Raw genomic sequence first — 144,179 nt, 5'->3', positions numbered from 1 at the left:
ACATCACCTTCATAAGAAGGTTAGCAATTATAGTACCTACTTGTAACAGCATAAGAAGGAAAGAGTCATAGATTCTGTATTAGCTTCATCTTGAGTAGCCAAGGGAAGCTGATGACTACTATAGAATATTACTACAATAAATTTTAAAAACTCTCTAAGTATTCTTATAAAATTACCAATGTTATTAATACCAGCGGTATCTCTCAAAGTTTTCAGTATATATATATATTTATGTATGTGCATGTTAGTGCACTTATAAATATCCAAATATAGTTACCCACAAACTTTAAAATATTTTACAAATTAGCATTCTATTATACACACTGTTTTTCAACTTCCTTTTTTATTTACAGTCATACTGTGACTCTTCCTAAATATTAGCCTATATTAATTTGTTTTGGCATTGAAATATAGTTAATTATATAGCTCTTAAAAAATGGATAGTTATTAAAATACCAAAACAATAAAGAAAAATAACAAAAAGAGTCATCTCCTTATTATATGAACTATGTAGTAATTTAAATAACTCAAATACACAATGCTTTTAAGGACATAATATATTAGTCACTCTTGTAAATTTTTGGTAGAGGTTTATACTTGTATAGCCATCAGACAGGACTACTTGATAATACCTACCAGAATTTAAAATAGACATATTCTTGACCTATCACCTCCAATTTAGAAGTTTTCCATTCAGCCACAGTAATATAAGTGCACTGAGATTGATTATAATATGTCCACTTCATGTGGACTACAATTTTTCTGAATTGTACTCAATTCAGAAAAAAGTGCCTTTTATAAATGAATGTTCAGGCAATATTATACTTAAAATTATTTTAAAAAAAGGATATAGTTTTACTGCTAAAATAGTTTCTATTAGCAAGTAGAGAGTATAGTTTTATTATTTTTTTATGATAGAAGGAGAGCAGGAAGAGAAAAGTGAAGCAAAACATAAATGCCAGTAGGATAGAGAAGCCATTTAGAGCAAATTAGTCTGTGAAATTCCTGTATATTCTGATGACACAAATGATCATATAACTCCATGTCTTTTTTTTTTTTTTTTTTTTTTTTTTGGGTCTCACTCTTGTAGCTTCTACTTGCAGATAAAACAAAAACATACTATCATCAGAAGGCTAAGAGTGTTGAGAATAAAATAACTTACATATTTCTAAGGAAGTAGAATGGTGATTACATAGGCCAGAAGGTCAGGGAAATGGGGAGATAGAGGTCAAAGGGTATACAGTTTCCATTAAGAGGAAGATGTGTTTTGTTTTTTTTCTTTTGAATTCTATTTCATGGAATGATGAAAGTAGTTAATAGAGTATTGTGTATTTCAAATTTGTTAGGAGAGTAAATTTCAACTTTTCTCACTACAACATGTTTCATATTTGAGGTAATGGATATGTGAACTAGCTGATTTAATTATTGCTCATTGTATTCAAATTATATTATTTTTTACACTACATATTTATGCAATTATAAATTGTCAATTTATAATAAAAAAATATTTTTAAAAAAGATGTAATCAAAATTCTAAAAGAGGCTATAAGAAACTTGACAAGCTCATACTCATATTGTAAGAAAGGGCAGAGGGCCAAGAATACCCAAGAAGACAAACAAAACAAAACAAAAAATAAGGCACAAAATAAAAATATGTGCCTTAAAAATATTCAGATTTGGGAGAAAGAGGCAGAAGCAGATGGCCTAGCAGAACCTTCTAGCAATCATCTTGAGGGAATGTGTTCTCTTTCTGGGTCCAAAACGGGGAATAATTTTAAGGGCAAGAACTTCCCAGCACCATGCACCCCTCCCATTTCTCTCTATCCAGGAAATTTAACGGTCTCTGTTTTAATTTTCGTGGGTACGGCAAGAATCAAAAGTCAATCACTCCAGCGGAAGTTCTAATGAACTCCTTTCATTGGCCAGAGGTTTTGGAGAAGGTGGGGGTTCCTCCCAGGTTAAAAGTCCCCTTCGTCCACAACCATTTAGACTCCGTGTGTGGATCCCCTTCCACACACACTCTGTCTCATGTGGAAGTTATTTCTCTTCTTCTCCTTTTTTTTCTCTTTCTCTACTTAAATAAAATCACTTCTCTTCAACACTGTTTGGGGTCTGGTATTTATTTTGTGAGTGCACCTGGTCCCCTCTCTCATTCTTGAGAGAGCAGGAGACCAAGAACCTTGGAGAAATGTCCTCTCAGGGGAGCTAAGCATTTCCCTGAACCACTGAACCCCGTCCTAAGCAGCACGGGCCAGCCAGAATTAAAAACGCAGTTTTTTTGTTTTTCTCCAAGCTCTCTCTCTGCTTTCCCTCTCTATCTTTCCCTCTCCTTCTCGGCTGTTTCTCTGGGCAAAGACCTGTGGGAGACAGAACAGGCAAACGCTGTAGAACAGGGCACATGTCAGCGCGTGGGTGTTGGGCTCGCATGCAGGGCAGAGCACACAAGCACTTCCCTCGGCCTTTCGCTCCTTGCTGGCCGGGAATGGGGACCTTGGAGACTGGGGCCCAGCCCAGCGGGTGGGCCTGGGTGCACCGCAGCTGCTAGCACAGTGTGCGGAAAGAAGGGCCACAGGGGCTTGGTGTTTCCCAGCCAGGCATCAAGGCTCTAAATGCTGTAATTTCCCCAGACACATCTGCTGCCAGTGCTAAGCAGAGCAGCAGCACTTAAGAAAGCAAAGTGGCAGAGGCGGGGCCTGCATGAAACCATGGAACCCGGCTGTTAAAATCTGCAATCAGGGATGGAACAAGGGAACTTCCCCTGGGCATTCGCCTGCCGGCCACTGGTCCCCATGTGGGCAGCAGCTGGGGGAGTGGCCCAGGGTGCACACGTGGTCCTGGCATCACAGCAGAACGAAACGCTGCAAAGAGGCAGGGCAGGCCTTCCCCTCTGGCACATAGGAGGGCAGCGCAGAGGCTTGGCTTTTAAACTGATGTCAGCAAGCAGATTTTATCTCCCTGTTGAGAGAGGGGAAGCAGCTGCTGGCCATCAGCTACGCCCAGCCTGCCTTCTTTGAATTATATGCTCTAATGGCCCCTCGCTGGAATTTTACCCTTCCAGGGCAGTTTTATAAATTGGCCTGTATAAACTGGACTTTTGCTGGAGAACACTGGAACCCATCTCCTGAGCCTCACTGGCCTCATCGGGTCTCATTGGTACAATTACTACCCAACCCAATAGCCCCTTTCATTCCAAATATGCCTCTATGGTAGTCACTGGAGGTCACGCAGACAGTGAGTGTGAATGGTCCCATGACACTGGTAGGTTGTGATGGGAATCTAGTATATGGGAAGCCCCCCAAAAAGATGGACCACGCAACTTGGGCACACAAAATTTTGGGGTACTGATTGAAAGACATTTCATTCAGTACCCGTTTTACCTGGGGGATGCCTTAGGTCAAATCTGCTATAATATTTTAACCGGCAGTGCAGACATCCCTTGTGTTTGATTTCAGATGGATGTTTCTATTCCCAAGCTCAAGTCCCCATTAAAATATATCCTAGAAAAATTGGGACCAATTTGACACAGATTTAAAGAAGCAGCAGCTTATTTTTCTCTGCCAAACAGTGTGGCCAAATTACCCTCTGCTGAGTAGAAAACCTAACCCACAAATGGAAGGGGAAAAAAAACCAAGTTTCCTGTGAGCAATTGCGGTGTACTTTAAGGAAGTACACCCCCCGTCACCAGACTCCATTGAGGATCAGTTAATACTAAAGGACAAGTTTATTACTCAGTCAGCAGCAGATATCAGGCAGAAGCTCCAGAAACTGGCTTTGGGGCCAGAAGAGAGTCTAGAATCATTACTGAACCAAGCAACCTTGGTGTTTTATAATAGAGACCAGGAGGAACAGGCTGAATGGAACAGGAGAGATCAGAGAAAGGCTGCTGCCTTAGTCATGGCTTTCAGGCAAGCAGACCCCAGGGGTTCAAATGAGGGAAAGGTTCGGGTTATCCACCAGTCTGGCAAAGCTTGTTACCAGTGCAGTCTGAAGGGACGTTTTATAAGAAATTTTCTGCAGAGGAATGGACCACCATCTCGTCCTTGCCCGCTGTACCACGGGAATCACTGGAAAGCACACTGTCCCAGGGGATGAAGGTTTTCAGGGCCTGAGGGGTATGACCAGATGACCAAATGGCAGGACTGAAGGTGCCTGGAGCAAGTGCCAACACAAGCCCTCACCCCCACAGAGCCCCGGGTAAAGCTGACCATAGAGGTCCAGGAAGTTAATTTTCTCCTGGACACTGCATGGCCTCCTCTGTATTTCTTTCCTGCCCTGGAGACTTGGTGCTCGTTAAATCTCTCCCCTCAGACTCTCCCTCTGAAGGCCATGGGAATGACCATTTTCAGTTATTCTATCTACCCTAATGGCAGTTAAGGTGATGGGAAGTGACTCATGGATTCATCACACCCAGCTGAAGCCTTGGACACCTCCTGAAGAATATCATAGACCCTCCACTCCACAGCCTGAAGTTCCAGGAGATGACCCTTCATTCACCTGAGAGCCATTAGAAAATCTACATCTGCTTTTCCAACAAGATCCCCAGGGAAGTAACCATGCATAAATCTAACTTATATCCTGGCATTAACAGGACTACAACCCTCAACTTTGCTATGTCTCGAACTCCGATTATCCTTTTCATAGTGGGAAAGGAATCTGCCTCTTTTAGGAAAATGCTACTACTTTCTAAACCCGTTAAGTGTTGCTTTAAACATGGTTAAAGAACTCAGGAATCAATCAAGGCCAGGGCTAAAGACCTTCAAGAACCTGGCTCTATTCTCTCCTAGGGTCATTTGGAAGCATTCTATGTTTGTTGGCCTCTGGGCTTTTCATCTTTAACCACCTTGCCACATTTGTTACTTATAGAACCATAAGGTCACAAATAATCCTGCTGCTGGAACCCCGGATGTCCTTGGCTCGTGAGCTCTATCGTGGACCTCTAGATCAACCTACACCCCTGAAAGTCTCCCCTCTGGAGAAAACCTCAACTGCAGGGCCCCTTCTATGCCCTATTTCAGCAGGAAGTAGCTATAGAGCGATTGACACCCATGTTCCATTAGAAGTTGAACTTTCTTGTTCAGAGGGGGGAATGAGGGAATGTGTTCTCTTTCTGGGTCCACAAGGGGGCATAGTTTTAAGGGCAAGAACTTCCCAGCACCATGCCCCCCTCCCATCTCGCTCCATTCGGGAGATTTAACGGTATCTGTTTTAATTTTTGTGGGTGCGGGAAGAATCAAAAGTCAATCACTCCAGCAGTTCTAAAGAACTCCATTCATTGGCCAGATGGCTTGGAGAAGGTGGGGGTTCCTCCTAAAAGTCCCCTTCATCTACACCCCTTTGGACTCCATGTTTGGTCTCCTTACACACACACACACACACACACACACACACTCTCTTTCTCTCTCTCACACACACATTCTTTCTCTCTCTCTCTCTCTCTCTCTCATGTGGAAGTTCTCTTTCTTCTCCTTTTTTTCTCTTTCTCTACCTAAATAAAATCACTTCTCTGCAACACTGTTTGGGGTCCAGTATTTACTTTGCAAGCACACCTGGTCCCCTCTCTCATTCTTGAGAGCAGGAGACCAAGAACCTTGAAGAAACGTCCTCTCAGGGGAGCTAAGGGCTCCCATGAACCCCAACAATCTTCCTGTAGGAACATCAAATTGAACCAACAACTATCTACACAAGAAAGCACCTTCATAAGGACAAGAAATTCAGGTGATTCTAGTACCTACTTTTAATATAATAACAAGTAGAGAGTCATTAAAGAGAATAGGAAAGACAGTCTTACATTGCCTGCTCTACCGCTTCTCCAGCTAGTATAGTACGGACACAAAATCTGTATGTTTAGGGAAGGAGAGCAAAGGGAGTGTGGAACTTTGCACTGGAACTCAGAGCCTCCCTGTCACAGCGGAACACTACAAAGGTAAAATACTGCTGGTGCTCATGGAAGGGGCATGTAGACCAGCGCTGGACTAGAGGAGAATCCTCTGCTCCAGGGGAAGGAAACAAAATCCTGGCCAGCTTCACTATTGGCTGACTTAAATGATGAGGGCCTGAATTAATTCAAGTGGCAGTTGGGCCACAGGCCCGCAATTCTTGGGCAAGCCATGAGGCAGCCCTGGTCTCAGAGGCAGTGGACTTCAGATGAAACCCAGTGTGACACCAACTGCAGTGGCCATGGGAATGTCTGCACCACCTCTCCCCTAACTCCTGGCAGAGTACTCAGAGAACGATTTTCCACTTAGGGGAAGGGCAGAGAAGAGTACAGAAAACTTTGTTTTGCAACTTGGGTACCAGCTCAGACACAGCAAAATAAAGCACCAGGAAGATTCATAAAGCCCATGATTCCAGGATTTTTCTCCTGGACTGTGTTCCTGGACTCACTCTTAGCCAGAAGGCAATTCCTTATATAAGTATATATATCACAAATATAAGGGTTATTGGCATTTAAAAGGATGGAGAGTGGGGGGCGGGGGTGGGAGAGAAAGAAAAAAGAGAGAGAAAGAAACATTGGGGTAGGAAACATATTCAAATAAATAATAACATAGAACTTTCCAAAAATAGAGCAATATGTGAATAGACAGGTACAAGGTTAGAGAACATCAAGATGATTCAACCCAAATAAGACTACCTCATGATATATAAATGCTCGAAGGTCAAAGATAGAAAAGATTCTCAATAGCAGCAAGAGAAAAGAGGCAAACAACATAAAAATAAGCTCTAATACATCTGGCAGCAGACGTAGCAGAAATTTTACTGGCAAGGAGGGAGTGGGATGACATATTCAAGAGGGATCACACACACACACACACACACACACACACACACACACACACCCCTTTTCAACCTAAAATATTATGTCCAGCAAAATTATCCTTCAAACATAAATGAGAAATAATATTCTAATTGTTATTATAAGTATATACCAGATATACAAAAGATCAGAGAATTTATCATCACCAGAACTGTCTTACAAAGAAATGCTGAAAGGACTTCTTCAGTATGAAAGATGGAGATGTTAAAAAGAACAATAAGAAATTATATAAATGAATAAAACTCACTGGTAAAAGTAAGTATACAGACAAATACAGAATACCCTAGCATCATAATTCTAGCAGGTAAACCACTCATATCTTTCGTATAAAGACTAAAAGATAAGCCTATGCAAAAGGATAACTACAACAATTTGTAAAAGATAAATAGCACCAGAAAAAGTAAAAAAGTAGAGAGATTGAGTTCCAGTGGAGATGTTTTTAAAAAGTTTCTTCTTGCTTGCTTTTTCTTTTCTTTACGCTTACATTTAAGTTTTTAGTTTAAAAGAGTTATAAGATGTTATTGTAAGCATAATTGAAAACACAAAGCAAAAGCCCATAATAAGTACCAAAAAAACAAAGCCACAACTTAAAACATATAACCAGGTAAAATCACTTTTACATAAAGAAGACAAGAAAAAAGAGAAACAGGAAGAGAGGACCAATAAAACAACAAGAAAACAAATAACAAAATGACAACAGTAAGTCCTTACCTATCAAAAGTAACATGGCACATAAATGAAAAATATACTCCAATCCAAATATATAGAATGTGTGAATGAATTTTTAAAAAGACTCAACTATATTCTCCATATAAGAAAATTATTTTACCTATAGAGATACACATAAACAGAAAACAAAGGGATATAAAAGGATATTACATGAAAATGCAAACAAGAAAAGGAAGAGTAGATATATTTTTTCAGAAAAAAAATAGATTTTAGGACAATAACTGTAAAAAGAGGCAAAGAACATCCTTATATAATTATAAAGGGCTGAATTTGGCAAGAGGATATAAAAATTTTAAATACATATACACCCAGTGCTAAGTCATATAAATATATAAAACAAATACTGGAGATAAAGAGAGATATAGACCCCAATACAATAGAGCTTGGGACTTCAAAATCCACTTGCATTTGACATATTACCTAGATAGCTAATCAACAAATAGACATCCGACTTAATCTGTACTATAAACCAAATGAACCTAATAGACATTTACAGAACATTTTATCCAAAAGCTGCAGAATACGTATTTTTCTCCTCACACATTCTTAAGGATAAGCCATATGTTAGGCCACAAAACAAGTCTAAAAACTTTCAAAAATATTGAAATCATATCGGGTAAGTTTTTGGACCACAATGTAACAAAACTAATAATAACAAGAGGAATGCTGGAAACTATGAAAGCACATGGAAAATAAACAATATGCTCCTGAAGGACTGTGGGTTAATAATTAGGAAGAAATTTATTTTAAATGTTAAAACAAATGAAAATGGAAACACAATGTACAAAACTTTATGAAACACAGCAAAACTGGTATTAAAGGGAAGTTTAGAGCAATAAATTTCTATATCAAAAAAGAAAAAAAGCTTCAAATAACCTAATGATGTATCAAAATGACTAGAAAAGAACTGTACCCCAAATTAGAAGAAAAGAACGCTTATCAGAGCAGAAATATACACCATTGAAATTAAAGAGATAAAAGTTTTTCTGAAAAGATCCATGAAATTTACCTTTAGCCAGACAAAGAAGAAAAGTGCAAGACCTAAACAAATAAAATCAGAGTCAAAAAAGGAGACCTCATAGCTGCTACAATAGAAATGCAAAGGATTATCAGAGACTATTATGAGCAATTATAAGCCAATATTATTCAACCATACAAAGAATGAAATCCTGTAATTTGCAACAACATAAATGGAACTGGAGGACATCATATTAAGTGAAATAACCAGGCACACAGAGAGTAATATTACATGTTCTCACTCATATGTGGAAAGTAAAAAGAACATGACTTCATAGAGATAGAGAGTAGAATTATGGTTGACAGAAGATGGGAAGAGTAGTGGGAAGGGAGGGATAAAGAGAAGATCTTTAATGGTTACAAAAATAGAGATATAAGGAATAAGATATTGTGTTTAGTAACACAATTGGGCAACTATAGTTAACAATATTTATTGCATATTTCATAATAATTAGGGAAGTAGAATTGGATAATAAGTACTTGAGGTGATGGATATCCCAATTACCCTGATTTGATCATACACATTGTATATTTGTATCAAAATATCACGTGTACTTTATACATACATATAACTTTTATGTATCCATAAAAATAAAAATAAAAGTGGCAAAAAATGAGATTTATAATATGAACACATCAACTAACATGGTGTTGCAATAGCACAGGGATAGGACAACATAAAACCACTAAAAAAGGCAAGGTGATCTCAAAATGGAGATATACATATGCACATTTGTTTTACTGTAGAGATGGCATTATAAATGACTGAGAAAAGCATGGCCTTTATACTAAATATTCTCAGGAAAATTGTCTACATGCAATGGAATAAAGAAACATCCCAACTGAACACTAACTGTGAGCATTCACAAAAATTTATGCTTTGTGGATAAAAAAAATACAAGGTCAAAATTATATATTTTAAGATGCAATAAAGATTAACATTAGGAGTTTAAGGATATAGTAAATATGGCACCAAATTTACTAATGATGTTAAAAATATACCTCTGACTATATTTAAACTAAGATGTTTGTATATCAAAATACAAAAAATGAAAAAGACTCATCAAACACTAGGAAAGCATATTTGCAATGGTAAGGGAAGAATATCTAGACTATATCTGTCAATCAGAAAGCAAAATATAAAATAATAGTGATTATAAGTGGAAGGAGTCAAAAAGCAGCAATGCACAGAAAATCAATGAGTGACCTAAAACCATATGAAACATGTAACTGAATGTGGTAAGGCCTAAAATTAGCAATATATACTTTCTTGACAGCTAGGAAAATCAGGAGGACTATGGCCTAATCACAATTTTCCCTCCTTACTCTGCCATCTTGTTCTCCTAGCCAAACAACCTTCATTTTCAGTGGAACCAAGTCAAGTACTGCTTATCACTGAGTAGTGAGTTTCAGTTTCTCAGCACCCACTGGAAATAGGCAAACACGCCAATCACATCCCACACTGGGTCCAAGGGGCACTTCGTCTTCTTGATACCACAAAGTCAGCTTCCCACAGTTCTGGTTTTTCACTCTTCTCAAGTACAACACCCATGTGACCCTGAGTGGCATGTGATGCCTTCTTCCATGGGCTGTGAATGTATATATCTAATGAACTAATCTCAGTCTTGTTTGTCCAGTGTTTGGCATCCCCATAACTCTCCCCACTTACGAGGGTGTGTAAGACATGATGGAAACAATGACATACAAAACTATAACAAACAGTATTTAAACTAAATTTTGGTCAACCTTGGAAGAGTCAAATGAGGTGGTTGACAAATTGAGAAATGGGAATCTCTTACTACAGGTAAAAAGGTGTTCAAAGAACTTTCAAGATGAAATTACCTCTGTGTCTCTGTGTGTGTGTGTGTATGTGTGTGTGCATGCACATGCGAGAGAGAGAGAGAGACTCCTGTAATATAGAACAGGTGACAATCACAGAATGCTTACCCATGTTCAACAGTAGATATTTTATAATAAAACTGCAAAAAATCAAACTACCCATCAATACCAAACTGATGCATCAGTATAATGATAATACCTGGAATGACCAATTTATCAACATTGGTAAAATATTCATGCAATATTATAAATCAATGGAAACACATCAAATAGAGCTCATTTACCCCATGAAGAAGAAAGTGTCATGTGGAGCATAAAAAAGCAAGAAATAGAATATATTCTCTGAGATTTCCTATCTATATAGTATAGAGACAGAAAAAGACAAAGTATCTTTATAGTAGAGTAATTTATATTCCTTTGAGTATATACCCAGTAATGGGATAGCTGGGTCAAATTGTATTTCTGGTTCTAGATCTTTGGGGAATCGCCACACTGTCTTCCATGCATACATGCATACCTATGTTTACTGCAGCACTATTCACAGTTGCAAAGATGCAGAACCAACCCAAATGCTCATCAAGATTGACTGGATAAAGAAAATTTGGCACATGTACACCATGAAATACTGTGTAGCCATAAAAAAGGATGAGTTCATGTCCTTTGCATGGACACAAATGAAGCTGGAAACCATCATTCTCAGCAAACTAACACAGGAACAGAGAACCAAACACTGCATGTTCTCACTCATGAGTGGGAGTGAACAATGAGAACACATGGACACAGGAAGGGGAATATCATCCACCAGGGCCTGTCAGGGGGTGAGGGACTAGGGCAGGGATAGCATTAGGAGAAATACTTAATGTAGATGACGGGTTGATGAGTGCAGCAAACCACCATGACACGTGTATTCCTATGTAACAAACCTGCATGTTCTGCATATGCACCCCAGAACTTAAAGTGTAATACAAAGTGTGTGTCTAGGGGGCACATTCTGCACATGTATCCCAGAACTTAAAAAAAAAATACAAAGTGTGTGTCTAGGGGGCAGAGGGCATGGGGTAGAGAGATGGACTGAAATAGAGAATGAGGTGGTTGAGAAGAGCACAGGTGCACATGGGGAGACTAAGTACTGGCAATGTGTTACAGTTTATGGAACAGTAAGATAATCATTTTCTTGCTTTAAGTTTTACATACATATTAGCAACTCCAGTTTTGCATGTGATGTATAACTGAAAAAAGCTCTTATATATGTGAGGATGTTTACCTGGATTGTCTTTCGAGATGCAAATACTGAAGTTTTATTAACATGAGTTAAATATTCATGAGTATGTTCACATAAAACCCAGACCCTGTGAATCAAAAAGTCCCAAGTAAGCACTGAAGAAAGCTGAAAGTTGCTTACCAATGGACAAAGACATAAACTCAAACTAAATAGCTTGCAAAGCACAACTTTAAGAAAAACTTTCATAAGCAATGTGGTCTCCTTATATATTTACTTTTTCTGATGATTTGGAATCCCTTGATTAAACAAAAGTGAAACTAGAATTCAATAATAGCTAACATTTTGAAATCTGTATATTATCAGTCAAAAATATAAGTTCCTAGGTATTTTATTCTCTTTGTAGCAATTGTGAATGGCAGTTCGTTCTTGATTTGGCTCTCTTTAAGCCTGTTATTGGTGTATAGGAATGCTTGTGATTTTTGCACATTGATTTTGTATCCTGAGACTTTGCTGAAGTTGCTTATCAGTTTCAGGAGATTTTGGGCTGAGACAATGGGGTCTTCTAGATATACAATCATGTCATCTGCAAATAGAGACAATTTGACTTCCTCCTTTCCTATTTGAATATCCCTTATTTCTTTTTCTTGCCTGATTGCTCTGGCTAGAACTTCCAGTACTATATTGAATAGGAGTGGTGAGAGAGGGCATCTTTATCTAGTGCCAGATTTCAAAGGGAATGCTTCCAGTTTTTGCACATTCAGTATGATATTGGCTGTTGGTTTGTCGTAAATAGCTTTTATTATTTTGAGATACGTTCCATCAATACCTAGTTTATTGAGGGTTTTTAGCATAAAGGGCTGTTGAATTTTGTCAAAGGCCTTCTTTGTATCAATTGAGATAAAAATGTGGTTTTTGTCTTTGGTTCTGTAAAGAATGTAAAGGACCTCTTCAAGGAGAACTACAAACCACTGCTCAACAAAATAAGAGAGGACACAAATAGATGGAGAAACATTCCATGTTCATGGTTAGGAAGAATCAATATTGTGAAAATGGCCATACTGCCCAAAGTAATTTACAGATTCAACGCTATCCCCATTAAGCTACCAATGATCTTCTTCACAGAACTGGAAAAAACCACCTTAAACTTCATATGGAACCAAAAGAGAGCCCGCATAGCCAAGTCAATTCTAAGTAAAAAGAACAAAGCAGGAGGCATCACACTACCGGACATCAAACTATACTACAAGGCTACAGTAATCAAAACAGCATGGTACTGGTACCAAAACAGAGATATAGACCAATGGAACAGAACAGAGGCCTCGGAGGCAACACAACATGTCTACAACCATCCAATCTTTGACAAACCTGACAAAAACAAGCAATGAGGAAAGGATTCCCTGTTTAATAAATGGTGTTGGGAAAACTGGCTAGCCATGTGCAGAAAGCAGAAATTGGACCCCTTCCTGACACCTTGTACTAAAATTAACTCCAGATGGATTAAAGGCTTAAACATAAGACCTAACATCATACAAACCCTAGAAGAATATCTAGGCAAAACCATTCAGGACATAGGCATAGGCAAGGACTTCATGACCAAAACACCAAAAGCATCGGCAACAAAAGCCAAAATAGACAAATGGGACCTAATCAAACTCCACAGCTTCTGCACAGCAAAAGAAACAGTCATTAGAGTGAATCGGTAACCAACAGAATGGGAAAATATTTTTGCAGTTTACCCATCTGACAAAGGGCTGATATCCAGAATCTATAAAGAACTAAAACAGATTTACAAGAAAAAAACAAACAAGCCCATTCAAAAGTGGGTGAAGGATATGAACAGACACTTTACAAAAGAAGACATATATGAGGCCAACAAACATAAGAAAAAATGCTCTACATCACTAGTCATTAGAGAAATGCAAATCAAAACTACATTGAGAGACCATCTCATGCCAGTTAGAATGGCGAGCATTAAAAAATCTGGAGACAACAGATGCCGGAGAGGATGTGGAGAAATAGGAACACTTTTACACTGTTGGTGGGAGTGTAATTAGTTCAACCATTGTGGAAGACAGTGTGGCAATTCCTCAAGGACCTAGAAATAGAAATTCCATTTGTCCCAGCAATCCCATTACTGGGTATATATCCAAAGGATTATAAATCGTTCTACTATAAGGACACACACACACACGAATGTTCATTGCAGCACTGTTTACAATAGCAAAGACCCAGAACCAACCCAAATGCCCATCAATGATAGACTGGACAGGGAAAATGTGGCACATATACACCATGGAATATTATGCAGCCATCAAAAACGATAAATTCGCGTCCTTTGTAGGGACATGGATGAACCTGGAAACCATCATTCTCAGCACACTGACACAAGAACATAATATCAAACACCACATGTTCTCACTCATAGGTAGGTGTTAAACAATGAGAACACATGGACACAGGGAGGGGAGCATCACACACTGAGGTCTGTTGGGGGGAAATAGGGGAGGGACAGTGATGGGTGGGGAGTTGGGGAGAGATAGCATGGGGAGAAATGCCAAATATAGGTGATGGGGAGGAAGGCAGCAAATCACACTGCCATGTGTGTACCTATGCGACAATCTTGCATGTTCTTCACATGTACCCCAAAACCTAAAATGCAATTAAGAATATATATATATATATAAAAGTTATCTATGTAGTCAATTAAACAAATGTATAAGGAGGCCAAATTTGCCTATTGTTAAAGTGAAAAATATTTTAGAATGTATTACATCATACAATTATCATATTTATAAATAGAAAATATTTTATCAGTAAAATAATATTGGAAAATATCAGTACAATAATACAGAAAATATTTTATCAGTATTTATGTTTAATGTGTGCTATCTCATGTAGGTCACATATACAAAACTATGGCATAGGGAATGTGCAGCCATTTTAATTGGCCTCTACAGCTATAACCAAATTTACTCAAGAATCCCAACTAATTGATGGGAAACTGAGACCAGAAACCAGGTTAGTCTGTTTCCCTCACCAATGATCCAAACAACTTCAGAGTGCATCAGTGTAAATGTTAATGGAGTATATTACATTAATAGATCTATATGGTAAGCTATTTTCCCTGTTAGAGTAAATTGATCCATTATTTGAGAAAATATTAAAGAATTTAATCATCTGTAAGTTAAACCATTTAAATTAAACATTTGTTTAATGAATTGTGGACTTTTGAGTGAACTGCAAAGCTAAGGAAACTTAGCAAAAATAAAATAGTCAGTGCTTAGAAAAACACAAATTAAAAAATTTTAGAACATGAGGACTGATACACACATTTGTTTACAAAATTTTCCAGACACTGGTTTACAAACCACATGTTATGTTTTAAGTTCTCTTTTTCTCTTCATAACAGCAATTCTACCTACTAATCTGTCAGAGTATAAAACTGTGTTTTTGAGGTGCTTTTATTTTTTTAACCAATAGATAATTGTATTTATTTTATTATTATTTTTTATTTTACTTTAGGTGCATACTATATCTGGCATTTCTCCCCATGTTATCCCACTTGCAGAAAATTTGAGCTGAAAGAACTTAACTGCTCCTTCCCAATTTCTCCTGTTATTAGCATCTTTCATTAGTATGGTATATTTATTACAATTAATGAGCAGACATGAATAAATGATTAAAGTTCACATTTGACATTAGCTTTCATTCTATGTGTTGTACAGTCCATGCTTATTGACAAATGTATAAGGGCACCTCTTCATCATTATAGTATCCTTTTTGATCTTCTGTTTTGTGAGACAGTCTCACTTTGTCGCCCATGCTGGAGTGCAGTGGCTCAATCTCAGCTCACTGCAGCCTCCGCCTCCCAGGTTCCAGTGATTCTCCTGCCTCAGCCTCCCGGGTTGCTGGGATTACAGGCACATGCCACCACATCTGGCTAATTTTTGTACCTTTAGTAGAGATGAGATTTCACCATGTTGGCCAGGCTGATCTTGAACTCCTGATCTCAGGTGATCTGCCTGCCTTGGCCTCCAACGTGCTAGGATTACAGGCATGAAACTGCGGCCAGCTCATTATAATATCTTATAAAATAATTTCACTGCCCTGTCTATTCCCTCTGCCCCACTATTCATCCCATCATTTGTCCCTTCAAAGACAATTACTGACTTTTTTTCTGTCTGTATAGTTTACCTTATCTAGAGACTCATATGGTCATATGGTTAGAATCAGACACTTACTATTTTCAGTTTGGCTTCTTTCATTTAGTAAGGTGCATTTATGGTTGTTTCTTTTTTCTTTTTCTTTTTTTGGTTTGATAGCTCATTTCTTCCTTTCCTCAAATTAGAGTTTAAATGGCACATAATTGTCATATTTGTGAGGTACAATGTGAAGTTTCAGTATATATATACATCGTGTGATGATCAATTCCAGGTAATTAGGAAATTTATCACCTCATACATATCACTTGTTCATGGTAAGACAATTCAAAATCCTCTCTTCTAGCTAATTTGAAATATATAAAGCATTATTTTGTTTGTTTACTTGTTTTTGTTTTGTCTTTTGAGACAGAGTCTTGCTCTGTCTCCAGACTGGAGTACAGCAGAGAAATCATGGCTTATGGTAACCACCACCTTCTGGGTTCAAGTGATTATCCTGCTTCAGCCTCTCAAGTAGCTGGGATTACAGGTGCCTGCCATCACGCTCAGCTAATTTTTGTATTTTTAGTAAAGAGAAACTCCATCTGTTGGTCAGGCTGGTCTCAAACTCCTGACCTCGTGATCTGCCCGCCTTGGCCTCCCAAAGTGCTGGGATTATAGGCATGAGCCACAGCACCTGGTCTGCATTATTGTTAACTATAGTCATCTTACTATGCAATAGAACTAATTCCTCCCACTTAACTGTAACTTTGTACCCTTTGATCAGCCTCTTCCCATTGCTCCTTCCTCCTGCTTTCTCCCACCTCTGGCTTGTATTATTCTAGTCTCTACATCTATGAGATCAACCTTTTTTAGATTCTCCATAAGAAATCTTTTATTTTTATTACCGAATAACATTTCATTGGATGGATGTGTCACAGAATGCTGATTCCTTCATTTACTGAAAAGAATTTTGGTTGCTTCCAAGTTTTAGCGTTTATGAATAAATCTGATAAATATATTTGTGTACAGGTTTTGTGTAGATGTTAAGTTTTCAGTTCATTTGCTTAAATACCAAGAACTATGATTACTAAACTGTCTAGTTAGTGCATGATGGCTACAGTAAGAAAGGTCCAAATTGTCTTCTAACATGTCGGTACTGTTTTGCACTTCCACCAGTAACTAGTAAGAGTTTCTGGTTCTCCATATCATTGTCAGCATTTGGTATCATCAGTGTTTTGGATCTTAGTTATTCTGATAGGTATGTAGAAATAGCTCAATGTTTTAATTTGCAATTTCTCAAGACATCAAACTGATTTTTAAACATTTGATGCTGGTTTATGGTTCTAGCTGTTGCTTGCAGGAAATAAAATGAGTATAAGTGAGTTGATGATAGCCAGAAGTAGAAGTCTGTTTATAATAGATTTAGGCAGACTTTTTGGAGCTGCTTTTAGGTTCCTTAACATTTTCAGACTACCTATTCTACTTCTCATTGTACTGGATGGATATAAAGTAAGATTAACCTTTGAAATCATGCAGAGTAATTAAAATTGACTTTAGGATCTTGCAAAATTGTCTGCAATCTTTTCTTAAAAGAAATATTGCAAATATGAAATATGTTAACCTAAATGTTAAATTTGTGTTAAATTGTAGCACTATTTTAAATTTTATTAATTAGCAATTTAAAATAACCAGTTTTCTGCCCTGGATGAGGATGAGTCTTCTTTAAAGAAAATATATGTTACGTTGGGTGAGTTTTTTTATAACCTTAAAATTAAAATATTGTGCCCTAGATAACTTTTTATAAGAAAAGTTAAAGTTTTGCTAAAATAGATGTTTTTTTCTTTATGGTAAAACTAAAAATATATTTTGGATAAGGTAAGTAAGGAAAATAGCAGTATATTATTTTTTTAAGTGGATTAGAGGGTGATAGTATATTTTGAAAAGTTCCTGGGGAAATATCAAACTGCGAAGAATGAAATTTTTCTGCACACATGGGAATATCAGTTGTACTGGAAAGTTATTGGAATGTAAATATATCCACTGAAGAAAAATTCTGACACGTTGAAATTTTCTTTTTAAAAAAATGGTTTTTTACATCAAATTGAATGTAAGTATAATATATGGAAACATATGCAGCCTTTGAAAACCAATATCATTACCATTAAGTCAGACTGTAATGTTATTGTCATTTTTGGTTGTTAAACTAAAGTCTGATGTATAGCAGATTCTAATAAAATCAAGTCCTGAATTGACCTTAACATATTCTGTGGGTCTTTTGTAAGCAATCCAAACATAAGGATAGAACACCAACATTAAGGAATGCTTGTAAATAAAGAAATTAAAATGTGAGAATGTTTCATTATAATAAATTGTTTCTATATCTATTATAGGAAATAGTCCCTTAAAGTTATTTACCTATTTTGCACATTTATCTTACACCATATGTAATTAGATTCAAATATTATTATATGCATAACATATCATGTATAAATATACTTTTTTAGACACATGCTATTATTAGATTTCCTTACTATAATATTGCCTTTACTTCAACTATATGTGAAAAATATAAATACATTAGAGTTCACATTCACAGAGAGAAACATATAATTGTACAATATGTACAGAAGATTAACAGAAAGAGCAAGATATTCTAAATTTAGAGATGTGTTGTAATTCATTTGTGTGGAAAATAATTTTTGTTGCTTACTGGGCAATCTGATCTCTCTATCTCATTTGCACTAACTGCATTCATTAAGTGAGAATACAGCCTTTTCTAGCCACATTTGCAACTGAATGTGGCCATGTTACTACATTTTGGGCAGTGAAATATGTATATCATATAAATATGTATACTAAAGTTACTCATTATATAAATTTATATATATTAAAGTTAAGTATATATAATGAACTTAATGTACTTACATAACAATGCTATAAAGTATATGTTTACTTATATACTTTATAATACATAAGCAAACTGTATGAGAGAAATAAATTATTTTCTTACTTGAGTCCCTTTTTATTTTTCTGTAATGTGCAGCTGGATAACCTCATATATATATTTTATATATATATAATATGCATAATATATAAATGCATTTGAATATATACAAATATATTTGAACACACACACACACACACACACACACACAGACAACACAATTTTCTTCTTTCATTTTAACTTCAACTGACACATTTAACCATAAAGACAAGAGCTGGGTTTTAAGAAAAGTAGCAAGAAAAAGAAAGAGCTTGGGAACCAAAATATCATGGAGTTACAATGTCAAATCTGGACTGACAATACCTAAACTATATAAGAGAAATAAATTATTTTCTTATTTAAGTCACAGTTTCTTTGTTTTTCTGTGATGTGTAGGTAATCTCATAAATATAACATATTATATATACAAAATACATTATATAAAAATACATTTGAATATATCAAAGGTTCAATTTCTATGCCTGTTGAGGGTAGAAGTACCTCCTCTACCTAACTTATATTATTTTGATATTAATATAAATGAATACTACATAAAATAGAAAATCTATATGCTGATGATGCTGAATCCACTTCCTAAGATATATACATCTTTTGAATTACGTTTGTATTTTTTCTAGTATTATCATGCTTACAGTGCCCTTTTCATTGAATAATCTAGAAGTAATTTGTCACAAGGAATTAGAGAAAAAATAATTGATGAAGGCTAATGCGTTGTTTATTCACTGAGAAGATTCACATACACGAAAAGTTATAAACATATGCACAGAATTTTATATGCAAGTGTAGTAGCATTTTCAAAAGAGAAAGTAATCAACAAACTATACTTTGAAAGTAGAGACAAAATTTTAATGAATTTAATCTGACTTCTTTTAAAATATGTGCTATGTTTGGAGCAGTAGGATTTCGGAGACAAGATTTTCTAAGTTTAATCTGATTTCTTTGTAAATACGTGATATGTTTGAAATAATAGGACTTTGGAAAAGATTACGGGGGACTTTTTTAGAGGATTCCATTTGACCTCTGACCTTGAAAAGGTCTTCAGCCTGGAGGCATTAGGTTTGAGACTAAAAGACCATTTATAATAAAAGATACACTCCCTAGAAGCTACACAAATTTTCAGTGACAGGTAAATTAAAGAGGATTTTCAATGTATTTCTCAGGCTCTGACACACGAAAACATTTGAAATGTTATTGGTGTCAAACATCAAACACATCTCTTAGCTATTTCCATGAAGACTGGTAGGTACATGCACACTCAATATCTCTAAGTATATGGGTATTTTAAGGAATTTGACATTGTAACTTTAATATTTTTTTTTCAACAAATATCCAATCCAAATGTGTTTTCCATAGAGGCTACAGAGGATGAAGCTCAAAAGCCGGTATCAGACCTTGACAAAAGAAACTAAAGATTCAGCCTGAATAGTCAATGAAGACTGAAGTCATCTGCCTCCGTATATTCACATACCTCCAGGTGAACCAGTGGCACAGAAGTAATTGGTGCCAGTGAATATTCAAGAATCATGCTAACCTGCTGAGAAGAGCCTGGAGACACCTTTATACTTCTCTACCTCCAACTGATAAACCTACAGAAATGTGGCTTACAAAGGGCAAAGAGACTTAAACTGTTTTATGAGCAGTGGGTTGAATTTTAATAGCATCATTAGGCCATGGTGTGTGACTTATTGTCACTCTAAAATGTGCATTATTAAAAAAAAGCAAAAGCTAATAAAAGTGTTAGGTTATAACTTCATCCATAGAAGGTCAGATGTAAGAGTATAGCAAATTGACAGACTAATTGCACTCATTAAGCATACAGGTTATCTTAAATTTGTATTATTAATATGACCTTCAGAGGAAACATGTCTGGAGCATCTGAATAGCAACAGACTCTTTTTATGTATTATTGTTTCAATCTTTTACATTATCATGTGAAGAAACCAGAAAGAAAATATTTCAGCATTCTATGGGATAAAAATGAATGCAAGTGGTCTGTTTAAACATATGCCAAATAATGTTTACATAACCAAGGATTTATGTGAAGCACTTAAAACTCTTAAGTGTAGAACTGAAGAATCCAAGAATAAACAGAAAATCATGGTTACTATCAATAAAATTAACATCAAAATTTTATTATACTTTACTGTGAGAAAAGAATTGTAAGAACATGAATAGAAAATTTGCTGCATATGTTTAATAGAGGTGAAACACTGGGCATTGATGGATATACAATGCTTATAAGATGTAGTTTGTAACTGCAGCAAAAGAGATTTTTTTTTTTTGAATGTATAACAGGAGCTGCAAGGGGATGTAAAAAATGTCTGCTTCAATGATGGACACTAGATCTAAATTAAATCTTTCTCTGTGCACAAGAAGTTGCTTCTTTTCACACTGATGCTGGGATGACAGGGCCCAGTGCTGGCAGTAGAATATTCTTGTGGAGTCCATCTTCTATTTCACAACCCAGATGAGCTGTTTGTTGTTGTTGTTAATACCTGTCACCAAGTTATTAGAGGAATGCTAGGCAGTAAATTAGGAGGTCCTGCTTTTCAGCGCTAGGGCTTCTGTTAAAAATTTTTGACAATGTACATTTAATCAACTAAAGTCCTTGGTCTTGTTTCTACATTTGAAAAATAAAGGTGCAAAGAATCATATCTATTGACTGCATTTACTGTCCAGTGGCATTCCACTCTAGCCCATTATTTATTATAACATTAAGTCAACATTATTATGACTTAAAGTCAACATAATAATAATTATTATGAGATAAATCATCTTAGTCTTATTTTAAATGAGAAAAGCCTTAGGGTCAAAGAAGTTAAAATAATGTGCCTGAATGTTTTAAGTCTTACTACAGTCTAACTTCAAATACCAATATTGTTCTTCCAGAAGGGATAGGCTAGATGAATTATAGAATATTTTCTAGTACAAAATGCACAAATGTCAGTATTTCTAGATATGCTCACTTTTACTGATGACTAAATATAAATTAAATGTAGTAGGGAGTTTCAGGTTATTTTAAATTACACGTTGTAATATGTCACATTCAAAAGAGATCCCCTTCTGGAAGTAAGAATATTTAAATTGGATCAGTGCTTCAAATGAACGTAACTAAAAGAAGTATAATAAATATCTTATCTTTGAAATCTATTGAAAGGCATTGAAAAGATTAAAATACAGTGAGAATTTATAGGGATAAGATCAAGGTTTAAAAAAAAAAATTAGAGACATGAGCTCATTATCGCAGATAGTTTTCCCCTAGGGATAACTGACAATTCCTGGAAAAGCTGCTGAGAAGATGAGAAAATGGAATGATCTTTAAACACGGTCATGAAGAAAATACTGAAAATTTGAATTCAGTGCTCAGCAAAATTGACAGTCCTGATAAACTATCAATATCTGGATTGAACAGACAAAAGGAGTAAGGGTGAATTGAAAATAGCCTGGCCATTTACAGTCATTTCAGTACTTAGAATTAGATGAAGGTAATCATAATTGATAAATCCCTTACCTACTCGTCAGAAACAAATCAAATATTCTCTTTAGGAAGGTAACATCTTTCTAGGTCTTGGGTTTGTCTACACTTTTTTCACGTAATTTGGCTAACAATCAGGTACAAGAGGGGACATCATAACATGATGAGAAAATAAGAAAAGCAACAGATAATAGAAACAGAGCCTCTTGGATTCCAGATAATGAAGTTAGAATAAATAGACATTAAAATAACTATGCTTAATATGTTTTAATATGTTTTAATAGACATTAAAATAACTATGCTTAATATGTTTAAAGATATATGCTTAATATGACAACCTACAAATGTTGTCAGCTTTGGAAGAACAATGCTTAAGAAAAAATTAAATGCAAATTCTGAAACTGAATAAAATAATTCAACCAATGAATTTAACTGTTGAGAGAATTAGTAAACTGTAAGATAAATCAGAAAAACTATCCAGACCAAAGCCTAGAGAAACTACAGGATGGAATAAAAGCAGAGGTGCTGTATTAGTAAAGGTACTCCAGAGAAACAGAACCAATAGAATCATATTCTATTCATCTGTTTCTCTGGAGAACAGAGAATATGTGTGTGTGTCTGTGTGTGTGTGTGTGTTACATATTTATAATATATTCATATATATATATATATTGAGAGAGAGAGAGAGAGAAAGAGAGATAAAGAGTTTAAGAAATTGGCTCATAAGATTATGAGACTTTTTTGGCTTGAATTCTGTGGGGCAGGCTGCCAGTCTATAAATTCAGATAAGAATTTGTATTGCTGTCTTGAGTTCGAGACTCACAGGTCAGCAGGCTGGAGAATCAGGCAGGGTCTCTATGTTGCAATCTTGAGGCAGAATTTTGTCTTTCATTTTTAGGAAACCTATCTTTGCTCTTGAGGCTTTAAACTGATTGGATGAGGCCTGCCTACATTATTGAGGATAGCCAAGTTTAATGAAAGTTTACAGATTGTAAATGCGAATCACATTTAAAATATACATCTACAGTTTTGAACAAACAGCATAGCCTAGCCCAATTGACATATAAAATTAATTAATTACCATGGGTTGTATGAATTAAAATAGGTAATTTTTATGCATATAATCATATGTATATTTAAAGTCACACCAAGAGAATATAGAAAAAAAAAGAGAACCAATATTTAACAAAATAAATGCTGAGACTATTCAAATAAAATACATCAAGGCACAGATTCAAGAAAACTTAAAAATCCCCAAAACTCTGAATTTAAAAAAAAATACAAGGCACAATTTTTTAATGCAAATACAAAATTAGAATACAAAAATACTAGAAGCCCAATGAAGCAAGGAAAAAAAGCAGTAACACAGAAGAAGAATTAAAAGAGTATTTCTAAAAAAATAATTACAAGACTCACAACTCACTTCTCAACAGAAACTGTGGATGTCTGTAAGAATCAAAATGATATCTTCAAGTAATGAAAGAAAATATTTGATATACTAGATTCTGTCCTAAGTAAAATTGCCCTTCAAGAAAGTAAGAAAAAAATTTTTTTTATAAAATTTACAAAACGTATAAGAATTCACAAAGAAAGTGGGGTATTTTAACAGCCTCTAAGTAACTGAAAATGTAAGCAGACTTAAAAAATAATAGTCTTTGAAGATTTTAATATGACATTTAAGCCATCTGATAAACACAAAAATGTGTATATATATTTATATATGTGTATATATTATATACTTACATAATATACATGTATAACATATGTATCTATATTTATATACACACACATACTTGCAGTACCCTAATAACTTCAGAAAATACATTATTAGGGATACCAGGACCATTTATGTAAAGTACAAAATACTATTCCATAAAACTAGTCTCAAGAAATATTGAACAATTTATATCATTCAGGTTAGGTTCCTTACCAATGTGAAATAAGTCAGGAAACAATTATCTTTTAAAGTCACTTGACTGCACCATATGTTGGGAGACAAAAAAATAAGCTTCCAAATAATTCAGTAAATGTAAGGAAAATCACAGTAGAAATTAGAAAATATATTGAAAGAAATACAAGGACACATCAAAATTTTAGTAATCTACCCACATTTGTGCTTACAGAGAAGTTTATAGCTTCAAATATCTACATTAGGAAAAAAACAAAGTTTAAAAAAGTAAGATAATTATTGTATTAGTGTGTTCTTGCTTTTCTAAAAAGAAACAGCTGAGTCCGAGTAAATTATAAAGAGGTTTAATTGACTCACAGTTCTGTGGTCTGTACACAAAGCGTAGTTCGGGCATCTGCTGCTGGTGAGGACCTCAGGAGGCTTGCAAACATGGTGGAAAGTGAAGGGGAGCCAGCATGTCACCTGGTGAGTGCAAGAGCAAGACAGAAAATAAGGAGGTTCCAGAATATTTTAAATAACCAGATCTTGAGTGAACTTACTGAGCAAAAATTCACTTATAATCAAGGGTATGGTGCTAAACCACTCATGAGGAATCTGCCCCATAATACAACTACCACCAGGCCTCACCTCCAACACTGGGAATTATATTTCAACATGAGATTTGGACGGGACAAATATCCAAATCATATCAATTATATATATTAAAGTATTTTTTAAAATTTAAAGATAAAGAAGAGAAAGGAAGGTAAAACATTATTAGGAGGTAAGATAAAAATAACAGAAAAACCAAATAATAATTCTATAAAAGCCAAATGAAACTCATAGCCCAAGCTGAGACTGAAGTAGGAAAAAAGGAAATACACAAATAAATGTATGAGAATTAAAAAGAATACTATTATAAAGCATGTATTGGCAAATCATTATAAATTATACAAAGTCAACGTTTTGTTTAAAATATGAAGTAAAAGCTATCTTAAAATGAAACTCACACAAAATGACAAGTGATAGAATATGAAATCTATAACTATTAAATATATTATATAATTTAAATATTTCTTTTGGATAAAATGTCTACACCTATATTGCTTTACCAATGAATTCTAGAAATCATTTAAAGAAAAACATGCCTATGAAAAAATGATCCCCTCAGAGATCAGAATAAAACAATGATTTCTATTCTACCTGCTTAAAAAAAAATACAGTTTTACTGAGGTATAAGTGACATACAAAACAATATACACATTTAATATATATAATTTGATGAATTTGGACATGATATCGTCACAACCAGTGTAATAAATCTAGTCATCATCCCCCAAATTTTCTTCTGTCCCTTTGTGTCTCTGTGTGTATGCGTGTGTCAGGAAGATTTAACCTAAACTCTATCTTCTTAATATTCAAGTGCAAAACACTGTTTTCTAAACTATAGGCACCAAGTTGTAGAGCAGATCTTTTAAATGTATTCATCTTGCATAATGGTAAGCTTATACTCATTGAACAACTTTATATGTCCGCCGTGGCAATCACCATTCTATTTTCTGCTTCTATAAGCTTAACTATTTTTATAATTTATATAAATGAAATCATGCCGTGTTTGTCCGTCTGTGACTGACACTTCAGTTAACAAAATGTTTTTAATGTTTATCCATATTATTGCAAACAGTAGAATTTTCTTCTTTAAGGCTTAATGACATCCATTGTGTGTCTGTGTGTGTGTGTGTGAGAGAGAGAGAGAGAGAGAGAGAGAGACAGAGAGAGAGACAGAGAATATGACATTTTTTTTCTCCACTCGTCTGTTGATGGACATTTAGGAGGTTTCTGTATCTTGGCTACTATGAATAATGGGCAATGAACATGGGAGTGCAGTTATCTCTTCAAAGACAGCGCAAGAAATGAGAGAAAATAGTTTCAGATCATGTATCTGATAAGAGGTTACTTTTTAAAAACATAAAAGAAACTCACACAAGCCAATGGCAGAAAACAAAAGTGGTGTTCAAAAAAATAAGCAAAAGACCAAAGAAGACATACAAATGGTCAACGAGTTTAAGAAAAGGTGGGCCATGCTTGGTGGCTCCTGACTGTAATCCCAGCACTTTGGGAGGCTGAGGTGGACGGATCACGAGGTCAGGAGATCCAGACTATCCTGGCCAACATAGGAAAATCTCATCTGTACTAAAAATACAAAAATTAGTCAGGCGTGGTGGCGGGTTCCTGTAGTCTCAGCTACTCAGGAGGGTGAAGCAGGAGAACTTCAAGAACCCGGGAGGCAAAGACTGCAGTGAGCTAAGATTGTACCACTGTACTCCAGTCTGGGCGACAGAGTGAGACTTCATCTCAAAAAAAAAAAAAAAAAAAAAAAAAAAATAGAAAAGAAAAAGAAAAAGAAAAGAAAAGAAAAGAAAGGGTGGTCAACATCAGAAATCATTAGGAAAATGTAAATCCAAGCCACAATGAGGTATCACCTAATTGTGTAGGGAAAAAACAAAAAAAAAGCAGAAGGCACCTCTTTGAATGTCTATTATTGAAAAACCCTGGGGGTTTTTCATTTGGTGAAGATAAGATTTGGTGAGGATGTGTAGAAATTGGATTTCTTATACACTTCACGCCTGCAGTCCCAGGACTTTGGGAAGCTGAGACGTGTGGATAACGAGGTCAGGAGTTCTAAAACAGCCTGGCCAAGAGGGCGAAACCATGTCTCTACTAAAAAATACAAAAATTAGCCTGGCATGGTGGCACATTCCCGTAATCCTAGCTACTCGGGAGGCTGAGGTAAAGAATTGCTTGAATCTGGGAGACGGAGGTTGCAGTGAGCTGAGATCTTACCACTGCACTACAGCCTGGGCGACGTCTCAAAAAAAAAAAAAAAAAAAAAAAAAAAATTGTGTGTCCATTACAAAGAACAGTATAGAGGTTCCTCAGAAAAATTACAAGGACTCCTATCAGATGATCCAGAAATCACCAGGTACATATCCAAAAGATTTGAAATCTACTCACTTTTATTCAAGTTATAATGTATTTCCTAACAAATAATTTAAAAGAGAAAAAAAATAAAAGCAAAAGTTAAATGTTAAAAAGGAAAAGACTATTGATTAGCAGATAATTGATCATATACATAGAAAATGCACTTCTATAGATATGAAAGATTAGAATAACTATAAACACTTCTGGTAATGTCAATTAAAAACTTATTTTTAATATCAGAAAATAACTGTAATACACAACCCTTTTCAACAATAACAAAAATACTAGCAAAATACATAATAAAATGGTATAAGAAAACTATATAGCACTATCTTAAGTACTCTGTGAAAAATTAAACACTGAAATAATGGAGCTATATGCCATTTTCTTGATTTGAAAATTTAATTTTAAGGCTGGGTTCAGGAGTAATCCTAGAACTTTGGGAGGCTGAGGCAGGTGGATCACTTGAGGTCAGGAGTTGAGACCAGCCTGGCCAACATGGTGAAACCCTATCTCTACGAAAAATACAAAATTAGCCATGTGTCCTGGTGCATGCCTATAATCCAAGCTACTCAGGAGACTGAGGTAGGAGAATGCAGTGAGCCAAGATGAATGAATGAATGAATGAATGAAACAAAGAAAATTTAATTTTAAAGAATCCAGTTTTATTAAGTAAATATATATTTTTTATGAAATTTTAACAATAATCCAGACTTTGGGAAAACAGGCTGAATCTTAAATTTGTGTTGTAAAGGGTTGAGAATAACCAAAAAGGGCATGAAACAACTACTAAATTGTGTTTCTTCATGAAAATAAATATTGACTCTTACTCCACGTATAAAAATTCAAGGTGAAATGAAGATCTAAAAGTAAAACGCTTAACAGAAGAGCTTATAGATAATAATGTAAGATAATATTTTATAAAATTCAAGTAGGCAAGTATTTTTTAATATAAACACATTGGTAAAATAATGTCGCACAAATTAAACTTACAAAGTTGACTTTGAAGTGTAATTATTAGCAAAGCATATTTCAAACCTCAAAAGGGGAGGAAATATTTGCAATACATAAACTATTTATCTTGTCTGTAGAGTATATAAAGAACTTCCATAAATAAATAAGAAAACAAAACAGTTGCTACAAAAAAAGAATTGGATAATATTTTTGAATATACAATTCCTATAGAGTATTCAAATAACCCATAAATATATTTTAATATATATTACAATTTCACTATTAGGAAATTTCCAATTCAAACCAAACGCCAATAGCATTGTATTAGAAACAAAATGGCTTAAAAATGTCAATATTAACGTATGGATAGGATGGTGAGCAGTGGAAACCCTCACACACAGATAACTTTGCCTATTAAATTTTAATATATACATAATCTGTTACCTAGCAGGTTCACCTCTGCCAAGGGAATGTATGAGAAAGTTCACATCGGTGCTGTTTTTAATGTGTACAACCTCACATGAATAAAAACTCATTCGTGATAGTATGTAAATCTAAGGATGAGGATATAACAAAGTAACACCCAAGCCACACGGGTCAGAAGAAATTTTCAGAACAAAATTGATAAAGTTCAAATAGCCATCAAAAACAGAATGGATAAACAGCATTAAATTCACACTATGGAATCTTGTAATTCACTTAAAGATAATATACTAGAGCTACATACAATATTATGGATAATGTTCACACTTAATATTGGGTAAAGAAGTCAGATATAAAAAATTTGGAGACAACCAATGCTGGAGAGGATGTGGAGAAATAGGAACACTTTTACACAGTTGGTTGGAGTGTAAATTAGTTCAACCATTGTGGAAGACAGTGTGGCAATTCCTCAAGGACCTAAAAATAGAAATTCCATTTGACCCAGCAATCCCATTACTGGGTATATACCCAAAGGATTATAAATCATTCTGTTATAAAGACACGTGCACAGGTATGTTCATTGTGGCACTGTTTACAATAACAAAGATCTGGAAGTAACCCAAATGCCCATTGATGATAGACTGGACAGGGATAACGTGGCACACGGACACCATGGAATACTATACAGCCATAAAAAACAATGAGTACATGTCCTTTGTAGGGACATGAATAAATCTGGAAACCGTAATTCTCAGCAAACTGACACAGGCACAGAAAATCAAACACAGTATGTTCTCACTCATAGGCAAGTGTTGAACAATGAGAACACATGGACAAATGGAAGGGAGCATCACACACTGGAGTCTATTGGAAGGGAATAGGGAAGGGACAGCAGGGAGTAGGGAGGTTGGGGAGGGATAACATGGGGAGAAATGCCAGATATAGGTGACACAGGATGGAGGCAGCAAACCACATTGCCATGTATGTACCTATGCAACAATCCTGCATGTTCTACACCTTTATCCCAGAACCTAAAGTGCAATAAAATACACACACACACACACACACACACACACACAAAGCTATATTATATGTTTCTACTTAAAAGTGCAAAATTAGGCAGTTGTGAATTATAGTTTTAGGAGTTAGAATAGCAGCTACTTTTGAGTAGTAGGGAATGGATAGTGATTGGAAGATGAAAGAAAAAGTCTTCTATGTTTCTAAAAATGTGCTCTTTCTTTCCTGAGTGAGGGTTAAACATAGGGTCTTTATCTGATACTCCACTGAAGTCAAATTTATATATCATTCATTTTTAAATATAGGTCATACTTCACAACTTAATGATTTAAAAATAAATTCATCAATGTAAAGCTATTCAAAGTTTAGTGAAACAAAGGCAGTTGTTACCTAATAAACATAGGATACATAGATCACCAAATATTATTTAATAGCACATTCTACATGAATTTCTTGACTCCTCTAGACAAGACTCCTCTGACTTGTCTAATTTTGGCAAATGATACTTGCCCAAGGAATGCTGCAGGCAATAATTCATTCAAACTTTAATTAAGTAGAGTTTTTATTTACTTCACAAATCTGCATTATAGTGGCTGTGATTACCTGAAATTCAGGTCAAAAAATGTATCTACCTTTTAAGTATGTATTTCTTTCTATAATTACTTTACTTGAAGCAGGTTTAATGCTTTATTTATTTTATCATGTCTCAAAGACAGTTTAAGTTTCTGTGATTTCATGTCACAAAATTATTTTCACTTGAAAAATATACCTTCATAAAAATTCTGTTTCCTAACCTCTTATTCTCTAAAGTTTAGTTATAAGTATGGCATTCTCTGCTCTAATTTCTTATCTTTTCAGATTTCTTACTTTGTTACACTCACTGTTACTATCATTCAGGTGTCTTTATATATATATATATAATTATTTTTCTATCTTTACTATGCTATCTTGAAAATTTATCTCTTCTACAGCTCTTTACACACAACTGTTACTATTTACCCATTGCCTTTCCCATTCATTCATTCTGTAAATTACCTTTTCCTACCATTCTTTCACTGACCTCTTAAATGTACCAGAATCTGATCCCTGCCTACACAGAAATAATCGATGCACTAAAAACAATGGAAAATTTTTAGTTATTAAAATACTTTACATTTCTAAAAGCTTGTCTCCCTGATTATTTCCTGCCTTTCTGAACCACTGCCTTCTTTCAGCTTGTTGATAGAAAATTCTCACTTTTTTATTCGTGTTTTTCTGACTACTCTTTCCTGGAGACTTTGTACATTATTAATCATTTTGTCTTCCCTCAGATGTCAGTGTATCTAACGAATCTGTTTTTGTCCTTCTGTGATTTTCCAAGTCTCCATAAGAATTAAAAAAAAAAAACTTCATGAATTCAAGTTAACTCTATGCTAAGGTCATCCATGTTAGTTTAGAGTCCTCTGAAAAAATGATTTGGATGCTAGTATTTCATATGTAAGAGGATATCAGGATTTAGTGGTAGAAGAGCATGAAAGTGAGATAAGAAAGTGAAGAAAAGAAGAAAAAAGTAGACTATTAGACAAGCAACCACTGTGAACATCTGGAGATAAATTCTACTTGCTAATGATTACAGTCAGGGTAGACTATATGATTTTGTTTGCCCAACCATAGCTATAAGATAGTGGGGGTGTTTATCCATTGTCTTGTAGAGAATTGTTTCTGAAGTTGCTATTTCCTCTGTATCTTTAGCCTATTTACAGATAGAGAAAATTACAGTGCAAAAAACAAAAACAAACAAAACAAAACAAAACACTTTCAGGCAAAGACACCTAAGATTTGATAGCTAGAAGCTGGGCAAGCATAGATGGAAATGGGACGGGTAGAGGGAATATGGATGAGTCAGACTCAGAATCTGCTACAGTCCATCAGGAACTACCCAGATCCAGTCACATATACCATATAAAATTCACACTGTACTATTAACAATTTTCTAAAGCAGTAAGTAGTCACAACTCAAAAAATAATAAGAACAAAATAATAATTATTAGGGCAAGCCACAATCCCTGTTGATTGATGAAGCTAATCCTAAATCTGAAACACACCGTAATCTACTCTTTCTGGGTATCTACCACCCATTCTAACATTCCTTACTTTTGGTAGCACTTACAGTGGTCTAGGTCACTTGCTCAGTGGATAACCTAAAAGTTTCTCCCCACGGTTGTAAACACCTGAGTACACTGCTTTGTCAGGCCATCATTGCTAAAATTACACGTTCAAAGATACTTATAGAATCCATTGTATTTGAGAAATACTGCTCACTGCTCACAGTATGTGGCAGAAAAACTGGCTCCATTAAAAAAATAAAAGTCATTTTGCTTGAGTGAAAAGTAATTTCTTCATTATTGCATCATATTGAGGATTTTTGCATCAATGTTCATTAGGGATATTGGCCTGAAGTTTTCTCTTTTGTTGGGTCTCTGCCAAGTTTTGGTATAAGAATGATGCTGGCCTCATAAAATGAGTTAGGGAGGAGTCCCTTCTTTTCAATTGTTTGAAATAGTTTCAGAAGGAATGGTACCAGTTCCTCTTTGTACCTCTGGTAAAATTCGGCTGTGAATCCATCTGGTCCTGGGCTTTTTGTGGTTGGTAGGCTATTGATTACTGCTTCAATTTCAGAACTTGTAATTGGTCTATTCAGGTTTAGTCTTGGGAAAGTGTATGTGTCCAGGAATTTATCCCTTTCTTCTAGATTTTCTAGTTTATTTGCATAAGGGTGTTTATAATATTCTCTGATGGTAGTTTATATTTCTGTGGGGTCAGTGGTGGTATCCCCTGTATCATTTTATATTGTGTCTATTTGATTCTTTTTTTTATTAGTCTAGTTAGCAGTCTATTTTGTTAATTTATTTTAAAAAAAAAACAGCTCCTGGATTTATTGATTTTTTTGAAGGGTTTTCTTGTGTCTCTCTCTCCAGTTCTGCTCTGATCTTGGTTATTTCTTATCTCCTAGCCTTTGGATTTGTTTACTCTTGCTTCTCTAGTTCTTTTAATTGTAATGCTAAGGTGTCAACTTGAGATCTTTCCACTTTCTGATGAGGGCATTTAGTGCTATAAATTTCCCTATGAACATAGTGCCAGGTGTGTCCTAGAGATTCTGGTTCATTGTCTCTTTGTTTTCAAAGAACTTGATTTCTGACTTAATTTCATTATTTATCCAGGAGTTATTCAGATTCGGTTTGTTCAATTTCCATGTAATTGTGTGGTTATGAGTTTCTTAATCCTGAGTTCTACTTAGTTTGCACTGTAGTCTGAGAGACTGTTATGATTTCAGTTCTTCTGCATTTGCTAAGGAGTGTTATACTTCTAATTATGTGGTCGATTTTAGAAGAAGAATGTATATTCCGTTCATTTGGGATGGAAAGTTCTGTATATGCCTATTAGATCCACTTGATCCAGAGCTAAATTCAAGACCTGAATATTTTTGTTAATTTTCTGTCTCATTAATCTAACATTGACAGCGAGGTGTTAAAGTCCCTCGCTATTATTGTGTGGCAGTTTCTTTGTAGGTCTCTAAGAATTTGTTTTATGAATCTGGGTGCTGCTGGAGTGGGGACATATATGTTTAGGATGGTTAGCTCTTCTTGTAGCATTGATCCCTTTACCATTATGTAATGTCCCTCTTTGTCTTTTTTGACCTTTGTTGGTTTAAAGTCTGTGTTATCAGAGACTAAGATTGCAACACCTGCTTTTTTTTTCTTTCCATTTGCTTGGTGAATTTTGCTCATCCCTTTATTTTAAGCCTATGTGTGTCTTTGTATGAGAGATGGGTCTCCTGAATAGAACACACCAATGGGTCTTGATCTTTATCCAATTTCCCAGTCTGTGTCTTTTAATTGGGACATTTAGTCCATTTACATTTAAGGTTAGTATTGTTATGTGTGAATTTGATCCTGTCATCATGATGCTAGCTGGTTATTTTGCACAGTTGTTAATAAGGTTCCTTCACAGTGTCATTGATCTTTATATTTTGGTGTGTTTTTACAATGACTGGTACTGGTTTTTCCTTTCTACATTTAGTGCTTCCTTCAGGATCTCTTGCTAGGCAGGGCTGGTGGTGATAAAATCCCTTAGCATTTGCTGGTTTGAAAAGGAAATTCTAGGTTGAAAATTCTTTTCTTTAAGAATGCTGCATATTGGCCCCCACTCTCTTCTGGCTTGTAGGATTTGATGAGAGATCCGCTATTAGTCTGATGGGCTTCCCGTTGTAGGTGACCTGATCTTCCCTCTGGCTGTTCTTAACATTTTTTCCTTCATTTCCACCTTGGAGAATCTGAAGATTATGTCTCTTGGGGTTGATCTTCTCACGAATTATCTTAGTGATGTTCTCTGTGTTTCCCGAATTTGAATTTTGGCCTGTCTTGCTAGGTTGGGGAAGTTCTGGATAATATCCTGAAGTGTGTTTTCCAACTTGGCTCCATTCTCCCTATCTCTTCAGGTACACCAGTCAGTCATAGGTTAGGTCTTTTCACATAGTCCCATATTTTTTGGAGGCTTTGTTCCTTTTCTTTCTTCTCTAATCTTGTCTGCAGGCCTTATTTCAGCAAGGTGTTCTTCAACCTCTGATATCCTTTATTCTTCTTGATTGATTCAGCTGTTGATATTTGCACAAAGTTCTCATGCAGTGTTCTTCAGCTCCATCAGGTCATTTATGTTCCTCTCTAAACTTAAAATAACCAGTTATTAAGTTTTTAATAACTATTTTAATAACTCTTCAATCCTTAATAACTAGTAATTAAGTTTTTAATAACTATTTTAATAACTCTTCAATCCTTAATAACTAGTTATTAAGTTTTTAGTGTCTTTGCATTGTGTTAGAACATGCTCCTTTAGCTCGGAGGAGTTTATTACCCACCTTCTGAAGCCTGTTTCTATTTGTCCATCTCATTCTGTCTAGTTTTGCACCCCTGGTGGAGAGATGTTGCAATCATTTAGAGAAGACGCATTCTGGCTTTTGGAATTTTCAGCAATTTTGCATTTTCTCATGTTCATGGATTTATCTACCTTTGACCTTTGAGACTGATGACCTTTGGATGTGGTTTTTATGGTGGGGTCTTTTTTGTTGACGTTGATGCTATTGCTGTTTGTTAGTTTTTCTTCTAACCATCAGGCTCCTCTTCTGAAGGATTGCTGCAGCTACTGAAGTGTCCATACCAGATCCTGTTCACCTGTGTATCAATAGTGGAGGCTGCAGAGTAGCAAAGATGGCTGCCTGCTCCTTCTTCTGGAAGCTTTCTCCCAGAGTGGCACCAGCCTGATGTCAGCTGGAGCTCTCCTATAGGAAGTGTCTGTCTACCCCTGTTAGGAGGTCTCTCTCTGTCAGGAGGCACAGGGGTCAGAAACCCGCTGGAGGAGGCACTCTGTCCCTCAGCTGAGCTGGTGAACTGTGCTGATAGAATCCCCTTCTTCAGAATCAGCTGCTCTCTTCAGAGCCAGCAGGCATAAGAAAGGAAAGAAATTAAGTCCAGCTGAAACTGTTAGTGCAGCCGCCCCTCCCTCCAGGTGCTCTATCCCAGGGATATGACATTTTGTCTGTAAGCCCCTCACTGTAGCTGCTGGATTTCCTGAAGCAATGCCCTGCCCAGTGAGGAGGAATCTAGAGAAGCAGTCTGGTCACAGCTGCTTTGCTGCACTGTGGCAAGTTACACCCAGTCAAAACATCCCACGCTCTTAGCACTGTCAGGGGAAAACCTCCTACTATAGCCACACCAATGGCAGTCACCCTCGTCCCACCAAACTCAATCATGCCAGGCCTCTGTGCTTGCAGTGAGAATTTCAAGCCAGTGGTTCTTACCTTGCTGGGGTCCACAGGAGTGAGACCTGCTGAGTGAGACCACTTGGCTCCCTGGATCCAGCTGCCTTTCCAGGAGAGTAGATGGTTCTCCTGTCTCACTAGACTTCCATGGAACACTGGAGTATGAGAAAACTCCTGCAGCTCAGTGCCTGCCTGAACAGCTGCTCAGTTTTATGCTTGAAACCCAGGGCCTTGCTGGTGTAGGCTCACAAGGGAATCTCATGATCCATGGATTGCAAAAATCCATGAGAAAAGCATAGTACTCCCCGGGCAGGTGGCACAGTCTCTTACTGCTTCTCTTGGCTGGGGGAGGGAGTTCCCCTGGCTCCCTGCACTTCCCTGGTGAAGCAATGCCCCACCCCCTCATGTTTCTGCTTGCTCTTCGTCGGTCACACCCACTTCCTAACCAGTCCCAATGAGATGAATTGGGTACCTCATTTGAAAATAGAGAAATCACCTGCCTTCTGTGTTGGTCCCGCTGGGAGCTACAGACTAGAACTGTTTCTATTTGGCCATCTTGGCCTCTCCCCCAACTCTATGTCTTTTCATTGGAGATTTTCGTCAATTTACATTCAACGTTATTATTGATAAGTAAGGACTTATTTCTGCTATTTTGTTTTTTGGTTGTTTTGTGATCTTTTTCTTCTTTGCTTCTTTCCTGTCTTTCATTTAGTGAATGTGATTTTCTCAGGTAGTATGATTTAATTTCTTGCTTTTAAATTTTTTGTATGTATTTGTATATTTTGATTTGAGATTACCATGAGGCTTGAAAAAATACCTTATAATCCATTATTTTAAACTGGTGACATTTTAACACTGATTGTGTAACAAACTAACACAAAAGCAAGGGGAACACTAGTGAAAACTCTGTAATATGTGTCCAATTTTCAACTTTTTGGTTTTATTTATATCTTATTGTACTATGCATGTACTGAAATTTTATTGTAGTTATTTTTATTTTGAGTCAGAGATCTTGCTCTGTCGCTCAGGCTGGAATGCAGTAATCATTATAGAAATGCAAATCAAAACCACAATAAGATGTATCTTACACAGTCAGAATGACTATTACTACAAAGTCAAAAAGCTGAGACCATGCCACTGCACAAAAGAAATAGAATATCTGAATAGGCTAATAATGAATAAGGATATTTAGTCAATAATTTTAAATCTCCCAAAATGAAGAAAGCTGAGGATCCTATACATTTCGTGGAGAATTCTATGAAAAAGTTAAACAAGATTTAGTACCAATCCTTTACAAAATCTTCCAAAAAATTGTAAAGAAGACAACACTACAAACTCATTGTTTTTCTATTTTTCTTTTTCTTTCTTTTTTTTTTTTTTTTTTTACATTTCACCATGTTGGTCAGACTGGTCTTGAACTTCTGACCTCAAATCTCCCACCTCAGCCTCCCAGAAAGCTGAGACTACAGGCATGAGCCACTGTGCCTGACCTCTAAACTAATTTTATAAGGCCATCATTATCCAGGTACCAAACTCAGCCAAAAAAACTTCAAGAAAAAAAATTGCAGGCCAATGTGTCTGATGAACGTATACAACAGTCTTCAATGAAATACTAGCAAACTGAACTCAAAAGCACATTAAAATGATCATACACCTTTCTAAAGTGGCATTCATCCCTGGGATGCAAAGATGATTCACCATATGCAAATCTATTAATGTGATACACAGTAGTGACAGAATGAAGTATAAAAACCAAGTAGTCCTCTTAAAAGACACAGAAAAGCATTAGTCAGAGTTCATTACGCATTCATAAAAAATTATCAACAAATTACATATAGAATGTATGTACCTCAAGTTAATAAAAGCCATATATGGCAATTCCACAGCTAACACCATACTTTCATGACCTCAATCTAAATATGAATGGACAGAATATTACTCAGCCTTCTAAAAAGAAGGTAATCTTGCCATTTGTGACAATATGGATGGACCTGAAGGGCATTAAGTGAAATAAGCCAGACCCAGAGAAACAAGTACTACATGATGATGCTTTTATGTAGAATCTAAAAGTCCAACTTACAGAAACAGATTAGAATGGTGGTTGCCAGAGACTGCAGGGAAGAAAAAAATAGGGAGATGATGTTTAAGGAGCAAAAAACTCATGCCTATAATCCCAGCACTTTGGGAGGTTGAGGTGCACTGAGCCTGGAAGTTTGATACCAGCCTGAGTAACATGCCAAAACTCCATCTCTATAGGAAAAAGAAAAAAAAAGACGGCAGGGTGTAGTAGTGGCATGCACCTGTAGTCCCAGCAATTAGGGAGCTGAGGTGGGAGGATCATTAGAGCCAGAGAGGTTCAGGCTGCAGTCAGCCAAGATTGTGTCATTGCACTCCAGCCTGGGCAACAGAGTGAGAACCTGTCTCAAAACAACAACAAAAAGGTAAAAAAAATTAGTTATACAGGATAAATATATTCTGGAGATCTATCTGCTATAAATCACAGTACTTATGGCCAACAATATGCTAAGAAGAAATATCTCCTGTGAAATGTTCTTACCACAAAAACAAACAAAAAACAATAATAACAATAAAGAGGTGAGGAGGAAGCTTTGAGAGGTGATGGATGTTTATGGCCCTCAGGACGTTGATGATTTCAAGTGTGCATGTTTATCCTCAAATTCATAAATCTCTATGTTAAATATGTATACCTTTTTATATGTCAACCATACCTCAATGAAATGGTCTTAGAAAACAAAACGTTAATTACCTCAAGAAATACCCAACATTTTGCCTGTTTGACTCACTTATACTACAGTGCAGTGTCCACATCTAATTGAGTGCATATTTTATTGAATTCTGGCTAAAATGCTCCTGCCCATTAGTCCTAAAACTTCTATACAAAAACATAAATATTAGTGAGAAGACTTAAAAGGAATTAGTGTGAGTGCTGTAATCACTATCATTAGCAGCAGAAAAGGCCAAGAGAATCTCAACCCCTTTCTCAATATATTGTTTCGGGATCAATATATTATGATTTTGCTATACAACACACCAAAACTTAAATATTTATTCACATAAAATAGCACATATAAAATGGAATTACATTGTTTTTCTCTAAGTTGACCCTTTAGACAAATGTTCAGGGAACCAAGCTGCTTTTCTATAAGATATATCTCTTCTGCATAAATCAAGCATAGAATTAGACTAGGGAATGTGCAGGTATAGGCCTGTTAGCTTATGTGTATGTATCACTCTAGGGAGAGAGAGAGAAATATATACATGATACACACATATGTACATTTCTTTACATGTATACATATATGTATTTTCTAATGAGTTGCAATTTTTTTAAAGAGCTGTGTGTTGAAAAATATAACATGTAAGATTTTCAGAGAATTCTCAGGCTATGTTAAAAATAGACACGTGAGAAGGTAAGAATAGAAGCCCTTATTCATACAAAATATATTTCTTAAAAAAACTTTTAGCAGTTAAGAAAACCCTTTAGGGAAAATGTTCAGGTGTACATGTGCAGGTTTGTTGTATAGGTAAAGGTGTAATGGGAGATTGTTGTACAGATTATTTCACCACCCAGTTATTAAGCCTAGTATCTATTTGTTATCTTTCTCTGATGCTCTCTCTCCTCCCATCCTCTATCCGCTCTTAGGTAGGCCCCAATGTGTTTTGTTCCCATCTATGTGTCCATGGGTTCTCATTATTTAGCTCCCATCTATAAGTTAAAACGTGGTGTTTGGTGTTTCTTTCCTACATTATTATGCTAATGATAATGTCCTCCAGCTCTAACCACATTCCTGCAAAGGTCATGATCTCATTGTTTTTATGGCTGTATAATATTCCATGGTGTATATGCTGTATATGCACATTTTTTTTAAAATCCAGTCTACCAATAATGGGCATTTAGGTTGACTCCATGTCTTTGCTACTGTGACTGAAATATACCTTCATGTGTCTTTATAATAGAATGATTTCTACCCTTTGGGCTATCTACGCAGTAATTGTAGTTCTGTGTTTAGGTATTTGAGGAATCACCACAGTGTTTACACAATGGTTGAACAAATTTACACTCCTAACAATGTATAAGTGTTACGTTTTCTCCACAACCTTATCAGCATCTATTACTTTTCGCTTTTTAATAATAGCCATTCTTATTAGTATGAGATAATATCTCATTGTGGTTTTGATTTGCGTTTCTCTAATGATCAGTGATGTTTAGCTTTCTTCATATGCTTGTTGGCTGCATGTATGTCTTAAGTGGTGTCTTTTCCTTTCCTTTGCTCATGTAAAGACTATTTCTGGTAAAGAAAAATTACTATTCTATTGACAGTAGAAGAAAACAAATATAAATTACATTGTATATGAGATGATAATATTAAAAGCAAGGAAAATACAAAAACAGGGTACTTAGAAATTCTAAGTCATATATTCCATCATTTGGTTGCCTCTCAGGTCAAGCTTATTTTTAAGCTTGAGTTTTTAAAGACCATTTAAGACACATTGGTCACAAATGGCTCTAAATGGCATGCAGGAACAAGCCACTGTAACAGTCTACTTCTGTATCCTGATGGGATATTTTTTTCCCTTATGCTACTTATGGGACTTATATCTTAGGTATATACTAAGAACAGAACTGATGCTATTTGCAGGTTCAATCAAAATTACATCATAAATATGATGAAACAGAAGATCTCCTATTTAATGATGATTTTCATTGCAGATTAGAATGCGTTGCAGTTTTGGAAATTTGACTTGTCATTAAGGCCATAAAATTAACGGCATTCTGATACGTTTGCCAGGTAAAACAAACTGCTATTGAGGATCACAGTTTAGTGAAAAATATAAAAATAAATTTCCCAAATTTGTGGGTGCTGAGTGCCAGAGAATGGACTGCATTAGCAATCAGAGTTTTTGCATGCATTCTCTAAGACTTATTATAGATGCCATGATAAGAGTAATGAATGACTGGCACAACACAGAGACATGTCTACATGTCTATATGGTGAACATCTGCATTGATTCCAAGGATGTCGTTTTTAAATGTATTTAGGTGTCAATAGGATAACGAAACTGCAGCAGTTTCACGTGAACCTTTAATTCACAACAGACTTTACTTAAAAAAATAAGGAAACTAGTAATGGAATTTCTAATGGATTTCAGAATATCCATTTAAACTATATTTTAACAATTTAGGAAAATTAGTATGGACTACATTGGAAATCACACTTCATTTGATAGGAAATGAACTTGAGTCAAACTATAATTGGAGTTTGCTTCATTAATGACTATTTTAATTACAATCATTGTAATAATTATTTTAATGACTAAGTCTATAAATGGAATTCCCTTTTCAAAGATATTTCTAAATTTACAAGATTTTTGATTTTTAAAAAGACAAGCCCTTTGAATTCCACTAGTGCTGTTAAGACTTTCTCATAATTTAAATAAACCTAACTAACAGTAGTTGTTCCTTGTTTCAGTTAATAGACTAATTTTAAATAGTTAAGTTATGCTTAAATATTATGCTTATAACAAAATGTTATGCTGTAAATTTGTAGACTATAAATATATATAACTACTCAATACATATTGACATTATTAATACTCTTTCAGGAAGGTTTAATAATTTATTAAACATAACATTTTGAGTGACTTGGCAGGGACTCTTTTGAATTCTATATAGAATTCTGTACATAAATTTTAGCTTCTTATATTGGGCATCTCTCAGACTATGATAGCTGCTTTCCATATGTCGATCTATTTCATCTGTATTAGCCTAAGTATAAAAGTTAAATCATAGTGCTCCATTACCAAGCCAAATAGCATGAGTAACAATCCTCCCCCTGCTCCGTTGACCCTAAATACAAAAGTCTTGCTGGTGTGTCAACATAATTTATCTTGATACAACCGAAAAGCCATGATAGCTGGTAACTAACCTCAACTATTAATAAGAAAAATAAGTTGTTATGTTTCTATTAACTGTTCTGGAATACAAATAATTATATCTCGTTTATTGGCTTTCAGAATTCACCAAGATATAGTTGAATTGAATGGTATTTTACAGTCTATCACCATTATGAAATTAATTGAAATGATTCAACCTTTATTAAGAAGATACTGTTGTAATTTCCAATGATAATTATTATTATAGTTAAAACAACAGGTGTTTTAAATCCAGCCTTCTATCTAGTTATCTTTTACCTAATTTTACATAAAGAATATAAATTTCCATGAATTGAAGTTAAAAAAGGCTAGTATAAAAATTATCTTAACCAACATTTAATCAATTTATCATATTTATTAAAATATTCTATTTTATCCTAAAGATAGCCATATAAATATGGTTTAAAATTAATTCACTAATATTTAATATGGATGCTCATTTCTGCTCCCTGTGTTGACTGCTTTGGCTAACACAATTAACTAGCACTTGTCCCTAATCCTTTTAAATGCTGGTTGCCTATGTCATTGTAAATATATTATTAAGTTATTATAGAAACTAGTGGAAAGGTGGCATTAAAAGAGAATATTTTTTACTGAAAAGTAAGTTAAATCATTTGGTAATATCTAGTCATAGAACAGTCACTATTAAACCTGCCACTGAATTAGGAGTTTTATGTGGGCGATAAAATTTAATCAGGTGAAAAAAAAAGCCTAAATTGAGATGCATTCCACATTGTTTACTATACATACTGCATTTATGTTTCTAGTACATTTTGAAAAGTTCAGAAGTAAAAATTATAATTTGTTTGCATAAGAACATATAATGCAGAACTGCAATAAAAATTATATATAAAGTATTTTAAGTACGTATTATGTATATATTTTATATATGTACCATTTCAATACATTTATTATTTCACCAGTTAATTACAGAAACTGAACTAATGACATTAAATGAATTTTAAAATAGTATGTTTTATTTCCCATTACCATATATTCTACCAGAAAAATCTATTTCTTTCATTTTTATATTCTCCAGGTATAGATTTGTTGATATGTAATTCAAATTCTATGTAATTCACCTTTAAAGTGTGAAATGCAAGGATTTTAGTATTTCAGAATTCTACGTATATTGTCACAAACAATTTTAGAAGATTTCCATCACTTCATACCTATTAGCAATAATTTCCCATTACCTGCTCCTCCCAGTCCTGGAAAATCACTAATCAACTTTTTGTCTCTATGGATTTGACTGTTCTGGACATTTCATAGAAATGGAATGTCAACTTTTATGGTCTTCTCTGGCTGCATTTTTTCACTTAGCATATGTTTTCAAGGTTCATCCATTAGTGTCTTCTTTATTATAATTGCTGTCATATTTCATTGTATGAATGAACCGCATATAATTTTCCCATTAATCAACTGATGAACACCTGTGTTTATTCTATATGTTGGATACTACAATACTGCTATAAACTGTTCTAACTCACTTCCTCTGAATGTCAATATTCGACTTCTTTAGCATCACGGTTTGCAAAGTCTATTTTTTCTCCACTAAATTTTTTGGTACCATGTTGATAACCATTTGATCATAAATATGAGGATTTACTTCTTAACCCTTATTGCTATTTCATTGATCTATATGCCTATCTTTTTGCCAGTATGTTTATGTTTTCATTATGGAAGCTTTGTAACATATTTTGAAATCAGGTGATATGAGTCCTCCAAATTTATTTTGCTCTTTCAAATTACTTTAGTTCACCTGAATCCTTTTACCATATGAATTTTAGAAGCACCTTGTCAATTTCTGCAAAGAAATCAGTTGCAATTTAAGAGAGGACTGTATTGAATCTATGAAGTATTGCATCATAACAATATTGTATGTTAACCGCAATATTTTCTATTTAAATACTTTTTATTTCTTTAAATAATGCTTTGTAGAATACAGAGTATAAGTTTCACTCTAGTTGCAAGTATCACTAAGTATTTTACTCATTTTTATGTTATTTAAAATGGCATTGTATTATTAATTGATTATTCATTGCAAGCATTATTCATTCACAGAGAAATATCTTTAAATTTCAGATACTGATATTGTATCCTGCAACTTTTCTGACCCTGTTAACTAGTTACAGTGATCTTTACTGGATCTCTCAGAATTTCTATATAAAAGATTATGTGTTCTGCAATTACAGATAGTTTTACTTCTTTCCTTCTAATCTTGATGACTTTTATTTAATTTTACTTTCTGATTTTTCTTGCTAGAATCTCCAGTACAATGTTGAAAAGAGATGACACAGCAAACATTCTTATATTTTCTATAATCTTAGGAGAAAAACATTCCATATTTCATCAATAAGTATTATGTGAGCAGTGGCTTTTCTTCAGATGCTCTTTATAAAGTTGAGACAGTCTCCCATTATTCTAAATTTTTAAAATATTTTCATCATGTTAGGATGTTTCCTTTTTGTCAGATTATTTCTGCATCTATTTGAATGATCATTTGTTTATTTTCCTTTATTTTAATAACATGGTTTATTCTATTTATTGTTTTAAAGATGTTAAACCAACCTTCCATTCCTGTGATAAAGTCTACTTGGTCATGGTATATAAACTTTTTTAACATGATTTCCCAGGAAAGATTGCTAGTATTTTACCTAAAATATTATATTTATAATAAATGTTTGCTATTTTTTTTGGTCTAGTTTTGGTATTATTTTAATACTGGCTTTACAGAATAAGTAGTAGTATACTCTTATCTTTTGTGGATAAGCCCATGAAGAACTGACATCAATTATTCCTTAAATATGTTCAGAACTCACCATTAAATAATCCGGACCTGAGATTTCCTTGTGGGTATTTTTTATCTACTAATTTGTTTCATGTTATAGGTGTATTTAGATTTTCTGTTTCTTCTTGAGCCAGTTCCTACAGTTTGTAGGATTTTTCCATTACATCTAAATTATCTATTTTTTGTTTATAATTGTACATAGTGTTCACCTAATCTGTTTTTTCTATAAAATTATAGTAAATTCTTCTTTACTACTGATTTTAGTAATTTTCTTTTTTTTTGAGACGGAGTTTCGCTCATTACCCAGGCTGGAGTGCAATGGCGCGATCTCGGCTCACCGCAGCCTCCGCCTCCTGGGTTCAGGCAATTCTCCTGCCTCAGCCTCCTGAGTAGCTGGGATTACAGGCACGTGCCACCGTGCCCAGCTAATTTTTTGTATTTTTAGTAGAGATGGGGTTTCACCATGTTGACCAGGATGGTCTCGATCTTTTGACCTCGTGATTCACCCGCCTCGGCCTCCCAAAGTGCTGGGATTACAGGCGTGAGCCACCGCGCCCGGCCCTAGATTTTCTTTTTTTTCTACTTGATCAGTCTAGCTAAAAAACCGTCAAATTTTGTTAAACTTTTCAATAAGCCAACTTGTAGCTTTGTTGATTTTCACTATTTCATTGATTTCTGCTGCAAAGACAAAATTAATCAAGTAAAGAAGATGCTTTTATTCAGGCTAATGCAGTAGAGTGAGCACCCCACATCCAAACATCAAGATCTCAGCAGGATGGTTTTGTTTTATGCCTTCAAAGGGAGAAATAAAGAAGTTATTACTGGGAGATATACATTTGGTATTATTATTATGGTGGGAAGTCACAATCAGCTAACCAGGAAATCTTTATCTCTGTGTTTAGCTAGTTTCACAGGGACACAGTTTAACTAATTATTCATGAGGCATAAAACAGTTTATGGTTCTATGTCTGGCATTGTAAGTAGCTTCAGGTAAAGGAAAACTATCTGTGTGTGACAATGTCACAATTAAATCAATGAGTCATTTTTGTGTCTGACTGGAATCCTGAGAAGAAATGAGGAGCAAGTCTTACCTAAATAATATGGGACAGGTTAGTTGTTTGTTGTAAACCACTTCCCAGACCACACAAGTATGAAGAAAATTTTTAATCATTGCTATTTTCCATGATTACAGGGTTCACGTAAAGTTCAACGTCATAACCATCCTAGTGTTTATCATTTCTTTCTTTCTACTTGCTTTGGGTCTAGTTTGCTCTTATTTTCCAATGCCTTAAGATGAAAGGTTACGTTATTGATTTGAATTCCTCATTCTTTTTTTAATGTAGGCATTTAAAGTTACAAATTTTCCTGTAAGCACGACTTCAGCTGCATGCTATAGTTTTGGTTGTCATCTCAAGGTAAAAATATTGCCATTCCTTTGATGGTGATTATTCATCACTAAAAACTTCGGAAACAGTCATAAACCTCCTTGAGTAGAGTGAATTTGGGTCTATTAAAAAGTATCTGGAGAGACTCTTATTTGTGCAGTCCTTACAAGATTAATTGTACTGTTTTGAGGCATGTTGATAAACCAGTTGATTTAGAGTACTGAAGACTGTACCTCTTAAAAGAGAAATGCTTGGAATAAAAATAAAATAATTATTAATATAAAAGTTGTTAATTTATATTAATTATTAACATAAAAGTTGTGTTTAAAAAGCCAGGAGTTTAATCCTGAGTCTACGTAGTCTAGTGGATTCCAAGGGATTAATAGATAAAAATATTTTGGTTATGTAGCATTGCTCATTGAGATTTTTGAAAAAAATATTTCAGTGTTCTTGGGGATGTCATCAATAGTTTCAATTATCATTTGTGTAAAAGTATGCATGACCAAAGCATTTCATATAGTGGCCGAAACATTGGCTCAATCATGGAGAAATACAGGATACACTTCATCTACTGCGATGATGAGTCCTTCAAGGACTATGTAAAATTATTGGGCTTTTGCTGACAATACATTTTAAGATCCTGGGGTGGAAAACCAGCTATGAGTCACCTTTCAGTCCCAGTAAGTGTCTGGACATTAAGATTTTAGTCTTGCAACTGAATTGAAAGCATTAGTTTAGAGGGCTGTAGATAACATTGAAGGAAACTGTAAGCATTTAAAATTCTCATAGACAATTTCTAGCTATCTCATGTTAATAAGTTGAGCAGACACTTATTGAACCTATACCCATAATTTTATTGTCATAATCATAAGAATGTTCAATGACAATTTTCTAATTCTGTGAGGTTTAGCAGTAAAATATATATATAAATGCTTCATTTCTGTTTATAAAAAGCTCAGTCTACTAAATTGTTGTAAGTTATAGATAGCTTAAGAGAAAATAAGTGGTTCTGTATATCCAGAAAATATATTAAAATAGCAGCTATATTCCAAATAAAACCCATAATCATCCTTCATCAGCTGTATTCAGTCTTATGTATTTAATTTTTGTTTTGCTTGATGTTGGTTTAGCAACCTCACAAACACATCTGCTTTTCCACCAGAGTTCTGAAAATTCTGAGTTAGTCTACTGGTATAGTCTCAAAATTACTTACGAAATGCCATCAGAAGTTTATGTCTAAGAATACCTGAGTGGCATAGTTATATTCTCTGTTTCTGAGACACTTTTCCTTAAAGTCAAAGCACTTTACTGTCACTGACTTTCAAGTGCTTTCAGAGAATCATCAGAGCAAAATAACTATATTTAGATGATAAAAGACTCAAAATCACTGTTGTTTAACTTGGCAATGATAAATTTCAAAAGCAAAATATGTAATAAGAGTTCATTACAGGAATAGTGTAACTGACAAGAACATTTTGTTGTTTCTGTGGCATACCAAACAAGCTAAAGTTACCAGATATACAAAAAAGAGCCGTTACCAATCTTACTGAAACCTATCACTGAAAAATTAGAAGGGATTCTTCCTTAACTCATTCTGTGAAGCAAGTATCACCCTGATATCAAAAGTAGGCAAGGACATAACAAAAACAGAAAAGTACAGCCCATATCTCTGTTGAACACAGATGCTAAAATCCTTAACAACATACTAGCAAACCAGTGAACACAGAACATCTGAGACAAGTCTCAGTCAATTTAGAAAGTTTATTTTCCTGAGGCTGAGGATGCAAACCCCTCACACAACCTCAGGAGGTCCTGATAATATGTGTCCAAGGTGATTTGGGCACACTTGGTTTTACACATTTTAGGGAGACACGAGACATCAATCAATATATGTAAGATGTATAAGGTCACAGGATGACCTGGAATGGTTGCATTCTTTTTAGTTTCTGATTAGTTCTTTTTAGTTTCTGATTATCCTTTCTAAAGGATGCAATCAGATATGCATTTATGTCAGTGAGCAGATGGATGACTTTGAATGGAATGGGAGGCAGGTTTGCCTTAAGCAGTTCTCAGCTTGACTCTTCTATTTAGCTTGGTGATTTTCAGGCCCCAAGATTTATTTTGCTTTCATAAACCAAATCCAACAGTACATCAAAAGATAATATATCATTAGCAATTGAGTTTTAACCCAGGGAGCAAGGATGGTTCAACAGACACAAATAAATAAATAACAATAAATGTGACTCACCCTATAAACAGAATTAACAACAACAAAAAAACACAATTACCTCAATAGATGCAGGAAAAACTTTCAGTAAAATTCAACATGGCTTCATGATAAAAATCCTTAACAAACTAGGCATGATAAAAACCCTTAACAAACTAGATTTATACCTCAAAATATAAACCATATTAAAACAGACCCACAGCCAACATCATACTCAGTGGGGAAAAGCTGAAAGCATTTCTCCTAAAAACTGGAACAAAACAAGAATGCTCACTCTCACCACTCTTGTTCAACAGTCCTTAAATTGTTGTTCCATCAGGCAAGAGCAAGAAATAAAAGGCATTTGAATTGGAAAACAGGTAGTCAAATTATCTGTTTGCTGATGATATGGTCTTATACATAAAAATTCCTAAAGACTTCAAAATACTATTACACTTAATAAGTGACTTTATTCAAGTTTCAGGATACAATGTCAATGTACAAAACTCAGTAGCATTTCTATATACCAATAATGTTCAAGCTAAGCAGCAAATCAAAAACACAGTCTCATTCCCAATAGCCACACACACACCCCTAGCAATACATTTCACCAAGGAAGTGAAAGATCTCTACAAGGAAAACTAGACACTGTTGAAAGAAATCATAAATGACACAAAGCAGAAAAAAAATAAACATGTTTATGGATTGTAAGGATAAATTTCATCAAAATTACCATTCTGCCCAAAGCAATCTACAAATCAGAACAATTCATATCAATTTAGCAATGTTATTTTTTATAGAATTAGAAAAATCAATCCTAAAATTTATATGAAATCAAGAAAGCACTTGTATGGCCAAAGCAATCCAAAGCAAAAAGCAAAGCTGGAGGCATCACGCTACCTGACTTTAATTCATACCGCAAGACTGTAGTTGTAGGGGTGTCTGGCAACACATTCAAGCTTATGTACATGGCATTTGAAGTCTGCGTATGGAAAAATACTGAGACATTGTGTATGTTAATTGCGCATGGGAATGAAACTCCTTGACCCTGAAAACAGGACAGGGAGTGGAGTGTGTGGTGTGATAAGGAATACTGAAAACAGCCTCCTGAGAATGCAGTTTGAATGTGTATGAGGTCACAGGTGCCTCAGCAACACACCTCAAATGACCATCTAGTGGATGTCTGTTACTAATACAAGCCCTTCTAATAAACACTTGGTGGACAGATGCTTGGGCGAACACTCTCAGAAGAGCTACCCCCAGCCCTGCTCAGCTGGAGCTGTCAGAGTACTTCATTCTTGGCATTCACTGCAAGCTATAAGCTCTGCAACTGGTATCCCTGATGTGATCACCTTAAATTTATACATGAAGGTGAAGAGCTCATAGTGACAGTCCTGACTCCCATCAGAAGGATGGGACGCATGTGTAAAATATTAGGGGCTAGGTTATCACGGGTCATGAAATGACCAAAGAGCAGAAAGTATTTTTTAAAACAGTACAACAGCTACTTAAGGCTATCCAGAGCACTATGGAGTCTGGAACTCTACACAAGCCTATGCTTATGCTCTTAATTTGGCAGGAATGCCCTTGGTTTCCTGATTAAGAAACCTTAGACTTAGAATTATAGGAGCAGGTAGGTCGCTGCCTGAAAAGCATGAGCAAGATCATTTGACTAATGTTACTATTTTGATCACCTGGGCCCTGGTACGCTCTGCATTGTAACCTCTTTATCCGCCAGATTGCGGTGAGTCAGACCACCCATCTTCTCCACCTGAAAGGAATTCAGGAGACTTAAAGGAGAAGGAAAAACAGAAACCAAAACAACAGGGAGAGACTTCTCTCCCCACTTCATTCCCTTCTATGGGGAATAAGATATTTTTTCTAGTGAGGGTAAGGACGAACTGAAGCCTTTTTTTCCTCCTATAGAAAAGCTATTCCCCTATTTTCTTCCACCCTTAAAGGGACCTGCATCTGTTGCCCTATCCAGTCAACAGCACCTCCCAGCACTTTGAGGAGACTGGAGGCTGCCCAAGGGACTGTCCTTGGATAAGCCCCCTGGTCAGTGAACATCTATATGACTGGGTGGTCATGTGTCCTTGACAAACTTCCCTGCTGGAGAGGTGCCTCCAGGAGGGAAGGAAAGTGGCTGATTATGACTGTCTTCCTAATACGCAAGTTCTCACTTCCTACTTCCAGTGTCAGCCTTCTTGGCCTTGTCTTTTTTCCGTTTCCCTGTAGTATAAAGGAAAGTTGCATGCCGTCCCCTTGGTTTTATCCCAGAAAGCTCTGGCTTTCTTGCTGCCCACAGACACCTGGGGCAGGAGAGTTGCTAAGATGCCATGGAATGCCCATTTAGTCACTAGCAGTCTAGGCAAGTTGCCCCTTTCTGGGTTCGTGGTGATGGAGGGGAGCCCAAGAGGCACAGATGGAGTCCCTAGGTGACTGCAGGCAGCTCCAGCCCAGTCCTAATTAGCCTCCTTACCATAGTTGCGTGCCTTAGTAACCGTGCCCAGGAAGAGGCCTGTTTGCTGTGCTAATGCTTTTGCCACCCCTGTCCTTCCCTGCCATCCCAGCATGTCTCAGTTGACAGGCAATTCCTTGTCTTCCCTGGCCCCATAGGGAAAGGGCCAAGAAACAGTCCAGTGCTCCCCGACCTTACTAGCCTAAGGTAGGCGGAGGAGTTTGGAGAAGCCTACAGTACAGAGCTCTGGGGGAGAAGCCCGCTAATGAGGGGTGCTCTCCTGTAGCCATATGTCCAATGCTGCCTAGGCTGAGGTGGACACGCTCTGCCAGCTACTGTCATTTTCAGAAGATAGACGCAGCAGTAAGGAATGTTTGTTTTGTTTTTTTATAAAATGTTTAAAAACGCCGTGGCTAGGAAACTTCAAAGCACACCCTGTGCTGCATGTCTGCTCCTCCCCTGAGCCCCTCTGCGTGGGGGTAGAAAATAATAAAAAGCCCAGTATATTTTCAGTAACTTACCTAACAGGGTTGGCTCCAAGCGTAGGTGGCTGGAGGAAGGCGAGTGGTCTTCTCCCAGCCTGTTACCCTCTTACCTCCTGCCTCCGCATTTACACACACTTTACCACCTGGTCATTCTCTGGCCTCTTGCTGCCACGTGGAGTCTTCCTTCCTTCCTCTCAGGGTAAGGGCAGCAACAGGTGGTAGGCTGTTAAAAAGAGAGGCTGCCTAAGGAGCCCGGAGCAGATGGGAAGAAACTGGCCACAGCCCTGCTTTCCCAAGCTCACTTCTAAGACACTCCAGCTAAAGGCTAATGCAAGAAAATGGCAGGCACTTAAAGATATTTTTAAAAGTTCTTTTTTTTTTTTTTTACACACTTAAGCTAACTTAATGCAGGTTATTATCCTGGTGACTTGCAGTCAGATTCTAATAACTTTCAAGGACCAAAGTATGGTTAAATTCACTTAAAATATCCATCCCTTCCATACCTTAGTTTAGCAGGTAGGCTTTATCTTTTGCCATTTCTGTGTTTTATGTGCTATTTACCTGTCACATAATCCCTCTAAACAAATACAAAAAAACCCACAGATTTAATAGCTTCTCTTCTCATAAAGGGACCCCAGTGTTGCATCCAATTATCAAGAAAGAACCCTGCTACTCTTCTCCTACCTTTAAGCAAGGAACAATTTCATACTCTCTTAGCTTGTGATCTTGATTGGCAAGTAGCAATGGCTGGCTTTATTGGTAATATCAGCTTCCATTTACCGGCCTCTAAACTCCTGAACATTTTACAAACTGTGCCTGGTAAATTTCTATCTATCGTTGTCTCTGAACCCTTGCTTCACGCCACTACTGCCTTTACAGATGGTTTAGAAAAAATCTGAAAAGCAGGTATAGTGTGGCAAAACACCATGCGAAATTGGCAACACTAAATCCAGGAACATTTTAAAACTACGCAATAGGCGTAGTTAGGTGCCGTAATATTGGCCTTACAAACTTTTCCTCACCAAGACATAAATATAGTTAGCAATTCTCCTGATGCGGTGTATGGTATTGCTCATGTAGATCTTACACTTGTGAATGGCATTACTAATGAATCTCTACTAGCTTTGTTTCTCGCAGCACAAGAGCTCCTCTATGCCTGTCATCACCATCTTTATATCACACATATTCGCTCTCATTCTGGGTTACCTGAATATTACCACAAATGCAGTTTGCAGACTTTCCTCCTTTTTTGCAAACTCGAGATAATTATGCTTTTTTCATCAGAATGCTCACAGTCTTAAACAAGTTTCATTTAACACTTGCTCAAGCTGGCATGATTATTAAAACTTGTTCCGATTGCCAACTCCTTTTTCCTTATGGCTTGGAAAGCCAACCCATGAGGTTTGCCACCTAATGCTATCTGGAAAATTGATGTTACTCAGTATCCACCTTTTGGATGTTTTAAATATTTCCATGTAACCATGGACACTTATATGGGCCTGATACTTGCTACTCCCTGAATAGGAGAATAAACTAAAGATACAATTGCTCATTTGTTTGAATCTGTTATAACTTTAGGCCTTCTGCAAACTATAAAAATTGATAATGGACCTTACTGTCTTAGTGTTCAATTTACATATGCATTGCAACTTTGGCACATACGACATACAACTGGCATCCCCAATAACACAAACAGTCAGGCCATTATTGAATAAACTCATCAAACTCTTAAAGTGTATCTTAATAAACAAAAACAGGGAATATGGGGCTCTCTTTTTGAGAACAGGACCTGTAATTGGAGAATCAACCAGCAATGGTGGTGATGATTCGGAAGGCACCTGACATTACTTGAGGATAGCTAAAGAGATTGGACCAACAAGCAACCACCAGCTTGCTAGCATGGAAGCCCCTGCAACTGCGGACAACCAGTTTCATCTGGCAGTAATTGGGGAAATGTCTGATAAAGTAAGAGAGACATGGATGTTAGGATGGTTGGCAATTATTGTCCTTTGCCTGCTGGGATCAGCTCAAGAACATATTTGTTGCAGTCATGTTCTAAATCCCTCTGTTTTTAATGTTATTGCGTGGTGGGATGCTACCCTGCCATTGTCATCTAATGATATTTCTTGGACTGGAGGTCAATAGATGCCCCTATTTTACCCCTTAATTAAAAATTTGAGATGGATTAAACTTAATGACTCCTTGACTTTATTGTATAGTAACCCCTCTCTTTGTTTATTGTGTAGTAATCTCTCTCTGTTTTTTCCTGTAGCACATGATGAATGTGTTACTCTCATTCCTCAAGTGTATCTTTACTATCAGCCCAAAAGGGATGCTAAGCTTGCAACTCTGACCTTTATATCTGCTGTTACTACTAATTTTACTGAGGTCTTTCATGAAGCTACAAAGTGCCTGATCTTCCTATATTGCTGCCCCAGTAGGGATTGGTGACATATTTCCAGTGGTTTCCATGCAGACAGCCTGTGCCACACCAAAAGCCTCTGTTTATCTATGACATTTTTCTTGATTGAGGTCCCCATGGTAATCTTATGTCTGCAAATCAGACTATTGGATCTGGGAGTCCCTCCAATATTCTATCACCTGATCAGAGTATGGGCTTTTAGGACTAATATTACAACTAAAAGGGAAACAAGCTTTAAGCTCTCCTTATACCCATATTTGGAGACTAGGTCTTTTTTTTTTTTTTGAATGAGTTCTCTCACATGGTGAGTACATTACTAGTGGTGGCAACTATACTCTCTCTTTGCAGAATAATGTTTCTGATACAGTCCTAATTTGTACTACACATCCCTATATACTTCTGTTTGGTCAAGGTGTTCCTAATATAGAGCAGAATCAAAGCTTTTATACAATTAAAGTCTCTTTCAGTAGTTGGTATGCTACATGCTTATCTCATCAAAACATTACAGAGTTAAATATAACCTATGTTATGATTTTAAAATGGCATGCAGAATTGTGGCTGCCTGTAAATTTAACCCAGAACGGGGGAGGAGATTCCACCTTGCAGTTATTTAGAAAAGCACATCTGCAAGGGACATATCACGACCATTCGTCTTCTCAAATTTCCACTCTTGTGTGCGAATTAAAGAAACAACTTGAAGAACAGTCACAGCAATTACAAACAAGTACCCTTCAGCAATAACAAGAAGGCTTTTAGTGGCTAAACCCAAACACTTGGTTGTCTGAGTTAAACATACACATTTGCGTTATGGCCGCTATACTTACTCTTTTTTGTATCTGTTTGCTAGGCATTTGCAGATGGCTCTGTGCTGCCACCCGATGCATCTATGACCAGGGAAGAACGAGAGATGCTTACTTTGCATTGGATGACCAGCACGCTCTAAGAATTAAAGAGCGGGGAGATGTAGGGGTTACCTGGAAACATTCAAGCTTATGTACATGACATTTGAGGTTGGGGTATGGAAAAATACTGAGGTGTTGCATATGTTATTTGTGCATGGGAATGAAACTCCTTGACCCTGAAAACAGGACAGGGAGTGGAGTGTGTGGTGTGATAAGGAACACTGAAAACAGCCTCCTGAGAATGCAGTTTGAATGTGTACGAGGTCACAGGTGCCTCAGCAACACACCTCAAATGACCATCTAGTGGTTGTCTGTAATTAACACAAGCCCTTCTAATAAATACTTGGTAGACGGATACTGGGGTAGACTCTCAGAAGAGCTACCCCCTATCCCTGCTCAGCTGGAGCTGTCTAAGTGCTTCATTCTTGGTGTTCACTGCAAACAATAAACTCTGCAGTAGTAACCAAACCTGTATTAATGGAATAGAATAGAGAATCTAGAAATAAAGCCACATACCTACAACCCACTGATCTTCAACAAAATTTACAAAAATATACAATGAGGAAAGGAAAGGACACTCTATTCAATAAATGGACCTGGGAGAATTGGATAGCCATATACAGAAGAATGAAGCTGGACCATATCTCTCACAATACACACACAAAAATAACTAAAATGGATTAAAGATTGAAATGTAACACCTGAATACTATAAAAAATTCCTAGAAGAAAACCGAGGAAAAACTCTTCTTGGCATTAATGTAGGCACATAATTTATGACTAACCCCTAAAAGCAAATGCAACAAAAACAAAAATATACAAATAGAACCTAATTAAACTGAAGAGATTCTACACAGAAAAATACATATTCAATAGAGAAAACAGACAATACACAGAATGGGAGAAAATATTGGTAAACTGTACATCTGACAAAGGAATCAAAACATAAAACATAACTCAAATAACTCAACAAGAAAAAAATGCCCCATTAAAAATGGTACATGAATAGATATTTCTCAAAAGACAGATGAGTGGCTAACAAAAAGTGCTAAACATTACTAATCACCAGAGAAATGCAAATTAAAACCATAAGGAGACACAATCTTACACAAGTCAAAATGGCCATTATCAAACATTCAAAAAACAAAAGATACTGGTGAGCCTGCAGTGAGAGGGGAATGCTTACACACTGTTGATGGAAATGTAAATTAGTACAGTCTCTATGAAAAACAGTGTGGATTCTCAAACAACACACAAATTGGAACTACCGTTCAATCCAGTAATTCCACTACTTGCTGTCTACTCAAAAGAAAAGAAATCATTACATCAAAAGACACCTGCACTTGTATGTTTATAGCAGAAAGATTTATAATAGAAAAGTCATGGAATCAAACTAAGTGCCCATCAATGAATGGTCGGATAAATAAAATATGGTACGTACACATCATGGAATATTAGGCATAAAAAAATTAAATCGTGTCTACTGCAGCAAAATGCATGAGGCTGTCAGTTATTATCCTAAGTAAAATAACTAAAAAATAGAATATTAAATACTGTTGTGAGTAGCAGCTAAACAATGAGGACATATGGACTACAGAAGGAAATACCAGGCACTGAACATTTCAAAAGAAGAGATGGTGGGATTGTGGTGAGATCTGAAAAATTACTTACTGAATGCAGTATTCATTACTCAGGTAATGGGCACTCTAGAAGCTCAAGCCTCATCATTATGCAATATATCCATTTAACAAAGCTGCCTCTGTACCCCCTGAGCCTGAAATTTAAAATAATGATATTAAAAGAAAAATAAAAACTAAGGCACTTGAACAAAAATTAGACAAAATAACTATAAACATAATAGATATTTCTATTCTTAAAGTAGATAATTTATGAGTGAACATAATAAATATTTCTAATATCTGTTATGATATTAGATATTTCTATATCTAATAGATATAGATATTTCTCTATGACATAGATATTTCTATTTTTAGAGTAGATATCTAAAAGATATTTCTATTTTTAAAGAGTAGATATAACATTTAGTTTATGAAAATGAGTGAACATGGTGTTTACAGTAAAAAAAAAAAAAATTTAGATATATAACAATCCTGAGAGAGGAGGCAAAGCGCAATAGCTCAAAATAAGTCCCTAGCAATTTTCCCCCCGGTAGGGATTCAAATTGAACAACTAGCCACACAAAAAATTGCACCTTTATAAGAACCAAAAATCAGGTGACTGACAATAGTAACTGGTTTTAACATCATATCACAGAAAGAGGAACTCAAGAAGGTAGGAAGGACGAACTCAAGAGGGTAGGAAAGACAGTCTTGAATTGCCTACACCATCCCTCCCCTATCACCTGGCAGCAGCCACATAGAGCAGAGAGAGAATCTTGTGCTTGTGGGAGAGATAATGTAGTGATTGTGAAACTTTGCACTGAATCAGTGCTACCCTGTGACAGTGGAAATTAACATGGGGTAGAACTCAGCCTACACACATGGAGGGAATATTTAGACCAGTACTAGAGGGAAATTGTCTGTTGCAGCAGTCAGAACCTGAGTTCCAGCTAGACACACAACCATGGGCTAAAGGGTTATGGGGTTCTAGATAAACTTCAAAAGCAATATAGACCACAAGGACTGCAATTCCTGGGCAGTTCTTGGTACTGAGCTGGGCTGGGAGCCACTGGACTGAGGGTCCATGAGACCGTAGTGAGACACCAGCCCAGGCAGCTTAGGGAGTGTTTGTGTCACCCCCCAACTCCAGGCATTGAAGATTCCAGCTGGAGGAGAGATTCCTTCCCTTTAGAGGAGAGAGTAAAGAGGATTTTGTCTTGCAATTTGGATACCAATTTAACCAAGTACAAAAGCCCTTTTGGGCACAGGACAGGGTCCAGGGGCCTCCATTTCAGATCTTAGCTCCAAGAAAACATTTATCAACACATCCTTGGCCAGAAGAAAACCTATTGCCTTGAGGGGCAGGGCCCAGTCCTAGCAGAATTTATTGTCTTCTAACTAAACAACATTTGGTCCCTGAGTAATCAGTAGCAGTACCCAGGCAGTACTTGCCACTGGCCTTAGATGAGACTCAGAGCCATGCTGGCTTCAGGTGTGACACAGCACATTCCCAGCTATGGTGGCTATAAGGAGGGAACCCTTCTGCTTGAGAGAAAGTAGAGGGAAGGGTAAAGAGGATGATGTCTTGCAGCTTGGGTACCAGCTTGGCCCCACCGGAGTAGAGATCCAAGATGGCTCTTGGGGTCTCTGATTCCATGCCTTGCCTCCTGCACATTTCCAGACCTGTCCTGAAACAGAGGAGAGCCTGCTGCCCTGAAGGAAGAGGCTAGGGACTGGCAGTATGCACCACAAGCTGACCGAAGAGCCTTTGGACCTTGAGTGAACATTGATGGTAGTCAGGCAGCACTTACCAGTGGCCTGGGATGGTGGTGGGCATGTGCAGAGACTCTTTTGGTTTAGCAAAGAGGAGGAAGGAATGGGAAGGACTTTGTCATGCAATCTAGGTGCAAGTTCAGCCATAGTAGATTCTTGAGGTTTCTGATTTTGGCTCTGGTTTCTGGACAGCATCTCTAGCCTGTCCAGGGTTGGGGAGAGCTTACCACCCTGCAGGGAAGAGCACATGCCCAGCTGGATTTGCCACCTGCTGATTGCAGAGCCCAAGCCTTGTGTGAACATAGGTAGTGGCCAGGCAGTGATCACTGCAGGCCCTGTGTTAGATGCAGCACTGTGCTAGCTTCAGGTCTAACCTCACAGTCCCAGTGGTAGCGACCACAAGGGTTCTCATGTTAACCCTCCTCTAGTTCCAGAATCTCAGCACAGACAGAGAGATTTCATCTTTCTGGGGGAAAGTAAGAGAAGATAATGCGAATCTCTTTCTGGTAATCCAGGGAATTGTCCCAGATCTTACCCACGACCACAAAGGCAGGACCTCTATGAACCTGCAAGAGCCACAGAGTTACTGGGTTAGGTTTCCACTGAGAAGTCTGCTGCCAGAAGAGGCCAGGAGAGAGTAGCATAATATGTTCAAATTGCTGAATGAAATACAAAACAAAACAAAACATGTATCCTGCAACAGTATATCCAGACGAAATATCATTCCAATGTGAAAGAATAATAAAGATATTTCTGGACAAACAAACAGATATGGCTGCAGTGACTAAAGACTTAGATCACAACACCCAAATCCTTTTGAATACTTGGAAAGCCTTCCCAAGTAGAACAGGTACAAACAAGCCGTGACTGCAAGATTTCAGTAAACAACTAACTCTTCAATGTCAAGACACTGACAAACTTCCACAAGCATCAAGACTATCCAGAAAAACATGACCCGACCAAACAAAATAATAAGACACCAGGAACCAATCCCAGAGAGACAGAGATGCGTGAACTTTCAGGCAGACAACTCAAAATAGCTGTATTGAAGAAGCTCAATAAAATCTAACGTAATATGGAGAAAGAATTTAGAGTCCTATTAGTTAAATTTAAAGAGAGATTGAAACAATTCAAAAGAAACAAGTAGAATTTCTGAAGCTGACAATGCCATTAATACACTGACGAATCATCAAGATCACTAAGCAGCAGAATTAATAAAGCAGAAGAATTAGTGTGCATGAAAACAGCCTATTTGAAAACACAGTCAGAAGAGACAAAAAGAAAAGAATAAAAAAGAATGAAGCATACCTACAAGTTCTGGAAAATAGCCTCAAAATGCAAATCTAAGGACCATTGTCCTTAAAGAGGAGATAAAGAAAGAGATTTGGGTAGAGTTTATTCAAAGGGATAACAGAATTTCACAATCTTAGAGAAAGCAATCAATATTCAAGTACAAGAATTCTGTAGAATATCAAGGCAGATTTAACCCAGAGAAGACTACATCAGTCATTTACTAATCAAACTTTGAAAAGTCAAGGATAAAGAAAGGATGTAAAAAGCAGCAAAAGAAAAGATACAAATAACATACAAAGGACCTCCAATATGTCTGCAGCAGACTTCTCAGTGGAAATCTTATAGGCCAGGAGAGAGTAGCATAATATGTTTAAATTGATGAAGGAAAAAAGCACGTATCCTGTAACAATATATCCAGAAAAAATATTCCAATGTGAATGAACAATAAAGACTGTTCTGAATAAACAAAAGCTGATGGATTTTATCAATACCAGACATATGGTACAAGAAATGCTAAAGGGAGTTCTTCATTCTCAAAGAAAAGGATGTTAGTGAATAATAACAAATCACCTCAATATGCAAAACTCAGTGGTAATAGTACACAGAAAAACACAGAATACCTTAATACTGTCATTGTGGTGTAAAACTGCTTATCTTGAGTAGAAAGATAATGATGAACCTGTCAAAAATAATAACTACAACAACTTTTCAAGACATAGACAATATAATACTGTCACAATAGAAAGAACAAAACATTAAAACACAGAGGAAAGAAGTTTAAGCATAGAGTTTTTCTTAGTTTTCTTTTTGCTTGTTTGTTTATGAAATTAGTCATCATCAGTTTGAAGTAACAGGTTATAAGATATGATTTGCAAGTGCCATGGCTTGCAAAAAGCACACAAAGCAAGAAATTAAAACATACCACCTGAAAAAAAATCACATTCACTGAATGGAAGACAGGAAGAAAGGAAAGAAAAGACCACAAAACATCCAGAAAACAAATAACAAAATAGTAGATGTAAGTCCTTACAAATCAGTAATAACATTTAATGTAAATGGACTAAACTCTCCAATCAAAGACATGGAGTGGCTGAATCGATTTAAAAAAATGAAGGACAACATTCATTGATCTGTTGCCTACAAGAGATACTTCACCCATAAAGTCACACATAGACTGAAAATAAAGGAATGGAAAAAAGATATTCCATAAAAATAGAAATCAAAAAAGAGCAGAAGTAGCTATACTTATATCAGACAAAATAGACTTTAGAACAAAAACCATGAAAAGTGGAAAATAAATTCATTATATAATGAGAAAGGCCATGAATTCAGCAAAATAGTATTATAATTCTAAATATATATACACCAAATATTACAACACACAGATTATTATTAGATAAAATCTAATAATAGCAAACATTTTAGGAGATAGATCCTAATATTTTAATAGCTGAAGACTTTAACATTCCACATTCAGCATTGAATGGATCATCCAGACAGAAAATCAACAGAAATATTTAATTTAATCTGTAATGCATACCAAATGAACTCAATAGATATTTACAGAACATTTCATCAATTGACTGGAATTCTCCTCATATACATTCTTCTCCTCAGCACAGAGATCATTTAAAAGGATAGACCACATGTTAGGCCACAAAACCACTCTTTACAAATTTTAAAAACTTATAATTATATCAGGTATTTTTCGACCAAAAAAAAAAAAAAACAGGCATCGATAACAAAACAAATTTTCTAAAACAAATATACAAGAGAAAAACAAACAACCCCATCAAAAAGTGAGCAAAAGATATGAACAGACACTTTTCAAAAGAAGACATTAATGCACCCAACAAACATGAAAAAATGCTCATCATCACTCGTCATTAGAGAAATGAAAATCAAAACTACAATGAGGTGCCATCTCATGCCAGTTAGAATGGCAATTATTAAAAAATCTGGAGTCAGGAGATGCTGGAGAGGATGTGGAGAAATAGGAATGCTTTTACACTGCTAGTGGAAGTGCAAATAAGTTCAACCACTGTGGAAGACAGTGTGGCGATTCCTCAAGGATCTAGAAACAGAAATATCATTTGACTCAGCAATCCCATTACTGGGTATATACCCAAAGGATTATAAATATATCTATTATAAAGACACATGCACACATATGTTCATTGTGGCATTGTTTACAATAGCAAAGACATGGAACTAAGCTAAAAGCCAATCAAATATAGACTGGATAAAGAAAACGTGGCACATATACACCATGGAATACTATGCAGCCATAAAAAGGATGAGTTCATCCTTCACAGGGACATGGATGAAGCTGAAAATCATCATTCTCAGCAAACTGACACAAGAACAGAAAACCAAACACGGCATATTCTCACTCATAAGTGGGTATTGAACAATGATAACACATAGATACAGGGAAGGGAACATCACACACCAGGGTCTATTGGGGGGTGGGGGGGGTTGGGAGTGACAGCGGGGGGTGGGGAGATTGGGGAGGGATAACATTAGAAGAAATACCTAATGTAGTTTATGGATGGATGGAGGCAGCAAACCACCATGGTATGTGTATACCTATGTAACAGTCCTTCAAGATCTGCACATGTACCCCAGAACTTAAAGTAAAATAAAAATAAAATAAAATAAAAAGAATTGGCAGAAATTGTATACAGTCAGAATAAAGAAGAATTGAACAACAACATCAACAAAAAGAAAGTATACAAACAAAGAAATTAAGAATGAAATTTAAAATGTCTTGAAACAAATGAAAATACAAATACTGCATACCAAAGCCCATCAGATACAGAATAACAGTGAAAACAGAACCCACACAATGGGAGAAAATATTTGCAAATTATCCATCTGAAAAAGAATAATAACTAGAATATATAAAGAACTCAAACAACACTATGGGAAAATTAATCAAATAATCTGATTCAAACATGGACAAAAGATGTGAATAGACATTTCTCAAAAGAAAATATACAAATGGCAAACAGATATATGAAAATATGCTCAACATAGTTGATTATCAGAGAAATTCAAACCAAAATTAGAATGAGATACCTTATCCCGTTAAAATGGATTATATTTTTAAAATGCAATAATAAATGCTGGTGAGAATGTGGAGAAAAGGGAATGCTCATACACTGTTGATGGGAAAGTAAATTAGCCCGACTACTATGGAGAACAGTTTGAGGTTCCTAACAAAGTGAATAATAAATTACCATATGATCCATGCTAAGTACTATCCCCAAATAAAGGAAATCAGTATATTAAAGAGATATCTCCACTCCCATTTGTGGTTGTTTTTGTTGTTGTTTGTTTGTTTGAGGCAGAGTCTTGTTCTGTTGCCCAGACTGGAGTGCAGCAGTGTGATCTTGACTCACTGCAACTCCTGCCTCTTGAGTTCAAGCAATTATTGTGCCTCAGCCTCCCAAGTAGCTGGAACCACAGACGGACACCACAACACCTGTCTTTTTTTGTTGTTGTTGTATTTTTAGTAGAGATGGAGTTTTGCCATGTTGGCCAGGCTGGTCTCGAACTCCTGGCCTTAAGAGATCATCCCACCTTGGCTTCCCAAAGTGCAGCGATTACAGGCATGAGCCATACTCTCCCATGTTTATTGCAGCACTATTTACAATAGCTAAGATTTGGAAGCAACCTAAATGTCCATCAGGAAACACATGAATAAAGAAAATGTGGTACAATATACACAATAAACTACTATTCAGCCATAAAAAAGAATGAGATCCTGTCATAATGACCTCCGGTTCCAACATAGATGGAACCGGAGGTCATTATGTTAACTGAAATAAGCCAGACACATGAAGACAAACTCATATGTTCTCACTTATTCCTCAGAGCCAAATTTTGTTTTTTAAATTGAGCTCATGGAGAACAGGTAGGAGAATGTTCATTACCAGTGGCTGGAAAGGGTAGTATGGGGAGAGGGAGCATGTTAAATGTGTACAAAAATGTAGTTGGATAGAATATACAAAATTTAATATTTGATAACACAACAGGGTGACTCCAGTCAACAATAATTTATTGTACACTTTAAAATAACTAAAAGAGTATAATTGGATTATTTGTAACACAAAGAAAGGATAAATGCTTGAGGTGATACATACCCCATTTACCCAGATGTGATTCTTACACATTGTATGCTTGTATTAAAATATCTCATATACCTTATAAATATATAGCTATTATCTACTCACAATTAAAAAATACATTGTTGCAAAACAAAAATAATCCAACAATGTAAGTATTATGAATATACCATGCATATACTTAAATATACCAAAATTTATTAAGATTATCAAGCAAATGATTCAGTAAGTCTCAGTTTTTCAACATCTATATATTAATCAAACCTAAGTAGTGTGAGGGATTCTCACATCCCCACATTAATCCCCAATCAAAAACCTTTAAAATATACTGAATCTAATTTAAAGCAGAAAATCACAAACAAATTAATATATTAAAAAGCAATTAACAATATGATACAATTCTTTTGTTGTCTAACAAAAGTAGCACCAGGACTCTGATAAATAGAAACATCATAGATGGCAAATGCACAGACACAGCTCTAGAAATTTTTTTTTTAAGATTGGTAAATACTTTTTTTCTTATAATTTATTTCTTATACTTTAAGTTCTGGGGCACATGTGCAGATCATTCAAGTTTGTTACATAGGTATACACGTGCCATGGTGGTGGTTTGCTGCATACATAGCCCTGTTATCTACATTAGGTATTTCTCCTAATGCTATACCTCCCCATTCCCCCTACTCCCTTCTATTCCTCCCCTAGACCCCCAGTCTCTAGAAATTTTGTATGATTTCTGCAATATTTATATTAATAACATTTTACCTATAGAAATTTAACACAGGAAGGAGTTAGCACCTGTTCTCATTTGACAACAAATCCCCTGCAACTCATATCAAATAAACCTAATTATTTATAGCTTTTTATATGGTAAAAAAAAAAAAAAACAAATCTTGTGAAATATTTCCAGGAACCCCTGGGAAATATTAAAGACAGCTTTATGTGCAAAGGATGTCATTTAGTGTTTGATTTGGGAAAGGCAAAATATCAGAAGGTGTCAGGAGATTTCAACATTTGGTTAAATAGAATCACGAGTTAGTGAGAAATGATACTTGGCTACCTATTTAAACAAGGGCCAGATTTTAAAATTAAACATAGGAGTTAATATGCTCTTAAAGAATCTTAGCTCTTTTAAAAGTGAGATTGTTAAATAATCAATACCTGACAAAAGTCAACATCAACTGGAGACATTTTTCTGACAAAATACAGAATCTCTGTCTCTTAGGCAGATTATTTAGAAGTAAAGAAAATAATGTCCTACTGACGGCAGACCAATAATCCATGGATATTTGGGGTTTTAACTAAAAGAAATTGAATTTTAGTTTTTCATCACCTCAAGTTTCAAACAAAAGAAAAAAGGATCTTTTATTGAAAAAAATACATTAATGTTGGCTAGCTGTAAGCATGGGGAATAAAATCGGACTCCTGTGAATTCTCTATGACTCTCTAAATTGATTCAGGTTCTTTCTAAATATTCTGCTTTCTCATTCTGAAACACCCAGTCATTTTACTTTCAGACAAAAGTACTGTTTATCCTTAATGAAGGCATACCCTGCATAACTAACACAAAGAAGTTTTTCTCTGCCACTATTTCTCCTGGAAGTGCCTCATTGACAGATATTATGACTTTTACTCATAGTAACCTCGGCTTCAGAGAAAGAATTCAAATGTGGATAATTTCAACTGTCTATTGTATACTTTGCACCAACTAGCAGAGTTTATGAACATACATATCAAAACTTTTTTATAGATATACTTTTTCAGACTACAACTTCTCAATGTGAAAAAAGATCCCATTTATTAATAGACACAAATATGTATGTGTCCTCTCTGTACCTCATAAAAGAAAGCAGCAAAAAAACACACAAACCTAAAATTATGCTTAGCAATAAATGCTTCAATATTCTCTCTTACTTAGAAATTATCTACATATTCAATGTGTATTCATTTTCTAATATAATTTAGTTTAATATGTTAATTTATATAAAGAACTTTGAAAATATCTTCAAGCTGACATACTGCCAAATATAATAACTGTTGAAATAATGTTTGTCAATTTAGTTAAACATAAATTTACATTTTTCATATCACGCATTTAATAGATGTAACTTCTTATGATAGCAAACCTGTATGAAGTTAAGAACCTTCACAAGCAGAATAACATATGCTTTTATTGTACTTAACACTGATAACTAAGAGAGTGTAGCTGTCTTTATCCAATGAACACTTTCAACCAATATTGGTTTGCCAAAAAATGTTTCTAAATTCTGATAATGTGAATTCTTAAGACATTTGGATTTCAAATTGACTGCTAAGCCTCTCTAGTGAACTTTTAATTTCACTTGTTATTTTTAAACGCAAAATTTCCACTTCACTTTTCTTATTGAATTTCTGTTTGAAAAGATATTGTCATCAACCAGAAATAAATTCAGTCCCTGAACAGACCAATAACAAGTTCTAAAATTGAATTCATTTTAAAAAGCCTACCAACCAGAAAAAGCCCAGGACCAGATGGATTCACAGCCAAATTCTATCAGATGTAAGAAGAGCTGGTACCTCTCCTACTGAAACTATTCCAAAAACTGAGAAAGAAGGACTCCTCCCTCACTTACTCTATGAGATCAGCATCATCCTGATACTAAAACCTGGCAGAGACGCAATAAGAAAAGAAAATAAATCCAGTAGCATATCAAAAAGCTAATCCAACACAAATCAAGTAGATTTTATCTCTGGGATACAAGGTTGGATTAATATAGGGAAATCAATAAATATGATTTACCACATGAACAGAACCAAAAGCAAAACACATGTAAGTAATCATCTCAATAAATGATGATTTTTGATAAAATTCAACACCTTTATGATAAAACCTCCCAGCAAACTAGGTATCAAAGGAACTTACTTCAAAAAAGTAAGAACCATCCAGAAAAAATTCACAGCCAACATCATACTTAAAGGGCAAAAACTGGAAGCATTCCTCTGGAAAACCAGAACAAGACAAGTATGCCTCCTCTCACTACTCTTAATCAACATAGTACTGAAAGTCCTAACTAGAGCAATCAGGCAAGAGACAGAAAACAATTTAATAGGAAGAGAGGAAGTCAAACTATCCCTGTTTGTAGACAATGTGATTCTATACGTAGAAAACCCAACAGTCTCTGCCCCAAAACTCCTTGATCTAATAAACAACTTCAGCAATGTCTCAGGCTACAAAATCAATATACAAAAATCGGTCACATTCTTACATGTTAACATCCAAACTGAGAGCAGAATCAAAAATTCAATTTCATTCACAAATAGCCACAAAAGAACAATACCTAGGAATACAGCTTACCAAGGAGGTGAAAGACCTACACAATAAAAATTACAAAACACTCCTTGAAGAAATCAGAAACAAATGTTTGTGTCAACAACAAATGGAAAGTCATTCCATGCTTATGGATAGGAAGAATCCATATTGTTAAAATGACCATACTGTTCAAAGCGATTTACAGATTCAGTACTATTCCTATCAAACTACTAATGACATTTTTCAGAGATTTAACAAAATAAAACTATTCCAAAACTTATACGGAACCAAAAAAGAGCCAAATAGCTAAGGCAATTCTAAACAAAAAGAACAAAGCTGAAGCATCACATTACCTGACTTCAAACTATACTACAAGGCTACAGTAGCCAAAATAGCATGATAGCATGATAGTGTTACGGAAACACACACATAGACTAATAAAACAGAATAGAGAGCCCAAAAATAATGCTGCACACCTACAACCATCTGATCTTCAACAAAGTTGACAAAAACAAGCAATAGGAAAACAACTCCTTATTCAACAAATGGTGCTGGAATAACTTTATAGCCATATGCAGAATAAATTGCTACACCATCTGATCTAACTAAACTCTAGCTCCTTTGCAGAGACAGTGTTTTAGGAAAGTTTTTGAGTTTATTTCCTAAACCAGGATACCTCAACTTTTTGTAATCACATCCAGATTTACAAGCAGCATGCTGGATGGGAATTAAAGCTTCTGATTTTCTCAGCTTGTGTCTCCTGGCATGAAACCTCTACCCCAAAGCAAGTTGCGTACTGATGTTCTAAGCCTGGCATGCCTGAAGTTGAGCATCTACTTCATTAGTGTTGGCTGGATAGAGGAAGGAAGCCTCCAAACTTTAAACAGCAATTGCCAAGTATTTACTCCCTGCAATTTGGAGCTGGCGTAATGATAAATGCTGGCAGTTGCATTTTTGGTGAAACACCATATCCCTCAATTGGGTCCTGACAGGAGAGGAAGCCCTGTTGATTTGGCCATACACATTCAGTTTGGACAGTGTGCTGACATAGGGAGGGAGGAACAAAAAGGAAGGGAGTGTGTCCTGGCTCAGTTTCCAGAGTCTCGCTGTTCTTTCAGAGATTTAATGTATTGTCTTGAATAATTGTTTTTTTCATGTGTAGTAAAACTTTAGGACAATTTCAGAGATTTATATGGTGGATATTTCATTATTTTTGCCACTTTCTTTTTTCTCCTGGAGAGAAGATCTGTAGAGTAGGTTTATAATGTTCCATACATTGTTATTCTAAAATTGGAAGTCTAAAAGAAAGTTTCTTAAGTTTTCCTCGGTGATAATTAAGGTGGGGTTATTTTTTTCTTTTAGGAATTGTTTAATTTCTTTGCAAATGGAAGTCCATTTTCAGGCCATGCAAGTACACAGCACTCACTTGTATCCAAGTATACAGATCTGAATTAGGCCACTCATGTCAACATGTCTCCTTCATACAATATGTCTTATGATATATTATCCTATTGCTCTTCACTTTCCAAATGGTCTGGCAAATTTAGATTATTTCACTTTAGTTAAACTATGAAGCCAAACACCATGGCACATGTATACCTATGTAACAAACCTGCATGTTCTGCACATATACCCCAGAACTTAAAGTTTAATTTAAAAAAATGTTAGGAGTAATGTGATCATTATATGTTAATTACCAATCCCTATATAGTGAGAAGATGAAGAAAGAAAATCTAACATTAATGATATATATAGTTTTCTTATAATAAAATGGATCCAATCAGTCTAAGATTTTGCCCTTTAAGCTTCTGCGTGTATATCGGTAGGATATGGTCTATATAAAGTATTTAAGACTGTTATCTTTCATTTAGGGTGCTAGAGCCTGAACTCAGTAGCAGTCAGGAAGAGAAGATGAATATGAAGTAGAGAATGGAAAGGAAAACTAGAACTTACAAGATAAATCTATAACCTATGAGGACAGAATGAAACCCGTATTAGTATCTCACTATCCTCAAGCTTTCAACCTCAATGATGGTGGTGCCCTGTAAAAGAAACTTGGACCTTTATCCATTTGTAAAAACCTAATATCCATTTGTAAAAACATCATCTTTAATTAAAGCAACTAGGCACATTTTATTTGCATCTTTAAAATTTTATTTGTTTATTTTCTCTTTTTCTATTTTCACTTTAGTTTCAGGGGATAGAAATGCAGGTGTGTTACATGAGAAAAGTATGTGTAACTGGGGTTTGGTGTACAAATGATTTTATTACCCAGGTAGTGAGCATTGTATCCAATAGATAGTTTTTCAACCTTAACCTCCTCCCACCCTCCACCCTCAAGTAGGCTCCATAGTCTAATATTCCCTTCTTTGTGTCTATGTGAAGTCAATGTTTAGGTCCCACTTATAAGTGAGGACATGCAGTATTCGTTTTCTGTTTTTTCATTAATTCATATAAGATAATGGTCTCCAGCTCTATCTATATTGCTGTAAAGAACATGATTTTATTCTTTTAAATGGCTGCATAGTATTCTATGTTGTTTGTGTCCCATATTTTCTTCATCCAGTCCTCCATTGGTGGGCATCTACATTGATTTCATGCCTTTGCTATTGTGAATAGTGCTCCAATGAACATACATGTGTATGTATCTTTGTAATAGAATGATTTTTATTCTTTTCTGTATATACACAGTTATATCCCTGAAGGTATATTGGGATTTTGAATGTTGGGATGTATTGGGATGTTGAATGGTAGTTCTGTTTTACATTGAGCATTTTCTTCATGTGCTTGTTGGTCATGTGTATGTTTTCTTTTAAGAAGTGTCTGTTCATATCCTTTGCCCATTTTTAATGGGGTTGTTTGTTTTTATTTGTTGAATTCATTATAAATTCTGTTTATTAGAGCTTTGTTAGATGCATAGTTCTCCAAGGCTTACATCTAGAATGGTCTGTCCTAAGTTTTCTTCTAGAGATTTTATTGTTTTAAGTCTTATATTGAAGTCTTTGATTCATCTTAAGTAAATTTTTGTGTATGGTGAAATAAAGGGATCCAGTTTCAATATTCTGCATATGGCTATACATTTAACCCAGCACCATTTATTGAATAGGAAGTCCTTTCCCCATTTCTCATTATTGTCAACTGTTTCAAAGATGAGATGGCTTTGTAAATGTGCGGCTTTATTTCTGTGTTCTCTAACATATTCAATTGGTCCATGTGTCTGTTTTTGTACCAGTACTATACTGTTTTGATTATTGTAGCCTTGTAGTATAGTTTGAAGTCAGGTAGTGTGATACCTTCAGCTTTGTTCTTTTTGAAATTTTGCTGAGAAATTTCAGATTTATATAAGTATTCCTGATGTTTCCTTTTTCTCTTTGCATATATCAGTTATTAAATATTTTATTAAACAATATATGATGTATGAAAGTCATATTGTATTGTTAAAAATGTGTATAAATCATATTAAAATAAGAGCAGAAGTATGTGCTTGTTAGGCCAGAAGACAAAGACATCTGCCAAGATAATGAATCATCAGCTACTATGATGTTTAAGAACTGTGCTTCTGGAAGTTAACACCACCCCTACTACACAAATCATGCGATGAGAAAAGTGAACTAGACATTTCAAGTTGTAGGATTTTTATTTTAGCATATTACTGAAATGTGAAGAACTGAATAACTAAAGAAAAATATGGGCAAAGAAATTGAGTTGTGAAAATAAACCTAATATATAAACATATGCAGTTGTCTTTCACAAAATGAACTAAATAGAACATTGAATTGCTGTCAGCAAATTAGCACATAAAACATTCTGAGAGTCAAAATATCTGGGGAAGAATGGAGACAGTTAACCAGATAATTAGTGAAAAGCAAATTGTTTCTCTTAAAAAACAAGAATTTATAAAGAATCTGTCTACATTGGTTAAAGTCACTGAATAAATGCTCATCTGTAATTTCACATTCCCTGTGTATATAGAACCTAAGAATATGTCATGTCATTGTGATGAAAATAACTGAATTTGACAGAGGACAGGAAATGGGGTTGCTCTACAGTATATTGTCTCTTTAAGAGCAATTATCTATTCATAACATAAATCCTATATAATTCTACCAGTCTTCAGTTTTCATTTATATGCCTCTTTGTTTCTTCTTTGTCTTGTTAACAATTGTTTTATTTGCTTGTACCAAAATCTTCTTCTGTTCAATCTCAGTAGATGCTTTCATTGAAAACTGATGGATATTCTCCAGTATATGCTGAAGAATGTCAGAGAAACACTAGAATTTTACTTTAAAATTTATTTCCATTAGTCATCTGTAAAAACCTCTGGAGAGGGGAAAGTTTTACACTTTTTTTTTTTTTTTTTTTTTTGAGACAGAGTTCCTGCTGTCACCCAGGCTGGAGTGTAGTGGTGCGATCTGAGCTCACTGCAACCTCCACCTCCCAGGTTCAAGCGACTCTCCTCCCTCAGTCTCCTGAGTAGCTAGGACAATAGGCGTGCACCACCATGCCCAGTTAATTTCTTTTTTCTTTTTTTTTTTTTTTGTATTTTTAGTAGAGACCGGTTTCACCATGTTGACCAGGATGATCTCGATCTCTTGACCTAGTGATCCACCCACCTGGGCCTCCCAAAGTGCTGGGATTACAGGTGTGAGTCACCGCACCTGGCTGAGTTTTACATTTTCAATTCATTTCAGATTTAGGCTGGCCTCATCCTCTAGCCCAATAATAAACACACGCATTCACAAGTAGGGCAAGCCAATACATCCATTATTATTCTAGTATTGACACTATGCTTCATTATAGGCCAAATTTAATTTTTAGGAAATTATTTTTAATAGCAATAATTATTCATTTATCAAAAACATACTTATGCTTTATCTGAAATATAATTATTATTTTGATGATGGACACAGTAAAAATAATGTAAAAGTAATATTTCAGATGGACTAAAACACATGGAAACAACATAATGCAGGACCTCTTGAGAGGGAATGTTTTATATACCAGCTAACATAAGTTTGGGGGGGAAATCATAATTTTAATGATTTATCAGGATTACTTAAACCATACTACTGTTGTTGGAATGCAAAGGATACAAGGATGATAAATAATACAAGGATTGACACAAGGATAATATTAAACACAAATAAAAAATAATATCAGAGTATTTCAAGTGATATGGAATTACAAGTATGTAAGCTGTCCCTTCCACTGGCCTTGTAAAAATAATTTTATCTCAAAGCACAGAAAACAATTATTAATTAATTATAATTACTTAAATATTGTTATATCCTATTTAAACTCTAAGCATTTAAAAATATTCACACATACCTAAACACTTAAATGTTATTACCAGATATCATCAATGTTCCACCAATGATTACTCTGATGCCTTTCTTATTTTCATGCACACAGACTTCTGGTGTGCTTTCACTTCCAACAGCCAGAACTTGGATCTCTTTACCAGACCCTTGTCCTATCCTTCCATATCCCTGTTTACTAAGAACCTTATGTGACAGGGAATTCATGTCTCCCAACAGGTATCCCATAAACAATAATTGATAGGCAATTAGACATAAATATTCTGGCTTTCTTATTCCTGATTACCACAACTTATGTGAGATTTATATTATCTCCAAAATTCCAAAGCACCATTTAATCAAAGTTACTACCTGTGGAACTTTGCTTGGTATTGTGCCTTTGCCTGAGCTCCTTAGATTTCTTACTTTCTCACTTTCTCCCTCTCATAACACCCACCTACCTCCTGGAATACTTCCTGTGCACTTCTGTTTAAATTCTTGTTTCAACGTTTGCTTCTAGGAAATCCAAACTGAGACATCTGGTTTCCAAAGTGGTTTTAGCTAGCAGAATCTCAGGATAGAATTCTTGAGCTGAGTCTTCTTTGGCCAGATAACAATAGGAGCCATGGTGTCCATAAAAGTAGAGTATTGAATATTCATGGTATGCTGTAGCATTATTGTAGCTAAGAATGTCTGTAGGTAATTTGGATGAGATTCAGGTTGAAGGAAATCTAATAGTTTCTAAAAAAAAAAAAAAAAAAAATCTAACATTAAATAGATATGGGGAAAATAGTAATGTAAGAGATAATACAACTGGGCATTGTGGCTTATGCCTGTAATCCCAGCACTTTGAGAGGCTGAGGCAAGAGGATCACTTGAGCCCAGGAGTTCAAGACCAGTCTGAGCAACATAGTGAGAACTTGTCTCTGTTAAAATAAAATAAAATTAATATTAGCCAGGTGTCGTGGTGCAGACCCATTATATCAGCTACTTGGGAGGCTGAGGGGGAAGAATCCCTTGAGCCTGAAAAGTCAAGACTGCAGTGAGCTGTGGTCATGCTACTGCACTCCTGTCTGGGCAACAGAGCAAGACCTTGTCTCAAAGCAATTTAAAAAATTCAAATTTATCCTTTCCCTTGAGGTTTAAAAAACAAAAGATTGTGCATTTGCTGGTTTTGCTAAGTTCCACTTGTGCCCTGGAGAAAAACATACCAACTCATAGAATGGTGAGCATTTCAGAAAGTCTTCATGGGATCAGAGAACTTTATTTCCAATACTTGCATACTTTGATCATAAGGCAAGCAGAAATAGAAAGAGGGGCAATCTTTAAGCGTCAGCAAATCACCCATGTCTAAGTAAACCAAGGGAGCTGTTAAGAGATGGTTTTATTAATATGGTCTTCTTGTCAATAGAGTAGATAAAACACTGCTGAAAAAGTGGCAGTCAGGTGGCAGCACATAACCACTAGATGTATGACACACATAATTACCTTAATAGACTCTAGGATCAAATGGTAAGCATGAGACATGACCTAAAGAGAATTATGACAATGGCCAACTGATTACAGTGTTCCTTGTGAAAATATTCACTAATAGTCAAAAATGTCTAATGACATATTTGATATTAAAAAGAAAATAATTCGAAGTCTGATTGATATCAGCTGCTCCACTGAAAAATCACAATATGTTATACATTATCTGAGATATTCCTCAGACCAGAGATAATCAGTTGGAAAGACTAATATTTCTCAAATAATCATACCATGACACAGAAAATATATGCAATAATAATCTCTCCATTCCTTCTCCAAAAAGATGTGTGGTCATTCACCTAAGTTACTGTAGATTGGGGAGAGAGAAATACACAAATTTTATGTGGGATATTTGACATTATGTCAAAGTTACATTGATACTATGGATTGCCATTTGTGCAGAGATATACGGAAGTCACATAGTTAGCAGAAGCCTGGCTGAAGATTGTTCCTCATTGGTTCCAATACATGCAAGGTAGCTATTTAGCAGTGCCTCAGTATAAATTCAAAATGGATATATATATATATATTGCCTAAAAATGTATTAATTTTAATTATTGCCACCTCTGATCAAGATTTTAAATTAAAAGCAGTGACATATATTGAGAAGGAAGACAGAGATCAAAACCACTTTCAGTGGCATAAAGATAAAGGTTTTTTTGTGCTTGTCATGTCTTCATTTATTTCACATTCTAGCCCCTGAAAAAAAAAAAAACAGATTACTGAAGATGATGGTATACCTCTGCAATCTTAATCAATACTATCTCTGCCCTGATATGTCCTATGTTATGGATCTGGTATGGGTATTCTTTTAAAAATGCATTAGGATAAAAAATATTCACTCATTTTTAGACAATACTACACATTTTAGGTCTTCTTCTAAGGCTATATTCTTCTGCCCTTGACTACAATATATTCCAAGGGAACCTTGAAAATGTGTATATACCACACAAATATATTGGTTATATTGTGTCCATTAGACCTGAAGAGCATATAGTGGTGAAATTCTAGGTGTTTTCTAAGATAAAATCCAGAGGGTGGAAAATAAGACTTTATAAAACATTAGTGATTTCCATAATGTAAAAACTTTTAGGATTCCTGGAGTGAGGAGGATGACAGGAGATAGCCTCCTGGCTGAAAGATGAGTCTTTGTATATTGCAGTTCCTATCACTACCACACCGTGCTTGGTAAGCCAGTTTGGATTGTGGCCTGCTTTAGGGAGTACTTCTCTGAATAATTGTCAAATAGTTTGAAGGCTGTAGGTAGTTAGTGGATACAATCACATAATATTTCTGTGCTATGAGACCTCATAGGTTTAGTTGTGGTACTGGAGATATCAGTGGTAAATTGTGTGCCATTTTGAAACTGAAAGCTCAATAGTGAGTTGTAGTTCACACACCTAGGATTCAAGAACAAAACCATGCTGTTTGCAACAAACAACCATATATCATTTGCAAACTTTGAGCAGGCACAGAAGCTGTCTATCAGGTGATAATAATGGTCAACCTGGAATAAAAACTATTAGGTCACAAGGACAAAGCAAGTTATGTTACTAGATAGCCAGTGCTTCAGGTTATAAACATCTATTCAACTAATGATGCTCCCTTAGCTTACATTTATGTGCTGAAGAGATTACTTTAGAATCTGCTGATGGAGGAAAAATAGGTCCTAGTTTGTATGTTATTTACCTCAGTATGTTTTTATGAGCCTAAAATGACTGCTGCTAGAAAACACCACCACCAAGTATGGAGGTCCTTGAAAGACAGGGGTGAGTGAAGTCTTCTAAATAACAGAGTTCAGGAGATGCGCCTGGCCATCCACTGTGAATATTCTTAGTCTGAGCTAAGAATATTTATGAACTCTTAGACAATGGCTAATTGCTTAGCTTGTTGGTTTGGGAGCTTAGAAAGAGCAAAATTAGAAGAAAGAGATAAAGAAGTCTGGGGAATCATCATGTGGGTGGAACAATGGTACCAAGGTGTGGGTAAGGCTGAATCTCAAATTAATGCATAACCTAGATCACACACTTGAAAAGAAGCACTACAAGGAGACAAAAATATTTATCACATAGATATTAGCCAGCCTCTATTCTCAGTGGTGGAGCAGTGGGCTCACAAATTAAGTACATGTCCAGCTATGTGTAGGCCCAGCAACATAGTCTTCCACTTACCAAGGCTGATCTGGTTATTACCATTACTGAAAATCTAAATTGTGAGATGTAGAATCCCAATATATGTCTCAAAGAAATCCACTAGAAGTTGTATCAAGTTGTTACAGTAAGACTTTTCAAACTTTTGAAGGGCAGTAATTTATTCTGAACATGGTCAACTTGTGTTTTGTTTAAGAGTTTGCCTTTTTGACTAGAGTGCATTGGAATAACAGCACTACACAAGGACTAAGAGAATGTCTCCTTTGCAATCACAGGATCCCACATAACATTGACACTGCAAAGGCCAAAAGAGCTGCTCTAATGAGAAGTATGACATTGTGGGACCCACTGCTTATGCCTCATAGTAAATAACTTAGGGGTGTCACTTTGATAGAACGTTGGACGACCTCTTAAAGATATAACTAAAGTGCCAATTTGAAATTATTGATGGTGATACAAGGCAGGTGAGCCCCTAACTGGGGCTTAGTCTGGGAGGGTTCTTTGCTTTGCCCAGGAAATATTTCAAGAATGAGATAGTTGCAGAAGAAAATGGCTTGACTGAAGTGGCAGTGTTACAGCTCCGGCGGTATTACAGCTCAGGTAGTGTTACAGCTCCATGACTGATCCTGCAGAGCAGAGCAGCTACCCCACGGTCAGTGTGATGAGAGTAGCAGCTCAGGGCAGTTCTGTAGTCATATGTAAACCTACTTCTAATTACATGCAGATTAAGGGGCAGTTTATGCAGAAATTTCTAAGGAAAGGGTAGTAACTTCTGTGTCATTAGGTCATTGCTATGGAAAGGAGTGGTAACTCCTGGGTGTTGCCATGTCAATGGTAAATAAACATGGCACATAAGTGGGTATATCTGTAAAGAAAGCTGCTGCTTCTGCCCTGTTCCCATTTTAGCGAGTCCTTGATTTGGTCCAGTGTCTGAATCCTGCCTCCTGAGTTGAGTCTGCCTCTTACCTCAATGGCACACTGTAGGTTTAGGATACTGTTTTTCAATGTGCAGTATATGCCAAACATCCGTGGCCACTATGTAGTTCAATGCCTCTCAAAGAATGAATAAACATTTCTGGGAATCCAGGGGCTGAAGTAAGACTGTCTCTTCTCACCTTCACTCCAAGGAAGATATGTGAAGAATATATATTTCCTGTCCTTACTATTTTAAACTCAGTATCTAGAATTCCTGGGAAACACTAGGAAACACATTAAGAATTCCACTGAAAATAGATGTACCACTACCATCTGGTCATTTTATATACTTATTACAGTAAGCAAGTAGGCAAATAAATGAAACAAATTCTTAGTCTTGAACATCATGAGATGGTAGGATATTAGACATTGAATGTGAGTGGGAAACAGTAAGTCTGGAAACCTCGGGAATCCACTGGTCATCTCTTCATGCTCCTATATATTATTGAACTGTGGTCAGGTAATTACCAGGCAAGTGAATGGTGGCCAGAGATACAGAAATGTGAGTCCTGAAGGGTACTCAGGTGAGCACAATACACTACCAAAGTGCAGACTCAGTGTTAGGGTAAACTACAGTGGGTGGTAGAGACTGTCTTTTCAACCTCAAAAGTGCAGTGATTTGTTCTGATGGGTTTGAAATATCTTTTGGAAATTATAAACTTGGCAACAACTTCAGGAGAAGGAACTATAGTTAAGACTATAGTTAATTGTTCTCTTGTAATGTTCACCCCTTTGAAATCATGACGGGTTATCATTCTGAAGAATCAGTGTAAAGAACCAGTGTGAAGCATGAGTGTATCTAAGGCTGCAACAGATGTTGGTGTTGCTTTGTCTGTTCACTGTCATATTCCTTCATCAATTTTGTGTACACTACTCTTCAATGTCCTTTTGTTACCAACAACCAGAACTGAGGGCCTTTATGGAGGAGCTGCCCTTAGTCCCCTGGAGATCACGTTTTCTGCAAGTGCAGGGGTAGCTGGAAGTGCCTGCAAATTTACATCTCCTCAGGTGCAGTCCTTAGCTAATGTCTGATTGGTTTGGGTCAACCGATTTGGATTTCACTGAAGTATAACCTACATTGCTTTATGAGCTCAGTGGGACTTAATATCACAAAACGTGCTTGCCCTTCTCCCTTTCCCAGGCCCAATCTCCCACTCCATAGTGGTCTTTTCTGTAAAGGTTTCCTTTCTAATAAACCATCCTCACAGAATTCTTTATCTCAGAGTATGCTTCTGACAAGCCCATTCTACAAAAAGCACAATGTGGCCAGATGTGGTGACTCAGATCTGTAATCCCAGCCCTTTGGGAGGCTGAGGCAGGCAGATCACTTGAGGCCAGGAGTTTGAGACCAGCCTGGCCAACATGGTAAAATCTTGTCACTACTACAAATACAAAAATTACCTGGGTGTAATGGTACATGCCTGTAATCCCAGCTACTCGGGAGGCTGAGGCAGGACAGTTGCTTGAACCCAGGAGGTGGAGATTGCAGTGAGCTAATCTTGGGCCCTGCCCTCCAGCCTAGAAGACAGAACAAGACAAAAAAAAAAAAAAAAAAAAAAAAAATAGCTCATGTAAAAATAATGTTCCAAATTTGCATTAGGAAAATTTATTTTAAATTAGAGTAAAATAAGCTTAAAGATAGTAAGATAATATCATGCCATAAATGCAAAAATATATATTTTTATAATTATTCATGGTTTAGCTTTTCCTACTCCTTATATATATGGTTTAGCTTTTCCTACTCCTTATATAAAGATACTTTTTTAAAAAACGTTGACTATATAAGTAAGCAGAAACATACACACAAAATATCTAGTTGCTCTTGATAGCTTATTATGACCTGACTAGAGAGAAAACATTTACTTTGCAAACTGCAAATGAAGTTCATTGAATGTAATTGAAGTAGGTACTCTTTGATATATTTTTGACAAATCTTTGAAATATATTTATGCAGAGGTTGAAAATCTTGCATTTCCTATCAATTCAAAATTTTTCTATAATGTTTAAATACAATTAAAAACAAATATAAGTGTAAGCAGACAAATTCAAACAATGTTTCTAAAGAAATTAAACATTACATCTATTGACATATTATCAGTAGAATTGAAACACTCCAATGGCAACTTCCTCCTTCCTATGTTTTACTTCATGTCATTTTATTCAGGAATAATTCACATACAATAAACTGCACCATTCAAAATTGTACAATTTGGTGAGTTTTGAGAGTTGCACAAACCTGTAAAACCACAAACACAATCAAAACATACAGCATTTTAATCACCCCCAAAGCTTCTTTATATTGCTTTGCAGTCTATATTTCTCTCAGCTGCTGGCCTGTGTGAACATTGATCTGCTTTCTGTCCCTATAACCAATTTGCCTTTTTATATAAATAAACTCGTATGGCATACAATCTTTTGTGACTAGTTTATTTCATTCAACATGATTTTAGGATTCATCTATGTTGTTCGGTATAGCAGTAGTCACCCCTACTTATCACATAGAATCCGTTGAATGCTTCATTCTGCTTCTTTGACAGGTGATACTTTATATAACTGTAGTAGGATATCCAAACCATGATTTGGTTATCTTTAAATAGACTACATACCATATTCAGTTTGCACCATTTCTTTACATGTATTCACATATGTGTGTGTGCATTTCTGTGAAATTCTGTCCCATATAGAGATTTGTATAACCACCAACTAAATAAAATACAGAATTATTATATTACCAAAAAGAAATCCCTCAATCTATCATTTCATATTCTCACCCCTCCCACACACCATCTCTATTGCTTGGCAACTACTATTTTGTTCTCATTGTTCATAATTTTGTCACTTCAAAAGTGTTACATAAGCGGAATCGTAGAGTAGGTAAACTTTTAATATTGATTTGTTTTACACAGAACCTAATGCCTTTGAGATTTACACTAGGTTTGCTTTTATCAATAGTCTGGCTCCTTTTACCCTTGTCTAATGTCCTCCTGCGTGGAAACAGGATATTTTGTTTTCTGTTTACCTGTTAGTGAATGTTTGTGTTATTTGCAAATTTTGCCATATGATTAAAGCTATTATGAATACTTGTGTACAAGTATTTGATTCTAATGTATTTTTAGTTCTCTTTGTTAAATACCTAGCAGTGGGATTTCTGGGTTTAATGATCAGTGCTTACTAACATTTTAAGAAACTGTTAAACTTTTTCAAACTGGTAGTGACATTTTGCTTTCCACAACTATTGCCTTGTTGGACTGCTTATTATTGAGTTTTGCATTGAGTCACAATATTTTCTCCTTTCATATGATTTGCCTTTTCATTTTGTTAATAGAAACACTCAAAGAGCAAAAGTTTTTCATTTTGAATAAAGCTTAAACTCTTCATTTTTCTTAATATTATAATGTGCTCTATTCGTGTACTATATAAGAAACCCAAGTACTGGAAGGGCTTCGAGGAAGTTTTAGTTTGGGCTTTCACATTTAGGGTAATCAAATTGAAAAAAAAAATTGTGTAAGCTAAGTGTTAATGCTTTCTTTTCTCCCATAGTATCCTTTCTAGAAGGGCTTTCCTTCCTTCCCACATTGAATTATGGAGTAATTTTGTCAAAAAGCAATTGATAGAATGATTTATATTCCTTTGAGTATATATCCAGTATTGGGATTGCTGAGTCCAATGGTGTTTCTGTCTTTAGGTCTTTGAGAATTCACCACACTGTCTTCCACAATTGTTAAATCAATTTACACTCCCATCAAGAGTGGATAAGCATTCTCTTTTCTCCACAACCTCACCAGAATCTGTTATTTTTTGATGTTTTAGTGGTAGCCTTTCTGACTGGTATTAGATGGTATCTCATTGTGGTTTTGATTTGCATTTTTCTAATGATCGGTGATGATGAACTTTTATTTGTATGTTTGTTGGCCGTATGTATTTCTTCTTTTGAAAACTGTTCACACTTATTGTTCACTTCTTATGGAGTTATAGCTTATAAAGACGTGCACGCATTTGTTCATTGCAGCACTATTCACAATAGCAAATATATGGCATCCATCTAAATGCCCATGATTGGCCAAATGTGGCACATGTATACCATGAAATACTATGCAACTATAAAAAAGAACAAGATCAGGTTCTTTCCAGGGAAATGGATGGAGTTGGAGGCCATTATTCTTAGCAAACTAACACAGGAAAAGAAAACCAAATACTGCATGTTCTCACTTATGAGTGAGAACACATGGACACATAGAGAGAAAGAAGACACACTGAGGCCTACTGGAGGGCAGAGGAAGAGAGGAGGGAGAGGATCAGAAATAATAAACTCATGGGTACTAGGCTTAATACCTGAATGATGGAATAATTTGTACAACAGACCCTCATGACATAAGTTTATCTATGTAACAAACCAGCACTTGTACCCCTGAATTTAATATTTTTAAAATGAAAGTAAAAATTTAAAAAAAGCCATTGAACTTGTGTGAGGATCTATCTATTTCTGGACTGTCTTATCAGCTTCATTGATCTATATGTCTTTTATTTTACCAACTCTTAATTTCCTTCCTTCCTTTTTTCCTTCCTTCCTTTTTTTCTTTTCTCTTTTTTGAGATGGAGTCTCAGTCACCAGGCTGGAGTGCAATGGCTCAATCTCAGCTTACTGCAACCTCCACCTCCGGGTTCAAGCGATTCTCCTGCCTCAGCCTCCCAAGTAGCTGGGACTACAGGTGTGCAACACCACACCCAGCTAATTTTTGTATTTTTAGTAGGGATGGGGTTTCACCATGTTGACCAAGATGGCCTCGATCTCTTGACCTCATGATCAGCCCACCTTGGACTCCCGAAGTGCTGGGATTACAGGTGTGAGCCACTGTGCCCGTCCTTGTTTTTTTAAAATCAAGATTAGGTACAGTAAGTACTTGGGGGTAGTTCTACTTTCTAAAATTTGCTTTAGCAGTTATATTTTCATATAATATCTGGAACTAGCTTGCCAATTTCTACCAAAATGTCTGCTGGATTTGTAGGGAGTTGACCTACATATATATCGGCAAATTTTTGTAAGTTAAAATCTTATTTTCCAAAGTATTGACATCAATAATTCCTTTTCAATTATTTCAGTCTTCTTTAATGCATGTCAGTATTCTGTAGTTTGTAGTATATGTGTATGTGTGTGTGTCTGAGAAACAGAGAGTATAATTTTTATAAATCCCTTTGTTAGATAAAGAAAATTCAATTCTATTCCTTGTTCTGTGAAAGTTATGAACATGTGTTGAATCTTCTTAAATCTTTTTTCACACCTTTAGAGATGCGAATATGATACAGTTCCCTCTTTTTCTATGAATAGATTAAATTATGTGATGTAATTTTTGCAGGTCAAGTCAACTCTGCATTGCTGGGATAAACCTGACTCTTTCACTGTATATATATTGCTGTATTCTATGACTTAAATTTTGTTAAAAGTTATTCATTTATGGTATTGGGGATATAAGTTTAAAATTTTGCCTTGTTTTATCTTCCTTGCAATATCTGTTTATGACATGAATTTGGAGACAATAATTCCTGGAGATTGTTTCTTTAACCCATAATTTATTTCCAAATATGAGGAATAATTTCCAAATATTTGAATTGTCCCTGGATTACTTTGCTATTAATTTACTATTTATATATTACATGTTATACTGCATGTAATATCAAACATACCACATTTTCTGAGGTGTGTTTCTTTATTGGATCAGCATATTTTTTTTTCTTTTTCTTTTTTTTTTTTAATTGCATTTTAGGTTTTGGGATACATGTGAAAAACATGCAAGATTGTTGCATAGGTGCATATGTGGCAGTGTGGTTTGCTGCCTTCCTCCCCTTCACCTATATGTGGCATTTCTCCCCATGCTATCTCTCCCCAGTTCCCCACCCCGCACTTCCTCCCCACTCCCCCCCAACAGACCCCAGTGTATAGTGCTCCCCTCCCTGTGTCCATGTGTTCCCATTGTTCAATACTCGTCCTTGAGTGAGAACATGCGATGTTTGATTTTGTGTTCTTGTGTCAGTTTGCTGAGAATGATGGTTTCCAGGTTTATCCATGTCCCTACAAAGGACGCGAACTCATCGTTTTTGATGGGCAATCCAAGTGCACCCTAGATGATATTCTGTCTTTATTGTTTACAGTGCCCTGTACATATAATTTAAGCCAAGACAGTTGATGACAGTGTTTGAATTCTCTATATTTTATAATTCTTTGACTAGTGGTTTTGATTGCTAAGAGAGGAGTGTTAAAATTTTCACTCTGATTGAACACTTATTTCTTTCTTTCATTGATTCTGCCAAGTTTTGCCTTCTGTAACAATGAGACTCTTTAATTAGATTCATAAAAACTTATGATACTTAAGTCACACTGAGAAGTGAACCTTTCATCACTGTGAAATTCTCTCTTATTTTTTTCTAATATTCCTTGTCTCCAACTTTATTTCCTCTGATGCTACTATAGCCACGTCAGTCTGTATTAATGGTTTGTATTGTACACATATTTCCACTCATCATTTTCAACCTATTTATGCCTTTATAATTAAGATAAACTTCTTGCAGATAGTATATAATGCAATGCTACGATTTTACCTATTATTATGTCTGACTTTTAATTATGGAGTTTAGTTCATTAACATTGAATGCAATAATTGATATGATTATACTTATCTATTATATGTTTACTACTGTCACCTGTTTTCATATTAACTTCCACTTTTATTATGCAAAAGTATTTCAGTTTTGTTGCTATTAATATATTGATGTTTTAGCTATACATCTTTGTATTTTTTATAATTTCTCTGTAATTACAATATTATACTTAAATTTTCACAGCCTATTAAGTGTTACGCTAAATATAACATAGAAAAGTTGCAACCATATTAGGTCCAGCCCCCACCAGCCTCTGTTTTTGTTTTTTTGTTTTTCTGAGACAGAGTCTTGCTGTGTTGCCCAGGCTAGAGTTCAATGGCGTGATCTCAGCTCACTCACTGCAACCTCTACCTCATGGGTTCAAACAATTCTGGGCCTCAGCCTTCCTAGTAGCTGGGATTACAGGTGCCTGCCATCACACCCAGCTGATTTTTGTATTTTTGGTAGAGATGGAGTTTCACCATGTTGGTCAGGCTGATCTTCAACTCCTGACTTCAGGTGATCCGCCCACCTCAGCCTCCCAAAGTACTTGGGTTATAGGTGTGAGCCACCATGCCCAGCTTCCTCTGTGCTTTAAATGACATATTCTACATATTCCCACAATAATATTGCATGATTTTTGCTTTGGACAATCATATATATTTTAAATATATTAAGAAAAATATATTTTATTTTTACCCACATATTAACAATTTCCAATATTTTCATTCAATTCTAAAGATTGAAATTTTTTTTTCCAATTTCATTTTTCTTCAAGCTGAAAAACTTTTAGTATATTTCTTGTACTTCCTGCATGAGAACAATCTATTATTATCTTACTTTTCTTTTTCGTGAATATACCTTTCAATGACCTTACCTTGAAGCATATTTTTGCTAAATCCAGAAAAAGGGTAGATGGTTTTCTTTCTTTTAGTATCTTAAGATATTGCTCCATAGACTTTTGTTCTCTATTGTTTTTGATCAGGTACTTATTATTTTATCATTTTTCTCTGGCTTCAGTTGAGAGTTTTTCTTTATCCTTAGTTTTCAGAAGCTGGCTTTGATATGTCTAAGGGATGTGCAGTTCAATTTTTTTTTCTGTTGAGCTTTCTGAGCTCTTGAAAGTTTAAAGCTATGTCCTTCAAAATATGCTAGAAGATTTTCCATTATTCTATTACTTACTTGTTTTTCATTCTGGGGCAGTCCATTTTCTCTTCTTTCTCTTTCTGGGATTCAAATGAACAATATGTTAGATGTGATATTGTCCCAAAGATCATGAAGCTATTTTTAATTTTGTCAATTCTTTTATCTCTTTTACTCAAATTGAATAATTTTTTTCTTCGTATTTCTGTGACATTTTTCTTTCAACTTCATTCTGTTATTTTCTTTGTTCTAGATACTGAATTTTTCAGTTCTATGATTGATTATTTTATTATATATTTCTTTGCTGAGATTTAAGTTTTCATTTATTTAAATTGTATATAACTTTACTACATTGAGCATAGTAATAATGGCTTCAATGAATATATTTTTTCTCATCTATGTCACCTCAGCATTGACATTTGTTGATCTCTTGAAACAAGAACGGATCATAGTCCCTGGTACTTTATAGTTTGGGTCTTGCATTATTGTGTCACAGATATTATAAATGCTATATTGCAGAGATTGAGAATTTTGTTAATTGTACCCAATGTTCTTGACACTTATAAATTATTTTTTGCTTAAATTAACTTTACACTTAAATTATAGACTGTCATACCTGCAGTAGAAAGAAGCTTAGAATTGGCTTTAGTTGTTTCAGCTTTACTTGCAAGGTACTTAGTCTTCTTTTCATATGTGAGGTTCAGAGAACAACCAGGTGACTGGGTTACTCTATCCACACAATTAGTAATTCCTTTTTTTCTGAGTCTCTCTTTCCTGGAGTTTTCCTGATACTATTTCATGGTTTTTTTCTTGATAAAAGGCTTCTCTGTTTCCTGGCCAGAAAGTTAGGTTTTGGGGGACTAGTTTTAGCCATGTGGAAAAGCTTTTAGTCTGAAGCCTAAACAAACAAACAAATGTATAAATGAATAAACTGAGACATAAGGAATGTGCAATGTGACCATCTCTTGTTCCTGTTTTAACAATGTTCAAAATCCAACTGCTTCATTTTGGTTTTTTGGAGCTTTAAGTAATTACACCATGTTCAAAGATTCTATCCAACATGTACTGGATGATTGGCTTGCTGGGAGCCCCATCCTCCTTACTGAAAATGAAAACACCATCCTGCTTCTTAGAATTCATAAATTTTCAATTCCATATTCCTCTATATATTTTATTAAGCATATTTTATTTTTACATACTTCGTATTCCATATAAATATTAGAAACCTTTATATTTAGGTATTTTTCTTAAAATTATTTAATCAGTTTATACAATTTTGTTTGCCTATATAATTTCACTTAACAAAAAATATATTATTTGTAATATTGTATAGTACAGTATTTCAGCATGTGAAAAACAACATTATTTTCTCTGGTGAAATTTCTTTGTTCCCAACTATCACAATATTATTTTTCTTTAACTAATTTCTAAACTGCCCCCCAAGAAGACCACATTTATTTATATACCAGCTCTATTTTAATTAACTGTATGAATATAAAGCACTATGATTAGAAGAAATGGATGCCTCTAGTTGCTCTGAAGGCTTTCAGCAATAATGTGTTCAAATAAACTATGCACTGAAGGTATGTTTTTTATTAGTAAATTAGATTTTCATTGAGATAAATTTGTTTTGAATGAGTGTGGATATTGTTATAAAGAGTTCTAATGATGATCAGTATTTAACTTTGACTTCTCAACAAGAAAATCTATGCCTTATCATATAATATTTCGTTCATGAAAAGTTCCAAATGTCATTCATTTCTCGCTTAGCTTTGAGTGTTGCCGGGTATGAGGAAAGTTGCTGACTTAGATAATAAATGTTCACTGTATTTGAGTCAAGTAATTGCTAACTAGGAGAACTATTGGCTATACTCAATATTAAAATTTCTTTAATGACTCATAAACTGTAGTTTACCTGTGCAGAGTTTCAAAGCATATAATTTTTTAACAAGGAAAAAAGCCCAACTTCAACTGAAAGTTGAATTTGGGTTCTAAAGCATATCTGGATTACATTTTTGCAATTAAATTAAATTAATATGTTGCTGTATTGCTATATGTAATTATGTATCTTTTCAGTTTTCATATGATTATTATTTTCTTTCTGCTATTAACAAAGTGCCAGACTTTCACACTTTATAATGGTAGCAGTAATTGAAAATAACAGTGTAAGACCTATATTAGTTTGAGAAAATGTAAACACAACTGAGATATTATTGACTTTTTGACTGTATGAAAGATATTATGAAGATTTATGTTATATTGCTTGCATTATACGTGTAACCTGCTCTATATTATCTCGGTTAAAAATCAAACATATGTGCAATATGACTTGTTGAAAATGCAAATGCAATTGTCCAAGACAATGTCATCTAAAGAACATTTCTATTCATTGTATTTTGAAAATAAAATGAATAAACTTGTCAATTATATAGTGGACCAAACCATAAATGTTATTTAAATATCATTAAGAAACTAAGCGGGTTTCCAGATTAAGATCCAATAGTTATTTTTGTGTTGTGAAAACATGAGGAGTTACTTATTTTGTTTTAACTTTAAGTTTGTCAGCCAGGGTCCACATGCAGAGTAGAAAGCGCTCTAGATTTTAAATGGAGTTAAATTTAACTCATATTTTAACATAGCTCCAGACATAATTTTTAGGTCAAATTTTTAATTTTTATTTTTCTGGAAGAAATAAAACAGGTATTGGCAAAATAATGTGCCAATTGACAACACCAGGAAAGAAAGAAAAATACACCTTGAAATCCGTCAGGAAACTACAGAAACAAAGTATAGAAAATGGGGTTAAAATTTCAGAAAAAAAATTGTTCTCAGGAAAAGTTGCTAATGATCTATGGATGCTGTATTCCTAGGTAAGCATTCAAATTCTGGATTGAACAGGAGAGTAATTTAAAAGCTCAGCATAGTGAACAGCTACTGCAGAACAGATGTCCAACAGAATTCGTGTCATGACACCAGGATTAAGTGACACAAATGGGAACTAGACATCTCAGCTGTATGCCTGGCCTGTCTCTTGGAAAACTGTTTAATTATGAACCTATATGAGGTAAGCAACTTAGAAGTTAAAATAAAAACCTGGATAAAACAGTAGATTTTGTTTCCACTCTCTTAATGCTAGTGGAAGGTGCCTCAGTGAGTATAATAGGCTCTCAGTTGAACTCTACAATTAATTGTAAGCTGAGAATATAATCTAAGGTTGGAGTAGAAATTTTAAGCCTGTAAAACAGAATTTTTAATTTAAGACATCAATAGATTGGTTTAAAATCAGTATAGTCAAAGCAGAAAATGGAATGAGTGAACTGAAAACTGGCTAAAAAGTAACAAAATTGAACTCAAGAAATAGAAAAAAAAGTTGAAATATAAGAGAATAAACAACAAGTGGACACAGGGAAAAAGTCTAAAATAAAAATAATTGGATTGTAAGAATAGGGCAAATATGTTGTAAGAGAAAAAATGCTGAAAAGACAATTAATGTTTCCCATATGGATGACATATACCAGCCTGTGGATTCAAAAAGCTCTTCAAATACCAAATTATATACAATGAAAGCGATCTATTGGCACAAATTCAAACTGGAGAGACCAAAAAAAGAAAAAATCTCAAGAATATCCTGTGAAAATATAAATATTTTCCATGAGGGATTAACAATAAGAATGTTAGTTGACTTAATAACAGAATTGGTAGAAGCCAGAGAAAAGAGTGACGTAATGAAATCTACCTTCAAAATACCGAAATTTAAAAAATGACAATTTAGGATCCTATATCTAGTGAAAATATCTTTACAAAAAGAAGTAAAATGATGCTTTCATAAAAATCAAAACAAAGAAATTTGTTATTAACATATCTGAACCGAAAGAGATAATAAATGAGAATTGTTTACTTCTCAGAAGAAAACGGAATTAGAGGAAGCAATAAATAGCAATCTGAATGGAAAATATATGAGTAAAAGAAAATGAACATTGAACACACAGAACAGTAATACTAACATCTTGAAGTCTTTCTAAATTTGTCTTACTCTGTTCGGGCTAGTATGACAAAATACCATAAATGAAGTGGCTTGTTAATATTGATTTATTTCTCACAGTTCTAAAGGCTGGAAAACCAAGAGGGTGCCATCATGTTCGGGTTCTGTTGGGGGCCCTCCTCTTGCTTGCAGACTCTCAGATTCTCAGTTATATCGTCAAATGGCAAAAACATTAAAGGAAGTCTCTGGAAATCCTTTTATAAGGGGACTAATATTATTCATGAGAGTTCTACTCTCATGACTTAATTACATCCCAAAGACCCTACCTCTTAGTGCCATCACATTGGGAGATAGAAATTCAACATATTGAATTGAAATCAATGAAAATTTATGACCCTTGAGAGAAGAATCATAAACATTCAGTCTATAATAATAAATATAAAATTAAAATCTGTATCATAGGGTAAGTGTAAAACTGATTCATCAAAAATGTTTCATAAGAATTCAAAGAACATAGAATTTTGTGAACTGGAGCATTTTTACTTAAGTGCCTTTTTTCTATTTCTGTTCCCCAGTCTATTATTTTATAAACCAGTTGATATATAAGTAGTTTCTTGGGGGATGACATATTATTTACACATTTTCTATGTAGTAAACAGGTATGTGTATGTGTGTGGGTGTGTATCCAACTACTTTGTTGGAGTGAGTCCTATGGTTTGGAACTGCTGCGGCCAAGTTTATGCAAAAATCCACGTTTTTGAGTAAACTCCCCGTACTACACTAGGTTTCCCAGTATTTGAGAATTATTTATTTCCTAAAGCTGTACAACCATCAGATCAATATTTGTAAGGGCCTATAATGTAATTTATAATGAAATTGCTTTCTCAGCTATTAATGTTAAGTATATCATCTTCATATAGCCTTATAATTCATTTGTGCTATTCCATTTTCCTCTGTTCCTTTTATTTTCACTTTCCTTGTAATGTTAGTTTCTTTGTACTGATTTCTGAAGAGTTCATTTATGATTAAAGATGTACCATTTTTGTCTAGAATAGCAAATATGTTTTTTTAATTCATTTTACTGTGATGTTTTATTTTTTGGTTATACAGAAGTTGTGTATTTAAATATAATTTGTTCTGTTAAATAAATTAAAATTTGTGACACATGTAAGAGTGGAACAAATGAAGTTAAAGTACACACAGTGGAAGTGATAAAAGTACTAGTTATTGAACGAGCTTACTTATTTTTGTCTTCATTGAATAATAATTAAAAAGTATCATTATTTCAAAAACTTTTTGGGATAGTAAAAGTGAATGGGGCATTACATAATGCATGCACTGAATAAATTTTATGTAATATATGACTATTTTGTCTTACAAGTGAATGTAAGTTTTACTATTTAATCATATCCTACACAATCATAATGTCTTTTCAATTTCCTGATACATAGGAGATATATTTTACACCTATAATTTAAGTGATAAAACTTAACTGCAATGAGATTAAATGATTTGCCTAAGGTTAGATAGTTACTCAGATAAGAAATAACTAATAAAACTCAGGTTTTCTAATAGCAAAGATAATTTTAGCAAAGCTTTTCTATTTATGCCCCTTAGTTAAGACAAAATTGGTATATTTGTGTGTTTCACAAATTAGGTATAAATATACACAGAGGTAAAGACAGATACAGATAACATATAATGGTTCATATTAAGTCTCTCTGAGCCAATGTAGCCTTGACAACTGTTAAATAGCTTGACATTTATTTCCATACAGGTTGGAAAAAATATGCTTTTCTAGTCCTCACATTACTCTCATCTTATCAATATCACTTTTTCCTGAGGAGACCATGAAAGTCTTTGCTAAGACTTGGTACCATAAAAGTCATCCAGGTGCCTCTTTCAATGTATAAAAAATAATGTACAACATTTCCTGTCTGTTCTTACTCAGTCTATTGCTAAATATTTTGAATATTGCTGAAATTATAAATGATTATTGAAACAGGCATATAGATAACTTTTTGTAGTATGTTTGAAATTCCTCCAGAATTAGTTTTTCAAATGGAGGTTTTCCTAGATATTATTGAGAAATTAACATATGCTAAGCAACTTACTAGATGTGTTAATATACTTTCATGAGATAAATGATGACTAATACCTTTCCAGTGCCAGGAGGGGCATTTATTAAATAGTCATTAAATTTCTCCTTTCTTAAAGAAATTGATAATACTTTGTATCTCCTGAGTAAGAAAGTCGACTGAGGAAATATGTGCATAGTCGTACATTGTACCTACATCTATAGTAACATTACCTTCACCAGCAATCAGTGCACTGCGCCTTCACGCAATGCACTGATAATTAAAAAAATGTTTTATTAAAGGCAAGGTGCTGTGGCTCACCACTGTAATCCCAGTGCTTTGGAAGGGTGAAGTGGGAGGAGCATTTGAGGCCAAGAGTTCCAAATCAGCCCAGGCAACATAACAAGACTCCCAACTGTCTCTGCCCAAAATCAAAGGATTAGCTGGGCATAGTGGTGCACAAATGTAGTCCCAGCTATTCAGGAGGTTCAGGTGGAAGGATTACTTGAGCCAAGAAGTTTGAGGCTACAGTGAGTAATGATCACACTGCCACACTGCAACCTGGGTGACAGAATGAGATGAGATGATGTCTCCTAAAGAGAAAGAGAGAGAATATGCTTGGAAATTGCTTTGTATATTTAATGTAAGCACATGGATGACATGGGTGCACACCATTTGGATAATACAGATTCACACATTACCTTTAGCATATTATCATCTACTTGTTTTCCCAAATTCTGTGTTCCATTTTCTTCTCATTTCTCTAAATTATATTATTAACTGCTGATCCAAGTTTTACTATATTTTCTTCAAAAGTAATTTGAATCTGTTTTCCAAATAAATCTAAGTATGCTCTTATTAAATTTCCTTTCCCAACAATGTATTCCACATTAATTTCAGCAGCATTTAATTTACTGATGAAAACTATCATTGCCTACCAGTGTCTTAACTTTAAAGAACTGAAGAATTCATTTATTTTTTATTTTTATTTTTAATTTTTTGGGATGGAGTCTTGCTCTGTCACCCAGGCTGAAGCACCATGGTGCAGTCTCAGCTCACTGTAACCTCTGTCTCCCAAGTTCAAGAAATTCTCCTGCTTCAGACCCCTAAGTGGATTACAGGCATGTGCCACAACACTCAGCTAATTTTTGTATTTTTAGTAGAGACAGGGTTTCACCATGTTGACCACGGTTGCCCAGGCTGATCTGAAACTATTGACCTCAGAAGAATTTATTTTTGAGCATATTAATAAGTTATTATGTTTAAGAGTTTTTAATTACTACTCAGCTTTCAAGCAACTAAGCTTCTCCCAGATATAAACCATATATAATAGAGTGTTATCTCATTTATGGCCAGCCACCTAGGAAGCAGTGAATTTTATTGCATGGAAAAAATCAAATAAATTTATATATTGGACAGATAACTTGAAATCTTAAAATTATAGGCTGGAGAGAAGTAATAAAAGATAGGGGGACTAAGTACGGGATTGTTAAATTTATTGATATTCTTTCCAAAATTTCCTTTGTCATTCTTACCTATATTTTTGGAGGAGATGGGGGTTCAAGAAAATTAAAAAAAAAATTGAGAAAATTAAAAACAAAATTTAAAGATATCTGGAGGCCAAATTTCAGTGTGCGTGGAAAGTCTTTTCTAAATCAATTACAGCCATGCTTGAGATAGGTGAACTCATTTGAGCCATTTTAAGTAGGATTCTGTCCACATCATGATCTCAAAATTGCTCTATTAAAAGTGTGTAACAACTCCATGACTACTGCTGACAGAGGTTGTCTTTCATTACTAGTTTTTGAGAATCTTTTGACAGGATGTAATCTGGGTGGCTGTAACATCTCATTGATCCATTTGCAGTCTATCCCTAGTTGTTCCGCAACTGCTAAAAATTGGTTTCCTTCTCATGCATTCTAATAATCAGTCTACAGAATTCTGAGACAGTTTTGGGTCTGATTAAAATCTGAGCTAGGACTTTGAGACTATTATAACTATATGAGAAATCTGTCAATTTAAAATAATTTTAGATAATCAATATATTTACATTTATTCATGTATTTTACATACATAAATAAAACTTGTCAAATCTTTACTGAAAATTAATATTTACCATAAAACTGAGTTTAATACTATTATATGTAACTTTGCTTTTTTGAAATGATGGTTTCATGTTGCAATTGTCTTGAAAAATGAAAATAACAATATTATTATTATTAGGATGTGATGCTTAAATACAATTATTAAATCATTATTAAATATTAGCTACAATAAATGTGACAACATATATTGTCAGGCTAACAGAGATAACTAGAAATATAGTTGGTGAGTCTTTCAATAAGAATGATTATTATCTTTAATCCGAAATGTCATGAAGGGCTTTATGTTAATTGCTTAGAGCCCTATACAATTTATCATCAAATGAACTCAATTCTTTGCTAAATAAATTAAAAATGCATGTTTGAATTTGGATGTTATGTACATCAAATTATAAAACAAATACTATTTCAATATGATGAGTTTTAACCAATATAAATTTTCCTGTGAATAGTTTTTTTTTTCCTTAAAGATTTATTATTTATATCAACAGGGTTATTTTCAGATACAAATAAATGTTGAATAATTCCAACTCTGATTATATGAAGCATTGGATTTTGTTTTGTAAAAAGATTAAAACATTCTTGGAATGTAGATAGGAATGGACATAGAAATATCATTTGTAATCATTTTTCTTATCACCACACTGCCAGAAGGAGACTCACTTAATTTATGCCATTATTCAAGGGTAGAATGGAATGGGCTTACCTACCAGAAGTGAGGCCTTTATTTCTATACTATGGTGTTACAATTTGAGATTGATATATTTCATAGTTCATAAAACCAAAATTAACTTGAAAGCAATAAATACAATTCAGCTGATTGACCATAAGAATTTAAAGCATTAAGTAATAGCACTTGAATAGCTACTTCATCCTAATCCATCCAGTCTGTGACTTGAAATTTTCTGCTCTAGGCTCAGGATTATTTTTTATAGTTTCTGTATTTAATACAAAGCTGGTGAATATCCTACAGGACAATGCAATTATAACTATTGGAGTTTTATTTTTTCTTCTGACAAGAAATCTCTGAGTTAACATATACCCTAATAGTGTCAGAGCTTTAAGCAAGCAGTAAATCTTGAAGCTAACAGTGGGTAATTGTAAAAAGAAACAGTCTACTTGTGGACTTACTTAATAACACTCTAATTTGACATTGAAAGACTATTCTGTAGTCTATTTTAAAGTTTTGAGTTAGATAAATATTATTAATACATTAATAAAGTAAACCAACATTTACGAACACCTTGCTCTGTATCATATCTCAAATATTGTGCCAAGCATAGGCTGTATCTCTACTTTTCAAGCACCCACAGAAGAGCTGGGATGAAAGCTTCATAAACATCCAATTACAGTTTATGTTACTTTCCATTTCAAAATGATCTAGTAATTAGGAGAATATATAATGGAGCTACAAACATTATTCAGCAGTTTAAGAAGAAGTCATAGAGTAGAAGACCCTCAATTAGATTTCTAAAGTGGAAACAGGAGGTGCCAAAGAAGTGCTCAGTATTGGCTGAAAGAAAAAACCTGAGTAGAAGGTAAAGGGTCTGATGGGACATGTCTCATTTGGGATGTTTCATACAGTTTAGAATGCTTGAAGCACTTTTTTGTTATTTGTATGAGACTAAACATGTAGACAAGCATGGAGTCATGGAGCACATATGGATTTTTCTAAGAAGTTAATTGTTAGCCTGTGAGACATGAGAAAAGGAGGAATTCAAGTAGAACAGTAGCAGAATCAGATTTGTCTTTAGTCCAAAGGCATTGACAGAAATGTTGAGCATTGGCAGGACAGTGAACAGACTGGACAGCTGAAGACCGGCAGCCTGTCATTATCATAATTTGCACTAGAGATAGTACAGTCATAACACATTCTCACTTGAATTGGAAAGAACCAGAGACAGGAGACTTATGTTTGAGAAGGAGAGAGAAAAATATAGAATGATTCCCAAGAAATTGGCTTGAGTAACTGGATGAGTGACCGTGCTATTAAATAAGATAGGAAATATGTTAGGTTCAAGTGAAAATATATATTGAGCTTTGGACAAGACGCCTATGTGGTTATCAAAGAGAAAATATCCAGCAGTCATTAAATATATGGGAGTAGAACCTAGGAAACAGGTGTGGAATATACAGATTTGAAGGCCATTAATATATTAGCAGCTTTTAAAGAGACCACCAGATGTACAATGTGAATGAGACATACTTTTGGAACTTGCATGATTTAAACAATAAATCTAATTTAAACAGTCAATCCAAGTGTACATAGGATGAAGAAAAATTATACTCTGAAATTAAAAAACTCAGATAGACAAAGGGAAAAATAAATAAAACCTCTTTCATGGCAAATATTTGATAGGGACTTAATCTACAACAGGTATTGTGAACACTTTATAACATACAATATTGAATTACAAGATTAAAAGCATTTCAGCCAATATATAAAATCATATGGGAAAAAATAACTTCGGGGTTTAATTATAGCTTATTTTGTCAATTATTCACATAACAATACTGATTGGGAAAGGCCAAGAGGGCTTCAGAGGCTTAGAAAAGAAGCAACTTAGACCAGATTATTGATACAAAGACCCAATTTTATTAATTGCATTTAATTCTCTAACAAAGTTTTCATCTGAGAGTTAAAACAAAACTCTTCTTGTTTAAACCATTTTGTGCTTACTGTGTGTGAGGCATTGCTCTTTATGCTTCATACAATATTAACAATCATCCTCACGAAGATACTACAGAGTGGCATCATTAACTCTAATTTATATATCAGAAAATTGAAGTTGTTTTAGTAAAATATATATATATATATATAACTTCCCTGATAAAATAAAAATAAAGTTTTATATTACAATGTTTCCCTGCTTAAGACATAATCATAGTCTGAGCAGTAGCTCAGTTTAGGCTTAAGGTCAAATCTCCACTAAAGCACAAGCATGTTTAAGGCATGTCTTTTTCCTATTTCAGTCCTCAGCTCTTAGTTGACTGATACATAAAATAAAACTAGATGCTAATGACTACTAAGTGTACATATGTCATTATTCTGAGCAGTTTCCAGGGTTTCCAAATGCAGCTGGTAAACAAAAGCATGGGTCAATCAGGGACAGAACATGTAACTCAGTGTTGACCAGAATATGGTGACCAGTGACCGAGAAAAAGAAAGACAAATAAATTATTGAGCAATTACTTTCTTGTAATAATTCTGTGAAGATGTTTCATGAAAATTATCCTTGTTTTCCTTCCTGAATATTACCTTCTGGCCCACCTCACCCCCTATCCTGTGCCCATAAGAATCTTAAGTCTGAGACTCAGCGGACAGACACACACAGAAGAGAGAAGCATCTGAATATCAAGAGGAGAAGCAGCAGCTTTATGTTGGAGACTATGGTCAGAAATCGCTTCAGCTGGGGATGGTCAGAGAGGATTCAGTAGAGGACGAACTCAAGGGGAATACCACCTTCCAATTCCATCCCCTTTCTAGCTCCCCATTCCAATTAGAGTCACTTTCACTGCTCATTAAAATCCTCCACATTTACCACCTTCCAATTTGTTCATGTGACCTGATTCTTCCTGGATGCCAGACAATAACTCAGGTATGAAGAAGGCAGGGTGTAAAAGGCTGTCACCCTGACCCTCCACTGAACTAGTTAACACTTAGCCATCCACAGAGGGCAACTGCTAAAAGAGTACTGATTGTAAGATACGCCCTCTGCATCTCCAGAGTTCACAGATACCACCTCATGGATAGCAGAGCTTAAAGAGCATTGTAATATGCTTGGATGCCACTGTGGGGCTCTCACAGAGCCGGAGCCCACCAGAAAAGAGTGACCAGCAGACTCCATCGTTCATTCTCTCTGGTTCCTGCACCCTCCGCTTGTGTGCTCCCTCCCATAACAAATTAAGTGCAGTGGCCAAGTAAAGAAGCCACCCACTTTGAGAGTCCTGAAAAAGGGTCAAGGGAACTATTTCACCTCATTTTCATTGCAACTTACCACACTGCCAAATAGAATACATTCTAGTAGTAGCAGATGTCCACTGGGATTTAGAGTCTGGTTTCTAACAAGAAGATGCATCATTTGACTTTTCTAATTAAAAAAGTTATCTTAGTAATTATCACTGCACATGCCATCAGCAGGACACCTCTCTTTTTTTTTCTACTTGAAAACTTAAGGCATGTGTCTGCAGTTTACTGAAGTAGGCACGGAATGGTTGTGATTTTGAATATACATACACACACATACATATACACACACATATGTACATATATATTATATATATGCTAACATATTCACAGGAAAGAAAAATAGCTTCTCATATACATATGTGACATATACATTATATGCATATAAATGTAAAAGCACACACACATGCACACACACACACACACTCACACTGAAAAAAAGAGAGAGAGGTCAAGGCATAGATACTTACTTAGCTTGCCTACCATAGAAAAGAAATTTGTATTTACTTCTAACTTAGCAATAGTACAAAAGAACAATTCAGCCATGTGGGAATCCTGCAAACATATTGCTAAGATCAGTCAGCCCTGAGGTGATTTTCCAAGAAAGTGCTGATCATGTAAGTTAATACTGCTTGTGGAAAGCTTTAACTTATGTATTCAATTTATTTTCAAGTTAAAAGCATCTGCCCAAATGGTCTGAATGTCAAAACCCAGTATAGAGTAAATACTATTTTAGTGGTTGTGAGGGTAGCATAGCTTTGACCTCCTTATCTGCACCACAATATTCTAATAGCTGTATCATCAGTTCAGAACTGTAGAAAACCAAACTTCAAACATAGGCAGGGCTGGTTGTAATATAAGCCAAAGGTGTTAGAGGTGACATTTGCTCAGCAATAATCTTCTATAGATTGCCATTCTGATTATCAACATCACAGATACTGACAGCTTAGGGAAAAAAGTCTTGCAGTCAACTTCAATTCATAAACTTAACCTATTTATAAATGAGACTCATTTAATTTCTTTACATATATATTAACAATCATATCACATGAGTTGCTACACTTTAAGAGGCATAAAAAAATTCAACATATAAACAAAAAATTTGAGCTACTGATTAAATATAAACAAAGCTCATTGAGCACAAAAGATAAGTCTCATTAATTAATTAATTTGAAGAATAAAAATAACATTTAGGAGAAAAATATCTCTGGGGCAGAATCCTAAAGAAAAGGACTGATTAGGTGACTTAGTAGATATTTTATCTCTAACTTCTTGGATGATATGACAAATGCATAATTAAAATTATATATAATTACATAATATACAGTATAAGTCAAATTATATATAATTATAATTACATATGTATAATTAAAATTATATGTAACTACCTAATTATGATAACACTCATATTTCTGAGATGTATTTTAATACAACCATATCAAATATTATTTTCTTTCATGGGAAAAATGAACTATATCTTAAACTTTAAAAATTACTTTTCATATATTCTATTTGTTGAGTAGTAGAAAGTGAAAGTTTAAATGTATATTTGAGTAGGTGCATCCAAAAGATTAAGCAAACTATCTTCATTTGCTAAATAAAATGAAATATTTTTCTTAACATATACTAATTTGAATCTTATTATTTTCTGAAAATAGATTTCAATATTTTCATGTACATTCACAGAAAATATTAAAAGGCAAATGCTCAGTGTAAATACCTTAAATTGCATTTTATAAACAATACAAATAGTATAGCTTTCTGTCTCTCACTTCCTATATATGCTTCACTAGTTCCACAAACCTGACTGAAATTATTGTTGCATTTTATAGCTTAGGCATATTTCTGGTGTTTCAAAGAAAATAAAAAGAATCTATTAATAACTTATGTCTTTCAAGATCTTTGACAAAATGAATGGATTCATTCCTGTACCTCGTTACCCAGGTCCACCCAGCCAACACAACACACTTTATTCCCATCTTTGTGAAACTTTAAAGTTTAGATTATGACTATGTAATCTTAGAAAATAAAAATGCTAAAAGAACTGCCTCCCAACTAGAAAAATTTTCACTTTTCAAAGATGGGATTACACATGCAAAAAACAGAAGATGTGCATGTTTGTAACTAAATTGTCTTTATATCAAACTAGAAATAGTTCAAATGTCCACGTAGAGACAAATACATAAATAAATGATTCATAAAATGGACTGCTCTTCAGCATTAATACAAACTTAATTATAATTACAATATGGAGTAATTATAGAACAAATGTTGAGCAGAAGAAGCCAGAAATAACAGAATACATGTATGACTCAATTTTCACAAGGTTCAAACAGGCAAAATATACTTATGATGTAATAAAACCAGGGTGCTGGTAGTAACACTATTTTTTTTAACTGCGTGAGTGATTTTACTGTTATCTTGATTCTGTAATAATTTTCTGAGCTGTGAATTTATGATTAATGAGCTCATTAGGATATGAATTATGCTTCAATTAAAAACTCAAAAATGCAATTTAAAAAATCCACAAGGTAAAAGTCAATAATCAAAGTTAAATCACTAATGTTTAACCAGTAACATCCAGGAAGAAAGGTCAATTTCTTATTTTATGTCCTCAAAAAGGAAAACAGCACAATTTGAGTAAAAAATTGCTAATTTAAAAAAATCGAAATGTACTTCCTCATATAATTTACCACTCTGGGTGTGTAATGCTCTAAAAATATTATAGTTAAAATATTTAAATATGTCTTTTAGTACTAGTGTCAAGTATGAGATGATGTAGATGAAAATAATTTAAAAGTTGTTTGGTAATTTCCTATAAGGAAAAATAAATAATTACGATTCAATGCACAACTTGAATTTGCTCAAAATATATCAATGCTCTGTTTTCTAACTATTGCCTCTTAATTTTTTAAACCATGGCACAACTGGGATTAACTCAAATATAATATGGAGATGGGAATACAAGTGTTTAACATAATCTCTGCTTGAGTGGTGGGTTTCAAAGTTTTGCCGTATGTCCAGGAAGACAATTCACTTTTTGTTTCAATGTCACTGCACAAAAGGAGGAAGGAAGGAGGCAAGTAAGTCTAAAGCAGAGCCTGAGTTTATTAAGTCCTATGCCCTCAGTGTTGTATCTACTAATTTGAACAAAGATAGCCTAGTGCTCTTGTCCATCCCGTCCTTTCAATCAGGCAAAGAAGTGCTTAAAGCCCGATAGTAGTTCCCCTTTATCAATGGTAAACTCTCCTTTCCGCTCTCTTTCTGAAATGATAACTTTATGTCTTTTTACTTTTCTCAATATCCCACCACTCTTTCCACTCTACAGGCTCTCATAGTGAAATGATGTCATCTTCCCATGACAACATCTAAAATTCTACCTGCATTTGGGCAACCCTTTCTTTTCCCTATCATTAAACAAAGTAAAAGGACTCACTGCATTCAAATGTCAGCATTTCCATACTTGTTCCAAACATTATTCTATTTACTTCTTTTGTGGTCTTCATTCATTCTGGTTAACTTTTATTTTTACCATATCTTCCTCTGCCTCTTTACAGATTCTTAACTTTCATATTCAAACATGCCTTAGAAATATCTATATAAAAAGGCATAAACACAGAAAATACTTTTTTCTCTAACCCATATTTCTCTTTTATCCTGTACTCACATGCTCTTTCTTTCTTTTTCTATTCTTCTTCACAGAAAACTTTCTTTGAAATGTTTGTCATAGGGAAGTTCAAACTTACCCTCCGAAGGTTCACTTTTGAGTCTACTGAAATAAGCTGGCAATAGACAGATTAACAGGACAAAAGCCATAACAAATGTATTTGATCATAGTTTTATGTGACATGACGTTTTCAAATTGAAAACTCAGAGGTACAGGGAAAGCTGTCTAATTTTATGCTTAGTTTCAAAAGAGCAGGGAGAGCAGTATAGCAATGCAATTGAACAGAAATGGTATGATCTCATAATAATAACCTAAAGGGTTAGACCTAGCAAGGCCTATCCATTCAGATTCTCCTTGGTCTCTATGTGTTGTATTTCTTCCTTCTGGGATGAGTCAGGACCCTCCCTAGATAAAGGGTCTTGTGACCTACAATCAATCAAACAATGTAGGTCAGAGTATTCCTTATTGCCAGTTTTACACAGTAAGGCAGACAAAAGTTAGAGCAATATTTTAGGTTTTTATGCCTGGCTTTGGGAAAAAGGAGTTCTAGTTTCTATGACTTACCTGGGGAAAAGAAATTTTTGTTTCTATGGCTTATCTCAGGGGAGAATGAGGGATGAGAGACAGGAGGACAGAAGAAAGTCAGAGAGAAACTTTGTTTCTGAGGCTGCTTCTGAAGCCTTCACTTTGGAGTACCATTTTCTGAGCCCAGGTAATGTCCTCAACTAAAATCTATACTACAATTCATTTCAATGTGCCTTCATGCTCTAAAATATTCACTCGAAGACATATTGTGAAGTCATTAGTGCCTTTTTTTTTTTTTTTTTTGAGATGGAGTCTCACTTTGTTACCCAGCTGGAGTGCAGTGGCATGATCTTGGCTCACTGCAACCTCCATCCCCTGCATTCAAGCAATTCTCCTGCCTCAGCCTCCTGAGTAGCTGGTATTACAGGCGCCTGCCACAGTGCTTGGCTAATTTTTTGTATTTTTAGTAGAGATGAGGTTCCACCAATTTGGCCAGGTTAATCTCGAACTCCTGACCTCATCCACCCACCTCGACCTCCCAAAGTGCTGGAATTATAGGCATGAGCCACTGTGCCCGACTGTCATTAGTTATTTTCATAATGTCATAACCAATTTTTTTTAAATCCACACCTTCTTCAAGACACATTTTCATTCAGCTCATTGAGCAATTCTTTATTTTTCTTGGCTTTAATGGCATTAGGACAAGCCACACAATTTATGAAACATGTTACAAAATTTAAAATGTGAGTGTCTTATTCTTAAAATTATTAAGTTACAAAACAGAGACTTTTGTGGCTCCATATAGTTTTTAGAATTATCTTTTTATTTCTGTAAAGAATGCCATCAAGATTTTGATAGGAATTGCATTGACTCTGTAGATTGCTTTAGGTCATATGAATATTTAAACTATATTAATTATTCCAATTTATATCTTTCCATTTATTTGTGTCTTCAGTTTCTTTTGTGAATTCTTTATAGTTTTCAGCGTACAAATAGTTTATCTTCTTGACTAAATTTATTCCTTTTTTTATACTATTATAAATGGGACTGTTTCCTTGTTTTAATTTTTTAGATATCCTTTTCTTACTCTGGGGAAACCCTACTGATTATTGTACATTGATTTTGTGTTCTGAGACTTTAAACAATTAGTTTATTAGTTCTCAAATAGTATTTTTTTAAAAGTATGTAGGGTTTTCTATGTATAAGATTATGTCATCTGCAAACAGATCTTGAACAAAAAAAATATGACAACAACAACAACAACAACAAAAAACCTGGAGGCATCACACTACTTGATTTTAAAATCTATTATAAGTCTAGAATAATCAAAACAAATAGTACTGGCATAAAAATTGACATGCAGTCCAGTGGAGTGGAATACAGGGTCCAGTAAAAGCCCATGCATTTACAGCCCATCCATTTTCAACAAAAGGGCTGAGAACGTAAAGTGGAAAAAGGGCAGTCTCAAATAAATGGTCTTGGAAAAACTGGATATTCTCATGCAAAAGAATGAAGTTAGACCCTGACTTCCCTACTTATACAAAAATTGCTCAAAATGGATTAAACACTTAAATACAAGACCCGCAACTGAAAACTACTACAAGAAAAAATAGGGAAAAAACTTTGGGATATTGCTGAGCAAAGATTTTTTTGGACAAGGCACCAAAAAGCACAGTTGACAAAAACAAAAATTGATACATGGATTAAATCAAACTAAAAAGCTTCTCTATAGAAAAAAAAATAACAGCATGAGAACAACCTCTAAGGTGGGAGAAAATATTTTCATACCATACATCTGATAAGGTGTTAATATCCAAAATACAAAATAAACATAAACAACTCAATAGCAAAAAATAAAAAATAAAAAATGGGCAAAGGAATGGCATAAATATTTCTCAAAAACAGATCATACAAATGGCAAATAGGTAAATTAACAAATTACTTTCTTCACAGAACTGGAAAAAAACGCCTTAAACTTCATATGGAACCAAAAGAGAGCCCACATAGCCAAGACAATCCTAAGCAAAAAGAACAAAGCCGGAGGCATCGCACTACCTGACTTCAAACTATACTACAAGGCTACAGTAATCAAAACACCATGGTACTGGTACCAAAAACAGAGATATAGACCAATGGAACAGAACAGAGGCCTCAGAGGCAATGCCACACATCTACAACCGTCTGATCTTTGATAAACCTAACAAAAACAAGCAATGGGGAAAGGATTTCCTGTTTAATAAATGGTTTTGGGAAAACTGGCTAGCCATGTGCAGAAAACAGAAACTGGACCCCTTCCTGACACTTTACACTAAAATTAACTCCAGATGGACTAAAGACTTAAACATAAGACCTAACACCATAAAAACCCTAGAAGAAAATCTAGGCATAACCATTCAGGTTATAGGCATAGGCAAGGACTTCATGACTAAAACACCAAAAGCATTCACAACAAAAGCCAAAATAGATAAATGGGACCTAATTAAGCTCCAGAGCTTCTGCACAGCAAAAGAAACAATCATAAGGGTGAACTGGCAACCAACAGAATGGGAAAAAATTTTTGCAATCTACCCATCTGACAAAAAAAAAAAAAAAAACTACCCATCTAATATCCAGCATCTACAAAGAACTAAAACAGATTTACAAGAAAAAAACACAAACAAATCCATCCAAAAGTGGGCAAAGGATATGAACAGACACTTTTCAAAAGAAGACATACATGAGGCCAACAAACATAAAAAAATGCTCATTATCAAAACTACAAAAATGCAAATTAAAACCACATTGAGATACCATCTCATGCCAGTTAGAATGGTGATCATTAAAAATCTGGAGACAACAGATGCTGGAGAGGATGTGGAGAAATAGGAACACTTTTACACTGTGAGTGGGAGTGTAAATTAGTTCAACCATTGTGGAAGACAGTGTGGCGATTCCTCAAGGACCTAGAAATAGAAATTCCATTTGACACAGCAATCCCATTACTGGGTATATACCCAAAGGATTATAAATCATTCTATTATAAAGACACATGCACATGTATATTCATTGTGGCCCTGTTTACAATAGCAAAGACCTGGAACCAACCCAAATGTCCATTGATGATAGGTTGGACAAGGAAAATGTGGCACATATACACCATGCAATACTATGCAGCCATAAAAAATGATGAGTACCTATCCTTTATAGGGACATGGATGAATCTGGAAACCATCATTCTCAGCAAACTGACACAAGAACAGAAAATCAAACACCACATGTTCTCACTTCTAGGTGGGTATTGAACAATACATGAACAAATGGAGGGGAGCATCACACACTGTGGTCTGTTGGGGGAGGCAGGGGGAGGGACAGTGGCGGGGGGTGAGGTGGTTGGGGAAGGATAACATGGGGGAAAATGCCAGATATAGGTGATGGGGGCATTGAGGTAGCCAACCACATTGCCATGTATTTACCTATGCAACAATCCTGCATGATCTGCACATGTACTCCAGAACCTAAAGTACAATAAAAAAATTTTTTAAATAATAATCAACATCACTAGCCATCAGGGAAATGCAAATCACAGCCACAATGCAGTATCACCTCACATCTGTTATGATGGTTATTATCAAGCTGGTAATTAGCAAATATTTCATGTCTATGTGACCACAGAGACCCCCAAATTTTTTCTCTAGGTTGTGGAACTTTATGTTCATGCACATGCACACACACACACACACCATACTCTAACTGATACAATACATTCCTATTTTTTGTTTGAATATCTCAAAAGAACAATAACTACATCAAAAAGTGTTTCCACCTCTGTTTTTATTCAGAGATGTTGTCAATGCAGTTTGCTTAAGGATATAAGACGAACATTGATAATTTAGAGCTACTGTCCAGTTTTCTCTTAATATTGTGAAATATGCACTTCCTACATCAAATCTGTCAAGCATCAAGTCTGTAGATCTGGTGTATAGAATATATATTGGATTATTTTTCTCTTTTTTATTTTAACATACATCCTATTCCAATCTGCTATCATCCCTAGCACAAACTGCAATATCTTCTTAACTAATCTTAACTAACCTTTTATAGTCTTCTGCACAACTGCCACTCTCCATAGATAGTCTCTATAAGAAAAGCATTATTTTGAAAATGCAAATTAAGTCATGTTTCTTCTTGACAAAGTCTTTACAGATGGTTTCCAATTGACTTTGGGAAAAAAAAATGCAGACCTCTGCTCAAATCTCATTTTGCTAAATAGTTATTCTAATCTAAATTAGTACAAAATCCATTTACTCACTGTTGTAATAGGACTATTTTTATTTTAGAGTACTATATGTTTTAAATTGTGCCTGGATTTTTTTAAATCATTTTTAGGTGGAAATGCTCCTTATCTTACAATGAGGTTGTGTCCTGTTAACATGTGATAAATTAATAAACCATATAGAAAAACTTACTTTTAACAGCTCTTGATTCAAGTGGAAAAAACCACAATTTTTCTTATAGTGATGAACACACCCTGGTGTACTTAAATGAGTCACATCATTGTATCATATCTTCTCTTGAACTCAACAGGATACTTGCTTCTAATCAATCAAATATGGTGATGGTGATGATGGGATGTCACTAACTTTATTAGATTACATTATATAACAACAGTGATAGGATATTACATATTCTGAATGGAGAGAGAGGCCATACATCTGGCCTTGAAGAAGTGAACAATAGCCAAGTGGTGAACTGCTTGTGGAGTGGATCAACAGGTTGGTAACTACACTAGACCTGTGGGACCTGAGGGCAGCCTGCATTTAACAGTCAATAATTTGGTGGACCTTCAGCCATATAGTCAAAAGGCAATAAACTCTGCCAATAATCTGAAAGTACTTCAAAGCAGATTTTTCCCCAGAGCCTCCAGCTGAGAACACAGTCCAGTTGCAATTAAACGGTTGAATTGCTACTTTGAAATACTTGAAGCAGAGGACCCTTCTAACTGTGCACAGACTCCTGACTCAAGTAGATTATAAAACAACTAATGTGTGTTGTTCTAAGCCATTCAACATGGTAATCTGTTACACAGCACTTGAAAGCTTAGATTTTATGTATATCAAAAAATAAATTCCTTTCTTCCTGTATTATTTAGCAGAAATTGCTAGAACATACAGGCTGTGATGGCTCATTTTATCTGTCGACTTGATTGGACCATGGAGTTTCCAGATATTTGCTCAAACATTACACTCAATGTTTCTGTGATGGTGCTTTTGGATGGGATTAACACTTAAACTGGAAGACTAAGTAAGGTAGATTGGACTCTCTAATGTGAGCAGGCATCAACCAGTTAATCGAAGGCCTGAATGGAACACAAATACAAACTCTTCCCTGAGCTAAAGGAAATTCCTCCTGGCTGACTACCTTTAAACTGGAACATTCACTTTTTCTTTTCTTCAGGTTTGAACTGAAACATTGTTTCTTCCTGGTTTCCATGCCTGCTGGCCTTTGGACTGGAACTACACCATGGCTCTCCTAGGTCTCATTTGCCAATTTACCTTACAAATCTTGAGACTTCTCAAACTCCGTAATCATGTAAACCAATTTCTTATAATAAATCTTCTTTAGTGTATATGAATATATATATACTATTATTTTGTAATTTATATTCTAATGTATATATAATCTATATACATATATCCTATATTTTTACCTATCTAATATCTGTTTATCTATCTGTATTTTATTCATTCTGTTTCTTGGAAAACCTTGACCAATACATATTTGAGGACTGAGAGTGGTTCTAGAAGAATAGAATTTTAAAGATAAGTTTTCTGAATTGGGTCTGGGTTTCTGTAATTATGTATGTAATATGATAATATTTAAATATACCAATAACTCTATTTCCAGTAGTAAGAAAGCTAGTAGTTAACACTATGATGTGGCAATAGAGACGAACAAAATATCACCATTGCACACTCCTAACCAACCATTTATAAATAAGGATCTGAATAATTGCATATATGATACTTTTAAACATTATTGTCAAGCTAACAAAATGACATTGGCTGGTTGCTCCTAGAGTTTCTGTACAAAGTATGGAAAGAAAACGATGAACACAGTGAATTGAATTCTTGTGTCAAACACTACATGAATTACCTTAGAGCTTCCATGTGGACCCTGATGGAGACCCTTATCTCCTGCAGGTGCAGGGCTGATATTATTAAAAATCAGTTCTGAACGTCATCTTGCAACTGACTGAATCCCAATGAAAGTTTAACTCCCCACCTCTCAGAATGTTTATTCTTTATATAAACACACCAGATTGGGAAGAATGAAAAACTGAAAGTTGAAATGGAGACATGAAAAGACACTGATCAAGCTGGAGCTATTGAGTCTCTAGAATCTAATGAGTCTTCCTTGGCAGCAGAAGCAGCCTCTCTGCTCCCATTTGACAAGATTAACCCTGCATTTGCTGAGAGAACTGTAATGCCTTTCCCTGAGGAGTTGCCATCAATTTTCCTGGTACTTAGGCGTTTGGATTTGGACTGGAAAGACAATATCAGTTCTCCTGGGTCTCCAGATTCCCAACTCACCCTGCCATCTTGCTGTCTTGGCACTTAGCCTTTATAATTAAGTTAGCAAATTCTTTATAATTAACCAACAAATAAACAAATAAATAAATTAAATACCCTATTAGTTCTCTTTCTTCAGAGACCTCTAATACAGTACCAAGATTATCAGTACCAAGATTATCAGTAAACTCTTACATTTATGACTTCATTCCTGATCATATATATAAATAATAAAAATGACTGAGGCTTGATGGTTCTGACTTTGTACATCACGCCGCAATTTCAGCTGGGTTTCAGTATCACAACTAATAATAGCTTTTTTTTTTTTTTTTTGTAGCAACTGAACTAGGACAAAGAAAAGTCAACCTCATATTTTAGACAATCTTCTACTCAAATGTTAATGAAGTAAGTATATGTATGCCTTTCATTTGGACTTATGGTAGGATGACCTCTACCTCACAGTAACAAACTGGTATATTTATCCACCTGATGACTTAAAGTAGAAACATCTTTGCATAGTATTTAAAATATAACTCCGTGTATGTGGCCATTATATAATATTTTTAGTTACAGTTATAAAACTACAGTATTTACAGTATTCTATTTTGCTGATTTTGTCCTGAAGTCTAGAATAGTTTATGACTTTACTGTTTATGCAACATTCTATTTAAAGGACTACTTCACTGTGAGGTTTTTTTTTTTATCATCTGCTTCTGGGTTTTTTATCACCACTTCCATAAAATGACTGATTAAAATTAGTCATTGCTATAAGTAGCATTAGTATCTGGAATCCTCCAGTATACTTCAAAATGAAAGTTCAGAAAGCAATTAGCAAACTCAGATTGTTTAATGTGATTATTTATAATACATAGAGGAAAAATAATGGCCAAATCATTGTGTAGTAATTAATTATGCATACATATTTATATCTAAAGTATCTTTTGCTCCAAAGTTTGGAAATAATAATCAACAACAATCAGCATGATATAATTCTGCACTTGAGTGGGTTAAATTAATTTAGAAATAAGCTTCATTTCCTTTAATGTATTTCAATTGATTTATCTTCAAGCAGATTCTTATCCACATTCATGCATTTTCCACTGCTGTACTCTCAACAAACAAATAACCAACAGGGAATGACAGTGTTTTCAAGGGGGCATTTATTATTTTGCTTGACAATTATTATAATCCTACTTGCTATATTGTTTCTCACTGCTTCATTTCTTGTCAACTCATATAATTCATTTTATTCCACATTTATTTCAAGTAAATGCCTTTATTCTGCAAATTTCATAACAATTTTTGATAATGGCCACCTTTTAACACTCTAATTTATATATTTTTACAAAATAACACTTGGAAAATTAGATTAGGGATGATTAATGTTAAGTGATACATTTAGTATTAAACGTATACTGAAAAAATAATTTTTTGCTATGAAAATTATTAAATGTTTTATTTAATTATAATTAATTATGAGTAGTAACAATCAGTTATATTGTTTTCATTTTATAATATAATAAATAAAGTATCATTTTCCATCAAAAATGGGACTCTACATGTATTCAAAAAATGCATTATGTTTATTGGCAAACAAAATACGTGTCCTTGAAATCAAACATCCTTCACTGCAGTTCAACTCACTTGATACATTGCTAACATATCAGATAATTAAATGGACACATAAGTACTAGCTATTTAAAGCAAGTTTGGGTAATAGATTTATTGAGTGTGTATAAAACGCCAGATTCATGGAGTAAAAAACACATAGTTCAAGGAGAGTAAGGAGAATATTTGATACATAAGTTGTTATCTGCCAAGTAATCTGCATTTTGTAGTCAGTTGTCAAATTTGATTAATTGTGAGTTCAGAGGACTGTAAGTACACAGCAGACTTCCTTAGATTCAGAAATTTTCTATGCCCTTCACCAATAGTTGGAATGGTTCTGCTTACATATTTGACTTCTGCATTTCATATATATTAGAAGCCTCATACACAGAGCACAGTGAATTTAGTTATTTTTCTCATGGAAAAGAAAGAACAGTATTAGAAGCAGTTAGATGCAAATATCCATTAACATCTCCAGTGATCTCAAAATCATTTTTCAAGAGGGGTAATTTCAAACTGATTTTAATAACTTGAAAGAATATTCACCATAAAACATGTTTTCTAGATAAAATTCGCAATAAAGCAACCTACAACAAATGGAATGCAAGTAGTAAAAGAATTGGCAAACATGCATTGGAGGAAAACCTCTGAGTCACCAAAGTATAAAGCACAAAGCATGCCCTTGGTAAGAGTACTATTTCCCAGTTTCTTTCCTACTTTTTTTCATTTCTTTGATGTAGGTTTTTACTCTGTCACCCAAGCTGGTGGGCAATGATATGACCATAGCTTACTGCAGCCTAAAACTCCTGGGCTCAAGGGATCCCTGTCCCAGCTTCCTGAGTAACTGGGACTACGGGCTTACATCACCAAGTCTGGCTAATTATTATTCTTTTTTTTTTTGGTAGAGACAGAGTATCCCCGTGTTTCCCAGGCTAGCGTAGAACCCTTAGCCTCAAGTGATTCTCCCACCTTCACAGCTAAATGTCTGGGTTTACGGGGGCGAGCCACTGCATCCAGTCTCATCAATTTCATTATTGGTCCATGTGTATTCCTGAGTGTTCTTCTAGTCATAATTCACTAGCATCTGATTTAACACTCTCCTATGATATTTGAAACTTGTCATTTTTTCACATATTAAAAATACTTTAAAAATCATACAGCTAAAACATTGTTAGGCATTCTGTGGAAATATATGTTCATTTTCATATTTTTGTGAAAATGAAGGTACATTTTGTTGCTGTGCATAGATAGAAATAATGCCACAGATACATAACTGGGCTTTGTGTTCCAGCTCTTCCATGTACTCTGTGTGATTTGGGACAAGTTGCTTAGGTATTTGAATTTGTTTAAAAAGAACTATAATATGGAGAAATATCTAAATCACAGGTTGGTTTAGATACTATTGAAATCACAGGTTGGTACACAGTAAAATCTCAATGACAGAAAAGTACACAGCAGAATTTAACTCTTAATGTTACTACAACAGTGAAAAACAGAATATAGTCCCAGCCCTTGTGGCTCTCACATTTTAGTGAGAGACAAACATTTTTTTCTATTGTATTTTAGGTTCTAGGGTACATGAGCAGATCTTGCAGGATTGTTGCATAGGTAAACACATGGCAATGTGGTTTCCTGCCTCCATCCCCCATCACGCACATCTGGCATTTCTCCCCATGTTATCCCTCCCCAACCTCCCTACCGCCCCTCCCCTAGTTCCCCCCAACAGACCCCAGTGTGTGATGCTTTCCACCCTGTGTCCGTGTGTTCTTATTGTTCAACACCCACCTATGAGTGAGAACATACGGTGTTCGATTTTTCTGTTCTTGTGCCAGTTTCCTGAGACTTATGGTTTCCAGATTCATCCATGTCCCTACAAAGGATAGGAACTCATCGTTTTTTATGACTGCATAGTACTCCATATTGTGTATGTGCCACATTTTCCTTGTCCAGTCTATCATCGATGTGCATTTGGGTTGGTTCCAGGTCTTTGCTATTGTAAACAGGGCCGCTATGAACATACGTGGGCATGTGTCTTTATAATAGAATGATTTATAATCCTTTGGCTGTATACCCAGTAATGGGATTGCTGGGTCAAATGGAATTTCTATTTCTAGGTCCTTGAGGAATCACCACACTGTTTTCCACAATGGTTTAACTAGTTTACACTTCCACCAACAGTGTAAAAGTGTTCCTATTTCTCCACATCCCCTCCAGCATCTGCTGTCTCCAGATTTTTAATGATCGCCATTCTAACTGGTGTGAGATGGTATCTCAATGTGGTTTTGATTTGCATTTCTCTAATGACCAGTGATGATGAGCATTTTCTCATGTTTGTTGGCCTCATGTATGTCTTCTATTGAAAAGTGTCTGTTCATATCCTTCGCCCACTTTTGGATGGGCTTGTTTGTTTGTTTTCTTGCAAATCTGTTTTAGTTCTTTGTACATTCTGGATGTTAACCCTTTGTCAGATGAGTAGATTGTGAAAACTTTTTCCCACTCTGTTGGTTGCTGGTTGACTCTAATGATTGTTTCTTTTGCTACACAGAAGCTCTGGAGTTTAGTTAGTCCCATTTGTCTATTTTGGATTTTGTTGCAAATGCTTTTTGTGTTTTAGTCATTGCCTATGCCTATGTCCTGAATGGTTTTGCCTAGGTTTTCTTCTAAGGTTTTTATGGTGTTAGGGCTTATGTTTAAGTCCTTAATCAATCTGGAGTTAATTTTAATGTAAGGTGTCAGGAAGGAGTCCAGTTTCTGCTTTCTGCACACTGCTAGCCAGTTTTCCCAAAATAAATAAATTTTAGGTTCTAGGGTACATTTATTACCCTAGAACCTATTTAATAAATAAATTATTTATTAAACAGGGAATCCTTTCCTCATTGCTTATTTTTGTTAGGTTTGTCAAAGATCAGATGGTTGTAGATGTGTGGAGTTGCCTCCAGGGCCTCTGTTCTGTTCCATTGGTCTATAGCTCTGTTTTGGTACTAGTACTGTGCTGTCTTGATTACTGTAGCCTTGTAGTATAGTTTGAAATCAGGTAGCATGATGCCTCTGGCTTTGTTCTTTTTTGCTTAGGATTGTCTTGGCTATGTGGGCTCTCTTTTGATTCCATATGAAGTGTAAGGTGGTTTTTTCCAGTTCTGCAAAGAAGGTCATTGGTAGCTTGATGGGGCTAGCGTTGAATCTATAAATTACTTTGGGCAGTCTGGCCATTTTCACAATATTAATTCTTCCCAACCATGAGCATGGAATGTTTCTCCATCTGTTTGTGTCCTCTCTTATTTCCTTAAGCAGTGGTTTGTAGTTCTCCTTGAAGAGGTCCTTTACATCCTTTGTTAGTTGTATTCCTAGGTATTTTATTCTCTTCGTAGCAATTGTGAATGGGAGTTTGCCCATGATTTGACACTCTGTTAGTCTGTTATTGGTGTATAGGAATGCTTGTGATTTTTGCACATTGATTTTGTATCCTAAGACTTTGCTGAAGTTGCTTATCAGTTTCAGGAGATTTTGGGCTGAGACGATGGGGTCTTCTAAATATACAATCATGTCATCTGCAAATAGAGACAATTTAACTTCCTCCTTTCCTAATTGAATACACTTTATTTTTTTTTTCTTGCCTAATTGCTCTGGCTGGAACTTCCAATACTATATTGAATAGGAGTGGTGAGAGAGGGCATCCTTGTCTAGTGCCAGATTTCAAAGGGAATGCTTCCAGTTTTTGCCCATTCAGTATGATATTGGCTACAGGTTTGTTGTAAATAGCTTTTATTGTTTTGAGGTATGTTCTTTCAATACCTAATTTATGGAGAGTTTTTATTCAATACCTAATTTATTGAGAGTTTTAGCATAAAGGGCTGTTGAATTTTGTCAAAGGCCTTCTCTGCATCTATTGAGATAATCTTGTGGTTTTTATCTTTGGTTCTGTTTATTTGGTAGATTACATTTATAGACTTGCGTATGTTGAACCAGACTTGTATCTCTGGAATGAAGCCTACTTGATCATGATAGATAAGCTTTTTGATGTGCCGTTGCAATTGGTTTGCCAGTATTTTATTGAATATTTCTGCACCTATGTTCATCATGGATATTGGCCTGAAGTTTTCTTTTTTTGTTGAGTCTCTGCTGGATTTTGATATCAGGATGATGTTGGTCTCATTAAATGGTTTGAGAAGGAGTCCCTCTTTTTGTATTGTTTGGAATAGTTTCAAGAAGGAATGGTACCAGCTCCTCTTTGTACATCTGGTAGAATTCAACTGTGAACCCGTCTGGACCTGGACTTTTTTTGGTTGTTAGGCTATTAATTGCTGCCTCAACTTCAGCCCTTGTTATTGGTCTATTAAAGGTTTCAACTTCTTCCTGGTTTAGGCTTGGGAGGGTACACGTGTCCAGGAATTTATCCATTTCTTCCAGATTTACCGGTTTATCTGCATAGAGTTGTTTGTAGTAGTCTCTCATTGTAGTTTGTATTTCTGTGGAATCAGTGACTAGGATTGCAACTCCTGCTTTTTTTTTGCTCTCCATTAGCTTGATAAATCTTCTTCCATCCCTTTATTTTTAGCCTATGTGTGTCCTTGCACATGAGATGGGTTTCCTGAATACAGTACACTGATGAGTCTTGATTTTTTATTCAGTTTACCAGTCTGTGTCTTTTGATTCGGGCATTCAGCCCATTTACATTTAAGGATAATATTGTTAGGTGTGAATTTGATCCTGCCATTTTGATGCTAGCTGGATATTTTGCCCATTAGTTGACACATTTTTTCCATTGTGCCAATGGTCTTTACATTTGGTATGTTTTGGGGTGGCTGGTACTGGTTGTTCCTTTCCTTGTTTAGTGCTTCTTTCAGGAGCTCTTGTAAGGCAGGCCTGGTGGTGGCAAAATCTCTCAGCAATTGCTTGTCCATAAAGGATTTTCTTTCTCCTTCACTTATGAAGCTTAGTTTGGCTGGATATGAAATTCTAGATTGAAAGTTCTTTTCTTTAAGGATGTCAAATATTGACCTCCACTCTCTTCTGACTTGTAGGATTTCTGTGGAGAGATCCACTGTTAGTCTGATGGGCTTCCCTTTGTGGGTAACCTGACCTTTCTCTCTGACTGCTCTTAGCATTTTTTTCCTTCATTTTAACCTGGTGAATCTGACAATTATGTGCCTTGAGGTTGCTCTTCTTGAGGAATATTTTTGTGTTGTTCTCTGTATTTCCTGGATTTGAATGGTGGCCTGGCTTGCTAAGTTGGGGAAGTTCCCCTGGATAATATCCTGAAGAGTGTGTTCCAGCTTGGATTCATTCTTTCCGTCACATTCAAGTACACCCATCAAACATAGATTAGGTCTTTTCACATAGTCCCATATTTCTTGGAGGCTTTGTTCATTTCTTTTCACTTTTTTTTTTTTCTATTCTTGCCTTCTCGTTTTATTTCACTGAGTTGATCTTCAATCTCTGATATCTTTTCTTCTGCTTGGTCGATTCAGCTATTGAAACTTGTGTATGCTTCATGAAGTTCTCATGCTGTGTTTTTCAGCTCCACGAAGTCTTTTATATTGTTCTCTATGCTGTTTATTCTAGTTAGCATTTCATCTAACCTTTTTTCTAGGTTCTTTGTTTCTTTGCAGTGGGTTAACACATGTTCTTTTAGCTCTGAGAAGTTTGTTATTACCCACCTTCTGAAGCCTGTTTCTGTCAATTCATCAGATTCATTCTCCATCCATCTTTGATCCCTAGCTGGTGAGGAGTTGTGATCCTTTGGAGGAGGAGAGGCATTCTGGTTTTTGGTGTTTTCATGCTTTTAGCGCTGGTTTCTTCCCATCTTAGTGACTTTATCTACCTGTGATCTTTGTAGTTGGTGGCTTTTGGATGGGGTCTCTGAGTGAACATCCTTTCTGTTGATGATGAAGTTATTTCTTTCTGTTTCTTAGTTTTCCTTCTAACAGTCAGGCCCCTCTGCTGCAGGATTGCTGGAGGTCCACTCCAGATCCTGCTTGCCTGGGGATTGTGGGGGCTGCAGAACAGTAAGGGTTGCTGCAGGTTTCTTCTTCTGTTATCTTTGTCACAGAAGGGTACCTGCCAGATGTCGGCCTAAGCTTTCCATTATGAGGTGTCTCTTTGAGTATATGGGGATTGGCGAGCTGCTTGAGGAGACAGTCTGTCCCTTATAGTAACTCAAGTGCTCTGCTGGGAGCTCCATTGTTTCATGCAGAGCTGCTGGGCAGGTATTTTTATGTCTGAGAACTCATAACTGTCTCTTTTCCCAGGTGCTCTGTCTAGGAAGGTTGTCTTTATTTATAAGTTCCTGTCATGCTGCTGCCTTTTTTCATAGATGCCCTGCCCTGCATGGAGTAGTCTAGTCACAGTCTGCCAGCAGAGGCATTACTGATCTGCTGCAGGCTCTGCCTAGATGCTGTGTGAATTGCCTTGGTAGTGGTGGACTGCCTCAGTACTGGTGGTCGCCTTTTCCTCCACTGAGCTGGACTGTCCTGGGTCCTGCTGCACTTGCTGCGAAACTCTCAACCCAGAGCGTTTCAGATCACTTGTTTTGTGGGAGTGGTACCCACCGAGCCAAATCCGATCTTCTGGCTCCTGTCTCTGCCCCCTCCCTTTGAGTTGAATGTGTGGCTCTGTCTCCCAGGCTTTCCAGGCCCCAGTTGAAACAGCTGCCCAGATTTGTGTGAGTTTCTGTGCACCAACGCAGCATTTGCGGTTTCTGTGCTGAAAACTCAAGGCACTTTTCGTGAAGCCCAGGGATCTCCTGGTCTGTGGGCAGTGAAAATTTGTTTGGAAATGCAGTGGGCACTCACCCTCTTCGTTGTTCTTGCTGGGAACTGCACTCCAGAGCTATTTCTATTCTGCCATCTTGGATCCTCCCCGAGACAAACATTTAAATAGCCAGTTGCATGTAATTGTTTGCAAGTGCTGAAAGGGTTATTCAAAGGGTGTCAGACGAGTACTCAGACCTTGAGAGACACCATTAGTAGCAGTGCTTTTTCTTCATATCCTTTACTACCATCATCAATGTGTTTTAAGCCATCTTACCTTATTCTTACAGTTACATCTCCAATTGTCATGACGTTTTTTCCCTCAGGACATACTGGGTATATCTGTAAAAATAATATTCTCATGGTGAAGCTGTTTGCTAAAAATAAACCTAAAATTCAAAATCTTTGGATTAATATTCAAAGGCAATTCGTTTTAATTTAACTACTATTTAAATTAACTACTCCAATGCTATATATTGGAGCAGTATATTAGTCTTAATGCAGAATTCTACTATTTAGAAATCTGGGTCATTTAATATTATTTGATGAGTATCTTGTTTTCTTATTGCTATAACTGTGCTAGTTTTTGTGACAAACAAAAATAACATACTGCATTTCTAAGATTCAATTTAATATCTTCTTAGATCAATTCAGATAGAAGTTAATCTTCCATTCTCTAATATTATATAAGATTCAAACATCTTCCTTGGTACTTATCATAATTTATATTATAGTTGTTCTTATTTTTATGTCTATTCTTATATTTCAAATTACAGAATCACTGCATAAGCACTTTAAAAGAAAAGTTCCTTATTATAAAACACAGAAAGACATGTGGTTCTTACATAGCATTTTTTTCTTTTTTTTTTTTTTTTTTGGTTTTTGTTTTTGTTTTTTTCCTGAGGTACCTGGCTAATTATGAGTCCTAAAGTAAGGACTTTGAGGTTGGAGCTGGCATCATGGCTAATACAATATTTTATTGGATTGGACTGAATATTTATGTTACCCCAAAATTTGTTTGTTAAAATTCTTAAAAACCAGTATGATGGTATTTGGAAGTGGGGCCTTTGGGAGATAATTAGGTTATAAGAGTGGGACCCACATGATGGGATTAGTGCCTTTGTATGAGAAGATACTAGAACACTTCCTCTTATTCTCTCTCTCTTTCAGATTCACCCTCATACAGCAGGAAGGTGTAAGTCTGAAGACAACGAAGAGACTCCTATTCAAGAACTGAATCAGCTGAAACCATAATCTTGGACTTCCTAGCCTTCAAAACTATGAGGAGTAAATAACCTGTTTTAAGTGGCATAGATTTTGATATTTTTGTTATAGCAGCCCAAGCTGACTAAAATATATAATAAATTTTCAATGCAAGCATTAAGCTGAGAATTATTTTTTTAAAACATTACCTGAAGTTCATCAGTGGAATCATGGTCAGCTGAGCCTAAGAAATTACCCAAAAAGTAGTAGGACCTAAATTCAAAAGGCTGAAATGTATATTATACTTTTGGCTGTAACTCTGATTTTAAAGATAGAAGCAGCTTAACAGAACATGGGTGTACTGTTAAAAAATTAAAAATAAAATAAGAGTATCAAATGAACCAGGCTTGACTGTTTATTCTAACTTTGCTACTCATGAGGTGTATTACCTGGACTATGTGTCTTAATGTCTATGGACTTCAATGCATTTTAAAATGTATTATTTACATAGATGGTTCACAAAAATTACATTACACAAAGATTTGCTTAGAAAGTAATATATGGAAAATATTTCAATATTCATTAAACTTAAGTTTAAAAAGTTTCTTTAACATAGTGGATAATCCTGCCAAACTGCAAATGTTATCTTCAGGTCTATACATAAAATCTCAGCACTTGGGAAATATAGGCCCAGGAAACTTGGTTTAAGTTAAATGAGAGGAATGGGCATTTTGTAAATATTTTATGAGACTTTAGATATGTTGATGGTGTTGGCATTGTTTCATGTCTTAAATGAATAACTGAAGTAAATTTTGCCTACTAGAAATCAACAAAGAAAATCACATAGGCATACTGAGCAAAGTTTTTCTTCCAAACCAAGAGAACTTTTTATCACATGAATGTTCTCTCATTATGTATGAATCACACTGACTCCTTCATTCATCTTCTCCAGTTCATAAAATTATTCCAGCATTATCACCTGGCCTCATCTCTCCCTATGAATTTCTGAAAGAGATCACCTTCAGTGAAGTCGTTATGAAAGAGCAGGGAACCATCCAGAAATACTATCCATGTTTAAGCATTGATAGTCTAAAAAGAATCTCTGTATGTCTCCTATGTTCCTAAATGTTCCCACAGGTATTATTGTAGGAAAGGTGACGTAAATCTCAAAGAAATAAGATTTTATCTGAAGAAAAATAAATAATGTAAACATTTGATTATTTAAAGACAACATAAGCTTGATGTTGGTAGGAAGCTAAAAGGATCACATTGTACCTGTTCATTGTTGAAGACTTCTTCCAGTGAATATTTTTTCCAAATTTATTTGATTTATTCATAATCCATATTTCCTTTATAAACATTTTTTGTAACCATCAAGCTATCTTCAGCTTGCTCTGAGTTAATGTAACCCTTCCTCGAGTTTAAGTATGTTGCTAATGAATGCATTAAAACCTAATTGTGTAGAATACAATGAATTATAATAGCTTCCATTAAAAATAAAATGTAAATAATCCATCCCGTACACATTGCAGTTTGACTTCTTCCTGAAGTAGTTAGTCATTGATAAAATCACATGTGTGTTAGGAAAGCTTACCATTTAGACCTATGCTAAAATTAAAAGAACACAGCTATTTAACAAGGAAAGAATTAAAGTTTTAACAGCAGTGTTTTGTCTAAGGGGAATTCTAGTATTGTGAAGGATAACCATAGAGAAAGCTTTAAAGGTAAATCAAGTTGACTGAAGTTTGTAAATTAATGTAGCAATTGCTATGACAAAGCTGCAGGCATAGAGCTAGCTAATAAAATGTGCCAATCATGTAGCCTTTAAATAAAAGTTCAAGGAGCAAAGGAGCAGCTATTGTAGACTGTAATGGTCCTGCAATATTTAATCTTTTTTTCATTCATGACCTTGTATAATAAATCCCAGGATGTTTTCTGGGAAAGGAGATCTTATTACAATTACACAGCTGTCATATTTTTAGTACTTTGCTTTCTATTTTACCTGTATATTTAATGTTTTTGAATTTTTAAATTAAGTGAATATGATAATAAAACCATTTTAGAGAGAGAGAGAAGTACACACATTAAGGCAGAAGATATAAAGAAAGTGCTACATTTTCCACAAACTATAGCAGGTGTGATTTCCTCTGTATATAGATAAGAAGCAGATATCCACATAAGAATATGAATAAACATAAATAAAATAAGAATCAAATTCATATACTTACCAACTGAACAAAATAAATACAAGTTTTTGCTTTGTTTTCACTTCAATAAAATTTCTAGAAGTGAAAACTATGTCCTGATTTGTTTTCAATCTAAATTAAGCTTTCATATTTTCTACAATAAATATAACATTTACAACACAAAGGATAAGATAAATGTTGCTGCCACCTGCAAATCATTGTGTTTTAAATAGAGTCCCACCAGGATAAAAATAAAATCATTAGAATAGTTTTAAATATAGCATTTACTTATACATAGATAAACAGAGACATATTTGCACAAATATGTATTTTCATATGTAAGAAACACATGCCTCAGGAACAATCTTGGAAAGTTTTTATTAGTAAAGTAATAACCATGTTAGTAGTATTTTTTGTTTTTATGCTGGAAGATAATATGATATCTTTAGAAATAATTTAATTTTTCAGGTCTGAATCTCAGAATTTCACAATTTGAATAGACTTAAATAGGCATTTAAGGCTGGGTGCAGTGATTCATGCCTGTAATTCCAGCACTATGAGAGGCTGAGGTGGGTGAATCACCAGAGGTCAGGATTTCAAGACCAGCAGGATAACATGGTGAAACACTTCTCTACAAAAATACAAAAATTAGCCAGGTATGATGGTGAGTGTCTGTAATCCCAGCTACTTGGGAGGCTGAGGCGGGAGAATTGCCTGAACCCAGGAGGCAGAGGTTGCAATGAGCCAAGATTCTGCAATTGCACTCTAGCCTGCATGACAGAGCAAGATACTGTCTCAAAAAAAAAAGGTATTTAAAATATGTATACTGCCAACCAAGAAAAGACAAAAGAACAAAGGCAAAAAGCATCTAAGATAAGGTGTTTATTGGGGCCTTAGAAATTACAATCTGAAACATACAGATTTGACTAAAAGCCAAATTGTGTTCTGAAAAAGGAAGGAGAGTAGGAATATTTAGAAGAACCCTGACGGTGTATGACACAGGTTGTTTTGAAAGAATTATCATTGGTGGAGGTGGTTGGTTTAGTATGAGTCCATACTTCATTGATTGTTGCTGTTCAGGAATTGCAGTGCTGGTGAAATTCAGCTGTTGTCCAGAATGTGGTTGTGGTGATTTGGTGCAGCTGAAATGCTCAAGGCAAGCTACAGCTCTGCAAGGTCACAAAGGTAGTCCTTCTTAGAATGGCTTCCAGGCTACACATCAGAGCTCTGAACCACTGACATCATTTTGTATATTATATTTTGCAATACATTGTGGAATGGCTAAATTGAGCTAATCATTATATGCATTCCCTCACATCCTTAAAATGTTTTAATTGTTAGAACACTTGATATCTACTCTTTTGGTAGTTTTCAAGTATACAGTATTAACTATAGTCACCACATTGTACAATAAACCACTTGAACTTATTCTTTGAAACTGAAATTTTGTATCATTTGACCAACATCTTCCCACATCCCCAGCCCGTTTGGGCATTCCACAATGTACACATATTTCAAAACAACAGCGTTGCATAGGAGAGATATATGTATACTTTTTGTTTGTCAATTAAAACAAATCTGCACCTGTGAGAGCCTTCAGTGGGTTGAGCTGTGTGGTCTGAGATGAGGCCTCCTTCTCTTACATTGTATTATTTCTTATATTCATAGAAAGAAGCAACATACTGTATGTTTCAATTTTTAAAGACATTCAATCTAATTGGCTGTGTAGTGTTTAATCTGAGTTGATTCTATCATGTTAACTTCAGAGATCAACTTGCATTTTCTGCTTCACTGTATCTCAGAGCCACATCTTCCATCTTTATACAGCTTTTAATGTGGAACAGCTTTCACTTGAAGTATGTCTTCTTTTCCACATTTGTTATGTTAATTAGATTAACATCTGGTCATAGCTGTTTTTGAATGTTCATTCTCTTTATTATTTAATATGTATAATTATTTAATATGTATCTTGGGATATACAGCTAGAAAACCAAACTACTATTTGTCCTTTTCTAAATTGCAACCAGTATGCCATTTTAGTAGCTGTGATTGAAAAGTGTAATGGACATAAACCCCTCTGGTTTGTTTGCTTACAAGGTACAAATATATGTATGTGTGTTTGACTGTGTTTGTGAATATGAAGATGAAATGGGGTAGTTCCATGGAACCCTTTGTGAGACTTGTGAAAGGGCTGACTCATTTACACAGCCCACAGCCCTCAACCCCTCATGGGAGAGGGAGCATGCAAGTGAGTGAGTGCAGAAACCAGGATGAATGCTTCTGGGTGCCCGCAGTAGTAGAACTCCAAGAAGCTCTGTGACAGCATCTGGGGAGGTGGTACCCATCACTCCAGACACCAGGGAAGGCATGTGTTACAGTGCTCTCTTAGCTTTGCCATCCACAGATGGCTCAAGTGTTTGACACCTCAGTGGAAAGTCGGGGTGACAGCCTCTGCACCCACCATCTTGGTACCTGAGTTCTTGTCTGGCATCCAGGAAGAATCAGCTCACACAAATGAGTTGAAGGGTGGTGAATATGTAGGATTTTACTGAGCAGTGGAAATGGCTCTCAGTGAGATGGGGAGCTGGAAAGGGGATGGAGTGTGAAGGTGATCTTTCCCTGGAGTTCGGCAGTCTGCAGCCAAAGTCTTCTCTAAAGTCTCCCTGTCAAGCCATTCCTCTGAAGTCAACCTGGTTCTCTCCAATGTCTATCTGCTTCTACTCTTCTCTTCTCTCCTTCTCTTTGGCTCTGCTTTTCCACTCTGCTTCTCTGCTGCTCTAGCACCCCTCTGCCTGTGGGACCTAGGGGTTTTATGGGTACAGAATGGGGGGTGGGGTGGGCCAAAAAGCAACATTCGAGTGGAAAAACAGGAATGCATGTTCTCACTTTGGGCCCTGGTTCCACGCTTGAGGGTGTGGCCTTTACTGGGGACCACCCTCTTCTACCCAGTATTTCCGTGCCTCCTGTGCATATCAAATATACATAAATAAATAAATATCTGAATGCTTCTTCAAAAAAGTTTAAAATATTTATATGATAAGTGGCAGAGAAGGTTTTTATCACCTAATGTCAAGTGGCCTGAAAATTATTCATAAGTGCAACCTGTTTCTTCTAAGTATCTCTAATTCATAATTATACATGTAATGGTATACATCTGAAGACCATCGACATATGATATCATTCAACTTTAACAGAGAACATACACATTTTCCTTTTTACTTTCCTATCTTTTATTTGCCTGATAAGGTTCATTGTGCAGTCTTGACCTCACTGTGAATTCCCACCAGCCAGAAGATTGAATATAAATTCTGATGCACAAACATTGCCTCCTTTTTATCTTCCACTGAAAACAGTATAGTGCTGAAGTTATTTTCTTGTCCTGTAACATCAGACTGCCTGAGTTCAAATACTAGTTATTAATATCTTTTATTCTTAACCTCATGTGACTCAGTGTCTTCAATGGTATAAAGCAATATTATTGACACATAGGGTCATTAAGAGGGCATGATATGCTTAACATATGAAAAGGATATTCACTATAATATCTGGCATGTGGTAATCTCTGAGTAAATGTTGGGTTCTATCCTTCTTTAAGTCATCTTCTATTGATATTTTACTTTATGATTTCTCCAAGCATTTCCTAAAATATCATCACTTGTGATATAGGTGAACAGGAATCACTTTTCTTATTTAAAATATGATGAAATATTACTCTGTGAAGATGAAGGGATGTGTACTTTATCACTTCTTTAGAAAGGAAGATCCTACATCACTAGAGATGAAGGTAGAAAGAGATTGAAGAAGGATACATCAAGGAAAGGCATTTATATTTCATATTTAAAAAAAAAAATCAGAATTACCATGTCCAATTCCAAGAAAAAAACAATAGAATAAAGAAAATCCTCTAAAGACCCACATCTAGCAAGTTTGACAAAAGCCTATGTATTCAATATGTAAAGTTTAGAGCAATAAGATAGCATAATCGTGGAGGGAAAAGAAAATACTCTGAAACCAAAATGCCGGAAATACAACTCATTATACTGACTTCTCTTTAGTCATGTCACCTAAATTGTTCCTGTACTTTACTTCCTTTATTTATACAGTGAAGAAAATAATAAGGTTTATATGAGAAGTAAGTTAGCATTTATAAAGTGCCTGGAACAGTGACTGGCATAAGGTATGTGCTATGCATGTTTTTGTTAAATAAATAAGGTGAAAGGGAAAATGATTTTAAAGTGCTAGAACTAGTTTTCAATTTATTTTGTCACATAAATCAGGAAATTTGGACTTCCAGGCAGTTGGGAGGTTTTGGAAAAGAATTCTAAATAATTCATGTAAATTAACATAATGTAAGTAGTGGAATGCATGAAACAATACAGAGTCTCAGGCTCTACTCTACAGATATTCTAATTCAAATGAGAAGTGGTTTCGGTTCACACCTATAATCTCAGCACATTGGAAGGCTAAGGCAGGAGGATCATTTGAGCCCAGGAGTTCAAGACCAGCCTGGGCAACATAGTGAGAGCCCATCTTTATAAAACAAGGATAATTTTTTTTTTTTTTCGAGTTGGAGTTTCGCTCTTGTCACCCAGTCTGGAGTGCAGTGGGGCAATCTCGGCTCACCATGACCTCCACCTCCTGGGTTCAAGCAATTCTCCTGCCTCAGCCTCCTGCTAGCTGGGATTACAGACTTGTACTATCATGCCTGGCTACAATTTTTTTTTTTTTTAAGAGAGAAATTGTATGATTCAGGAATCTGAATATCAGCAAATACTAAATACTAAGTAGTTCTGGTCCAGAGGTAGGCCAATGATAATTTTAGAAACCTGCTCTGAGATACATGAACCAAGTTACACAGCTTAAGTCATTGTTTTTATTTCTCTTTTTTCCCCTATTTCACAACTGGAGTTTATTTTTCCAACAGTAAAGAAGAAAATTGAAACGTTTTGCTACAGAAAGCATCTCTCTCCTTTTTTTTCCTCTTAATATAATCAAGTAGTTTTCAGCTTTGTGTATTTTTTCCAGCTGTGTTTAGCAGAAGATAAATCTGACCATGAATAAAAAAGTACTTAGAAGGGTGGAATCCATCTTCCACTCAAACTGAGAAATATAAATGTGGCCTCCTCCAAGGTGCAGTTGAAGTGGAAAATGACTTTATGGCATCACAACTGATAAAGAACAAGGGGATGTGCAGCTGAACATGCTGCTGCAGGGAGTGGACAACCCTAATCATGAAGGCACAGATGCCTCCAAACCAGGCTGAGCCACCAATGGCAAGCACTGCACTGAAAAAGAATTGTTGACTCCCAACAGAGATTCTTCTGTCTCTTGAACCTCCAAACAAGCACATTTTTGGAAATATCATAAGAAATATATTTGCTTTCTGAATAGCACTTTCAGAGTTTTTGAAAAATAGGAAAACTTGTGACATAAAGTTATTGTAAGAGTTTTTGTTAACCACAGATATTATAAAATGCATGCAATACTGTATCTTGAACTGTATATAGTTACTGAAAACGTATGTCTCTAAAATATTTTCACCTCTTCCAGTTGCTGAACCTGGAATTAAGTGTTTTTCTGGATTCAGTTCTCAGATTTGCTGAGTGAACTCTACTAAGTAAAATGTACTCATTTGTCTGCCCCAGGAAACTATATTTCTCACAATAGCTAGAATTTCTAGGGACTTGCACTGTGATCTAACGAGTTCATAGGCAATACAATTTATCACATGCAAGATATTCAATCCTGTGTGTTTGTGTATAAACCATGGTTCTTCCTGAACAAATTCTTCCCCATTCCAAAGCTTGAAATGGAGAAGGACTTAATCTACTTTTTGTTATAGTTCTGTCATTCTCATTCTCTCTCTCTCTCTCATTTTTCTTTTTTTTTCAGAACCATTCATTGATTGCAAAACACACTATAACACTATTGCCTCATACCATGTATTAATGCAGAATGGAACTTATATTTACAACGTTATTTCCAGACTCAGTTACTTCCCAGGTTAAATAATCAACCATGGGTGCCTTAGCTTCATGGGACCCTAGCCCTTCCTCAAGTTAATCTGCTATTCCTAGAAAGAATTACAGTGCTAAAACCCAAACTGCTCCCTGTTAATTTCTGCCTGTCAAAATTCTATCCAACCTTTGATGCCATCTCATATTATGGCCCTTTAACACTGGGATCTTGAGCCAATTCTGTTCTTTCCCACTTTAGAACAATGCAGCAACTATTGCTATTTAGCATTATCTACTGAAGATATGTAATAATCTCTTTTCACTCATTTGTATTGAAATATTTCCTATAATTGGAATTATTCCATATTGCTTTCTTTTTGTCCCCAGTTTGTCTTTGAGTACACATAAGCGGTAGGTGCATATTCATTTAAATGAATTTAATTTACATTTGTATATCATGCTATTATTCTAAATGTAGTAACTTCAGCTGTGCCATCTCAAATAAAAACATTCTTATACTCGAAAATGAAATGTACATACGATTTATGCATATACATATCTCATAGAAATATAAGATAAATACATGGAAAGTTATATAAGAAAAAATATGCTTTTTTATTAAGAATAGATATAAAATTACCCTGGATTTTAACTAACAAATTGAACTTCACTTTTGTGACTGAATTAAAAAGATTGCTCAGTCGACAGTAGTCTTAACCCGAGGTTGCACAGTTTCATACCTTCTAATAGTAATGGTGATTGTGTAAGAATCTCCATTTAGTCACATACATGATGTGCCACCTGGGCAAGTTATTTAACCTCTTTGTGCCTAAATGTCTTCCTTGATAAAAGGAGGATAAAATAGCATCTGTATCATATTTTAAAGGTTCAAAATTATAATTATAAATTAAAACACTGCATACTATACTTACAGCACAATAAATTCTAGCTTGTTAAATATTACATAATAATATGTATAATTATTATATATTACTATAACAATGTATAATTATTATAATAATATAATAAAAACACATTATCTTTACACTATTGTAAACCAGTCATTGGCCTAACTAGTATATCATAGTGTAACAAGCTAACATGAATTTCCCAACAGTTCAAAAAAAGACATTAGTTATTCAACAAATGTTTAAAGCCCATGTTTCTCTTACTCATTGATTCAACCCCTTTATCTTGAGCAGCTACCATATTACTGGTTGAATCATAAGTATAAAGTTGACAAGCACATCCCCTGACATATGCAACTTACATTCTAGAGGTGAGGAGAAAGATGAATGGCCATATGGAAAGGTAAATGTTCTAATATTAGATAGGAAAACAGTGTAAACACTGTCACAGGGTAAAACATCACCACCAACATCCTTTAGACTGGGGGTCAAGAAATGTCACTGTGAGCAGAAATTTGAACAATGAGAAGGAAATTCTCATAAAGAAATTTACAATCAGAATTTTCTTGGGAGTAGAGACATCAGCACCTTCAAAGACCACAAAAGAAATAAAATAAAATAAAAAACATGGTGTGCTTGAAGATCAGAGTGAAGCCTGTGGACTGTAGTGAGTGTGTGAGAGGGAGTGGTGGAAGAGTGGGGAAGAGATAAGGCAGGGGTACTGTGCTCCCTACAAGGTCGTGGGAAGAAGTTTAGATTTTCTTTTAAGGCACTGGAATGCCATTGGAGGTTTTCTAAGAAAGAAAATAACATAATCTGATATGTGTGGTAAAATTTCACACTGACTGAAGTGTGGAGAATGGATCATAGAAGTGGAAATGAGAAGGCAAAGACGTGTTAAGAAGTGGTTCCAGTTATCCTGATGTAAGGGTTGGTGGCTTGGTTACAGAGTCAGGGGATATAATTGGGAACATGATTTACTCAGAAATGTTGATCCAGAAGAAAATCCCATCGTTAGTAATTTAATAAGCACATTACACTAATTGGTGAATTACCACATGGTCCTACTGCACAGAATTAGAGGTTAGAAAGATGGACAGGGCTGAAGATAGCATCTGACAACTGGTATATCAGATTACGACTGTGTGACACCATGTCAAATATCAAAGACTTGAATGGGGTAATACACAGTATTTTGTATTTTTTCTTCATCCTTTGGGTTTTCTCATAAAGAATGATTTATTTTTACTGTGTAAACACATGAGTGGCAGATGCAACCACTCTGAGAGTCTGGCAGTCTAGGCAGGAGTGGGAAACTAGAACTTCTGGAAAATAAAGTGAAATGTTTGAGTACTCATAAAAAGTGAGAAGGTTTTAGTAAGAAAATGCCACTTTTTCTTATAGGAACACTGTTTTGGTTACTGATGTTTAAATTAAAAGTCTGTAAATTACTTGAGTTAAATCCATGGGTTACATTGATTTGGATATAATATTGATAACAATAATTTATGTGATTATAAGCAAATACAAAATGTTTATTTACCCACGTTACCTAGGAAAAAACAGAATTGACAGTTCTGTTTGTTTTCACAGACATTACTGAACATTTATAAAATACCAGCACTAGACTATGCCCTCAAGGACTTTACAATCTTCTGAGGAAATCTAGGCATAAAAACTGATTATTTGTATATAACATGGAAAGTGTTCAAGTAGAAGAAGGCACAAAGAGCACCCCACAGCACAGCAGTAATTCTTCCCAACTCCTCATTCAGGGAGAATTTCATAGAAGAGACAGTACCTAAGTTCACTCTGGAAGAAATGAGCATCGGTATGGCTGGCGAAGAACAGAAATAAGGGCTTTCCTAACAGAGGTTAGCCTGAGTAAAGAAGGATGGCCTGAAAAATATGTTGTATAAAAGGAAATGACAAATACTTGCATATTATAAGAGAATGGTGGGGAGTTGTGATTTGATGTTACAGAAATATCTAAGAAAAAACTTGTATTGTCTTATTTCTCTCCATGAGAGGGATTCTCTGGAGAGTTATAAGCACGTGATGCCTTTAACATTTACATATAAAGACAATGAAAATTTAAAAAATAAGATCATTCAGCAGTGCTTTTACAAAATTTAATATTAATGATGGCTATATCTATAAAAAATTCAGAATATCTATATTTAGTAATAGCCACTAAATATGACTAAATACATATGTATATATAAGCTACTGTATACACATGTGCCTATACATATATACATACAAATATATGTACTAACATTTGAGCTTGTAAATGAATGTTAACCTTGCCCTCAATACTTTGTGTATCTTATATCATTTATGTCTCAAGATACACTTAGCTAATGCTCTTTTTATGCTATTTGATAGCTGCCAAACTTGTGTCTTAGATTTATATGAAGTATATATAGCTAATTGTAACTACCCATGCAATTCTATATATCAAACACTTGCACCTCTAATGCCCCCTCTTTCTAAATCTAGCATTTGAGTATTATTAATATAGCAAACATTCTATACGCAATACGTGGAGTATTACTTTGCTAGGGCTGTTGTAACAAAGTTCAATGAAATAGAGGCTTTGTCAAAGAAAAATTGTACTGGGCAAGTTAAACAAGGAAGGAAGACTTCATTCAGGACTACTCTAACAGGGAAGAGAGAAGTAGCTCAACTTTGCTGAAAAAACAAAAGGTGAGAGAGTTTCTAGGCACTAGGATGAGCTAATAAAGAAGTATTGGAGGCCAAAGGGCAGGTTGATCAAGATGATTAGGTCTTCTGTGTTTCCTAATTGCTGCATAAAACAGACTTCTACTCTCCCACAGAGATGACGGAGGGGAGATTAAGGTTCCCCCTTGATGTTTACATTTCAAAGGGGTGGCTCCCTGGTCCTTGAAAAAGAATTCCTCTGCAGTAAAACAGGCAAAGGAATGGAATAAGATTTTTATCTCAAGAGAACAGAGAAAAAAATTTAAATTGCATGTTTTTTAAGTGAATACTCTCAGAAAAAGGAGCTAATGAGTCTATAGTCAGGAAGAACGCTGTCTAAAGTTTCATCAAGCTGAGCAGAAAATGAAGGCTTCCTTGATCACCTTAGACAATAGGAACTTATTGTCTCTCATCTCTAGAGGTTAAAAGTTTAAGATCAAGGTGTCAACAGGGTTGATTCCTTCTGAGGGCTGTGGGGGAGAACTTGTTCCATGTTTCTTTCTCAGTTTCCAGAGCTTTGCCAGCAATCTTTGGTATTCCTAGTCCTCTGCATCATGCCTCTCTTTGCTTTCATCTTCACATGGGCTTTTCCATGTATGCATGTCTGCGTCCAGATATCTACCAGACATATTGGATTAGGGACATACCCTATTCCAGTCTCATTATTGTGGAAGTTCAGTGAGGGTGGTGGGAAAAATTTTAGAGGAAAAATTATAAAGACAGTTATAGGAAATAGTCGGAAACCTATTTGGAAGGCCAGGGGTTTTGCATAGTTTCAGTAAAAGGTTTGGGTGAAGGCAGTGGAATTTCTTAAAAGCTTAGGGTGTAGATACATGAGAACATATAGGAGTTTATCTAAATGGCTTGTTTACTCAGATAGTCTTAAGACCAAACTTTGATTATCCCGCAAGTGCATGATTGCTCTCTACTCGGGAGGTTGTCAATGTCAATTACCCTCTAGTGGTGTTTACTCAAGACCTTTGTCATTTAATCTGCACTAAATAAATGTGAATTTTGCTGCCTGATTGGGGCCACAGCTGCTAACTCTTTACTGGATCTTCTAGGTATCTGTGAGTGGCCTGGACCCTTAGTTAGATTGACAGGCAAGATATATGTGTCAGTGTATGTTATTTATCAATTGTGCAAGCCTGGGTCTGCAGGTTGGACCCCAGTACATCATAACTTTGCTAATTACATATATCTGCCATAACCCTATTATCAAATAAAGTCACATTCTGAGGTACTGGGGGTAAGCACTTCAGTGTATAGTTTTTCTTTTTTTTTTTTTTTTTTTTACCTTTTTCCTTTGTGATAGACTTTATTTTTTAGAAAAGTTTCAAGTTCTGAGGAAAATTGAAAAGATGAGGTAGAAATTAACCAATTACTCCCGCCCCATACATGCATGACCTCCCCAATTATCAACATCCCCACACCAAAGTGGTTTATGTGTTACATTGATTAACCTACATCGACATTATCACCACAAATCCTTAGCTTAAATCAGGGCTCATTCTTGTTGTTGAATATTCTATAGGTTTGAAAAAATATATAATATGTATTCACTATATAATATCAGAGAGAGTATTTTAACTGCTCTATAAATTCTCTGTGCTTCTTTTATTCATCCCTCCCTTCCTCTTAACTGCTGGCCAACACAGATCTTTTTACTGTCTTCCTAGCTTCATCTTTTCCAGAACATTCTATAGTTTAAATCATATAGTAAGTACCCTGCTCAGTTTGACTTCTTTCACTTAGTAATACACATTTAATGTTTTTACATGTCATTTCATGGCATGAAAGCTTATTTCTTGTTAGTGTTGAATAATATTTCATTGTCTGGCTATACCACAGTTTATCTATGTCATTTCATGTCATGAAAGCTTATTTCTTGTTAGTGTTGAATAATATTTCATTGCCTGGCTATACCACAGTTTATCTATCTATTTATCTACTTAAGGACACCTTTGTTATTTACACATTTTGAAAATTATTAAGTAAAACTACTATAAAGATTCTTGTGCTGGGTTTTGTGTGTGTGTGAGCATTCATTTTCAACTCCTTTGGGTAAATGCCAAGAAGTGTGATTACTGGATCCTATATTAAGAGTATTTTTTGGTTTTTAGGAAACCAATAAACTGGCTTCTAAAGTGGCTGGATCATGATGTTTTCTTATCCACAGTGAATGACCATTTTTGTTGCTTCACATCCTCTCCAGTCTGTGGTGTTTCCAGTGCTTGGGATTTTGGCTATTCTAATAGGTGTATGGTAGTATCTTGCTGTTTTAATATACATTTCCCTCTGATGTATGATGCAGAACATTTTTATATGTTTATTTGCTATCTGTATATATTCTTTGATGAGGTTCTGCTAAGGGCTTTGGTCTATGTTACCTTGTTTTTTGGTTGTGTTTTCGTTTTTGAGACATAGTACCGCTCTGTTGTTCAGGCTGGAGTACAGAGGCAGGATCACTGCTGCCTCAACCTCCTGGGTTCAAGAAATCTTCCTGGCTGAGCCTTCAGAGTAGCAAGGATTACAGGGATGCACCACCACACTCAGCAAATTCTTTATTTTTTGTAGCAATGAGGTCTCATTCTGTTGCTCAGGCTGATCTCAAATTCTTGGCTTCAAGTGATCCTCCCTACTCAGCCTTTCAAAGTGCTAGGATTACAGGCATGAGCCATCATGCTTGTCTTTTATCTTTTAAACTTATGAATCTTGGTGGGGCATCGTGCAATCCATTGTTTTTGTTGGTGAGTTAAATGATACAATGCAAATACATGTTGATACTAATGTTTAAGCAGATCCCTACTGCAGGGTAAGACTATGAGTCATTTGGTTTCATTTGTAATGAAATGTGGTATTTATTATAGCAAATGTTTTTAATTGAATGTGTAAATACATTACTTAGCTTATTTTTGAGAGATAAAATATAAATATTCAATATTAGACATTATAGTAAAATTTGTTCTAGTTCTGTCTAAAAATGAAGACTGATTAGTTTTTATCTTCCATATATTTATTTACATAATAAATATATTATTATTAGATGCCTTAAAATCTCAAATAACTTGGTTATTAAATAATTTTTGCTTATGGATTAAATTCTAATTAATGCATATAAGGTATGTTTGCAATTAAAAATGTAAAGTCAAGAAGGAAAAAACAAAATAATATGTGTAATTTTCTTAAATATATAAATGTCTTAGTTTAATCTAAGTAACATTGGTTAGAAAAATGATGCCAATGTTACCTCACTGTAAATAATGTATTTCTGTGTAAACACTTCTGCATTATTCTTATTTTTAGTTAATACAGGTTTTTATGAAATTTAAGATGTAAGTTGTTCTATCATCTTTAACTATTATAAAAAGTTGTTGCTGTTTTATTTTTTGTCTTTGTCTCTAAGGCATACTCAAGTTCAACAGGAGATGAGAAAGAATGAAGAGATGTTAGAGCAACAGAAGGCGTTATAGGAGTATGTGATTGATTATGTCAACAACAAAAGTAAATTTGAAGAGGAAGGTAAGAACACAGTAAAGTAGTTAAAGATCTTTCAGTGCAACCCAGAGGTTGAAAACTGTTTTATGGAGGGTCAAACTGAGTGGGAAGAAAGGAAGTTTTGATAACAAAGAATACAATTTCCTAGAGTTTTTTAGAAAAAATAAGAAAAAGTAAATATCAATTTTGGAAGCAATTTGTGATATAGTAGTATTGAAAGCAGTGATGTGATGACCATTTTTAAATTTTTGATGATTGTTATTATCATATGTTATTATCATTATTTTCACAACTTTTCTATAAGTGATTTAATTCAAAATAAGTGAAATGAGACAGAGTCTTGACTGAAAAACTAGTATCAAAAAGTAAAGGAGTTTAATCCTAGATCTTTGAAAACTATAATTAGAAAATAAATGAACGAGTCTTCTAGAATGAGAAAAGGTAGAGGCTAAAAAAAAGTGAGTGGATTTTATTTACTCTTATATTGAGGTATAAAGTTTTGTGTTTCCAATTTGTACCTGAACAGTTTTGCTAAAATGAAATCGGACTACAGGGGAAATAAAAACCTAAACAGTTGATTCCTGGCTATGGCCTATCATTTAACTTTCTTAGGCTTTGTCTTTGTTAGCAATATGTTTTCTTAATATTTGTAATCAAATACCCTAACAGCATTATCCTAACTGGGACTATTCGATAATGTGTATTGTACTCTATTCTTTATAAAGAGCTATGTGGATTGTTTTATAGTTCATTAGATTCTGTGCTTTTTCTTTTTTTAAAGTGTCTTATCTTTCTGAATTTGGTGAAAGTCTTTTAGAAAAATAAAAATTTCAATCATTATCCTAGGTTTTGTTGATGAAAGGTTTTGCTCACTTTGAGTTTGGGTTCACTTTGATTTCTGGTTTACTATGAAATGGTCTGGATATACATGGAAGCTGCTCAGCTAAGCCAACAGGCGAAGATTAACAAGTATAGGTGAGTACTAATTAAAGAATGATATGAAACATATAAGACTAATGAAAATTGAGTAAAACAGCAGCAAATGAAACTACTTTGAAGTTACTATGAATGGTAGAATTTGTAAACCAAAAAGCATCTGGGACAGGTCTCCATCAATTTAGAGGTTTATTTTGCCAAGACTGAAGACACACCCCAGACAAAGGAACACAAAACCACAAGAACATCTGTGATTTTTGCTTTGCCAAAGAAGATTTGGGGATTCCAATATTAAAAGGGAAAGTGAGCAGTAAGGGAAAGAGGAAGGAATGAAAAGGCAAGGGTTGATAAAAGGGCCAAGTAGTTGCATCCTTTTGAGTGTTTGATCAGCATTCACTGAATCCACATTTTACATGTGAAAGGAAGGGATAGAGGAATAATCAATCATGTCTTTGTCTTGTGCTCAGTAAATTGGCACTTTATATAAGATAAAGTAAACATAGAGTAGCTGCTTTGGAGACATCTGGCCTTCTATCTGGATGTAGCCATCTGCTTAGGAACCAAAGGAAAGGCAGTTTCTTCCATGACTCAGCTTCCAGCTTAACTTTTCCATTTGGTATAGTGAATTTGGGGTCCCATGATTTTATTTTCCTTTACAGATAAATCTTCCTTATACAACGATATGGATAAACTCAAGATCTTCAGAAGTTTGTAAAAAGATGTGTTTGTGATAATATGAACTTCTTATGAATAAGGAATTAGACAGCTGTTGTTTGGTGTAGATACAGAGAATTTTCCTCTCTAGGCTGCTATACTCATACAAGGACAAGCATAACTCTTCCATCATGAAAAGAGAATCATAAGGAACACCAAACATTGATCAAAGACCAAGTCCTTTTGCTTTAAAACATACATACTAACACATAAAATTAACTAGTCAATGATATTCAAATATTTATATTTATAGTATTATCAATTTTGTCTCTTTGTGTTATATTATTGTTTAATATTATTTACTCTATTTCTGGCTTATGCAGAGAGAAATATCAGTGATAAGATAACTGAGAAGAAACTTAAAGGTTTTGATATGAGCATAACATGCACTAATCAAATAATAAATTTGGGATTATTCTTTGAGACCCATCTATGTCCCCTATATTTAACCACCTCAGAGAAATTCAAGGAACTGAAAATATCTGTAACACAAAGATGGTTGCTCTCTGTTTTGTCTAATCAAATTGTTTTGTCTGGTCAAAAAAATTGTACAGACACCACTCATCCAGTGAGAGGAGATTGAGGAAAAGAACCTTCCTTCCTACATATAGTTTTTTCTTTATTTCCTTTAAAAAAGAAGAAGTTGAAGTCTGAAGTTGAAGATTAATTGATTAAAATGAACAATAATGAGTGGACTATGGAGAACTGAAATGACTCTTTAAACTAATTTATTATAAAGATTTCCTCAGCCCACTTCCATGTATTACACAGTCTCATTAAAAGAGAAATCTATACCCAAACCACACGTCCCAAATCCCAAAGCATTTACATAGTGAACACTGTGTATTCCTAATTTTACATGTAAAAGGTATTCAACTTCATTTTGAAGAGAAGAAAAAGATTACAAAGTATAATTTCTTAATCACATGTGGACTTTAGTTTTTACTAATGTTCATATAGGGAATATGCCATCAATGTCAATAATATGCCATCAATGTCAATATTTTAGTGAGCTATGGCTGTGTAGCAAACAAACTCTGGTTCTGCCTCAGACAGCAGGGTAACTGGTCTGGAATTTACATGACAGATTTACTTACTTTATTTATTTCCACCTTCTTTGACCAGCCGTTGCTTGGGGCATGTTTTCTTCCTGCAGGATTATTTTACTGCAGAACAAAAAGGGTGTAACACTTCTTAAGTTGTTGACTCCAAACAACGGGGCAGGAAATAATCTCTACACACTTTCATTCATTGTAAGGTCACTTGGTAAAGAGAAGTGAAAAATTGAAAACAGCAATAAGATTTACCACAGTTAGTAAAGTCATTTAAAAATTTTACAGAATTGTATCTCCAGTGGAAATGAATGAGACAGAGACAAATTTTTAAAGTATTGGCTTTAAGTAAGAACGTGCTAATATTTGTAAGCAAAGATATTATTTAAAAGAAAACAATTTAATTAAGGATATCGAAGAGCAGAGTCTCATAGATGCATACTAGTTTTGCCCCCAGTGACAAGAATGCCTTACTAAAAATCTCCTTGCTTTATTTTATCAGATCATTTTTTTAATGGGTTGACATTGTAATGCAATCATAGTAGGGGTTCAATTGCAGAAAATGATTTTAGTGAAAAAACTTCAAGAAAATGTGTGGCTTCAGCAGAACTTTTGCTCCTTGGAAGAGGGGAAAACAGTAGGAGCAAACAGTGTGGAGGTATATCTAAGTGTGGCAGCACTAAAACAATACAGTTTTTGGCAAATAGCGAAGTGCAGTAGAGGATAGATCAATAGCCCTAACTCTAGGTGTTGCTACTGAAACCCTTCAGCTTTGCATCTATAAAATGAGGGAGTGAAACATAATAATCTAAAATAAATCTGTCACTTTCAAAACTCAAGAACTCTCAATGAGCTTACATAGCATTATTGGGAGAGGGACAACTTGTCAAGTACATTAAAAAAATCTGAATATTTTTAAATGTGGGGAAAATAATGATTATTTTGAAACAATGTTAGAATTCAGGGTTTATGCCCTGCGTGGATGTAAATATAAGAATGGTATTTACTAAGATAAAATATAAATAAAAGGAAAGATTTTTTTTAAAAAAATATAGAAGACATAGTTTAAATATATATATATTGTGTGTTAAATGTGTGACACTTGTAGAAATCCAAGTATTTGATTTAGTTTAGCTTTTTTCGTTGATTCTCACTGGTCTCACTCTGTCACTCAGGCTATAATGCAGTGGTAAGACCATGGCTCACTGCATGAACTCAAGAGATCCTCCTACCCCAGCCTCTGTAGTAGCTGAAACTACTGGCACACACCACCAAACCCAATTATGGTATTTTTGTTGTGATTTTTTTTTTTTTTTTTTTTATAGAGACACGATTTTGCCATGTTGCCTAGGCTGGTCTTGAACTCCTGGAGTCAAGTGATTCACCCACCTCAGCCTCCCAAAGTGCTGGGATTACAGGTGTGAGTCACCACACCTGGCTCCAAGTATGTTTTTGGTAGGGTATTATAAATGATGTTTAGTTGTTTTCAAGAGAGTTAGATTGAAAATTCAGATTATATGACTAAGGGAAACAGTAGAAAAATACAAAATTAAAACAATTTTGCTTAAATATATTTGTGAGAAATTCATATTGTTTTCATCAATTTTTAATTGCTATATAATTAATAATAATTATTTAATCTCATCACTGAAGCAAGTGAAGGCCCAAGTTCAAAAAAGAAAAAGAGGATCTAAAACTTTACAGTTTTATAATGAGGGATGATAACATAGAAAACTTATATTTTAGAGGGAACTTTATAAAGGAACAGACATTTCAAAGGTAGGGAAAATCTACACGAATAAACCAGAGTTTACAGAGTAAGATATTAGGATGTTACGTACTAAGAAGAAAGTTTTTAAAGGTAAAATTTTAATGAGAAATATTTCCTTTATGGAGTCTTAGGAGGTTCACTTCACCATCTCTTCAAGGCTTTTATTTTATCTCTTTTATATTATTTCTGTCTGGTGGTATGTTTTCTATATTTTATCCCCGCTCACATTTTGAACGTTGGCTTATAATCCCAAATATTTTTAATGTCAATATTTTAAAACTTAAGAAAGAATGAAGAATAAGTTAAGAGATTGAAAGATGATTTATAAAGAGCATCATGATTTTACTTGTATTTCGAACCATCTTAAGATGATAGTAAAGAATGATAGAGGGGCAGGCATGAGATTAAAAATAATCTCCAATAAAATATTTTCCTGATAAAATATGGCAAAATAGTTCATTAGCTCTCCAAAATGTCTGAAGCACTATATTCATTAAAATAATTCCATACTACGTGAACTTTTAAAAAAATAATGCATTGGCAGAATAAAATAACTTAAAAGGCACTATAATTTTTATTTTTATATGAAAGATGGTAAAGGTGTAATTGGTTTTTACTATTCTTTATTTTACCTTTAATTAACTTTATTTATATCTGTAAAAATTTTGACCTCATATTTACCTTCAGACTATGACATTATTTTGCTTTCAGAATAAGACATCTGATAGTACCATTTTAGAATCAGACAATAAAGAGGAAATGAATGTAAATTAGATAAATGATGTAATATTTTTAGCTGAAAGTGTTTGTATAGCCGAAACTATAATTTTTGTAGTATAATTATACCACAGCTGATGGTATAATAATTTAACAATTTTTATTAATTATTAAAAAGTACAGAAAAATGGCAACTTTATTCTGCTTCTGAAATTGTCATATCAAACTTTTCTTTTCTTAGGAAATGTGTTTTTTTTTCTTTTTTTTTTTTCCCCTCACAATATTGCTAACAATCTATTAAGACATTATCCTTCATAGCAGGAGTCCCCAGCCCCAGAGCCACAGACTGGTACTTGTCCCTGGTCTGTTAGGAACCAGATCACACAGCAGGAGGTGAGTGAAGGGCAAGCCAGCGAAGCTTCCTCTATATTTAAGGCTGCTCCATACTGCTTGCATTACCTCTATATTTAAGGCTGCTCCATACTGCTTGCATTACCTCTATATTTAAGGCTGCTCCATACTGCTTGCATTATTGCTTGAGCTCTGCCTCCTGTCAGTTCAGCAGTGGCATTAGATTCAAGTTTAAAATCAGCCTGGGAAACACGGTGAAATCCCATGTCTACTAAAAATACAAAAGGTAGCTGGGTGTGGAGACACACCACTGTAGTCCCAGCTACTCTGGAGGCTGAGGCAGGATAATCACTTGAACCTGAGAGGCGGACATTGCAAAGAACCCAGATCACGCCACTGTGCTCAAGCCTGGGTGACAGAGCGAGACCCTGTCTAAATAAACAAATGAAGGAAGGAAGGAAGGAAGGAAGGAAGGAAAGAAGGAAGGAAGCTAGAAGCCATTATCCTCAGCAAACTAACCCAAGAACAGAAAACCAAACACTGAATGTTCTGACTTATAAGTTGGAGCTGAACAATGAGAACACATGGACACAGGGAGGGGAGCAACACACACTGGGGCCTGTAGGGGAGTGGGGTATGGGGAGGGACAACATTAGGAAAAACTGTTAATCATGCCAGGCTTAATATCTAGGTGATGAGTTGATAGGTGCAGCAAACCACCACGGCACACATTTACCTATGTAACAAACCTGCACATCCTGCACATGTGCCACAAAAGTAAAAATGAAAATTAAAAAAAATAGATGTTAGCAAGGTTTCACTTATTTTGTTTCACATATGCAACTCATTGGACACAATTCTGATGAATGTCCTCACCCTCCTGCCAGGGAGTTTAGGAAATAATATTTATTCTGCTCTGTAACTCAGCAGCAAAAAATTAGAGGTCTTTCACTGGAACAGAAGAAGAGAGGAGATGAGGAGAAACAACAAGGAATCTTTCACAATCAAACAAAACAAAATAAAACAAAACAAGACATTTTATTTTTGCAGCTATTTAGCAGCAGGTGTCATAATAAAAAGATCGCTAAAAGTCGGAGTTCGTATTTGAGTTCCACTCTGCTAATTATTACCTTACAATCTTTAACAAGTAGTTTACGATATATTTTTATCAGAATTTAAATGTAAAGAATATTTATAACTATCTTTATAATTACAAATAAGGCAATCTCTGGGAAAGTAATTTGCAAATGCCAAAGACAATTGCAAATTGATGTGCTCTATTTATATTACATCATGGTAGTGTTTAACTTACTGATATACACACACGATGACTTTATGGTGTGCTCAAGCTTTTTTCAATAAATTGTATACATACTTTCAAAGTGCTGCCTGATGCTGATAACATTTTCCCTTAATCTAATTCATTCTACTTCATAAATCCCAGAAATTCTAAGTTGGGGACCTATATAAAACAGCAGTCCCAACTTAGAATTTCTGGGATTCATGAAGAAAATAGGACTTTTCTCCATTAAAAAAAAAAAAAAGGCTGATGGGGCCCTTTTTTCTTTTTTTAATATAATGACAAATAAATTTTTCAAGATTAAAAATTTTCCCAGTAAGAAAATGAAATAGACTGGGTACAGTGGCACAGGCCTCTAACCCCAACACTTTGGGAGGCTGACACAGGTGGATTGTCTGAGGTCGGGAGTTTGAGACTAGCCTGACGAACATGGAGAAACCCCGTCTCTTCTAAAGATACAAAATTAGTGGGGCATGGTGGTGCATGCCTGTAATCCCAGCTACTCGGGAGGTTGAGACAGAACCCCTTGAACCAGGAGGCAGAGGTTGCTGTGAGCCAAGATTGTGCAATTGCACTCCAGTCTGGGCAACAAGAGTGAGACTCTGTCTTAATAAATAAATAAATAAAGGAAGGAAGCTGGAAGCAACTTATTTTGTTTCACGTATGCAACTCATTGGACATAATTTTGATGCATGTTCCCACCCTCCTGCAAGGAGGTTGAGGAAATAATATTTATTCTGCTCTGTAACACAGCAGCTGAAAATCAAAGATCTTTCACTGGAACAGAAGAGAAGAAAAAAAAAAAGAAAGAAAAAGAAAATGAAATATAGGCTTAGAAAGTGCAGTGGAATATTGTTTTGTAGGAAAGAAGATAGATTTATCTAACAAAGTCTGACTAAATCATCTAATTTAGAGCAGCCCATTATAGGGGTGTAAGCAGATTGTGTGTCAGTTTCAAGCCTTCTGAAAGAAGTAGGGGTTGCTCCTGGGAATGAACCTGGCATAGTGTTTATATCAAGTTTTGCTTGGTTTGCATGGTGACTAAATAAAATATACATTTATTAACTGTGTTGCTGATTTGGCAAAGGAACAGAGAGAAAAGGAGGGGATATCACCTGCTAATTAACATTTGTAGTTCATAATTACAAAAATTACCATTGTAATAAAGAAACTTTGATGATAGCATTTGTTATTGAACCCATATTCTGATTTGGTTTATGAGGTTTTCTTGTTCCAAAGTGCAAAGTAACACTTTAACATAATGTAAAAACATCTTAAGATCTTATTAGTAAATAATAGAGGAGTGATTGGTCACAGAATACCTGTTAATAGGCAAATTGCATGGTTTTCGAAACGTCACGCATGTAAAGTTTTCTAGCCACAGCATTTATTCCCAAACATCACTTGTTAAATCTCAATAGTAATTAGCATTTCATTAGACAATATGCAGTGTCTCAAACTTTTAACCGGGGTCATTTTGATCCTTCTTAAAATACAGGAAATGCAACCTTCTTGGATCAAAATAGATGCAGAATACTGTGGTAACTAGATTAAATTAGAAAATAAATAAAGTAAAGGAATCAGTTTTTGCTACTAAGTGGAACAATATTACCATTTTGTGGAGTATTTTACTTTTAGAGACATTTGTAATTTGTCTATCACAATTTTATCTTTACCATTTGCAAGTTGTTTACAATAGTACCTTATGTTCCTTGAAGTACGCCAATAGACCAAGTAGTTTTTGACATTCTTCTGGAGACCATTTTCTTGAATCTTTGTTGTTTCGTGTTTTCATGGTTGAGCTTTCCTTGTCTTTTGCAGCCATGTAAATTTTAATAAGTCTATACCTAGAAGCAGAGCTTCTGATCTTCACAATAGTTAAATGCACTGGTTTCCTGTGTCTCTTCCTTTGTCTTATTCTTTCTACCATAATAGGATTTTTATCCCTCACAACCGTATTTCTCTAGTTGAATTTGTTCCTTAGCCTTTAAATATTTTTCTTTGAGGAACACATGTTTTGTTGAATGAAGAGTTGGGGGAAAATAAAGAATTCTCTTCTTTCTCTCATCTAATGAAAGTCATAATGAATTTTCAATGCTGTAACTGATGAATTACATATTTTACTTAAAATTGCTCTTATGGGAGCCAGATACTCCTCATTTTTAACTACATTTGTCATTACTCCTTGCTCTACATACCCATTGTTAACTCAGACTTTACTTCTCAAGTCATAGAGTCATTGTTCTACTTGTCTTCAAATGACTAAATTAAATTAATCCCAAATTCATTTCATGTATTAATATGTGTGTGAGAGAGCATATGTATGTTTTCTAAGAAATATTAGGTTATGTGCTACACTGCTGAGCTAAATTCATACAAATTTGCTATAAGTCAATACAATATTTTCATATAAAAGTAATAGCATGAGTACAGCTAACTTAACCTGTGTTTTTACAAATTTTTAAAATATGTATATAAAAATCATAGTTAAAATGATGTGATTGAATGAGCACTCCCTTCATTTGTGAAATATTTTGCAGCTTACCAAAACACACTTCACATCTGCACAGTTGGAATCTTAAATGTCAGATTACACCTAAATGTGTTTCTTTTTTAGTTATTTACAGTGAACCAAACAAGGAAAACTGAAAATGGAATCATATTGAATAGAGATCCAATAGCATAAGTTTCATCTTTATAGAGTTGCCATCACTAATCCTATCTTCAATGATATGGTGTATCTGAGTCATGTATCTAGATTTAATTACTTACTACACATTTTATATTGATGTATTACATTTTCTATGCCTTAGGCACTGCTTTTATTTTTATGACACTCTGTTATTTACGCCAATGTGTTTCCACAAAACAGATTTTGCCTCTGCACTTTACAGTACAATATAATTTCTTTCACTTTAGATCATTTTATATTCCCTAGGAAATTCAATTAACAGTTTGCTGTTCATGTTATCACAATGTTATCAAATCTTTATTAAATATAAATGCATAACGTCTTCCAATAACAGCAATATGTTGTTTTATATTGGATATGATGGAATGTATTTCCAGAAGTCTTAAGGTAGAAACTTTATTATTATTTTTTGCAAAGTTACCACTTGATGGTATAGTGGCAGTTGAGAAATATAGTCAAATCAAATAACAATCTAATTAACCTATTTTTATGGGGGTCAGGCTAAGGTTGAATTGTCTCTTATTTTTCTGAACCATGAAGTGAGAGTCTCCTTAGATTATTTATTATGGCATATAAATACATCTAAACCAGAGATGCCCACTAACCTATGATATTTTTGCCTGGATTTGACACTTACCATATGTGTTTTGCCCACAGTTACTATTTAGTTACCTAAATTTGTTAATAAATAGATATTTATCAGGAGTGACTGCCTTATTTAACTCTGTTTCTTCATTAAAATTAACTCAATTCTTGTCATGTAATAGGTCCTTGATAGATGCAAATTATATTGAATTAAATGGCAAAATAATCTCAGCATCAAACATATCTAAATTATAACTGTACCAAATGTATATGTCATGAGTGAAACACTACATAAAAGGTAAAAAGTATCAGGGTTTATTACAAATTATTCAAGACAGGTCTAAGAGAAACATAAAAGCCAGAATATGTCTGAAAGTATCACATCAATGATAAACAGCAAAGAAAGGGGGTTGTTAGGTCATCTAAGGGCAAGAGGCAGGTATAAATAAGTAAGTACCATTGGGGTTCAAATAATGAAGTGCTAAACAAAGAATAGTAAAGATCACAATTCGAATGCCGCATGTTAGTAAAACATTTAAATATAGTATTAACTGCCTTAAGAAGTGTAATAGTGAATTTTAAAGAATAATCATACTTCAAAAGGACCTAACTAAGGGTGTTAGATATTCTAAACTCTCTGAAGTAAAGGAGAAAATGACAGAAGAACATAAACATTGTGCAATAACTTTTTCATTTGTTGTTTTCTTGGGGGACCACAAATAACATTTAGTTTGTGTATTCAATATGTGAATAAAAGTTTATTATTTTGAAAATGCTGTGTGCACCAATATATTATGGTATGAGTTTTAGTAGGGAGGTATAGTCCAAATACAAAACTTATACTGAACATAGAAAATCTATCCATTCCATATATGTGATTCTATTTATGTGAAACTTCATGATTTATATGTTTGCACACCAATGACTAAGAAACTATACTTTTTACTGTGCTCCAAGGATTTTACGGTTTCAAGCAAGATTTAAGCCTTGGTATTCCTAAGTTAACCTTGTTCTTTATATAAACTCTGTGTAGTGTGTAATTCATAGCACTTTGAAAAGTAAATTTGTACTACTGGGTGAAATAATGGTTCAATGAGGAACTTTGTATATCAACACTATAATATATATTCATGATTATCCATCAGTGGATAGTACAGTTTGCAGGTTTTCTTGGCCATTAAATGGCCTTATTTGTTTTGTTGTTGCTGTCATCGATAATGTGTCTAACAAGTGAGTCATAAAAAGCTGGAGATGCCTGGGAATACCTCTTTTGAATTTCAAATAAATACATATATGTATAAATATATATGTTTATTTATAAAAATATACACACACATACATATAAACATATATAATTACAAATATAAAGATTATTAAAGGTTATATGTAATTAAAATATGTATATTATATATAAAACACATATATTTACATATATATAGCAAATGACTTATAATCATAATTTTTTAATTTTTGAAATTAAGAAAAAATGGTATACAGCCCGATAGAAGTTTAGATAAAATGCTGCCAATGGCATATCACAAGAGGATGCCTAAATGACCAAGAAACATATAAAAAGGTGTCCAGCTTCAACAGTCATGAGAAAATCCAGATTCAAACTGAGAAACCACAGCACACCCACCAAAATGGTTGTATTTTTAAAAGTAATAAAATTTTTTTTTTGAAAGATTAATAATTTGTTGTGTCAAAAATCAAATGCAATTCCAGAGCACTGCTATTGAAAATCAATTGTACATTCTGAATAACTGTTAGACATTATCTATTAAAATTGAAGGTATACATATTCAATGATACAGTCATGCTTTTTATGAATATATATGCCACAGAAGTCTGTACACAGATCTTGCAAAATACATATAGGATAAGGTAGAGGTAATTTAAAGCAATTTTATTTATAATTTTATGTATAAATGTGTATGCCATCGAGTTAAATTGTTAAAATAGTATAATGCATGCAGAAGAATAAATCTGTCTAAATAGAAATGTACTTCAAAAATCCCCAGAGTAATACTCAGTGTATCAAATATTAAACAATAATGGCAAGGCAATGGTAAAATATATATTGGGACTAGGGCCTAAACAAGCACACTTACTGATGGAACAGTTGGAAAACTCAGAAATAGACCCATGTGCACGTAAGAAGTTGATATGAAATAAAAATGTCGCCATAACATAATGAGAACACTATTACAATGTCTTAATATTTAAAACAATTATTAACATCTAGAATGTTCAAGGAACTAGAAATCAACAAGAAAAAGAAATGAAATACATTATGGAAATGAGCACAAGTGATAAATAGGAATAGACAGGGCAAGTAATATAACTGAATGCTGTATATGACTGTGTTTTGTGTTGCTACTCAAGTTGATGAATGAAAATTGAAGAGAGAGATCCAAGATGGCTGATCACTAGCAGCTCGGGCTCGTAATTCCCAGTGAAAGCGCAGAGAACGAAAGGATGCCACACTTTCAGACGAATATTTGTTGCTCATGGACTAGGAGATTCCCAGCAGAGGAGCCCCACGGGTCACCAGGGCGACTCTTGTGGCCGGCGTGGCGGTTTTGCTGGCGCCTCAGCACCGCAGTTCTTGGTGCAGAGTCTGG

This window comes from Aotus nancymaae, unplaced genomic scaffold (genome assembly GCF_030222135.1).
Source record: "Aotus nancymaae isolate 86718 unplaced genomic scaffold, 86718_ANA_hifiasm-v0.15.2.pri h1tg000048l, whole genome shotgun sequence".
Lineage (NCBI taxonomy): Eukaryota > Metazoa > Chordata > Mammalia > Primates > Aotidae > Aotus > Aotus nancymaae.
The sequence above is the reverse complement of the archived record's forward strand: the minus strand, read 5'-3'. Positions refer to the sequence as shown.